This window comes from Hyalella azteca, unplaced genomic scaffold, assembly GCF_000764305.2.
Source record: "Hyalella azteca isolate HAZT.00-mixed unplaced genomic scaffold, Hazt_2.0.2 contig3121, whole genome shotgun sequence".
In the NCBI taxonomy this organism is placed as follows: Eukaryota; Metazoa; Arthropoda; class Malacostraca; order Amphipoda; family Hyalellidae; genus Hyalella; species Hyalella azteca.
In genome coordinates this window covers 55,096-168,952 of record NW_025933374.1, presented here as the reverse complement: position 1 = coordinate 168,952, position 113,857 = coordinate 55,096, and the positions used below count along the sequence as shown (strand labels likewise).

At 38.1% G+C, this 113,857-nt stretch overlaps 5 protein-coding genes across 9 annotated transcripts; 3 read left to right on the top strand and 2 right to left on the bottom strand.

The window, feature by feature from the left end:
- The first annotated feature begins 2,429 nt into the window (after positions 1-2,429).
- On the top strand, positions 2,430-11,245 carry LOC108678462 (CDK5 regulatory subunit-associated protein 3). Of its 3 annotated transcripts, none has more exons than XM_018166885.1 (13): positions 2,430-2,732; positions 4,693-4,867; positions 5,287-5,387; positions 5,705-5,842; positions 6,199-6,297; positions 6,595-6,763; positions 7,060-7,173; positions 7,204-7,311; positions 7,497-7,612; positions 8,090-8,206; positions 8,681-8,782; positions 9,196-9,302; positions 9,818-11,245. In XM_018166885.1, the coding sequence occupies exons 1-13, from the start codon at positions 2,721-2,723 to the stop codon at positions 10,059-10,061; spliced, it is 1,602 nt and encodes a 533-aa protein (XP_018022374.1). In that variant the 5' UTR covers positions 2,430-2,720; the 3' UTR covers positions 10,062-11,245. The 3 variants fall into 3 exon arrangements, with proteins under 3 accessions (XP_018022374.1, XP_018022375.1, XP_018022373.1); XM_018166886.1 differs by having other exon boundaries at positions 7,060-7,218; positions 7,279-7,311; XM_018166884.1 differs by having other exon boundaries at positions 7,060-7,311.
- A 3,548-nt stretch (positions 11,246-14,793) lies between these two features.
- Positions 14,794-20,850, top strand: LOC108678460 (mannan endo-1,4-beta-mannosidase). The gene is made up of 9 exons (XM_018166881.2): positions 14,794-14,962; positions 15,259-15,418; positions 15,942-16,183; positions 17,193-17,270; positions 17,690-17,778; positions 17,995-18,074; positions 18,417-18,571; positions 19,328-19,447; positions 20,218-20,850. The coding sequence occupies exons 1-9, from the start codon at positions 14,900-14,902 to the stop codon at positions 20,341-20,343; spliced, it is 1,113 nt and encodes a 370-aa protein (XP_018022370.1). The 5' UTR covers positions 14,794-14,899; the 3' UTR covers positions 20,344-20,850.
- On the bottom strand, positions 20,152-23,160 carry LOC108678461. Its single transcript, XM_018166883.2, has 2 exons — positions 23,063-23,160; positions 20,152-21,906 (listed from the first exon to the last, which is right to left on the bottom strand). The coding sequence occupies exons 1-2, from the start codon at positions 23,143-23,145 to the stop codon at positions 21,399-21,401; spliced, it is 591 nt and encodes a 196-aa protein (XP_018022372.2). The 5' UTR covers positions 23,146-23,160; the 3' UTR covers positions 20,152-21,398.
- A 6,692-nt stretch (positions 23,161-29,852) lies between these two features.
- On the top strand, positions 29,853-63,330 carry LOC108678457 (AT-rich interactive domain-containing protein 2). 3 transcript variants are annotated; one of them, XM_047885784.1, is made up of 18 exons: positions 29,853-30,060; positions 33,520-33,613; positions 34,477-34,574; positions 46,368-46,537; positions 46,970-47,188; positions 47,533-48,026; positions 49,234-49,415; positions 49,846-50,101; positions 50,322-50,525; positions 51,127-51,426; positions 52,046-52,215; positions 52,462-52,759; positions 53,440-53,652; positions 55,697-55,831; positions 56,072-58,462; positions 58,759-58,923; positions 59,359-59,447; positions 59,686-63,330. In XM_047885784.1, exons 1-18 carry the CDS (start codon positions 29,969-29,971, stop codon positions 59,792-59,794), a joined length of 5,679 nt encoding a protein of 1,892 aa, XP_047741740.1. In that variant the 5' UTR covers positions 29,853-29,968; the 3' UTR covers positions 59,795-63,330. The 3 variants fall into 3 exon arrangements, with proteins under 3 accessions (XP_047741740.1, XP_018022367.1, XP_018022368.1); XM_018166878.2 differs by having other exon boundaries at positions 53,440-54,105; XM_018166879.2 differs by lacking the exon at positions 53,440-53,652.
- Positions 63,331-80,236: 16,906 nt separating this feature from the next.
- LOC108678456 (carbonic anhydrase 9) lies at positions 80,237-84,465 on the bottom strand. The gene is made up of 8 exons (XM_047885785.1): positions 84,462-84,465; positions 83,735-83,764; positions 83,202-83,378; positions 82,881-83,019; positions 82,539-82,711; positions 82,233-82,393; positions 81,884-81,970; positions 80,237-81,367 (listed from the first exon to the last, which is right to left on the bottom strand). The coding sequence occupies exons 1-8, from the start codon at positions 84,463-84,465 to the stop codon at positions 81,347-81,349; spliced, it is 792 nt and encodes a 263-aa protein (XP_047741741.1). The 3' UTR covers positions 80,237-81,346.
- Between the last annotated feature and the right edge of the window lie 29,392 nt (positions 84,466-113,857).

The following is a 113,857-nucleotide window of genomic DNA, read 5'->3' as shown; positions in this document are numbered from 1 at the left end:
AGCTCCAAGTATGAACGCGTTCAAGAACAGACTAGATAAAGCTATGGAAAAATATATGTTCAGATTTGAAATGCCTAGCTCCTTATCGAACCCGGTGGAAGTCTAGTAGCTACTTCAAACTATCGTCAGTCATGAAAAGATCCGGTCAAATGACATGAGTTTAGATCTATGAACAAGGCACGAAAAGGAAAAGAATCGGCGACAGGCCACATCAGGCCTACACTTCAGCGCCGACATCACTATGTTATGTTATGAAATGCAAGGCCTAGGACAAACTTCACCGAATAACTTCAATGCCTCCTTACTTCAATACTCAGCCCACTTTCTCCCGTCTCGCAGCCAATGAACCACTCTAACTACTTACTTATACCGTCTCGCCACCTTAAGTCGATTCCAAATGCCAATGAGATTAGGTTTGGTTCGGTTAAGTTTCGGTTGAGGTGGCGTAGGACGTAGGTGTAAGTTTGAAGAAGGCCGCGTTGTGGTTAAGGTAGCCTTGAAATGAGTCAATCTCTTAGCCTTGAAATGAGTCAATCTCTAGTAGTGTCCGTAGATTCAGGTCTCATATGTCCTAAATCACTTTACTTCTTGGGCTACTATAACTATGCTCTCTAAATTGCCTGACTACGGAAAGGAGTACGAAATGAATTTGGGAGAAGCAGTCCCTTCCGGCTGGCATCCTTAATGTATTTCTTCTATTGGTTCATTAATTGTGAAATGTGTTATTCCCGGTATAAGTAGACGTATATTGTGAACTCAAAATTCATTTTTACGTGTCAGAGATGTTGATTTTTTGGGAAGTGGCAGATATACAGTCGCAGAAAACTGCTGAAAACTGTGAACATTATAACTCCGAACTAATGGCAGGCGATAATGAGCGAATGCGTATATAGACTTTTTAGGCAAATTTAACCTATTTATCGTGGCTCATAATCGTACTCTTTTTAGAAGCAAATAATAATACCAAGTTTCTCTCTTCAGGTAGTAGCCCAGTGCTGCCAGCGCTAGGTTTATAAACTCAGATCTAGGTTTTTGAGGTTCCAGATAGGTTTCTAGGTTTTTAATTCACAAACTGATCCAAATCTAAGTTTTTTAAGAATGATGCACTGAAAGCGAAAATCAATCAATAATTATTGCCAAGAAAGTGGAATTACCACTTGTTATAATTTCTAATACAAGTTCGTACAGAACTCGTACAGTTCGCGTGCGTGTCGGTTTTAAATTAAGAGTCAGTTCAATTCACTACCCAGTCGAGAGAGCATGTATTACTTCACACATCTGTGAATGGCATGCCACCCACTGTGGCACACATCACGACCACGTATCCTTAATGACTAGTCTCACGCACTAAATATCTTCCCTGCTCCTTACCACACCTGTGTTGAACGGTTCTATTCTCATCAGAGTTCATATTCATAGTAAATGTCCCGCACATTCCCCAGAAAACTGGAGTATTTTTTGATCCTGCTGCGCGGATGTCAGTTCCGATTCACGTTCACAAATTCGACTTGCGTGGAACATTCCCGTTCGAACCGTCAAAGTGGTAAGACGTATGGTGTGTTTCGTTTCGTGAAATAATTTCATATAAGGAAATCGTGAGTATAAATCATCGGAAATAGTATTAAAAGTTTATTTTTGGGGAAATAAGATTATTTGTTTGACTTCATAAGAAATACGCGGGGTAGGATAAGAACATGGATTCTAATTCACCGGGGCTTGCGGAGTTAACAGACGTATTTGATAGTGAAGTGGCCAAAGGACTGAAGGGAACTCAAGTGGGAGACATGATTGAGGAGCTCTGTAGGATGTCTTCGACCTCAGCCGGGCAAACAGAAACGCAGATGGCTACAGTTGGCACTAGTAGATCAGTGCAGTCAGATGTTGATATACTTGGAATTGGAGCCTCAGTTGGTGAAGAGTTAGTTTCCAGTATTGAGGGAAATAAAGGCAAGCCTATTGCCAGTGCTAGTCATAGCCAGATTGAATCTTCGGTTGAGATAAAAAGTTTTGACTCTTTGACTCAGAGACCTGATTTGTCAGATAGTGAGAGCCCAATGTGGCCATTGCCAGGCAGTTCTATGACAAGTTGGGCAGATGAGTCTATCTTTGAAGATCAGAATGTTAATGATATGGGAGAAGTATTTGATTACATTCAAGATCTTTCTTTACCAGCTCTTTCAAATACACAGCTTAAAGCTACTGTATCCCAATCAGTTAAGAGAAAAGCAACTGGCTGCCAAAACCAGAACCCAGGCAAGAGACCTGAATCTGCAGTCCACTTGCAAGGTGTTGCATCTAAACAATATCTGGGTGGAATTGAGAAGCAACATAGTATCATACCTAATTCTGATGTAATCTCCTCTCCCCANGTATAGCTGTCTCTTATACACATCTAGATGTGTATAAGAGACAGGGCCTTTGCCCTCAGGTTTGTGCGGCCAAACCCTTGCTGCCTGTCCAGACGTGAGGCGAGTGGTGAAGAACCAAGTCCTCAGAAAGCAGATAGAAGAAGAAGAAGACTTGCGTGGAAGTTGTGGAACTGCGACCAAGAAATTTAGTGGATATTCGAGTGACTGTGATACAGAGAGAAGACTGAACTCTGAAGACTGAAGAGGTCGCGGTTCCAAATTGTTTTGCCAATCAGAATACTTTCAGTGAACCGTCGTTACTATCTTCTAAAATAAGTACATAATCATCGTCCTTGAAGCACCATCGTCATTATGGATGAAGAAGTAAGTTTTGACAACGTTTCTATTTTTATAATAATAATCATCATTAATGCACTGTTACTGTGAATTATTGGGTTCTATTAACGCAGATTAATTAACACGGTTTATTTGTTTATGGCCAGCCTGCCGGGCAATCCAAAATAGTATAGCTAATAAGTATATATAGGTATTAGACTATTAGGTAATAGGTAATACCGTAATAATAAACACACTGGTAAGTGGTAAACTGGTAACGACTAGGTAATGGCCGATGTACTAGCCTAGGTAGGTTATGTCATGTGGATTGTGCCATTGTGGACAGCTTATATATTATATTAATTTACATACCTAGGTATCATAGGGTTTGTAATAATGTGAACGTATAAGAAAAAAATCATGTCATGTCATGTCATGTCATGTCATGTAAGGGTAAACGCGGTATATTCCGACACATTAGGGACGCATCGAGAAATGAAAAACTATTAAAAAAACGTATGCATTACGTAAGTTCTGTTGCCTTCACATGACTCTCAAAACACTTCACTATGCGTCAGCATTGGCCAAGACCTAGTGTTTTTGCAGTATTTCGACACGCAAATGTATGACGTCACCATTTCAACCATCAATGAACGCATGGAACTAAAACAAAGCTTAATATAAAGGAAAAGCTGGATAGGTGACGGAATTACCTACGATGTCGGAATATACCGCGTTTACCCTATAAGATACATCCTCATGATCCTCATGATAATATGGTTATTAAGGTATGACTACCGTATGAGTAATCCACATTACTTAACCTAACCCTTTCATTTAAAGACAGGATTAATTTAACTCTACATTTCATTAATTGTGAAATTTCATAGCTGAACACTAATTTATACTATGTTTTTATGATTTTTATCATATCTAAAAAATTTGTTAGTACAAGTATATCTATAGAAATCTTCTGACTCTTGACATCAATGTATGCTTTTAGATTATTAGATTTAGTTTTTTTGTAGACATATTTTAATATGGTTTATGGCTAAAAAGTATGTCTTTCTAAAATTAGCCTTAAAGTATTTGTAGGTATTTCTATTGAGCATTGCTCTTCTACCATTGTCAATTATCATGGAATATGGTGCCTTTCAAGCCTAGATTGAAATTTTGCTACTTGAAAATGAAATCTTGCTGCTCTGAACTTCTGAAAATCTGAAGTGACCAATTTTTATAAATGTGGGATTTTGCAGCCCAATCATGCAGTTTCATTAGCAGTTAAACAGCCTAAACAGGAGATAATTTATCTATGTTCTAGCAGGAATTTTGCAGCTCTAAAAGTGCAGGAAAGCTTTAAGTTACAGCTTAATATGGTAGATATAACCCTTGCCAGTTACAAGCAATGACTAGAGTTTTCCTGACATTTTTTAATTTTTGTGTTTTAAAAATATCATCTGAATTTTTATTTTATAGTCTAGATTCTGAATTTAGCAAATCGTTATTAGATGATTTTTCAATAAATTTAAAATTTTCATCCAGCATCAAATATTATACTTTCAATATATAGAAACTTTCATAAAATTGTCGTTTGTACTGGTTCAATGCAGTCATGAGGTCATGTTTATAAATTGCATCCACATTAAAATGTCAACATGTATTGCATGTAGTTACTATCATTTATAAACTGTCATTGGTCTAGCCAGAGTATTCAGTGCATTACAAGACTGGATAGAATGAAAGATAACCTGCATACATTTTAGCTACTTGATGACACTACTAATTACCTATAGCTTGGGCTTCATGATGCAAGGTGAGTATTTCCTTTGGCTGGCTTGAATCTGTTCCTACTTTTTGCTGCTTGTTTCTCAAGACTTGGAGTTTATCAGCTTAGTAATTTTTTGCTGAGTAAATTTTATTTTCACTCATTGAGGTTAATGTGTAAGATTACTTTTAAATTAATGAATGATCAATGTATTTATTTGTGCTAATGACAATTTTTTGACAGGTTGAAGAGCTTCCCATTGATATACATCTAAACAAGCTGGTGCACTTCATAGTATCACGTCAGCATGCCAAGAAAGACTGGGCAGAGACTACACGGGTTGTCCGAGAGCAAATTAATGCAGCCATTCAAGACATGCCAGAACATCCTGAAATTCTTAAACTTCTGTCAGGAACATGTAAGTAGTTTATTTTTTCATTAAAACTAATATTCCCTAAACTTTATTCTTTTTATTTCAAGGATAAATTTTAATTCATTTGTGTATAAATAATGAAAAAAAATGATGCTCTCAATGTTATTTGAATTTTTGTTGCTTATTCTACTTGAAAATTATGATGAAATTTTGCAATAAATTGAAAATATCCTTAATTTAAACATTTATTTAGTCCATTATTTTGTTCTTGATTATCATTATTACATGAACTCAAAAGAAATTTAAATGCATAATGTATTTTGTTCCGAGAATTAAAAATGGCCTTTTAGCTCAAATGCAAGTTATGTATCATGTACATGTGTATTTATGCTTGTATGTACTTTGCTCTCTAGCTGTACTCTACATATTTTCTTATTTTTATATGAGATTTTCTCATTCCTCAGATATCAACTACTTTCACTGTTTAAAAATTGTAAAAATTCTCAAACAAACAGAAGCTGACTCCAAAAATATATTGGGATGGTACACATCACAACGAATGAAGGTCTGTTTTCAATTCAGTCAATTTGCTTTAGTAGTTCTAAAAGGATTCTAGAACTACCCAGTAATAATGTAATCATTAAATACAATAGTTCTCTTGTTGAATTTTTGAGATTCTTATATGCTTCTAATGTTCTGTTCTCAGTTTGCCAAATTAAATGGAACTGAGAACTGTATTTTGTGTCACAAGGCTTCATGAAAATAAATGTCCTTGTTTATCTCTATTAGCTTGTAAAATAAAATGACTACTTACAAATTAAAAATATCATTCTTGTCTAATTTTAAAAAACTTTTTATTCATAATTTTCATGTGAATCATAGGACTGGCAAGCTGTGGTGAAGCAGTACGAGAAAGGTGGAGCATATCTTGCTGAGAGCGGCCATTTACTGCATCAGTATATTGCTCATGAAATACCTGGTATTCAGGGGCAGTTGAGTCGCTGCACTCAAATTCAGCAGGTATATAAGTCATCAGAAATCTAATCTTCCTGGTCTTTATTGAAGTTGGAATCAAAATTGTAAGACCATAGAAATTTCCAACTTCTTGTACAAATTTAATGAAAAAACTTGATTCTAGTTAATTAAATTTTTGCTTTGTTTCTCCTCCTCCATGCATTGCTTATTTTGAACAAGAACAGAGATATTCAAAATTTCTAAAATTCCTATTTGAAATTGTTTTACTTTATTTATATTTATATGTTGGTTTTAGTAGTGACAGAAATGTAGCTTTTCAATTCTATTTCAAATACCATTAAATTCTTTCTGGTTTCCTAGTGTTTCCAAAATTAAAGTAACTCTTTATCTAATTACTCCAGGAGTGTGACAAAAGAGAAGCAGACCTGCACAAAATGGCGCAGAATTCACAAAAGGCCTACCAGAGACAGTGCAAGCAGCTGGGCATTGAGGGCATTGATGTTAGTTTTTATTTATTTAACTTATTTAAGTCAAAACCATAAAGAATATCTCTTTCTGCTATTAGATATAATTCTAAGTAATTTTTTCAAATTATTACCAAATTTAATTAAAATTTTTAAATTATCTTATGCCTTTTTCTTTTAAGGTTAGAGTTAACATCATTGTTTATCATAATAGTTACCAAACTCCTTTAGTATAAGCCATTGAGGTACCACAAGTCAGTATTCAAGCCAAAGGAATTTCTGTTTATATAGGTATACTATTTTTTGTGACTGATTTAAAATTTTTTCTTTCAGGTAAGGAGAGAACTCATAGATCAGCTCAAAGAGCTGCCTGCTGAATTGAAGCGTATAGGACAAACTTTTTCTGAAGTGTCAAGTGCTGCTAAGTTCTACCTTTCTTTTGTTGCTTTCACTTGTGATGGAAAATACCAGGACAGCCTAACTATGCTGCTTTACATTGCTGGTTAGTTGACAAAATTTTGTACTCTTTTTAATGTGTCATTTTCCTTCCATTCTAGCATTGAACAAAGCAATATGTGTTCTCTTGATGTACCATCAATTATTATTACTTTTTAATCATATACTAAGTGTAATTTTGCTCTTCTCAGAAAATAAGCACTGTAAGTAATTAGCCGTTGCGTTTGCTGTAAGCATCTTAAATCGTGCAATATCTGGGATAGAAGGGATGAGGCTATTTTATTTTAATTCCAGTGTATATGATTATTTTGTGTTGAATCTTAATGAATTTGTCTTCTCCAGAGCATGGAGATGTGACTACCTACCAATACCTTCATGGCGAAGAGCCTCTGTCTATTGAGAGCCCCTTGGACTCCCTCCTTAGTTCTACACAGCAAAGCAAGGGAGACGCCTTGGGTGATGCCGATGCTGGTGGCATTGACTTTGGTGATGCCGATGCTGGTGGCATTGACTTTGGTGATGCCGATGCTGGTGGCATTGACTTTGGTGATGCCGATGCTGGTGGCATTGAATTAACAAGCAACAGTGCTGCAGGTAAGTTACAGGATCCACTGCAATGTTGTTACATAGCTCAATCAGAAAGCAACTGATTACTTATTTTTCATGAGTGTTTTAAAGCAGTCCACTATTGTACTCAACTTGAGGGTAAAATTTTATGCATATATATTAATAAAAATAACCACCTTCTGTGTTGGAATATCAAGTTTCTTAAATTGCAGATGGTGCCATTGATTTTGGGGATAATGACGGCGGTGAAATAGATTTTGGTGACCACCAAACAAGTGACATCAAACTGGGCGATGCAGAACAGATCGACTGGAGCGCTGCAGACATCGTACGTCTAATAGTTTAATTATAATTGTCTTCTTTATGTTGTTGTTATACAATGAATATCTAACGATCACGCTGTCATTCACAGAAAATAGTAATTCTTTTGTTCCCGAAAGTTCAATATTATGTAGAATTTCTTGTATTGAATCCGGATAGACGAGATAAATCAATCAAACCGTGTTAAATTTATTGTCAATCCATAAAAGACGGCTGTTTCCTGAATGATTTTCACGAAACATAAAAAAGACAAAGCCCTTGCAGAATTTTTCAGTGCCGTCAAGTGGGTTGACGGCCAAAGTGACTGGGGTGACTTTGGACTTTGGCCAACGTTTATTATTTTGTTTTGCTGTTACTTTTTTCTGTTGTAGTGGTGGCCAAAGTCACCCCACTTGACGGTGCTGATATTTTCTTTTCAGTATAACTAGTGTAGATGAAATCAGTTTGATGAGCTATAATTGAAGCACCAACTCTGTGTTTTCAGGCCGACATTACAGTGGAGGCGAGTGGAGTTTCTGGTGGAGTGGCCAGAGGTTCAGAAGCCTTATCACTGCTTCTCAACCCCTCAACCAGGGTTAGGATTCTCGCTAACCTATATGAGGTGAGGGCGCCAAGGAATGGAATACAACCAACGAGTATGTTTGTAGCATTAAATAGTATAATTATTCCTACATAACCCTGGTGCATTTCAGGTCAAGTTGATAAAACCCACTTTCTTAGTCATAAAATGATGATATATTTCTATTTCTCTACATTTCCTCGTTTATCAAATGTTCAATGTAATCTTTAAAATTCTTGTCTAATGCAGTCCCAAATACTTATTTCTGTGAAAATTGGAAAAATATAATTTATTTTTATTTGAGAAATTATCTCCTAGTTAATGTATTTTCAAGACGAATTGTGTTGAAATTTTTTCCATTTACTATCGGCAACATTTTTACATTTTTAAGTACAAATTGAGTAATTGACGAATGTTTGTTTTCATTTGTCAACCCTTATAATTCCTTTGTACAAACAATATTTTTTGATTTTACATTTATCTAAATCCTCGTTAAGAATTATTTTTTGTTTACAGCTAGAGGCGTTCCTGGGGTACAGGCTCGTGGAGATGACGAGCGCCGAGGAGAGCCTCGTCGCCCTCAACCTCTGGGATGACGCCCCCAAGAACCTGCAGATGGTGGGTGGTGGGGGGTTGGGTGGTGCACTATGGTGGTGGGTGATGCAGAGGGGCTGCACTATGGTGGTGGGTGGTGCAGGGAGGCTGCAACACACGGTGATAGGTGGATCTTAAAGGGGAGGGCCTTTATGGTGGTGAGAACAGCTCGCAGCATCAGTAATAGATAAGTAATGCCGTGCAAAAAACATTTGTGTATGTTGTTACTCGTGTTTGATATTCTGTAAAAGAGTTACATGTGCGGATGATGTGCCTATATTAGAGGGAGGATAGATTCCAGAGCTTAACATGCGAACATTGACAGTTATAACTTGCTAAAAACCACTTAAAGTTTGCTTAAATATTTATAAATCATGTCAGTAACTTAAATTAACTATGAGCTTACCTAATTTTCTGAGCAATGTTTTGATCTTTAGGTCACGGCCAGCACGATTGAGTCGCAGCTGAAGCTTGTGCAGAAAATCATAGCAGATCTCACCACGCCCAAGATCCTGCAGCTCTTTCTGATCAGCGAGTCTCACCGGTGAGAATAAGATGAGTGTCACCGGTGAGAATAAGATGAGTCTCTCTGAAAATAATGACATGAGTCATCAGTATAAATAAGATTAAACTATGCAGGCAGATAACATGATTCTCATCGGTTGGAAGAACATAACCGTAATTTTTGTTCTAAAAGCCTGATTTTTAGAATTATTATATAAAAATAAATTAATGGCATCAATGCAGCAGCGGTTATGCAGTTTATCACTAAAAGTAAATCGAGGTTCTTGGCTGCAGTAATCTCCCAGAGCAAACTAAAACTTGCTACGAAGGTCCATCGAGGAACACATTGTAGTGAGTGTTGTTAGTGATGCGAGATATTAGTATGAAATAATAACTGCTTCCAGTGAAGGTTCATTGAGTACAAGGATATTGTCCTGAGCAGGCTGTTTATGATGTGGTATGTTGCAGTATCTTGCAGTGTGTTGCAGTACGTTGCTGTGTGTAAGCTGTTTGTTGTGCGAGATGTTAATATGAACTAATAACCTCATAACGCAGATACGTTGACCGGCTAACGGAGACGCTACGCAAGCTGGAGCAGCGCAGCGTCGTGTGCCCTGCGACGCTGGCTACACTGCAGCAGCGACGTCAGCACGCGCAGGAGCAGCAGCAGCAGCTCACCAAGAAGCTGCAGCAGACCAAGACGGCCGCTAAAAGCCTCGTGTTGCAACTGCAGGACGCCATCAGCAGTAAATATAACGGCAGGATGGTTAACATCATGGGCGCCAGACAGAATTTATAGGAGAAACCAAGACGGCCGCTAAAAGCTTCGTGTCGCAACTGCAGGACGCCATCGGCAGTAAATATAACGGCAGGATGGTCAACATCATGGGCGCCAGACATAGATAATAAGATTAACTTACTGGTAACTCACATCGACGTTTGAGTTACAATTCATTTGTGCGCAATGTTTATCGGCCATTATCTTTTGAACGTTTTCTGCTTAATAAATCTGGAATATATTAATTTTGATGTTCTATTCATGGCTTTAAGTTCAATATATAGCAATCATTTCATCGCCACAATTTCGTTTAATATTGGCTAATATTGTTCCTCGAGGTCTTGTAAATTGATTCAAGTATCAATCGCAAAGTGAAGTCTAAAATAAATTTCTCTGATTTGTTTTTCGTAATGCAAGTAAATTTTTAAACTGAACTCAGATTTGTTGTGATTCTAAGATTTTCTTGAAAGAGATAACTTAATTGGTCCGTGGCGAATCCTCATAAGGAGTTGGTAATAACTGAAGATATTGGGTTCTGTAAGCCTTCATTATTGGTACTCCTGATATATTTTGCAATGGCAGTCTTGATCTGTGTCATTAGAACATAAAGATTGAGAGGTATGAAGATTGTTTTGTTGTATATTTTTTTAATGAGCGTAAGCATTTGCTGGGATTCTATTTCATGAATGCAATTTTTTCGAAATGCGCACTATATCAATAAAAATTAATATTTTTAATTTTCTGTCTCTGAATAAGTAATTTATCAGAGATAGAGCAGCTCAAAGTTCATTCCTGATAAGATGTACTTGAAATGCTCTCTGTTGCTCTTTTACTTGGCTAATATTTTGTAATTACTACAAATCTGTGTTCCTGTTGCCCCTGTTTTGCAGCATGAATTTGATTGGTATTCTTCCTGTGTAAATCTATTATGATGTTTTCATGGATTAAATTTGGAATGTATTCTGTTGTACTTTTAGTTGAGACGTGTATGCCGTTTTTATTTTAACTTTTATCGCAGAATTTGTTTACGTTCACAGACAAAATTTAGGTAGACATTTTAATATTTGTTGTTATTTAACGGATAGCTTGGCTCTTCGTAATGTTAAGGTTTAGCCGTTTGTGATGACTGTCTTCGAATTATCTCTTCAATAGCTTACGGTGGGACTGGTGTTCATTTTTGTACTAAATAAATTACTGAATCTGTTGCTCAACATTTTATTTGGTTCTTAGTTCTTATTAATAGAGTAAGTTTGCCTGTTCCGTCCTGCATTTATTTGAAGATTGAACTCGAATGAAATAAGCTCCGATGTTGTGGAAGGAATTATTGACGAATAAATCAAGAATAACTCGAAATTTGCAAATTAGACTTGAATTATTTTAGACAGTTGTTAAATAGGTTGTATGATAAATAAGTTGATAGGATATTCGTGTTAAAAAAGCGAACAACAGCCGAAGGAGAAACCTTACTAGAATATACTAATGATCCCTTGACTACGTATCAGTGAGTTAAAACTTACATCGTTCTATCGCTAACGTAATGAGTGCAAATTCAGTTGGCCAGCTGATTCCCAAAAATATCATTTTCCCCAAGTACGTCAATTTCCTTATAAAAATTATTGAAGCTAAACTCAAGTCTATCGTTTAGCTTTAGTACAACACCTAAACCACTGGCTGCTGGGATTCCGGTCTTAAACAATCTCTTAAGACCCTAGTGATGATCACACTGGAATGAGGTGGATTTTATCCCCACGGTGGAAGGGGGATAAAAAAATACTAGTATGATGAATCTATTGAAGTGCGAGTGAAAGTATAATTATTGAATCAGAGAAAGTACATTTTTGGAGTGCTTTCGAAATGATAACGGCTCAGCGTTTGTCAGTACCATTTTTAGCGCATCTTCTCATTTATGGAAAAATGCCCTATTGTGCTCGGCATGTCCGTCCGTCTGTCAGTCCGTCCGTGACTTTAGGTTTTCGTCGGCGAGAAAATGCTCTCTCTGCCACTCACTGCAGTGAGTACCGAGTTATATTTTTTTATTTTTCATTCGGGATTTACGGGAGCCTCTGAAGACTAGTCCAATGCAGCCACACGGCAGAGTAGTGAGCTCTATAATTGCTGCAGTTTGCAATACCATACCTTGTTAAGTAATGGATCGGGGTTTTCATTCTACATTACGTATAAATGGCGAATGTTTATTGCTAAATCAAATAAGGGCGTGTCCGATGAAAATAATTTCGTGCACTTTTCCTTTGGTATTTCGCCAGTCTTCGTGAAGGAAAAGACAATGTAACAAAAATGAGAAAATGTAGCGCCATTTGACGCAACTCGATTGATCATTATTGCAGACTTTGGAATGGCGTGCTTCCTTCTTGTTCAGAAATTTGGCACCTGTCTCAATCTTGGAAATCTGGTAATTCGAATCACATTACGAAAAATCCCGATTCCTCTCAGGTCTCATTAACCGACTAATTGCAACAGTTTCCAAAATACTATTCTGCAATTTCAAGAACTCTGTCATTCGAAATAACAAGGCTCTCCTGTTGTATGGTTTGCTAATTAATCAACTGATTTATTTATAGGAAATGAAAAATACAACGGAACTTCAATTCACACCACGAAGAGAAAGCTACGCTTTGTATTGTCACGTAGCTGCAGCTCTAAATATAATTTTATCATATTATAAGTTATTGCTGCAGCTTGAGGTTACCTAGTGGTCAAGATTATCGTGATTGGATTACAAGATCAGGGGTTGAGAATCGGCGACAAGTAAATGTGGCCTAATCAGAGCTGTTACACCAGTGTTAAATTGCATTATACAAGATAAAATGTTGATTGTCACATTTACGAAGCTCACATGATACTCTCTGCGCTTTTGGCAACGATCAAAATGAACGTGTGCAGTATGTAGGTCATAAAGGAAGATTCTCCGGTGGAAGGAACATACGAGTACATTGTATAGTATAGTATAGACTGTATAGTATCTTCGGCATTGAAGAAAAGGCATGTTGTCGATTCTTATTATTTTCTTGACTAGACTGGTCTTTTGATCAAATATTTTCAACGGACGGTAGGTTTAAAATCGTTTCTAGATGTCAGTTGTTCCGTAGGATACGAGGCATTTCAAGACTAAACATATGCTCCTGCATGGCCTTGTCTAGTCTGTTCTAGAACGCGTTCATACTCGGAGCGTCAACAATATCTTCAGGGAGGCTGTTCCACATGTCGGTAACCCCTGGTGTAGGTTCTTGTTTCAAATTCTAGTAATCCTTCTGGGACCTTGTACAAACCATGAGTATACTTGAATACTTCAATGAGATCACCACGCAGGCGACGATAACGGAGACTGGGAAGCTTTATAATCTTCAATCTTTCTTCATCAGAACGCACCGATTAACGTAAGTTAACACCACTGAAAGAGCAGCTAAAGTACATTTTTATTCCAGTGATTTTCACACAACTGTAATTACAGTATCCACATCCTGTTTTATATATTGGTGTTGAATTGACGTTGCAATAACTCCATCTTATTTCTTATTTCACTGTGAGTCAATATTTGTTCAGCAATACATGACAAACGCTCATAGCCAAGCAAGTGTACCTAGGTTATATAATCACAATTATTTCAAGAATGTAGGTACTTGGAAAAAACTTGACACGAGAAACAAAATTGAGATAATTTGTATTAGACATATAAAAATTATTATAAAACGGACAGATCAAACAGGAAAGAAATATTAGGAAAAAATTACATCTAAATTGACACTGACCTGCAGTAACGTTGGAAAAAAAGAAAAACTCATATCATTAGAATTCTTCCACTTCGACCTTTTTTCCTAGCATACATATAACGATAAGTAAACAGTTGAGTTCTTTCTTACCGAAACTTGTGTGTAATACGAATATCGCAATACTCAATGAAATAAACATTTTTCTGCAGAGTTGACAGTAATCACATGACTGTGCAGTTATCGAGGAAAACTGAAGGCCGCTACAGAGATATAAGAGAAGCAGCTGTTGTTTGAAGCAGATTTCTCAATGCAAGATTGCGATCGTCCTGAAACTACCTACATACCTCGTCAGTTTTAAACGTGGTGACAGCGCAATTCAAAATAGTTTTAAATCGTTTTCAAAATTAGTATTATAGCTTGTTTTTTTTTTTAAATAATCTATTCGCTCCTGCTATCGATTGATATTAATTTTTAAAATATCGCACATTCCAATTTAGTTATTAAGGCACCAAAGTGCGTCAAAATCCCATTTCGGATCTCTCCATTGAAATCAATGAATCCATGAATGAATAAATGAAGTTTACTGCCAAACCTTCTTATAAACTTATATTTTTTATAAATTTACTCTAACATCAGAACTTTCCCCATGAGAGACGCTCCGTCAACAGTATCAAGCAGCTGATTTCAAGCTTTGATCTTGCTTTTCAGTTAATGATTAAGAAACAAAGCTCAAAGAGCTCAAGAAATTGATGAAGGTTCATTTGTTTCTGAGTAAGACACTTTCGTTTGGATCGAACAAAACCTAAGTACACCTCAAGAAAAATAAAATAGCATAACATGTAACATAAATGTAAGTGGTAAACAACTCTACGTACCTAATTATCACACGACACCAGTGCAACTCCAGTGGTTCCCAAGCATCAGCTGTTGTTCGGCACACGGTTCCACAACACCACAACGCTATCGTCATTGTGTTGAACTTTGAAGTACTCGTGTATATATACCTCAACTCAAAGTATATAAATGACCACGTCTCAAGCCAGTCCCAGCACTAACAGCTTGCCCGATATCTCTACTCGTCGTTAGCTGCAGTCGAAGACTAAAGTTTCGAGTTCAGACCAGACAGGCGAGATGAAGGCTTTCCTGATAATCGCCGCTTGCCTAGCGGCCTCAGCCTCTGCCGTCAAACTTACCGTACGTAATAGCAAAACCTAACTTATTGCTAGTCTTTAGTTAAAGGGCAGTCGTCTTCATCGTCAATAATTTCTGATAATTTTAGTATGTTCTCATTTTACAGTTGTTATTTGACAAAAATTTTTGTTTTATTGTACGCGAGCAATTATATTTTATCTGTTTTATTCGTCCGAAGCACTGCTTTCTCACTTACCGTAGATGAAGATGTTTACGCGCCAGTTTCACTGCATTCTGTAGTATCGCACAAAAATTCTGTCTCTGAATTTTGTAGCTAAAATTCTTGCAAATTATCACAGGTTTCTGGAAGCAGTTTGATGTACGGCGGTGAAAAGGTATACTTGAGCGGCGCCAACGCTGCGTGGAACAGTTATGGCTATGACTTCGGCAACGGTGGCTACGACGGCAGCCTCGAGACTTGGCTCGCTGAAGTCAAAGCTGCCGGTGGAAACTCCTTCCGTGAGTAAAAAAAAACATTCTCCATTATCAATATAGTTCTTACTGTATGATTTTTTTAACTCGATCTTTTCAATCGAAATGAACAGAGGAAGTTTTTCTTTCCGTCTTATAGGTGTTTTGGATTGCTTGTAACAACAAACTTTTAAAACTTCTTTCGTGTATTATCTTTTGCATATGGCATGGTCAGTACATTAATTATAGGATATGGGTACAATAGTCCCAGGTGAAGTTAAGCTGATGTTGATTTTCGGCGTACATGTGTTCAGATCAGAGATTTACTGAGCGCAAATGCAATCAATCTCGGATGCAACTTCAAATATCATTGAACTTCGTATTTATGTTAATGTTCATCCATTTGTTGACCTTGTTTACTACTGCATCTTAATATATAACATAACAAATGAGAAGAACAACTCGAATCAAGCTAGATTTTGTTGTTAATTTAATTTATATTTTATTCATTAGTTTCAATTTTAAATAGCTTAAGTTTACAATAATTAATATTTAAGTCTATTTTGTTAAGGAATTTGGGTGCACGTCGAGGGCTACAGCACACCTAACTTCGACAGCGACGGCTACGTGACCGCGTGCGACCGCACCGGAGATTTCATCAACGATGTCAAGAAATTCCTTGACGCGGCGCAGGCCAACGACATCCTCGTCACTCTGACCCTCTGGAACGGCGCCGTGATGGGCAACCAGGCCTACATCAACCTGGTCTGGGACGACAGCAAACTGCAGACCTACCTTGATAACTGCCTCGCGGTGAGTCATGATATTGTATAGTTTAACGGTGCCAGCGTTGACTAAGCCGTTAGACCTGTCGCTGATTCTGAGAATCGCAGAATACTTACAGCTTTTTTCGGGTCTCAAACACAACTCACTGGTGCAATTTTGTTGTGCTTTACCGCCCAGTCTCCTCGCAGATTTGACCAGAACTGTCACAGGAATCTGGAATCGAACACGTAGCTCGCTACTCCAACCTTGGTACTCTGAACTTTAACCACATGGGCGGCGGGCCACGTACCCTGCCCAGTCATGCTCAGCTTAATTAACCCAATTTGTCTACCGCGGACCGTACTATCAAAAATAGTCACGAGTTCGTTATTCCGTCGGCCAATCACCAACAGTTTTTCTAACTAAACACTCTGATCACAGACGAGAAATAAGCCGATAATTGTCCTTGAGCGAGTTTTGATCGTACGGCCCTTATACTTCGAGTTCATCTCAACCCCTTATGTTTTATAGGGGGCACCTTTAGTTCAACCCAAACTGCTATGTTTTTCAGAGGATTGCCTGTTGCTCATTTCAACCACCTATATGTTTTATAGGCTGTATCCCATATCTCATCTAACCTCTTTGCTTTCCAGGGGTTAGAAAGCTTATCTCAACCCCCTTGCTAGCAAATAGTTATTCAATTTATCAGGACCTTGGGTTGAGAAATAATATTAAAAATTGCGTATCCGGAGAAAGATCGTTACAACGTTATAACGCAATCACGGCTGCCTTGATTAAGTGAGACCTCAATTTTGTTCATAAAATATCCTATTATAATGTTTCATGTATTGAGAAATAAGGTTGTGAACGAAGAGCTAAATAACTAAATAGAAATAAAATATACATTCCGACAATTCCTTTGCACGCTAACAAACGCGTCTGCTCCATGTATTTACTTTTAGATTAATTACTTCATTACAACATTTTCTAAGAAGAGATTGCTGCATTACAAAAATTTCTATTTAGAGCTAAAATATTACAAATTTTATGTCAACAGCCACTAGCTTCTGCGCTCAGCGGTCATCCAGCTCTTGCAGCCTATGAAGCCATCAACGAGCCAGAGGGATCCGTCCGGGTGAGATATTTTATTAGAGTTCCATCCTTGAGACCTAAAGATATTAATTAGTTTTATTTAGAACAAAATAATAAAGTAGTCTTGATGATCAAATTAGCTTTTACAAAGCATCTTGCGGCAACTTCTCAATAGTGTAACATGAGCGAATAAATCAACATTTGTTTCGAGGATGAATTCCCATTCCACCCATTTATGATAAACTCAGGTCCCGTTCATTTGAAGGATATATTCTCTTGCCGTTCAGTTGAAGGATAAATTCCCATCCCGTTCTTTTGAAGGATATTTTCTCAATCCGTTTGGTCCAAGGATAAATTCTCATCCCGTTTACTTGAAGGATAAATTCTCATCCCGTTAGGCTGAAGGACATATTATGATATTCCCCTCCCGTTTAGTTCAGAGCTAATTTTTCATCCCTATAGGTGGAGTCTAACAGCAACTCGTGCTACGACACGACAGTGATCGGGCAGTCCGGTGCTGGCTGGACCGGTGTGGGCATTCCTATGGAGAGGTGTGGGCTGTTAGAGATCATAGTAATATTATTAATAGATTAAATTATTCTAGATTGATTGTAAATTATTTCAAATGAAATGAAAAAGACTAAAAATATCGAATTAACCATTTCCCAATTGTAAAAAATATCTTAAATGAAGTAGCGAACGTGTGAAAAAGGCTTTCTTTCGTGGTCATAATTGCATGAATAATTAATTGTCTTTCTCTCCATCAGATTCTTGACTTTCATCGGCAAACAAAACATCGTTATTAAGCAAAACGACCCCTCAGCTCTGGTTACTCTCGGCTCGTGGGGTGAGTTCAAACTCTACGCGGTTTATGAAAATATAAATGAAATACGAAATAAGGAGGTACTTTGAATAAAAGTAATGTTATTCTTAGTCGGACGGACGTATACTTTCTTTAATGGAATAACACATGATAAATTCATTTAAATGCCTGGTACACTCATATTAATATAATTTACCCCTTACGTGACATATCCACCGGTCTTACTGAATTAAAAAGTGATCAAGTTATATACCTGAAAAGTCCAATTTGATTCTACAGTCCAGTTCTCCTAAACAGACGCGTTTTCAAATAAATCTTCACCTAAAAACAACACATAACCGACGCGTATTTTCCTCTACTTCTCAGGCCAGTTCCCCCAGTCGGACGCGTTCTCGAACACCAAGAATCACTACTCAGATGCCTGCCTGAACGGTGCAGCTGGGTCAGGTGCCCAGCTCGACTTCTATCAGATGCACACCTACGACTGGGGCAGCAGCTGGAGCCCCAATGCTCCTTTCACTGTCAGTTAGAATCCAGTTATCTAGAATGTGTCATATTGTCCGAATAGTGACACACTGTCTACACAAATACTGACACACTGTACAAAGACTGACACAAATGACCTCCTTAGCACTAACAGAGTGCGGACGAAGCACTGATACGCTAGTTTGTCTGGCCAAATTGAATCCTGATGACCTGCTCTGGGGTATGAAGTGTATCGATATTTGGATAAAGTCTCACTCATTTCTTCATTTCTCTGAGTGTAATGTATAGTAAAATTATATTTAACTCATATATAAAGAATTCAAGTTGAAAAAAATTGTACACCAGGAGTGATGATTTTCTTGTATAAAAAATTAGTCATTATCGAGACTAATTTTTCATTGAATATCCGTACAGAACAACCTTATATATACGTTCCTCCGAGGATAACACCTCGTCTATTGATGTCTTGTTCTAATGATCTAGTGATGAGAATGAAATAACCTTCAATTATATAACATTTATTGACACTACAGTACATCAAGATATGAGAAATTTCTACTCATAAGAACTTGAACTGGTGGCGATAAATCTTTCGAATGATTTTGGTAGCGAAAAGTCAATCATTTAAGGTCCAGAGTTTCAAAGTTGATTTAGTGATGAAAAACTCATCTGGCATTCCAAAATAACGCATGGCCACCTTTAAATAAATAATGCAATGATCTGTTTAACTATCATATTAAATTTATTCCTGTGAACAAAATATTATGTTTTACTTCATATTTGTTTCTCAGGTAAGCGCCTCGGACTACAAGCTCGACCGCCCCATCGTCATCGGAGAGTTCGCGTCTGTCTGCTCCCTCAACACGCCGCTCTCCGACCTCCACAACTACGCCTACAGCCATGGCTACGCGGTAAGTTATATATGTATTATAATGATATAATATTATATGAATCAGCCATGGCTACGCGGTAAGTTATATATGTATTATAATGATATAATATTATATGAATCAGCCATGGCTACGCGGTGAGTTATATATTTATAATAACGATGAAATATTATGTGAATTTAAGAGCAACGAAAATACCAATCAAATTCACCATATCGATATTGACAATATCGATATGGTGAATTTGCTTGGTGTTTTCTTTGCTTTTAAATTCCTGATGAACTTGCGATATAAGCAGACTGATAATATAAATACTACTTATAATATTATATATACTAAAATATGAACACGGTACAGTGATATGTGAAATTTGAATATTTTAATTTCAAGTGTCAAGTTATATACAGTTTAAACTCCAAGTCCTTATATGTGAAAAACAGGTGCTTTTAAATAAGGTTATTATAGCGCTTAAAATTAACACGAAATTTTCAGTTGATTTAACGTTTTTTCTCGGGGAATGGGGAATTTTAGGGGGAGACTGATGTATATATAGTTATTATATATGTTCAATTTGTTAAGAAAACGCATTTGGTTGAAGTTTTACTCTGTAATTTTCGAAATAATGATACTTTATTTAAGGTTGTTTATGAATGAATTTGATAGGAAAAACGTTGGATTGCATTTTACTTCTCATTTATTTTAGGATAATTTTACTTTATATCAGATTATTATAGTGTTTTATTTTGATAAGAGAACGATTTTGATTTAACTTCTTGTCGTGGTCATGTCAGGGCACCTGGACATGGCACTGGACCGCTACGGGCGGCTGCTCGGACACGCGTCAGGTGCAGGCCGACGGTCTGGCCACCCTCGCCGACCGCACCGACAACGGCCTCGTCAATATCGACGTGCGCTAAACCACAGTCGTGCGTGACATGAATGATTCGTTAACGACAAGGATGACCAACATTGATTATTAGTTATAATTACCCTGAAGTAACACATCAACAATTAGTAAACGATGAACATCATCTTTCAGTCAACAACCCCACCGTTCAGCATGAGCGATCAGTTAAGAACCCTGATGCTCAATAATAATGATCAATTAACAGCCGGACTTGAAAGATCAACGATCAGTTAAGAACCCTGTTTCGCAATATCAACGTTGAGTTTAGAACCCTGACGCATAATATCAACGATCATTCAAGAACGGTGATTTGCGATATCAACGATCAGTAGGCAACCTCACTACAATGTTATATACATGTCTAAGTTTCTAGCCCAAGGGAGGAGATCGTTACCAGTAAACAATCGTAAACTAAACTACTGCCTGCAAGTGCAACCTAACAGTGCTGGAAACTATAACATTAAATTTAACAAAAATAATATTAACGGCCATGCAAATATAACTTCATCAGCATTCACTTCTGCTTCATTTTCATCCACGTCTATAAATTAATTTACCAATAAATAATAATCAACCAATATTATATTCATGCGTTAGTGTAGAGGAAAAACAAAAGTGTTTGTGTTCCCGTAAATATTCCACAAGACAAACCCTACCCATATTACAAGAGCAGAAAACGACGATCTGGAATAATTGCCATGAGCCCAAATGATCTGGTGTCGATGATGCGCGCATTCGCATCTTTTTGTTCATAAAATGCGCAAGTTATATTTTACTATAATTATTTTCAAAGCCATCTACGCATTGCTTGAAAATACTTCCGGTATTTTGCATTGGTTTGCCATTATAAGGATACATTCATTAAAACAGCGCATTGCCTGAGTTTCAAATTAGTGGCTCAATTTAAAACGAAGGCGGAAAGTTATCGTTAGAATTATTAATTTTGATAAACGTTTTTACCGCTCTTCTGAGATGTTGTCAAGATCCCAAATTTTATTCAATTAAATTCAATGATATTTTCGTTGAATAAATTCGTTCTTCGGCCTTTGAATCAACATTAAACCTTCATGGCAAACGGCACGGGACTTCATGATATGTCCTGTTCGCGTTATTGATGTCCCAAAATTTGCCTCTCCTAAGAAAAATATTGCCCTGTCCAGGAACGTCTGGCTCACCCTCATCCCAGCTGGAGACATTGTACTCGTGATTATTAATGTCGTAAAGTACTTGGGTAGTGGTATTACGAGTAACGCCCACAGCAATGTCAGTGGCGTTCGTCACAACGTACAGCATGTAAGCAAATTGCGTGTTGACGGGAGAAGCTAAGTCACCTCCTCGGTTTTTACAAAGCTGACGGATTCCGGTCCAACGATCAATGTGGAGACCGATGAAGGTTAGAAGTCCGGGATTGTAACCTTGTGGGTCCGATGTGAGGTAGTACGTCTCGAGAGTTGTAGGGGCCGGGACCCGAGGCTTTGTCGGGTCCAAAGACGTCAAAATACGACATTCTTCAGTCGTGGTGTCCCAAGTAAATACGTAACACAGGATGTCGTGTCGGCAGAAGCTGCTGCAACTGTTGGAAGAAAAAGGCTTAAAGTTGAAATCAATTTCTCATGTCCACATTTTTCTTATTCAATTCAAAATGGAAAGAGACAAACTTAGTAAATGATAATTTGCAGCATTTACACGAAATCAGAGTACAAGAATTTCTTTTATCAAAAAATGAAATAAAGCCATTTATAATTCAGGCATCGAGCCCAATCATTTCAGGGCTTGTCTATAAATCACAGTTATCAAGCAGACCATCATTCAATGCATGTAATTATTATTTTACTCCGTACAATTGTATATCAGTTAATGCCGCATAAAGATCTGGCAGGCAAAGAATTGAAATCGTATCATTTCTTTTATTAGCTTCACTTTGTAATGCAAAATCAGCCTAAGGCTTTTCATGTTTGTGTTTACTCAGTCACTACAAATGTTGTTGTTAACAACTTCCATCGGGTATTGAAGCGGACAATTCAATTGGTCTACCGAGGAAAAATCATCTAATTCAGACCTGGATGCATGCATTACTATTGTTCATATATTGGAAAAAAATATCACCCAACAGTGATTATGTAAATGACTATAATTATGAAATTTTTTATTTAAATTGCAGAATTATTCAGAAATTAAAGTCGAATGATATGTCAAAAAATACACAATTTTTCACACTAAGCTTTTCGGGTTACGAGCTCCATCGCCTGCTGGAAATATCATGAAGGATCAATGAGTAAATATCGATGCCCGCATTTGATTTTAGCGGCTAATTTTTCGAATAATTTTAGAATTTTTTTTGTGTGTCTGTTGCTGGTTTTCGTAACGTTTGCATTGAAAATATGGAGAATTTTATTGGCATTTATTTGATGTAAATTTTAAGTCAAATATTTATTAATGAAAAATTTATAAGAGGAGGGGATTAAAATATCGAACTCATGAAGTTAAATTGTCTCAGATGGAAAATCATGCAGTTAGATGGTGCTTATATTGAAATTATTTAGAATTGAATTGTTCCACCAATTGACAATGAATACTAAGCGATAAATAAGCTACGTCATACAACACGGTGGTACCACACAAACAGTACGCGATTTGTTTTAATGTTTTGTTTCAAAGGAAATAAGTAGCATGAAGAATATTAGCTCTTTTGAGACAGAGTTGTTTTCATCATCTCTAATTTAGCTCACCGTATGCGGTTCAGACGATACGTGCTTCCGTTGCCAGAAACAGTGAATCCGGGCGAAACTTGTTTAAAGCTCGCCTTGTGCATCACGGAGATCGCCAAGGATATATTAATCACAAACACAATGATAACAAATACGCGTTCATTTGTACGTCTTACGCATTTTGTTCTGTTTTCGTATTGCTTCATCTTCAAATAAGGTATAAGTTATCGCGTGTTTCTTGGTTTCGAAATTTAGGGATTTAACGAAGCGAGCGACGAACAAGCGACATGCGCTGAAGTCTGCGGAGAATGTGCGTAATATTCCATTTACTCAACTATTTATATTTTACAGCTAATGCGTGGTTACGAAGAAATCAATGCACAATTGCTGCTTAATACAAGCTTAGCGTCACATGCCAAGCAAACGACGAACGATAATTTGAAGCAAATCGAAGTTTATATCAAATCGGCTTTGAGCCTCTAACAAATATTTCAGAGCCACAATTGTGGGTCTCGTATTTATACAGGGCGGACCAAAAGTCACTGAACCATTTCAATTTTAAATAATTTTTTATTTCAACAGTTATATGCATGAAATTTTAGTATCATTATTTCAAATCGATGTAAATTTATTTTCTATCGCATATTTAATTTTATTAATATCACAAATTTACTTTACTAAGCTTTTGAAATTTGAGCTCTTTCGATTACCTCTGCCATAAACTTTCCCAAAGTAGCTGGGCTTATTTCTCTTATTTCTTTAGAGATATTTTCCTTTAGCTCCATTAAAGAGTGCGAATTGTTGGCATAAACATTTTCCTTTAGATACCCTCTTCGGTAAGCCATTTGGATTTGAAATATTAATCTTTGATTTTAATAGTAAAATTTTACAATTTTTTACGATGGACGGTACTGAATTTTCCCACAATTAATTTTCACGATCTGAACAAAATAATAAATAGTAAGAAATAAAAAAGATAATAAGTAATAAAAATGATCAGTGACTTTTGGCCCACACTGTATTAATTCTCACTGGATGATCTTTTCAGTTGGTCTGAACTTCAATACGCTGAATTTGGCTTTGGTTATGAAGGTACTTATTGAGACAAATTTTTTTCAATAATAGTGCAGGTCAGTATAATTTATTTTACTTTTTCTTCATATATAGCGTTTATTGTTTCCAAACAATAGCGGTTATTTCAACCCTCACCCCTCCCAACCGACCAAGCGAAAAATTATTATTATATGTATGAGATTATGTGGGAATATCTCACCAATACTTTGTCCTTATCAAAAAATGTCAATGAAAATCACGTACATTTGTTCCGTAGGCGTTAACTCTTCTGCGTTTTACTTAAAAATCTGCTATAAATTTTGCATTGAAATTACAGGACAATGACTATAATCCTTGTAAAAAAATCACCAGGTCACACTAATTTAGGCGTGCACAACACATTATGGTAAATAATTTCATCCATGACGTCGTTAACATTATTAATGAAATTAAGTATACGTTCACCGGATTAAGGCGAGCATACAAATGGCAGTTGTGTTTTATTACGTCCCACATAATTTAGATGAATTACTTCTCATGAAAATCTTGAACACTGATGGCCTGGTAAAATTGTTTGATGTGTTTTTACATACATTCAACATTCAATTCAAAGAAATATATTATTCGAACATTATACGAGTAAAGTGAAATTTTCATTTAGAATAATTTAATTTAGTTTATTTCGGTAGATTTTTGCGTGTTGGGCTCCTATTTTCAATTAATCACGCTTTATGTTAAAAAAAAACAGAATCAGTATTAGACACTCGAGGCCGTACGAGTTTATTTTACAATAGATATAATATGCTATTGGAGGAGAACAGTGTAGCGTATGGTGGGCAAATACATGCAAATATATTATAGTATGGGGGTTTATTTGTAATTAGAAGTGTATGTGAGTAATGTGAACATGGAATGAATAGTAAGTTGTTCATGCATATAGAAACTTATAGTGGGCTGTTCTAACGGGACAGTTGAAGGTTCATATAGTGTTCAATCAAATCTTTTAACACATGTGAACCATTTTAGCATTAAAATGGCGTGTTACGAAACTCTATATCAAATAAAACTCAACTGCTCCAGTAAAAATATAGAAATATTGTGAGATCGGAGAAATTCGATGATAAAATTCTCTAAATAATAAATTCTCTAGAATAGGGCAATAAATAAATTCTGGTGATATTTTAGGGATTGAACAACAGGAAACTTTTTGTCAAGAGAAAGTCGGAATGATCAGATTAAATCATTTCCATTCATATAATACATATTTTAATTTTTATACAAAACTCAAGCCATGAAATTAGCCAAGAAATTAGTTATTCGAGAAATGATTCATCTGTTGCACTTTTAATTAAGGACATAAGAGCCTTTACTTATAAATGATCTAATTAATACATTAAGAGAGTGTGAGGGGCTAGTAAAATAATCTATATAATAATATATATCATATTATATTATATTATATTATGGTATATTATATTATATAGCGTTGAGTTGAGTATATGTTGCAGCGTTGAGTTGAGTATATGTTGCAGCGTTGAGTTGAGTATATGTTGAAGTGCTGAGTTGTTGAAGTGATGCGACATATTTTGACTGCAGAAATTCTTACGATGAAGTGTGCAATATTTATTACATTGGAGCAGGCGGTGAATTATGGTGACTTTTAGAAGACAAAATAGACTCAGATAAATAAGTGATAATTTCTCCTAATATTGACCCACTCTTTATTCTTTTGTTGATCATGCAGACCAAGTATGGCTAATATTTGGTCGTATCAGTGTTACTTGCAGGAAGTTTATCACTGTTTAGACAATTTGACCCATTCCTTGTTTTGTTTAGTGATGCACTAAGATGAAATTAAGTTGATCATTTCTACTCCCAAATCCATTTGCGTTTCATATGGCATCTCCTTCATAAGTAAAATTTTAGATTGGGACGATGATTTCAAACATTTTGTTTTAAATCTTTGACAACAAGATTTCAATCAATAAATTACTGCGGCAGTCAGGGGCTAATAATTTTGCATGCTTTATCAAGTGTCCTACAATTTCGCTCATTAAAAACGTTTTTCTGCTCATTACATTTTTCAGAATTATCAAACACGTTAGTAATCTGGCGTGGTCTACCTTTTAATGTAAAGAAACTGGTCACTAGGTAAATTAATAAGTCTATGCGTACAGTGCTTAGAGTTTAGTATATACGAAGCCAACAATGATCCGCTGAAGAACTTCTTATGTGTATATAGGCAGTGGAAAATATTAAAGCTTGACGACAGCTTTTAAAGCTCAAGAATAATAAGGCACGAATGAGACACGAAAAAGGCACGAACAAGGCACGTATAAAACGCTAATGAGGCACGAATAAAGAACGAATAAGGCACGAATAAAGCAATTTTACATGATAAAAACCTATTATATCTAATCTTCACCCTCCTGTTCCTCAACATTCCCATAATTACAAAGGCGGACGCTCTACGGTTCGTTTAAAAATAGAAAAGCGTAGATTTTTATTTGTGTGGAAATTTTTAATGAATTGCTGGATGATTTCAAAATATAATGTTCTGAATTCTTTTTGAAGATAATATTATGTTGTTATTTTATTCTTGAACATGCATCAATTTAAATCAGATTATGATGCAAATTTTTATTATTGTGACATGTTGTTTTCAGTTGCATCATGTTTTGTCCGTGTATTGATGATATATTGACTTTATTTGCTTTACTTTTATTGACGTTCCATTATCAGCTTAATAGGAGCCAGGTTTATTAGGATGTGTTACTTGCCGTCCTCTTGTCTTTATCTCATTATAGGATATTGTCTTTATCTCATTATAGGATCTTGTCTTTATCCCATTATAGGAACTGGTCTTTATCCCATTATAGGATCTTTATAAGATCTTGTCTTTATCCCATTATAAGATCTTATCTATATTCCAATATAGGATATTGTCTTTATCCCATTATAGGATCTTGTCTTTATCCCATTATTGGATCTTAACTTTGTCCCATTATAGGAGCTTGTCTTTATCCCATTATAACATCTTGTCTTTATCCCATTATAAGATCTTGTGTTTATCCCATTATAGGATCTGGTCTTAATCCCATTATAGGATCTTGTCTTCATCCCATTATAGGATCTTGTCTTTATCCCATTATGGGATCTTGTCTTCATCCATTATAGGATCTTGTCTTTAGCCATTATAGGATCTTGTCTTTATCCCATTACTGGATCTTAACTTGGTCCCATTATAGGATCTTGTCTTTATTCCATTATAGGATCTTGTCTTTATCCCATTATTGGATCTTAACTTGGTCCCATAATAGGATCTTGTCTCTATCCCATTATAGGATCTTGTATTTATCCCATCATAGGATCTTGTCATTATCCCATTATAGGATCGTGTCTTCATCCCATTATAGGATCTTGTCATTATCCCATTATAGGATCTTGTCTTTATCACATTATGAGATCTTGTCTTTATCATATTATAGGATCTTGTCTTTATTCCATTATAGGGTCTTGTCTTTATTCCATTATAGGATCTTGTCTTTATCCCATTACAGGATCTTGTCTCTATCACGTTATAGGATCTCAATTGTCTCTATCCCATTATAGGATCTTGTCTTTATCCCCTTATAGGATCTTGTCTTCATCCCATTATAGGATCTTGTCTTTATCCATCATAGGATCTTGTCTCTATCCCATTATAGGATCTTGTCTTTATCCACTTATAGGATCTTGTCTTCATCCCATTATAGGATCTTGTCTTTATCCATCATAGGATCTTGTCTTTATCCCATTATAGGATCTTGTCTTTATCCAGCATAGGATCTTGTCTTTATCCCATTATAGGATCTTGTCTTTATTCCATTATAGGATCTTGTCTTTATCCCATTATAGGATCTTGCCTTCATCCCATTATAGGATCTTGTCTTTATTCCATTGTAGGATCTTGTCTTTATCCCATTATAGGATCTTGTCTTTATCCCATTATAGGATCTTGTCTTCATCCCAAGAAAATTACGCGTTCTTATGCCGATGTGAATAAAGAATAAAGGAAACTAAAGTTCATGAAATCCATGGTAAGGAGCAATATTGTTGAGAATATTATTTTAATGAACAGAATATTATGTGTCAATGAATTCGGCATCAGCGATAGGCGTCGGAATAAAATTTAAAAAAGTGTATTTTATACGGGCATTTTCTAAGAGTGTTTTATAAGTGTATTTTATAAGAGTATTTTATAAGTGTATATTATAAGTGTATTTTATTAGTGTATTTGATTGACTTGGTGGTGTGTAATATACATATGTTGTCCAGGGAATTAATTCATCATATGTATGGATAGTATATTGGGAAGAGTTTTTATTGTTAATAGGAGATGATATAGTAGTGATGAGGGTGAGGGAGTGGTGAGTGGGGGAGTGGTGAGTGGGGCAGTGGTGAGTGGGGGAGTGGTGATGGGGGAGTGGCGAAACATTGAAATGATAAATCAAATGATGATTTAAGATGATAAATTCCGTGCAGTTGTTGTCGGAAATTTCACGAATTCGTAACGAATTATCGCCTATGAACAAATTTGGTGTCTATCTTTGGAGTTAAAAAAAAAATAAAATAAAAAATGAATAAAAATCGTCTATACCGCCTACAGTCGTTGTGTTTACATTTTTTATTTCAAAACAATAAATAATGAAAGCGAGGGATGAGGGTAAGCGATATCGATGTAAACTGACATTAAAATATTAATGGTACAATATTACAATTTTCGATTAATCAATATTTCTCTAGACAATATAAGTAATCGAATATGTATAAATTAACTGGAACAATATGAAAAGGCATGAGGAAATACGATAAGAATATGATATTTGTATGCATTGCACTGACTAAATATTTCCAATAGTTATGTAAGGAGTCCCGATCAAAAGCTGAAGCCATTATTGAGGCTCGCCTCGGCAAAAAAAGTTACTAATCATGATTATTGAATTTTCGTATCAGTGATAATATAATTGAAACGTTTTGTTTGAAGTTGTATTGTGGAAGATATTTTTCATGCATGGTTACCGACGGTGCAACGGTAGACGCCTTGACCCATCGCCACAATACATCGCTCAGCTCCTACCGGGCGAAATCATCCGATCGAATCTTTCTGAAATGGTTCTTCTCACTAACCTTCACTCAGAATACTGCGTCCCCCGTCAACTAACCTTTGAACGCGCGGCCTGTTATAAATGTTCATTCCAAAATTTTTCTATGATTTGCCTTCAAACATTCCCGAAAATTATAATTTGACCGATTTGCTATTTTAAATCATTATTTCGTTACGAGACCAAAGTAGGTAACATCCGCCATTTTGTGAGCAGGACAAAGCGATGACGAAGTTCAACACTTTCATATTCCCGTTTCCTTCTTGATTATTTAAGAGCGAAAAATAATAATCTAATTTGGAGATAAACTTCCCGATGTTAATGCTTATTTTTTATTTCGTTTGTAACTTTTATAATCGATATATATTATGAGCCTGCGCGGCTTCCGAGCATAGAGGGCGCAACTTCACTCTCGACAAATGATGCATTCCACAAATTTATTATGTAAACAAAACGAATGTAGAGCAATAAAAATTATCTGTAATGTTCGGATTCTACTGCAATCGTAGAAACGGCCCTCCTGGCAAATTTGATTGCTAGTGACATGTTTATTGGGTAAGAAAGTGGCTTCACAGAATGTTGGAACGCTTGGTGGCTCAGACAGTCTACGGCTGCCGGTGTGTGTGGAGCAGTTCCCGCTCACAAGTGATCAAATCGTACTTTTGAGTTCACCCGCCTATTGGGTGCTACTTTGGAGTTAATGTAGGCTACGGTTTATTATAGTTGCAAAATGTCGAAAGACAACTCCAGTGAAACAGAAGCTTATGATAAGGAATATGATGCTTTTCTCAAAAAGCTGAACGAATTCCATCAACAACGAGGGTGAGTTCACGCTTACTAATCCGCGGTGAAATCTTCGTGTAAAAATGATTTGGTGCACCTCGCGCTTCCGTTTCTTCTAATTTTCGGCAACTATATCAATTTTTAGAATGTTCTCTGACTAAAACATTATCGCATTTCTCACAGTTCCGCATTTTTTGATGTTACATTTGCCTCACACATCTGAGGTGATGGAGGCGACCATTTGCGTTGCTGAGCTGTTGGCGCGCGTTCTCGAACTCTCAACACGCTACATTAGGAACGTAAAACCACATTATTGCTAACGTTTTCACTGTTTCTGTGTGTATATTTTTGTACCTGATTATGTTGTAATATTGCTAGGTCTGAATGTTTCATTTGAATTCGATGTAATTTTAATATAAGAACGTTGAGACCTGCAGCAGCCGCAGCTGGTTGCTCGATGTGTTAGCTTGGCATTTCCTTCTGCTTTGATCGGCGATGTTTACAACAATATTCTACTGAATTCCTAACATTTTATTAACTTTTCGAGTTATTGCTTTTCATACTCTTATATTAAATGAAATTACAAATATTTAATGTTGACAAATTTTGTAGGTACTTAGAAGTTTAGAACTCAGCCTTACAGCCTAGGTAGTTGTAAACTTGAAAGGTGTTTCTTGCTCCTGTTGTTTTCATACTAGGCTATATTGGCAACTTTTTTGAAATCTCAACCCATAAATTTCTGGGTAATGGTCAAAAAACAAAGTTTATAGTGTTAGTCAGTACCTAGTCACTGTTAGCAGTGAATGTCATGAAAACAGTTGAGATAGCTAATTTGTTGTTAAAATTTAAAGGCAAGAATTAATTTGTTGGTACTAATGATAGTAATTGTGAAAGCATTATTTGAACAATAGAAGTTATAGAACAATGTATGACAATACTAACAATTCTATTGTTTAACTGTTAACCATATCTTTAAAATATTGTGGTAACTCAAACACCATTTTGCCAGAATATTGCTCTAACTTGAAGATTTTTTTTCTATCATCTCATTGTTCTATGATGAGTCTTAGGTCTCATAATGTCTCTTGTTGGTTGTTATTTGTTTGGTAAATATCTGCATTGTTTATAATTACATCACTATGAGAGCTGACATATAGTCTTGTATCAATCCATTGGGGTTCCTTGCTTGATCCTTAGGGTAGCTGACCTATAAAAAGTAGCCCCAGTTCCCTGGTATTTTGATGTAATATATGTGTACTTTTTCATATATAATGTTGACTGAGTGCATTAAACAAGGTAACTTGAACCATTGATAGGGTGACTTTGACCATTTTTAGTGGTCAAATATATATACAAATATATAAACACTCTTTGTGATACAAATAGCCACATGTTAAATGTATTAACTATTAAATATATATTGTTATTGCATTTGTAGGGTGTCTTGTGGTATTTTGAGAGCCATTAACACAATTTTCCTAGGTTAAGAACTTTTTAAGCATAGGGTTTTCTTTTCTTATATGTCAAAATGGTCCACATCTTCCCATCATTGGTCCAAGTCACACGGTTTCACTTATATATCACCCTTCCTGCAATCTCTGCTCTTCATGCTAGAAACTGATCTTGAAGCAGTGCTAGAAATTGGAATGTGTGAACATGAACAACATGAACAACTGTGTTTCCACCATGTCTGGTAGAATTATATGATGGTGGATTGCTTACTAAATATTAATGAAACTGAATACCATCAAGTGGGGCTACTTTGGCCACCAGGTCCAAGGGTGACTTAGGCCACCACTACAACAGAAACAAGTGGCAGCAAAACAAAATAATGAATGTTTCCCAAAGTCACCCCAATCACTTTGAACAACGTTTATTATTTTGTTTTACTGCCATTTGTTTCTGTTGTAGTGGTGGCTGAAGTCACCCCTGTTGGCTGAAGTATCCCCAATTGATGGTAACATGTTTAATGAAAATATTTTGGCTAAGTTGAAGCTTACATTCAGGTCATCCAACCCTGTTTGTTACTTGTAAATTCTTGTTGATATGTAACTTTCTTAAATTACATGAGCAATCAAAATAAATTACATGTTGCAACCAAATGTTGCTTGATAATTAGTACCTTTCAATTTGGTTATGACTTGGGATTCTTTTTTGAGAAACTAATGATTGAATGCTCCTATGGTAGCTATGGTATTTCATCTATTTAACTTTGATGACCATATTTATATACAAGGTACCCAAATATTGTGGTAGTGGCAACCTTTGTTCTATGTTTATTATCAGTCCAGATATACACACCTCAGCCTCAGTTACTAAATATACATTTACAAATATATACAAATTAACCAGCTCTAGACATATTTATATAAATAAAAACTATATACACCGGTATATACATACAAATAAACTAGCTAGTTCACATTGTTCACTTGTAGTGAGCCACATATCAAACGCTAGGCTTCTCAACCATAAGTGAGTTGCCTGGAATGTGAACCATAGTTCAGTGGTATTGGGCTTGAAAGATGGGTTCGTCACAAAAATATTAACTTGCTTCTAATTTCACATCACATACATATAAGATGTGTGGCATTTGCTATTATAATCATTCATTGAAATGCAAAGTTTCTGGCCATGCACTACAACTCTCTTCTCAATATTTGAAAGATATTGTATTAAAATAGTTGTTCATTATGAATATTGCACTATAAAGTGCAGTCTCAGTTGATTGAAATTATTGCACATTTAAAATCTCATTTGTGTTATTAATTAAATGAATAGAAAAACGAGACTTATTTTGAGAGTAGAACTGTTTTTGAATTACGCTGCTGCAGCGTTGCTATTGACATTTTGCGCATGTCTGCTGCATAGTTAAATCATTTGAGAAGCTGCAGACACATTGACATAACCATCCAATCAAGGCCACAACAGTTTATGTTAATTTAAATGATTCCTTCTTTTGAGAATCCTGCTGACTGCAAAGTGCTGCATTATTTTGTGCTCAAGGCTTCATATCAGTTGACATTCATTGGCAAATCAGTGAAGCTTTTGATGAAAGTTCTTGATGGAATGGTGCTGAAATAGATTAGGGCTTTTAATGATGACCACACAAACATCCATGATGAAGAATGATGCAAGAGATCAGTTATAACCCATGATCTTATCTTCAGTTATTACCCATGAGCTGATCCCATGATCTTCTGTTGTATTGTTCACTTCTAATCCAGGAATTTTTAGTAGGCTGGTTTATTTGATTTGTTTTGCTTTAATATTGAATATTACTAAGTATTCATGACACTTGATTGTTTTCTGGCACATGGAATAGCATTGAAATTTCTGGCAGGCTAGTTTATGTCATAGCTTTGAATTATTGGCTAAAAAATTTATTTATCATAGAATACTACAATGTATTCATCAGACCTTATCATCTAACACATGTAACAACATTTTATTCTGAAGCACATGGAATAAGATTGGAATATTTATTTCTTGTTGCAGTACCCCCTTCAAGCGGTTGCCTCGAATCAATGGCAAGGGCGTGGACCTGTACCTGCTGTATGTGGTTGTGACAGCCAGAGGAGGATGGCAGAAGGTATTGTATGATTTGCAAGTGTGAATTATTCTCCTACATTTGAACTATAGTATATATCATGCATATGATTGTCTTCATTCCCTGCATTTTAGTACCGTACCGTACTGCTGTATATTTAATGTTGTAACTCTTCAAAGACTTCAAAGAACCATAAATGAATTAATTAATTAAATTAATTAATAAGACAATTAATCTTAAAATGGACATATGTAATTAATTTCTTTTAATGGTGAAAAACTTCCGAATTTTTTTACCTCTTGCAATTGATGATTTTTTTGCAGTAACTTGGTGTACCTAGTTAGATAATTTGGCTGTGATTGGAAAAATTAATTTGGGCTACTTATAAATTATTACAATTTCTACCTACCCATTTTTTTACCTGAAATGTTATACTTCAAGAAAATATTGTTATATATATGTATACCAAGTTTTATCAGGAGAATTTGTGTTGACAAACTCTTAACTTACTTGAGTACCTACTGAGAATTTTAACAGAATAAATTCATTTTTAGTTATTAGAACTAATCTAATGAACAAGTTGCTATGGTATTCAGAGTTTTGGTGGATTAAATATATATTTTTTCCTCTGTTTGCTTGTCAATTGATTGTTTTTGTTTTCATCTGACATCTCCTGTTATATTCTCCTGTTATCTGTAAGGAAAACCTGGTAGAATGCAATTTGTTCAAACGTGAAATCAACAAGTTTGAAATTACCTTTGTGTTGTCAGCCTCAACCATTGCTGCACACCAGCAGTTCTTGTTCCAATAAGAAAAAAAATTCGTCCCCTCACTATTCACCAGCACTCACAATGCAGTGCCTCGCTCTGTACTCACTAATAAGCTTCTACTCACTTCATCTTTAGGTGAACGCACGCAACGAGTGGGAGGAAATCCTCGAAGATTTCCGACTGCCACCAGCGTGCGTGAACTCGTCTGTGGCTCTCAAGCAAATCTACATGCGGTGAGTACCCGTAGTATTCCTAGTGTTGCACACGTAGCAGTCCCAGGCTACGTTATTGGTGCTGTTACATGCAGAGAAATGAGTGGGACTTTGTTCAGATAGCGATGCACTGCTTGCCCTTTCGTGGGTCATCGATCTTGGCCCAGTTTGGCTAAAGGTCTGGGCGTATCAGTGCTACGTGCTAAAAGTGTGTCACCGTTTGCGGTCATTGTGTGCTTCTTTCACGTGCAACGAATTTTCACAGTTTGACAAATTTTGTTTTCGTGAATCTGTGTTGGGACAATCTTTTATTCGTATAGCCGCGAAGTACAGCCGAGTGTCTTGAATTATTTCAAATCGGGTTGTGTGACATCTGCAAGACGCGTGCGTTTTAACAAGGTGCCATGTGCATTCAATTTGCCTTCTCCCATTTTACGTTACGTCGAGTTTGTACTTGCTTACGTCACGCTATGATTTTGCTTTCGCTTTATGTTACGCCACGGTACGCGTTTGCTTTCGCCTATTCTACGTTACGTCGCGTTTACCTTCTCCCATTTTACGTAACTACGAGTTAGCCTTTACACATATTATGTTGCTTTTAGTTTACCACTATTGCGTCTACTTGGGCATTGTCACGTTGAGCTGACGACAGTTAGATGCACAGTCGTGTACCTCGCGAGACATCGAGCATACGCTTGTGAAACGTCGCGCGACGTTTCATTGTCAGTCGGTGTCAGTGTAACGAGTGGCATACATGTCGGGTGCAAGCATGAGAGTGACGTCATGACCAGGGTCGGGCGGCTGAGAGTAGAGTGAGTTGTAGCTGTGATACGCGCACGCTGCTGCTGCAGCAGCCCCGCCACGTTTGTGAATGAATGCGACCGAGGAGTGGAGGAGGGGTGGGGCGGGTGCGTGTGTATGTGCCAGTGCCGTAGCACGTGTAGTGACGTCACGCTTGTAGCGGAGAGAGAGGCGGGGAGGGAGGGTGGCAGGTGGAAACGATGATGCCTTCATGGGGAGGGTAAGCCTGCTTGAGATGGCGTGGGGTGGGTGGGCGGCATCATAGTATTTATTGTGCTGAGGTCCTTGGGTATACGACGTCTTCATCTCAAGATGAGGGTACGATACTTACGTCTTCACTCGCCTTCCTCATCCGGAGTAATATTGGGCATCAGGGACTCAGAGCGCGGATTTCACAATTCCATCAATAGCACTCACGAAGAGTTCCTTTTGATTGAATCTGCTTTTCTGTGCATTTCGTCACACTTCGTGTAAGTGGTGTAACATCTTGCAATGCTAAGATACTCTGACCTTTAGCCTGACGATCAAGGAAAAATGTGATTTTCCGGCACATGCATTCAAGTCCAGCAATTTTCGTGGTGTTACCCTAAAGTCTTAGACTTATGACTTCTGTGGCAAATTTGAATTTCTGTTGCTGTTTGATTTTCAGTTGTTTTCTGTGGTGCATGATAGTAATTTACTGTTCACGTCTCCCGAAACAAGTAATAAGCTTCTTGATCATGCACCGCACTGATAATCTTCAGAAGTTTATTCCAATAACGTCTCTGATCCGCCGCAATCTTGTACATCGCTCATACGGGGTGTAAGAATATCGGCTCGCATTCCTGCGTTATCTTACTTCTAATATAGTATTTTTTCACCGTAAAGTTAAAAATTACATAATCTTCAAATCTTTAGCTTGATTAGCGAGCAATGTGCTTTTGTGCGTTAGGATTGAAAATAACATTTTTGTTATGGTTTACATGTATTTTTCGTTGCCCGAAATGAATTGCACTGAGACTTTCACAAGCACCTCAGCTTGATGTGCGGAACGTCGTAGTGGTACTGGTACCGGATACTTGGAACTCTATGCGTTTTCAGCAAGCTTAATTTAGAATGCTTTGCTAATGTGAATGATGTCATGCTTTTTCTTCAACAATAGATGCGTGACAATGAAGCGATTTTCATTTGATACCATGCATAACCTTTTCTTATTTGAATCCTCAATGATGTAATGCGGATCAATAATGGTATCAAGTTAGCTTAATGAGTTACGAATCTGGTTTACAGAGGGAGTGGTGTGCACCTGCTGTCGCTGCTCGGTATAACAACGTGCCAATTTTTATTGCAAAAATGAATCAATTTTTATATCTTTATAGTTTCTTGTAGTTGGGAAATAAAAAAAAAATAACTAAGCGTTAACCAGGCACTCCAAGAGAGAATCTTTTGTACCTCCTTTTGTTTGATCCCAAAATTGTTCGAATGTTTAGGGTTACAAAACTGCATTTGAAAGTTTAGAGAGAAGATCAAGAAGATCTCCGAATAATTTAAGAACGCGCTTTATCAAACGAGTGCGTTCTTGAAATGTATAATATATATTTCAAAACGAAATAATATAAGCCAGAACGATGTTTATTATAATTTGTACCTGACTTCAATGGTAGGCTGATCTTGATGCGAATACTAAGGAACAGGTTTTGTTTCGGAGGGAGTATTTCCAATGCAAATAACTAACATAAAATTATTCTTGGCAAACAAAACCTGAACACAATGTTTCATGCAGGCGCGAGCAAATATTTAATTGAACCATCAAAGTGGCTGTTGATAACAATTTATTTTATTCAACATGACTTTGATCATTGCAACATTTCATACTTCAAAAGATTGTTCCAAAGCTGCGTTGCCACGGATGTCAGTGTATCATGTTGCTATTCTGCGCGGCAACATCATGTTGCTATTCTGCGCGGCAACATCATGTTGCTATTCTGCTTGCTATTCTGTGCAGGATATCGTGCTGCTATTCTGTGCAGGATATCGTGCTGCTATTCTGTGCAGGATATCGTGCTGCTATTCTGTGCAGGATATTTCAGTACTCAGTGCAGGAGTGCCCTGCTGATTGCCTGTAGCTTCGCCCCAAATGAATCCTCGCTTGCCGTTGCTTCTGCGCGGAGGCTCACTAGCGGGGCGGCAGTGACTGGCCATAGCACAGCGTTATAGTGACAGCAATAACATCAGCCACAACATCAGTATCATCGGCATCAGCATTATTATAATCAACAGTAGCATCAGCCGTATATTCAGTCAATACATCAGCGAACGCGGCGACAGCAGCGGCAGCAGCAGCTGGCTGAGATCCTGTTCTCTGGCAATCAATAGCCAGGCGGCCGTTACCCCAACCCAGCTGCCACACCCTCCCGCCCCCTTCCCCGTGATGGAGCGTCCCTCCCTCTTCGCCCGTTCCACCTTCCACATGGGGCGTCGTTCCCTCCCTCTCCCCCGGTCCAACTCCCTGTGATGGGCGTCCCTCCCTCTCCCCCGGACCCACTCCCCTCCCTCTCTGAGCTGCGCGCCGCGACGACTGCTCTGAAAATGGTGGTTCCTTACCGCCTCATGAACTCGCTTCCGTCCACAGGCCGTGAGCATGCGTGTTTTATATTTAGGTATTCCGTACTTACTGGCAACCAAGCAGTAATGTACTAGCGAAGTTTTATTTGAGTTTTGCATTGTTTTCTCATTTATGCTGGATTGATGGAAGTAGATTTGAGAGACATGTAGCCCTTTGAATATGCGGCAGTCTCCTGGAATGTGGTCTAAATACGTTTGTGTGGGAATATGTTGGAATATCGCACCATGTTGTCTAAATGGGTTTGTGCGGAGCCGACTTATGTAGTTTTCTCAACACAGCTCTGAGTTCCATCTCACCGAGAGTTCCTCAGCGCACGGCTCGTTACTACAGAAGTGGTGATGCGCCCGCATGCTTGTCGCTACCATTGAATGTGAATAAACATCGCGTACACTATAGATCAGATCGTTTCTATTTATAATCAATTATATAGCTAAGACTTACATGCATCACTATGATGGGCGAGTTTTCTCTTAGATGAGTGCATGAATGTATGTGTGAGTGTATGAGTACCTGAAGTCTCACGAAACGAACAACATCTGAATTCATCTTATCATGGTTTGGGATTTCATCTTGAATTGGGCAATCTCATGGGCAGGAAACGCCGAACGAAAATAATTTAATAGTTCACATATGTGCTACTTCGGCATTCAAATTGGGATAACAACCGGCCGCTATGGCCCTCACCCTATTCCTGCTTACCTTTCCCCTTTTAAAGTTTTTTGTCATCCTTTCATGAATTGTGCATTTCACTTAAGTTGCAAAAAACATATTAAAGCTATAATTATGGAATATGAAACAACGCGTGGGTACGATAATATTCTTTCAATAAAAATTTTAATTTAGCTAATTTTATATTAATTTAAAATTTGAAGTGAGACGTAAAAATTCAGCGCAATAACTGGAACAACGGCAATGCAGGTCTGCGTGCGTGCTCCGTTCATGTTAGCGACGCGTCGAGTGGCAGCTCGTTGTGTTCACCGCGACGTGTTGGAGGCAGCAGAGCTGCACGAGCTTGCACGGTCCTATGCTATTTTGATCTGCCCTCGACCACACCACGAGTGTTGCTGAGAATGCTGGTCACTGCGGCAACGCTGGCGCTTCCAGCCACTTGTACCCTATGTATACACTTCTTGGAGAAACGTCGTAAAACGGTCTTACCGGCATTTCAGTGGCCGGTCGGCCCGTTATATAAAACACCGTGTGGCTGTTTTTTTTAATATAATACGAAAAAACTTGTAGCACATTTGGTGAAAATGCTGAAACTGTTTATTTCTATGGTGCGGCCGGCAATTAGCGAATATAGCTGCGTGCGAATGCTGAGAAAAGTATTAGTAATAGTGGACATGGCTCCAAAGAGAAAAGGACTTAATCGTTACTGGATGATGATATACCGGGAGGACGACATTAAAATTGCAGTTAAGCTGCTTTGAAATAAAATGACTTTTCACCCCGAGAAAATTTAGAGAGTGGACTTAACATTCAAAAAAATGTCCAAGAAACAATGACAGGAATTTCGAGCGAGACATGATTGACAATTAAAATACGCGACATATTCAACGGATATGCAATACCTACGGTGGCAGTTCGTCTTCTGGTTAATTCATTCACGAAAATGTATTTATCGTATATCCGTGACGCTAGTAATATCTATTCGTGATAGACTGTTGTTACGTGAACTTTCCATCAAAAAGTTTTCAGAGCGGACTTTGTCTACTTCATTGAAATTTAATCAAAAAAGATCCAAATATATATCGAAGCATTCCACGAAGTATAGCAGATTTATGGGGTGACAATGAATCACGTTTTGCAAGAGTCTCAATGTCAGAAAACATTTGAAACATTTCACGACGTATAGCAGATTTATGGGGTGACAACTCGTTACGTTTTGCAAGAATCTCAATGTCAGAGTTGTTTCAAAATAGTCATCAGCTTAGCAGCAGCTTATTGCCTCGGAACAAGCTCGACTAAGCATGCATTTCAGTGGCGACGTTGTATAAGAATTGGCGCCACATTGTGTAATGTAAGCTAGCCTTGGCCGCAGTCAGCAACTGCTGTGCAGTCACATGGAGCTTGGCAACTGCGCTGCATCCCGCAGTCTGCGTGGCACTGGCACGTGGAACGCTAGATCGTCTGCTGGGCAACTGCGCTGCACCCCGCAGTCTGCGTGGCACTGGCACGTGGAACGCTAGCTCGCCTGCTGGGCAACAGCGGTGTACTCCGCAGTCTGCGTGGCTCTGGCACGTGGAACGCTAGCTCGCCTGCTGGGCAACAGCGGTGTACTCCGCAGTCTGCGTGGCTCTGGCACGTGGAACGCAACACATCGCTCACTCTCAAGCAGTGGTTTGCTGAGATAAATTAACTTACTGGTGGTAATTAATCTATTTTTCGTGGATAAATGACTGCTGACAGAAAAACTTTAAAGTATATCAATTTTGACAACATTTGTGGCCTGTTTTATATTATTCCAAGACACTTACAACTCCAACTGTCATTGCATGTTCTCGTAGTTACTGAGTAGTAGGTGTGTCATGCACCCAACAATTGCTTATGAAGTTAGCAGTCATAAAATCTGAAAATTCTATATCGGTGCAATTTATTGAATTCAGTCGTACCATAAAAAACTCATTACATGAAAATCAAGTTGCGCATGATCATTTCACAGGACGGCATCATAACGCTGCATTATACGAGCCTGATTTAGTCTGGTTTGGAGTTTCTATTATCTTAGCTATCAGGTTAATTTCCAACCAGCGCAGTGTGACGATATCTACCTCTTCGCACCACTTCAACTGCACAAATTTGTTGCTTTATAACTCTTGTATTTGAAATAATTATTTCTTTTGCTGGAATACAAATTCCAAAGAATCTTGATCGATGACGAGATGATGATAACGGTGATTGTGTGTGATGGTGACGCTTTTGTTCGAGGTCTGCTGTAGCTGCTGATGCTCGTGTGGTCGTAAGTTATTTTTATGGGTGTGTTTTAGGTGTGTGGCGAGAGACGGCTTGCGGGCGTAGTTGCCACATGTCGCCACCCCAGCAACTCTTGACTGTTATTCCCTGAACCGTCTCCTCTCTAGGCGGCCGCATTCTCAAACATAACAGCGATGTCGTTCTCATAAATGCTCAATCATTTCAAGAATTGTATTAATGTTCAGTAAAGAGAATTTTGATCACAAATCTTGCGGTAATGAGGTTGAACTTTATGATCTTTTTTTTTTATACCAAGCGAACATGATCTGACACGCTGGGATTTCCATAAGATGCATTTTCTTTGTCTAACCATGTGGCGATCTTTTACAGCGCAAGGATGATCGCTGTGAACTTTTAGAAGATTTGCTAAAATTCAGTTATGTTGTAATTGTTATTCGTACGGACAGTTTCAGCACAACTGTCTGCATCTTTATTGGCGTTCACAAAAACGATCTTCGTGTAATCACGGCCAGTGTTCAAAACAGTGCTTATGAACGTTTCTTACGTATGTATTTGAACTGTTTGTCGATTCTGATTGTACATCTAGCATTTGGACGCTCATGATTGACTGGTTGCGAGTTTTGCTGTTGATGTTGCCGTTGCTGCTGTTGGTGTTGTTGCTGCCGCTGTTGCAGCTGCTGGAGTTGTGTGCTGACCTGCTGCGTGCCGCAGCTCGCCTGCCGTCTATTCAGCACGCAGACGAATCTCAGGCACGCATTTTTTCTCCACTCGCTTGCTGCGGGCGACATTTCAGTTACTTACCCTCAAGGTTAATGCTGTTGAAGTAATGCTGGTTAACGCTAATTGCTCTGAAGATATTGTAGTAATTTAAACCTAACGGTGCAATTGTCGCTGAAAGCTAAGGTAACCAGTTCGCTGTTTGTCTTCAGGTCCACATGGAATTTACTGTCAGGATTGCATGACTGTTGAAGTTTCATTGCTTTGTCGCTTTGGCATGCATGTATGTGTGTGTGGCTTTCACACTAAGGTCAGACTCGTGGTTGAAGTACATAAGGTTGACCCACGAGGATTTCCGCCTTTCAGTTCAGCTTTCTTGTTACGTCACTGAGATCGAGATACGTAAACAATCCCGTCATTCCCATGACGGATTGGTTGACTGGTTTGAATGGTTCGGTGAATGGTTAATGCCCGTGACGTCACTGAGAATCTGAGATCAGTGACGTCACAGGTGAACAACAAACTACATCCACAAAAATGAGCTTCTCATGGGTCACCTTATACTAGTTTAACAATGGGTGAGACTAGTGCGCTGGCTGCGATGTACATTGTATCGAGGCTTTTTTTTCTCTATGATGGACTTCCTTCAATGGGGAACTTTAGATGTTCTACTGATGATTCTTGGTATTTGATGCTAGAAAATCAAGAAAACAGTTCATATGTGAATATGAACAATATGTTCATGTGAACATATGCGAACTTATCATCAATAAATAATATTTTAAGAAATATTATGAATTTAATAAATATTTCAGATTTTGGTTAAATTTTGTGTAACACAGTGTAGTTTGATTAAAATAGATTAAAACTCGAAGCATAAATTTTCGATAGATACCTATTTCATTTATGAACTTAATTGCAAATATCCCTGATAACAGTGAACTGACACTGAACATAGGAATTAATATCATGACTGCGCGCGCTTATCCCGTTCCGATGATGTGACCTCAGCGCCAGAACACGTTAGCGACGTGTGCCTCGGGTTACAGGAATCATTCGAAACATGTTCCCAATATTTAAAAAAGTATATATCCGTTAAGAGTATGCAACTATAGTTTTAATTTGGTACCTTCTATGATAGCTTTAAGAATACTCGTTAATTTTTTGCGTTCAATCATCTTCTTGAATCTGTACTTAAGTGTATCGGTAGAAATAGAAGCAGACGGATTTCCGTTCTGAGCTCCAGTTGTTGCTTGCTGGTGGAGGGAGCAGGTCGCGTGGTGCGTCCGGGTGCTCCCGTGACTGGGCCAAGCGCCCTCAGCCCCAAGCAGCTGACCCTTCACGTCTACAGTGCCAGCTTGACATTTACATGTTTTGGTGTCCGATAGTTTCTGCCTTGCATTGTGCATATCTGCTATAGTATGCAGCTATAGTATGCATAGTGCATGCCTGCCATAGTATGCATAGTGCATGCTTGCCATAGTATGCATAATGCATGCCTGCCATAGTATGCATAGTGCATGCCTGCCCTAGTATGCATAGTGCATTCCTCAAAGGGCACTATGCCATAGCATGCATAGTGCATGCATGCCATAGTATGCATAGTGCATGCCTGCCATAGTATGCATTCATGCATAGTGCATACCTGACCGTTGCTATTGCCATGTCCGTTCTAGCTATTTCCTTTAGTTCTTGCCAGGCCTGCGTGCACTTGCGAGGCATTTGGCCTCATGGAGACGTTCACTCCGATAAATTAGAATGCCTACTGAACGTGTTTTCTGTTACTCGTGGTTGTACACAACTATTGTAATGGGTAACTTAATTGATCGTTTATGCAAGAGTGTCCTTGTTCTATATATTATGGATGGCAGTTATCGGGTGCAATAACTGAAAATGTTTGAGGTCTTAGATAAAAACGTACTGCTTGAAGCCATTCATGTTCAACCGGAACTCAATATGTTCCGGGACAATGAAATTTCTTTGCAGTTATCCATGTTTTCTAGTCATTAGGTCAATTGTTATGGTAATAAAAAAATTAAATGATGTTTCAAGCATCATCCCAACTTGCACGTTGCTTAATTGGCCGGACACATCGCTTGTCTCACTCCCGCAAGCAGCACTTGTCGCGCGCGTGGTGCTGCAGGTCAAGAGCGACCGTGAGACCAGTTCACCCGTCGCCGGCCTCGGCTGGCCGCACACTGTTGAGCTCAACTGCGGCGCGGTGCCGTGGTTTGCTTCCTCCGTCCTTTGACTGTCTCTTGGTACGATATTGCCAGCGTGCGTTCCTTTCTGGCTCCTCTTATCTCCTAGGTTCGTTCGCTAGCTGTGGCCAGTTACTGGCGCCACCAACGTTACCGCTCGAGTCAACGTTGCCCGTCATGTGTGCTGCTCGAACGTTTGCTTGCGCCCCGCGCTGCTCACGGCGCGTCTCGTCTCTAAAGCCGGGAAGATAGAATAGCGCCCGCAGCGTCCCGCGTGTCCTGGGCGTCGGAAAATATCGCCGGTGTTTATGGGTCCTGCTGTTGGTGAGGTTGGTTATCGAAGGTTAATGTCATAAACGGGGCAGAAGTTCGGCAACACTACACTTGGTAGTATGCAAGCTTCATTTCTCGTTAGACGTCTCGTTTCAAGATAACTCTCTTTGTCCATCGAATCGTAGTATTGCAGTTGTAAAACTTTCTTTCGTCAGTCTACTCATTTAGCTGAATGTCAATCAACGTTGCCGGCTAGTGATCAGTTTGGTATACCAACCATACTTCAAGATTAAAACATTGACCTGGTTACATTGATGCATATGCCCTAACTCATATTGCATTCTGCTGCTGTCGTATTCTGCTAGTCAGGCATTCCGCTTTTCAGGCATTCTGCGTTTCAGCCATTCTGCGTTTCAGCTATTCTGCGTTTCAGCCATTTTGCCTTCCCGGCATTCTGCGTTTCAGGCATTCTCTTTCAAGCATCCTCAGTCTCAGTCATTTTCTGTTTTTGGCGTTCGCTGTCTCAGGCTTTCTCTGCCTAATTAGACATCCACTGACTCAGACGTCCATTGTCTCCGTATTCTTAGTTCGTTTCAGTCAGCGGGACATTCTTCGGCTCATTTGTTCTTCGGCCGTTTGTTCATTTGGCCTTCGGCCAGGTATCGGTCATGCGGTGTCCCAGGTGTCCCGTATTAATGACGTCCTATGTCTCGGTCATGCCGTGTCTCTGGAGTCCTGTATCCGAGACGTCCCGTGTTAATGACGTCCTATGTCTCGGTCATGCCGTGTCCCAGGCACTCCGTATTACATCCACTTATCGCATATAGTATTTTTATATATACCGTATGTCTTGGATTTGTTCGCTCGTTTCAAAACTCCTGGATTGTTTTTGTGCTATTAAGTTTCGAGTCATCATCCTAATAATATATCATATTTTTTTCTTCTCTTCAGAAGAGCGTATTAACTGGTAGTTTCTTGAAGTTTGATTTTTAAATTCTTACATGTGCGTCTAGAAGCCTTCTCCTAAATTCAATGGGAGGCGCTCTAAAGTAGAGAAAACTCATCAAGGCGTTTAATTTTAAACGTGAAAAATTAGAGCAGGGAATGTAAAAACTTCTATATCCCTAATTATAAAAATGTAACACCATATTCCAGCTCGTCCTTTTTTTCATCTTGTCTTGCGTATTAAGTAACTAAATAACTGACTAACGTATATTAACGCTATTCCTAACTAATTATGTTAGGATATTATATTCGTTTTCACAGTATAGAATGACAATTTTCCAGTGTACTTAAATGCAGCGTGTAAAAGGCGCGAAATGAGACTTTTCTGTACCACTTCTCGTTGAAATATCACAGCACGTCAATATGTCTGTCGCTAACTTTCCCAGCAGATACGTTGCCGACTATGTATCTTATGGACACTATGCGCAGTGCATGTGTACGTAAAACTTATGTGTAACTCATCATGTGTGCCGTGTGCGCTCAGTGCATGTGTACGTAAAACTTATGTGTAACTCATCATGTGTGCCGTGTGCGCGCAGTGCATGTGTACGTAAAACTTATGTGTAACTCATCATGTGAGCCGTGTGCGCACGGTGCATGTGTACGTAAACTTACGTGTAACTCATCATGTGTGCCGTGTGCGCGCGTTATGAACTGTACAATGTGAGCGCTGCTCTGTAGATGAGATCAATACCTCTTGAAGTGCTGCTCCTGCCGCCGCTGACTGTCGCTTGCATTACCGCAGCTGCTCTTGGCTGCTGCAGCTGCTGCTGCTTTTTCCTCACTCCAGGAAACGCTGCTAGAACACGTCCGTGCTGTATTATGACCATCCGCTTCTTTGACGTGCTACACCTGCAGCTGCTCTAGTGGCGTATTGATATTCTGAACGAGATATCTCTTCTGAATTCCACTAATATAAAGGACCAGTTCTTTGGAATATTAGTGGAGCTTTCACTTCGAAATTGGATTGTTAGAGCCTGGAAGCTGATACGCTTTATGTTTCTTTTGCCATTTTGCGTCTGGAACGGCAAGGTTTTTTTTCTACTAAACCTCGGTAGCTTCAATAGTTTGTGACCTAGAATTTTATGAATCGATGCATATTACATTGAAATAGCAAGCAAATGTATTCATTTTTACACGTTTTGTGTTCGTGTTTTTTTCTGGAACTACGAGCACGCACAGAGGAACATAATGTTCCTGTGATTCTATTCTATTACTTCCAGACTAATTTCTGAACGTTTGTATTCTGAAAGCTTGATGTTATATTTTTGGTTTCAGGTACCTGGACACATACGAGCGTGTGACATTCCTGGGCAGCGATGCTGACGATAAGAACAACGACAACGACGAGGACGACGCGTCCCATCCTGGCGCCCGCAGCCGCAGGAGCGTGCGAGCCCTCAACCTCGTGCCCCTCACCTACAACAACGCCATACACAACGTCGCTGGTCAGTCATGTAGTGCACACGCCATACACAACGTCGCTGGTCAGTCATGTAGTGCACACGCCATACACAACGTCGCTGGTCAGTCATGTAGTGTACACGCCATACACAACGTCGCTGGTCAGTCATGTCGCAGTCTTGCCTTGACGTGCTGAGGTAGATATCGGGATTTAGTCGGTGGTGTATGGGAGCTCTTTGCTAACGCCATGCAAAACCTCGCATGTCAGCCGATATGTCCTAAATTCTATATCAACTCTAAGTATTTAACTTTGAGAAATTGCGAACAAATTATGCAAATAAGTTGTTCATAAGCCTGGCCTACGAATAAAATATTTTGTTTAATACCGCGTTCGTACATTCATAGAATTGAGTTTTCATTCATGTTAAATGATCAAAGAATGTAATATGGTCTATTAATGGTTATATTCTGTGCAGAATCGATGCGTGCGAGCGCGAACATGTGCACGACTTTATTGAAGCCGTCACAGTACGACCGTCTTTTCCTATCACTGTGTTCACCGATGCCCAACGAGCACGACTTCTCGTTCAACTTGTGCACGCTGCTCAGCAATGAAGGCAGACAAGTCATGCGCCTTGCACAGTGTCCCAGGCTGCTCGAGATCATGCTGGGACATGTCGGAGTCTTCAGGGATGGTATGTCTGCTTCAACTACCTATTTATGATCAATAATAGAGATTTAATCTGCTGCTTTCACTATATTATTATGAACAATACCTAATACGAATTTGATATAATAACGGTTTTTGGCTTATGTTCTAGAGTAGGTTCTTCTTGACTTAAGTTTTAAATGAACTCATCATCATTCATGATCATTGTATCCCGTCATTGATTCATGCTTCATCAGTTATATCAGCACACAGTTTTTCGCTTGGTCATCCACTAGACAGCAAGTGTTGAGGTCATTGGTCATCCACAAATCCTCTTCCAAGTGTAATAATGTTATTATCATATTATCATTTGATTTATCTTGTGCGCAGTGTCGACCAGAAAATACTTCGTGAGCAACATCGTCGAGCAGAAAAACAAAAACCTCGTCCAGTTTTGGCTTGACTCAGTGGAGGATTGCCGTGTCTTGGAGCTCCTTCTACCTCCAGGATCTTCTTATGACGAGGAGGATTTTTATCGTAGCTCATCTCCACAAGATAGACAAAGTTGCCCATCAAATTCTGGTGTTGGCAACCGCAGTGAATTACCCGCCCTCGGACCAAATAACACAAATAACAGTGACTCGAGTAGACTACAAGTCGATGATTCTCAGAAATATGGTCCTGTAAATAATAGCTCTTCTATATTAGTCACTAGTGCTGCAAACGATTCCGCTAGAAACGTCAATAGTGTATCTAATAGCTGTAGAGAACTTGTTATAGCTAATTCTTCAGTCAAATGTTATGAAGACAGCTCTGAAGCGTCCGATGTGTCGAAAAGATCTAATGAACCGTTGCTGGAAGACATCTGTCGAAAGCTGAGAAGAGTGAGTACCAAGAATCCTTTGTTGAACTATACAAGGTTGACCCAGGCTTCGAAAATTTTTGACACCGTTATGATCATCTGCACTGTGACGTCACATGTATCGGAACTCATAAACAAACGTCCTAAGTGTCGTCAAACGGATGTTAAAAGTTTTAAACTAATTTTCTTGGAAAACCGACCTTCTCAAATTTGTTACAAATTTGTCCATAAATGCAACTAGTCTTGTTCTTAACCATACAGCGTCAGAAACTAATTCAGTCGGACGGAAAGATAATAATAGATTGAAAATAAAACCTGGGGCTGACCGATCAACTTGGTGCTGCGCTAATGGCTGCCGCTCGTATCATCCGTACGATGATCTGAGAGAAGGAAAGCGTCCCTGAACAAATTACGTTTGCATTGGATTGATATTATTCGTTGTTTTTACCCAATTGATGCATCTCCTCTAAATTTTAAATCGATATAATTTCATTAGCTGCTTCACTGCGTGGCCATTTTACATTGAATATAAACAGGAAAGTAAACGAGCATCAAAGCGAAAAATAAAAATGGCAAAAATCACAATATTATCTTGACGAAAACGCGACATGTTGGAGAGGCTCTTCACTTTTTATCCAGCCGTTTATTTGACGTTTAGACTAATGGCAGCCATTAACAACCATTAGAAGTTAGTCCATTGCAAGTTGCATTAATTAACCGCACGAAATAATTGCATTTTGACACCGGCAATGTGTTTAGCAAGACTATTTAACATTTTGAACATTTTTTCAAAGGATTCGAGAAGGTCAGTTATTTATAAAGTTAGTTCAAAGAGGACACTTCTGGAATGTACGCGCAATATTTAAATTTTGAACTCACTGTGACGTAAAAAATGGAGCAATACACGACATAAGCAAGGCTGAGGATACGCGTGGGTCAACCTGGTATTAGCTCAACTACCTATGACAAACACCTAACCTTTGATTATGTGACAATTGAAGTTGTTTTTTCGAGCAAGAACTCGATTTGTGGATAGTTAAAGATTTGTTACCGTGGATGTACCCTTGCTAAAGTGGATAGGTGTACCCTCAAGCAGACTACAAAATTTAGAGTAGATTGAAGAGTGACATTATTTCAGATATTGACTGCAATTTTATAATCTGATCTTAGATTTCAGAGCCAGACTAAATCCGACACAGTTAATCAACGAGTTTTCATATTTGTTTCAGGAGCTGTGCATGGAAGGGGCACTACGTACTCCTGAAGACATAGATTTGTTTCACTGCGGCAGAGACTCCGGTCTTCAAGACAGCGAGGGCACTCGGATAGCTCAACTCATTCACATTCTCCGCAACCTCTCGTTTGAAGAAGACAATGTCACGACGCTTGCCCAGTCCAAAACGTGCCTAAGGTTAGCAGCTAACATTACAACTCTACAGTTAGTTGTAAAGCAAAATTTTACATTCCAACTCTACTTAACTCGACTGTAATTGCCCACAATTTACTCAGTAAGAATGACTTGCACTTAGAAACGAATCAGTTTGCTATTAACTGGTTATTTAGGCCGGTGTTTACATTTTATTTGTACGAAGGTCAGTGTATTAAAGGCATAAATAAATAATTTCAATAATGCACTTAGAATTCCGAAATTTGTTTTGCCTGGTATAATTGCTTATTTATCCGAAGTTGCTGAAGCTAAGAAAGAAAGTTTTGTTGTCGCGATGTGATCAACTAACTTATTCATTGCTCGTATCATTATGCATTCCCACTGAATTTCGTAATTATTGCATGCCTTCTTTAACTCTTAACCTTAATCGAACGACTTTAATGTCCAATTGCAGATTCCTAGTGCTGTGCATGTGCTCACGTTTTGGTGGCCTCTCCATACAAGCTCTGGATACTCTAGGCAACATCGGGTCAGAAGTTGTGCTCGCTGACCCAAAGACAGACTCCACTACCCGACTGCTGCTATGGCATGTCTGTCAAGGGGTATTTTCAGAAGACAGGGCAAGAGTTCTACGTTCTCTGGAAGTTCTTAACAAACTCGCTGTGTGCGACGCTAACGAAGAAGTCATGGGAGAGAATATCGAACAGGAGGTCAGTGTCATACATTCTGGGGAGAGTCAATCAGTACTTACGGAAGTGGGACTTATGTATTTGTATATTTTTTCTTTCTTATCAGTTTCTTTTCAAAAGAGTCTGTGATTATTTATGAAGCCCTCACCACATATTTGTTGTACCTCTGAAAACTTCAACAATAACCAATCAAATCCTCTCAGCTATTGTTGTGTAAAACGCCCTCGTTTTTTGTGTGTAGGTGTACGAGCAGATCTGCCGGTATCTAACAATACACGACATCATGCTGCTCATCTACACGTTAGAGAGCCTATACTCCCTGTCGTCTCTGGGGAGCGCTTCTTGTAACGCAATAGTGAGGGCGCAGGGCAGCATCCACACGCTGGTAGCGCTGCTCACTGTTGAGGCTCAGAGCTATGGGCCCGAAGCCTGCATTGGCATGAAGGTACCACTCTTCATAACAATCAATTATATTTAGAGTTGATGTTTAATAATATTTTTATATTGTTATTTTTTATATTTAATTTTGATATCTATTATATCAATTTTGATATCAAATCAAATTGATTTTGATATCAATTTTTTATATTTAATGATAACAATCGTTAAAATTAGAGGATGAATGGCTTGCCTGGTGTTGACGGATGCGGATGTGATGGATGTGAGTGTTGGTGTGAAAGCATGCGTGTATAAAACATTAGTTGGCTTTGAACTGTGCTAACCAGGCTAGGTATGCAATTGAAGTTATAGTTGTATTGCATTCATATTAAGAGCTGTTATGGGACTATCTTAGCTGTTACAGAATAGAATAAAAGTGGCGGCACTGAAGAAATAGACCCATGACCTGTTGCTGATTCTTGTACTTTTCGTGACTTGATTCACAAAAGAGATCCGGCATTTGGCACCCGATCTTTTCATAACTGACGATTGATTGAGATAGCTGCTGGATTTATTGCCTGGTCCGTAAGGTGCTAGGCATTTTAAAACTGAACATAGGCTCTGTTATGTTTAACGTCTAACTCTGATTTTTTATTTGCCCTACACAGGTGGTGGAGACTGTAACAGGAGTCGTTAGCGATCCAGATGCTCCTCCTGCTCCTGCCCCGCCTCCTCCTGTAGCCATCACGTCCTCCTCCACCCCCGCTCCACCTCCACCAGCGCCCTCCATCGCGCCTCCACATCCCCAACCTCCTCTTTTATCCTCCGTGGTGTCAACGCCAACGCTGGCCGCCGCCAACGCTGCTGCACTTCAGAACGGTGGCCACGGCAGCGGCGGGGCAAACGCCATCAATAAAACGCCGGCCAAGAACGTCCTTGACATGAAAAAGAGCGTCATGTCTTCCGCCGTGAGTGTTACGTACACATTATAAATGGGACCATATAAATATAAAGTCGTGCATTAGATTTAATTTGAAGTACAATTTGTATCATGAGAGTTTATTCAAAAACACGTTCAACTGCTGAATTCATACTTCATCCTGTACCTATCTTCGTGATCTGAAACATGTGTTGTGAATTAATAATCCCTATAACTAAGACTTGTGTTGTGAATGACTAATCCTCATAACTAAGACTTATGTTGTGAATCAATTATTTATATAACTAAGATTTGTGTTGTGAAGTAATAATCGCTATAACTAAGACTTGTGTTCTGAATTAATAATATATAACTAAGATTTGTGTTGTGAAGTAATAATCCCTATAACTAAGACTTGTGTTGTTAATTAATAATCTATTACTAAGATTTGTGTTGTGAAGTAATAATCGCTATAACTAAGACTTGTGTTGTGAATTAATAATCTATAACTAAGATTTGTGTTGTGAAGTAATAATCCCTATAACTAAGACTTGTGTTGTGAATTAATAATCTATAACTAAGATTTGTGTTGTGAAGTAATAATCCCTATAACTAAGACTCGTGTGTTGTGAATTAATAATTAACTAAGACTTGTGTTGTGTTGACAGATTCCTGCTGACGTGGAGGAGTTTGTATGCGACTGGATCCGTCGCAGCTACGAGGCTCATCCGGGCACGCTGCTGGAGCAAGCCGTTGTGTTCCGTCATTTCTCATCAGCCATGCACGCCCTTGGCAAGAAGCAAGGCTTTAATCCCGTCATGCTTTCTAGCTGCTTCAGGTGACCAATTCTTACAACGCTATTGTAAACAACATGGCTGCTGGAGGAAATTTTTTATGTGTGTTTTTAGTTGCTTTGCACCAATGCTGATGATCTTTTAATGGATGTGATAACTAGGCGAAAATATCCTGAATTCACTGTCAAAAAGATGTTCTCAATGCTGTTGTACTTAAATACATCATTTTAGGAAGACAGTTTTTAGTAAAGAAAATCAATCTATATTCATGCTATTAATTGCCATTTCAGGAAAGTGTACGGCTTTAAAGTCGGTCCCACACGACACAACCCTAAAGACGCGAGTGACAAATGGTATTACCACGACCTGAGGCGCAGAGATGTGCCTCTGCCCATAAGACCCGCCGACAGACTCGGCAAAAACAAACTTTTTTCATCGTCAGCTCCTCTGACGAATACCCCGGTGCTGTCCCGCCCCGACCCTCCCGCGTCGGTGGGGTCTTCTATACTCAAAGCCCAGCTCTCAGCCCCTCTTAGACCTATCAGCCCAGCCCCGCCTAGAACTGTTCAGCCTCAACAACCGGCGCTGGTGAGGGGTCTACGCTCTTATTATTGTTACTGCTATTGACCAAGAATCTGGAAGCAGAGAAAATGCCAAACAAATTGACTATTTCAATGCTTGGAGTTTTCTTTGTTTCAGAATTATATTGGTGAACTTGTGATTTAAGCAGAGAAATGATATTAGTACTGTTATTATTGAGAAATGTTATTGTCGTGGGTAATGATGTTGGAGTGACTGATTTAAATATTCTGTTGGTAATGACTATGGACATATGATTTATTTAGATATTTACCTGAGCAATGATAGTGTTGTAGTTGATAATATTGTTGTCAGTGACTTCAATATTGTGTGACGACAATAGCGTTGGTGCAAGCGCATTGGATGCAAGTGTAGGTATTGATAATATTGAAACATCTTGTTGTGTCCGATTTATGTTATGAATTCATTCACTTGTGGGATCACTCAATTGACATTCTCGTGTATCAATTGATACCTGGATGAGTATGAACGTTTGGAATTCTGGAGACATGAAATTTGAATAAAAATGATAGAATAATTTAAGAAAGTGTCCAGTTAACGTATTAAGCTGTTCGGAAAGCAGCACAATTAACAGTTTGAATGTGGATGAAAATTCGCCTACTTGTAGCTTGATATGAGCTGTGTAGTGGTGGCATTCTCATCAATGATGTTTGGTAATGATCACAAAGGGCGCGTCTCCGAGCTCTAGCGGCAGCGGCGCAGCGTCCCCAATCTCTTCTCCACCGCCTCCATACAGCCCCAGTCCTCGTCTTTCCCCACGCTCCACTCATTCCCCTTCCCCCTACACTCATCCTTCCCCTTGTGCCACTCCTCCCCCACCTCCACCACCCATGCCACGGCAGGAGAACTCTGCCCTCATTAAGAGCTTGTTGGCGAACAAGGTAACAGATCCTCCCGTCGTGGGGGGTCTGGCTGGCATGTTGGCTGCCCCTTTAACAACGTCCTCTAATCCTCTGCCTTCTTATTCTTCATCGTTATCTCCACAATCATCCTTTGCTTCACACTCGCCTTCTTTTTCACCTCACCAACATTCATCTGATCTGCCTTCCACTTCATGTTATCAAGCACCGCATACATCATACACACCAACAGACCAATCCACTTCTTATACGACATCGATGACATCGTTCGACTCAAGTCAAGGCAGCAATGATCTATTGCCGCCCCCTCCTCCATACCCGCACTACAAACAAAACCAGCGACTGCCTTTACCGTCCATGCAAATGCCTTCTATTCTCAAAACTTGCCCGGCTCCAATACCTCCGTCTTTAGTTGCTTCTTCCTCAGCGTCCGCGGCTCTCACACCAAATTTAGGACAAACTGCAGTTGCCGAGGTAAAACTTCTCACCAAAACCAATCTCACTATTTACATCCACCTGTCAAATCGTAAAAAAATATCTGGAACCTCCCACTGGATGGTTTCATCGTCGAAGAGAATGATATCATAGAATATGATTATTTTTATTTTTTAATATCTCGTGGTGAATTCGAACCCACGAGTTTTCGCGGTTCCAGTCATTTTTTTCCGATTCGCTGGTGTTGATGTCTACAGTGCGACATGCTTTTGCCAACAATTGAATAATGGGAATCTGTTAGCAGTTTCAATTTTTAAAAATATTTTTACGAATTCCGGGAATTGTGGTGATAATTTTTATATCCATAAAGCTTCGAGATTAAAAAATGAAAATGCATCATAAATATCTGCTCATGGTTAAAATATAAAACTTATGAAAATTTCTGGGTTTCTCGGTTGTTCATTTTCCTTTGGCATAAATCTTCTCTGCCACGGTGTATTTGATTTCTATTCATCCCATGTCAGCACCTTTGCATATATTACGGTACTGTCATGGCGCTAATACGAGTTAGACGGCACTCACTCCAGGTTCCACAGAATATCTTGAAGCTCAAACTTTCATCGTCTTCTGCACATCTTGACTATTTACATTAACACAATACAACCATTACCATAATGCCACCTAACACAACACGGCTCCTTACATGGTCCTACTCCTCCCTGTTATCTTCCTTTTACAGGACTGTCAACTGTGGTTGCGGCTTAATTTTTGTGCTAGATGTTAATATAAACTAATCGAGAGATAGATTTTTTTAAGGTGCCTGCGTGGAGCGTTCTCACGTTTTTATGTAGTCTAATTAATAACATAGTTGTAAGCATGAACTGGTTTACTGGTAAACAATTTTTAAGTTAAAATCATTAAAGTGAAGCTGTTGGGTCGTTCTAATAATTGTAGTCTGTATCTCACCGTATTGTTGATGAGCTGTTAACTATCTTTTGTTACGTTTGTGTTGCGGAGAACCGAACTAACTTAGACGACACAAGGATGTACTAACTTCTTTAACTTTTAAGCGTTGATAACACGTTTACTGGATCAGCAGCAGGTTGATGCTATGATGTTTTAATCCTATTTGCTAGAACTACTACTTCCATAAAATTGAAATTTGGGAAAGATTGCTCATGAACGTGGTTTTAGAGTTTACAATTTACAAATGCAAACGGTACCGTATCGCCTATCGAGACAGGTGGCAATTGGCATGAACTTTCTTTGTCTATGATTACGAACTTTCTCCATGCAGTCAAGTATATAATTAAATGGCATTTTGGCATATAATTCCACGCCAATATAATTGTGAAGTGGCTCTTCAAGTCTGAGATTTTAAAGTTAGTATCTTAGAAATGTAATTTTTAATAATATTGTGATGGTAGTAGAAACACAATGAAATAAATGATAACAAACCATTCTACTACTACTAAAAATAAATGATCATCAGGAGCCATTAATTAGTTGATGCTACAAACACCCACCCATTCAATTGACTATGTATTCCTAATTTCCTAGTGAATGATTGTATATTAACGAATTCTCATCTGTACACGATCTGTTGAAGCTTCATGTATCCGTTGTACAGGTGTCCCGAAATATGCAAAAACAACAACAGCAACAACAGCAGCTGGTGTGTGTTGAAGGAGACACCAACGGAACCCTCTGTAACGACAGCTCTTCTGTTGATACGTCTATCAACGGTGTCACTATCAACGGCGAGGTAAGGGAGCAATGTGCACGTAACGAAACATGTGCGGAAGTTTTTATCTTTTTATCTGATGTGTAGCAATTCATGTATTTACCCTTTCAATGCAAAACATTCACGATGATGAATTATGATTTAAACTTTTTTTTTCTTTTGTGCAAACAATTTCAAATCGTCCGAGAGTGTCGATATATAACGGCAACATAGCGAGTGGCGTGTTTCTTGAACAAGTTCATGAATGCCCCTTTGTTCCAGCCGGCAAAGATGGAAGAAGAACTGGTTGGAGCTGGTCGGGAAGAGCACGAAGTTACCAGCTTCGAAGGTATCCTGCAGAACGGGTTACGGGATACGGGAATGTCCGGCTCCACCAACAACACAACTGTAATCTCGGTAGCGACTGACACAGAAGCTTTGCTCAATAACATCTCCGTCACTAACAACAACAACAGCAATGATGGCATTGCCGACGGCAGTGGTAGCGTGAAGAAGAACGTCTTGGCTGATCTGTTGGAAAAAACCGTTGGAGGCGACATTCTCAATGGCGTTGTGGACAAGGAAATCAGGCTCTGTAATGGTCCTCTAAGCGCTGGTGTGAACAATGTGAACAATTCAGGCGGGCTAAAGAGGCCTGGGGCAGATGACTTTGATGACTGCGGAGGAGGCACCAAACGCTTGGCAATAGATCGCGGCGACGGCAAAATTACTCTCTACGTGAGCCAGAACGGCGATGGAAGCTGTGATGCTATCGGGGGTGTGGATGGCAGCGGTGCGGCTCCACAACAAGTCGTGTTCAGTGGACAAAGTGTTGCTAATATCATCGCTGTGTCCACCCCTATTGCCACGCAGAGACAGATGAACTCAACGCAAGGTCAACTAGTCTCTTCACAGGGACAATTATTGTCTTCTCAAGGACAGTTGGTTACGTCCCAGGGGCAGTTGGTTTCTTCTCAAGGCCAGCTAGTCACGACTCAGGGACAGCTAATAACTTCTCAAGGACAGATGATTGCTTCTGGCCCTCAACTTATAACTTCAACAGGGCAACTGATCTCATCTACGGGACAATTGATCACTTCTGGAGCCCAGCTGGTTACTTCAACTGGCCAGTTGATACCAGCAGCCGGTCAGCTGATGACCACCCAGAACGGTCAAAAGGTTGTAGTGCAAGGAGGATTCCCTCAAGTTATTGGTGGCCAGGTTGTATTGTCGCAAGGGGGCCACTTGGTGGTAGGTGGTAATACGAGCGGTGGTGGAGGAGAAACTGTTCTTCTCGGTGGCCAGGTGCTGCAACAGAACGCGTCTGGCAGCGGCACCCAAGTTATAGGAAACACTGGGCAGATGTTAGCCCAGGGGCCTCAGCAAGTTCTAACTAGTAACACAGGACACATCATTGCTCAGGGTCAAGGAGCTCTGCTTGCTCCTGCGGCAGGCACCGGACACGTCATAACTCAGGGACAGATCATTGCACAACCACAAATATTACAAAGTCAAGGACAGATAATTTCTCAAGGGTCAAACCAGATTTTGGGTGCCAGTGCCGGACAGATTATTACAACTCCATCTGGACAAATTGTAGGGCAAGTTACCCAGGCTGGTCAAATTTTGGGACAAATTAATCAGGCTGGTCAAATCGTTGGTCAAGTTAATCAAGCCGGGCAAATCGTTGGTCAAGTTAATCAAGCTGGACAAATCGTTGGTCAAGTTAATCAAGCTGGACAAATTGTTGGTCAAGTTAATCAAGCCGGGCAAATCGTTGGTCAAGTTAATCAAGCTGGACAAATCGTTGGTCAAGTAAACAGCGCGGGCCAGATCGTCACTCAAGGGAGTGCGGTCGTGAGTCAAGGAGGCACGTTACTAGTCCAGCAATCCGGTACCTCTGGAAAAACCTTAATTATTTTACCGCCTGGCCAGAAAGTTTTACAACAGCCTGGTCAGCAACAAATTGTTATGCAACCCCAGACTGTTGGTGGAGCGCCTATTTTGCAAGTTCAGCAAACGCCAGTTTCTGGTGGTCAAGTATTGCATCAGCAACAAACAGTTGCTGGTGGACAAGTGTTGCAAGTTGTTACTAACTCTAACGCGGTATCCGGGGGAGTCGTGAGAACAATTGCACCTTCTAGTGTCGGTGTTATCCCTGCCAGTAACTCCAGTTTACTTAATAGTAATGGGGGTAACCAGGGACTACCAGCACCTGTAGCGACGGCACAGTCATCGGGAATCAAACATCCCGTTTCCACGAGTGGGTCTATGACGTTCGTTTCGAACAGAGGACCCGTCAACTCTTCTTCTAATAACGCGTCTTCGTCCCAGCCTCCGGGACCGATGGTTCCTGCTCCGCAAATTTTAGCCTCGGGCATCGTGAGGCGCCCTGTCATGCTGCCTGCTCCTTCTCCTGGCGGTGTGGCAGCCAACGTTCCTATGGGCATCCATTCCAATCCCCCTAAGCCTGGTGGACTTCAGTACCTGTGTGAATGGAGAGGTTGCAATAGCATTTTTTCGACACCTCAACAAGTGTATCACCACGTTTGCAAGATACATTGTCCGCCTCATCTGGTCGAGATCCAGTGTCAGTGGGCGGGTTGCGAGCCTATGGTGCGCAAGCGTTTCAGTACCATGACACACCTCCACGACAGGCACTGTAATGAGCAGGTGCGTTTTTTGTTACTTAACTCATTCAGCATAAATGCTTCACAGTTTTTGGCAGCGAGTTCTTCTGATTTTTACTTTCTAAGTAAGGACTTACTGTTTTAATTACTGGACTAGTGACACGCTTCTGCCAGGGATTTTCATGCAAGTGCGATTTTTATAGTTATAGTATATAATTGGGATTGATCTCAAATCTAATCGTCATGTTTAAGGTACTCATTGACTGCCGCACTTCATCCAAATTTAACTGAGCGTATTGATAACAGTGAACATCTTGCTTATGTCAATTTATCTTTCAGTTACTGAACGTTTTAGCGGTACGGAGACAACAAATCGCCACGTCCGGTAAAACGGACCTCCCGATCCCCCACACGCCGCCTCCGCATCCTGGCTACGCGCCCAACGCTGCCTTCCACGCCATTAAGAGACACGCGCTCGAAGTTATCTCACAGAGAGATGCTGTGGTTAGTATTACTTATTGATGTTTAATGTTATTGCAGGGGAGTTGTTCAATAGGAAACTGTAGCAAAGTTATCTCACAGAGAGATGCTGTAGTTAGTCTTACTTATTGACGTTTATTGTTATTGCAGGGGAGTTGTTCAATAGGAAACTGTAACAAATTTATCTCACAGAGAGATGCTGTGGTTAGTCTTACATATTGACGTCCATTGTTATTGGAGAATAATCGTTCAATTGGAAACTGTGTGTTGGTATGATATGCCATTGTTTTTCAATGCATCATATTAAAGACATCATAGCTGACGAAGGTCTCATATTTTATAGATGCTTCTATTTGTGTTGTGAAGTTTTTTATTCGGATTTTCGATGAGGCTAATATTTGAACTCGCATAATTAAGTTCTCCTGAAATAACTCTGCATAACTCTGCGTGTTTTCACAGGAAAAAGAAGGACCCGTTACCAAAAGCATTCGCCTTACGTCTGCCTTGGTACTTAGAAACCTAGTCATTTATTCCAACTCCGGCCGAAAGTAAGTATTTGAGAAATTTTAATTTTGTAATAATTACCTAATGAAAATGCGATTGCCTGAAATTCTTCATAAATTTAACGACTTCTCAGTTACCCTTAGAAGTTAATTAAGTACCGTATATACACAATAATGTCGTATTCATAAATGATATCTTAAATATTAATTATAGTTTTTATCAATGGGTATATGTTATTATGATTTTAATTGATGTTGTACTAATTAGATGATTTTGTTGCAGGTTATTGCGAGGCTACGAGTCCGAGCTTAGCAACGTCGCCATTAGTACGCAGGAATCATCGCGAACTGTGGCTCAGATTCTGCACGATTTGCACATCAGCGACCAGTAGCAGCTGGTCTCACGCCTTTACTATCTTACTATAGCATCTTTGTATTGGTAAAATATTGGAATAATGCTCTGAATTATTACTTAAAAGCAAGCACGCCTTGATTGTCCTACAACTTTGTATTGATACTAAGATCTGTGAACCGCTTGCAATGTTCCAAGTGGGTGCAGGTAAAATTGAGTGAGTGTCGCAAACTTATTATTAGGTTCGAACTTGACCGTTGTCTAAATGTTTACTTTTTTAATGTTTTTTGTGACTGATATTGAAACTCGCGCATTCTCTGAGTCGTTCATTATAGCTATCCTATTTCTGTCGCTCGTTGAAGTAACTCGTAATTCTTATATTGACTGAAATGTGTATTACCAATTGGATCATATTTAGTTTCTGGTAATGGAAGCGCATCAAGTTGAAGTTCATCTTCTGTATATTCATTATCTAAAAATACTTCGCGATTTTTTATATACATGCATGTCATTATGGAAAAATGGCGCTTCTCTGTGAAAGATGCCCCCTTTTAGATTTGTTATCGGATTATACAATTAAGGATTCCATCTAATGCAAGTATGATTCTTAATTGCGAGGCAAATTTTGCTACTCTATAGCTTTTGTTTGAATTTAATTTTCAATCGTAGTCAACAGGTCCTTCTTTACACGCTGCAAATAATTTTGCTATTATATCAATTGGATTGGTGAAAATGTTATGAAGTTTTCTCGTGAGGTTGTGCGAACATGGAAGTGATAAATATGCGCATGACATTTCAACCTGAACTGCAATGAATACAGACATTTGTTCCGGCTCCTTTGTTAGTAAAAGTAGATATTTTATACCTTCATGTGTCACTTACTGTTTTATTTGCCTGAAGGCTTCATACGATTTTCTCCGCTGTCAGTAACTTGAAAGTTTTTTCCATGGATCATTACACGATATTCTTGCTTATTTTTAAATCACGTATTGTATTCTAACCGCCCAGAGATAACCGGTGCATTACAATTACAGGAACAAGCAATTTACTGTATCATTGGAATCACCTTCAACATATGTACGTAATTAGCAGAATAATTACCTAGACGGATATTGTTATCATTGAAGTTTTAGTAGATTTGCATGAAAAAACTCTGAACTATTCTCAATTTTCATTGCTATGTTTGACTTCGTTTTTTTATGATTATGGAGGCTGCATCGATACGCTGTTTTAATTATGTACGCATTGGGAAAACATTATGGCATCCGTGCTCTATCAGTTAGCCTACAGTTGAACCAAGACAGCCGATCATTTTCCTGATGAACTCATTGGGCTTTTATTATGAACTGATGGCATATTTTCGTCATTATGTTAGGTCTTCATTGCTCCCGTATTGTTCCTGTTAATGTATGATTAATGGAAGCTCTAAAAATCGTTGGACTTGCTGAAATTTACGCCTTTACCCCTAATCCTTTCCGTGCTACTTTTTTTTCTAATTAATAAAAGATTTTTCTCACATACAACTTAGTTTCTTATTGTCTTACGAGAAAAATGTAATGTGGACTAAAATTATAGCGTTACATGCTGGTTATGACGGCGCTCATGTACCTGACAACGATTGCTCGACTTATTTCCAACAGAATACTTCATTATCGTTCTGCTAATTTCGTTCATTACTATCACTCATCGTATTTGTTACTTGTTATTCCTAACGCTTATTGTCTCATATCAGTGTAGATGGTTTTCAAAATCTCATTTTTTTAGAATCTGATGAATTATTATGTTCTATGAATTTGTTAATTAGAGACTTTTTCCTATCTTCTGCAGCTTCATTCTCAGTAGAACCTCGGACCACCGTTGCTTGTTTGGAATTTATTCATTCAACCACTTTTCGTTCCTCACTGATAAGCGAGTCAAATCTCTGAACACAATTACCATAGTATATATTTTTTCATTCATATTGTAATTTAAATCTACACAAGGACCGTTTGGTTCTCAAAGAATCACCTTGCTATGGGAGTTGTTTTATCACCTGATAAATGAGCTACAATATTTGCTGGTAGCGAGACTAATGCATGGAATTTGTTGTGTCTCGTTAGTGTATTTAATTATCGTGATTATTTGGGGATACAACACATAAGTATTGGGTCCTATGGACAGAAGATGTTGAGGTAGCGGGAGGGGCTAGAGTATGAACGATTATTCTAGTAATCGCTCAAAGTATCCGTTTTTTCTAAATTATTTAATGAATTTTAGATGATTGACGGTTTATTATTTCCTATTTTTTTCTAAAGTGTTCTTTATTAGTTTTTATCTGTATGCGTGGATATTTAGAGATATTTTTCCTTATGTTCCTGTCGACTCCCAAATTATGCGGAGTCTATTCCAAATTATTGCTTTCAAAGTGCTCGTACCTTATTAATGATAATCAACTTCTCTATATTTTGAACTCCCGGATCACAAACTTCGTTTATTGGCATGGGGGTTTAAACTGCCTGAACTTTTTTCTCGCGTACGCGGTATTGACGCGTGGCTCATGAAACACGCATTTACTTCCTAGTGTTTCAAGATCTTTGAATAGTCATTTATTATTGTTTCTCGTCGTACAATTTATCTTTTAATGAAAAACAATCGAAGTATTGACGCTCCAATAACGGCAATGACTCCTGGCTTTTCGTATTTCACTTGTGTTTCTAGCTCTTTCATTGTGACTAAGCTTTTATGCTTCATTCTCGGAGGTATTTTATGATAGAATAACTTCAATGCTAGCGTGCAGTGAAAACATTACTTAGGCTACTTTCTTTATCTCGTTCACAACTCCTAATGAATTCCAACACTTGAAGCTTGACTTTAATTCCCATATTTTAACGATCGAGTGAAAAGTTGTGTCTTGTAATATTTCGTAATTTGAGGCACTTGGCACTAGGAAATAACTGCCTGCTTGTATCCCAGTACATTATAATTTAGCCAGTGCCTTTTGTTTCTCAGTGACCTCACTCGTGCTACACGATATTGCTTATAATGAACGTTGTGTACGTTAACTCGTAACGTCATGATGTACGTTCCTAAGAACGGTTCAATATGGTTATTTGATGTAATTTATTTGTTGCTTAGCTAAGGAAGGGAGGTTATTATAATTTCTCGTTATTATCTAAGATGTATATGTTTAAAATGGTGGCGGAAGCGATGATCTACAGAACTCTTGAATGCATTTTAATGTCTGTGGTTGGTGAATGTTTTCGTGTTTCTCTTCAGTTATTGAAGCCGTCGAAAATTTTGGGCCACGAGCGTCCCCTTCTAAGTTATATTTTGTATAGTTTTCTCATGACATTTTGCGCTGCAATAGAGTGTAATAATCCTTTAGTTTACCTATGATAATAATAATAATGAGAACAAACTAGAAGTGATGGAACCTCGTGCACGATATAGTGAAGATGATGCTTGAGGTGTGGAAAGCATGAACTGAAGTTGCATTCTATAATGTATTTTTATATAACATACGAACTTGTACATATCTTTGAAATATGCTTGTTTGAAAATTGTAATTGTGAAACCAAATGTATATATTATCTACAACTGTTTCCTTAATGATCCTTATATCGTTATCTATCGCCTATATGACCATTCTTTCGAAATCAATGCAGTGGAAGCCATTACCATTGAGAGGTTGTTACGTGGCCATAGTATCTGACTGCGTATAAGTTGTGCTTTTCAGATGTGCATGTAAAGAAGCACCAAAATAAGCACTTCCATCATTTTCACTTTGCTGTGTGCCTAAAAATGTTCCATTCTTTGCTAAAAACAAGCAAAAGCAAAATATTTATCACATACTAAATATTTTTCACTCGGGACCTCTAGGGAGGTGCAACGGCTGGGTGTTAGAACTGCGGAATATCAATCAATTACTTATGCGCCCCCATACACTAGCGTTACTGACTCACGAGTCTGGCTAGCTGATTCTGACCAACGAATCGGATTCGGCGATGTTTCACCATACGTACTTGCTCGCAACTCTCAGTCGTGAAGATGAGTCTGACGAGTTATGTTGCAGCTGCTGCCATCGTGGCCATACATACCGTCGTGTCGAATGAGCTCGGGACAGTGAAAAAGCAACAGAGGAAAATATCTATGTGGTCAAAAGAATGGCTAGTCAATCGACAAAGATTCAGTTGATATGAATTTACTAAATTTCATACGCAACGAAAATCAAAACGACTATCAAAACTAAGGATTATTTATTTTCTTTACAAAGTTAAGGTCTGCATTGGGAACTTTTTCTCGTGTAATTCGAATATATATTCCTTTGCTTTATCTACAGGGTCCGCCATATTTATGGAAACGCATGTTTTTTGTAATTTCCCAATGAAACGAACAAGTGCATTGTTTTTTTATTGGATGAGCTAGTAGCCAAGACTTATCTAAACAATTTTCAGACATATTTATTCAATATGACCACCCTTATTTTTAATGACGGCCTCCAATTTACGCGGGAAAGCTTCACAGGAGACACGCAGCATTTCTTGAGGGATCAAGTCCCATTCTCGTGTCAATTTAGACTTCAAACTATCCAAAGAATCATGAGGTGTTCTACAGGCCCTACTCTCTAAAATAGCCCACACAGAAAAGTCGAGCTGATTCAAATCAGGGCATCTTGAGGGCCATTCATTTTTGCTAATGAACAATGGGATGTGCCCCTAATCCAGTTTTGGAGCATGTTTGAGCCAGATGATGGGGGCAGAGTCTTGTTGAAAACTCCATGGTGAGCCGTTGAAGTGTTTACGGGCCCAAGGTAACAACACAGCTTCCAAAATGTCCGAAATGTATCGCTGACTGTTCAATTTCACTCCTGAGGGGACAAAAACGAGTGGGGACCTCCCAGCGGCGGTTACCGCGGCCCAAACCATCACGGACATGGGATTTTGACGTCGTGTTGCAGTTCTGGTTGCCACAGATCCATCCCGACTCCAAACTCTGTCTGTCATTTTGTCGGTTAACGCTTTGTTCAATTTCAAATTTTTTCTCGTCACTGAACACCAAGTTGGGCAGTGTGCCATCCTCAATGATTCCCAGAATGTGCTGGCATCTTTCGAGCCTCATTCGTTCATGGCGGTCTGTTAGTTTATGCCTTGTTTGCATCTTGTAAGGAAAGGTTTTGAGGTCATCTTTGAGGACTCTACGCATTGATGTCTGACTGACTCCTGCTTTTGCAGCCAATTTTGCAGCTGAGCGACGAGGGTTTCTCCTCAACTTCTCCCTCGTGTTTTTGACCAAATGTTTTGTGCGGACACTTCGTTTCCTTCCTTGACCAGGTCAATTGCATGTTTCACCAGTTTCCTTGAATATTTTTACCATCTTCCACATAATTTCACGACGAATTTGGAGCTTTTTTGCACTGACTGAATTACTCTCGCCCTTTTCATGAAGGGTTGCAATTGCATTTCTATGTACTGCCTTAAGTAATGGTAAATTTAGACACCTTAGACTTCTGCAATATAAAATAGATGTATTAATAGATGATATTAAGCTACATTATAAAAGAAAAGTCTCCTAGAAACAAATTTATTTTATATGGCAAACATCCGTTGCCATACATATGGCGTACCCTGTATTTGTTGTTTGAATATTCTGAGCTACAGATTTTCCACAAGCACGCCAAATTGCTGTACTCTTCAATAAACTTGGTTAGAAAGTCAGGGCTATGAATAGTTTGGAGTCGCCATGACTCCACAGCAAGCAGTGGAAGGCTGAAAGCCATGGCTCTTTCGGCGCCATATTTGGGGTTTGAGGTTAGCCGAGTAAGACTCGTGAGTTGGACTCAATGGTGTATGGGGCCAGTTTAGATAAACTTCAAGGTGATATATCGAAGCGATCATGAAAAAACTATTGTGAAGCGAAGCCCAATGGAAATTATAGCTTTGAAAATGTCTTGACCTTCGATCCTTTCGAAACGACCAGATGGTAGCTGCAGTCCTGGTCTGGCTGAGGCAGGAGATGATCGCCTCACCACGGGGGCTTGGCTCTTATTGGTCAAGTCCTTGCCATGTTTGCTCTGCCATGCTTAAGTAAAATACCTTTCCGGTGACCTGGTCCGGTTGGATGAACTTCAAAGTTTGCAGCAGCAGGAGTATCAAATGTAACATTGGAGTGCGTGAATAAATTGTGACACTGGCTCTAAAAAACAGCTCTCAAAACGCACTTCTGCACAAGCCAAAATCCTTATTTTCACAGTAACCTCAAAATGCTGAACAATTTAGCTATGACCCGAGCACCGTGTTTTTTTAGGCCAACATGATGGGCCTCAGAATTATAGCATTTAGTTCAGCTGATGCAGAGCAGAAACAAAGATTTAGATTTTCTCAGGCTTAGTGGGTAATATTCATTACACTTCCTCCCAAACAAGTATCCGACGCATCATGCAAGAGAATTTAATGAGTGTCACTGACGCGTTTACTGCTTGCGCCACAGTAGATGCGGTCTCACTATCCTGTTTGTTAAATGTCATGAAATGATGAAGCGTTAAAATCAGCATTTTAGAGCAGACAACATCGCGTGCAGGAGTGGAAGCATACATATGTACACAGTAGTAGATCCAAATCCAAAATAAGATTCAATAATCGAAATGCATCTAATTTCGAGTAACTCGACGGAAAATGTTCCTTTATCTTTATTATGAGTTATGAAATATGATAAATTTTTTTAACAACGCTCTGTAAGCTTCAATGAATAGAATAGAATAGAATAGAAGTGTCGGCGTTGAAGACATAGGCCCATGGCCTGTTGCCGATTCTTGAACTTTTCGTGACTTGATTCACAAGGGATCCGGCCTTTGGAACCTGATCTTTCCATAACTGACGATTGATTGAGATAGCTGCTGGACTTATTGCCTGCTCCGTAATTTGCAAGGCATTTTAAGATTGAACATATGCTCCTGCATAGCTTCGTCTAGTCTGTTTTTGAAGATGTTCATACTCGGAGCTTCAACGATGCTATCAGGGAGGCTGTTCCACATGTCGGTGACTCGAAGCGAGAAGAAATGTTGTCGCATGGATGTGTTCCAACGCTGTTTTTTATGAATTCAAATTCCATCCAAAAGGACCGATTACTCAAAAGATCGTCACGACAGGATGAACAAGCGTCATTGCACCCTATTGTGTTTGATCCATCTAAACGTTGGCTTGTTAGTTCTAAACGAACTTGAAAATCGAATTCCGATATTGGCTTCATCGCGTCGTCGCCTTGTAGCAATTAGGCCAAGAAAAGACGATCGATTGGCGTCAACCGCATGGAGGTTTTGAGAAAATTGTAACCATGGAAGAGCGGGCAGAGACATTCAAGAAAACCAAAAGTTAATTGGTACACCGTCACACCGTCAATTCGCGGAAAAGTCGATGACTTTTATTGGACAGTAGCCGCGATTGTCTTAAGACTTGAATCTATGATGCGTAGCTATATGAGGGCAGTTCAAAAAGTTAATGGAAAAACAACAGTTTGAAAAAAAAGATGAACGTCATAATTTTTTTTATACATTTGCTCATCTAGGTCAACACATTTCTGTGAACGCTGATACGAGCTTTTAAGTCTCTCTGTGTAAAATTTAGTCATGCGATTTGAAAATGTTTTGGCAGCTCATTTTGCTGCTTCAATTGATTGAAATTGGATACCTTTCAGTGATTTTTCCAGGTTTGGAAACAAAGGGAAGTCAGATGAGGCAAGTCAGTCCAATAAGGTGAATGACGAATGATTTTTCATCGAAATTCGCGTAGCACAGCCTCTGTCTGCCGAGCGTCATGTGCGAGTGCATTGTCGTTGTGGAAGGGTGCGCGCCGATGCTGCTTGCCAATGTGTTTTTCGGCGATTTTATTAGAAAATTTCATCAAAATCTCTTCATAATAAAAAAGTGAAATATATTTATTGTTTTCAAGAAGTCAACTAAAAAGATCCCCACTGCATCCCATATAACCTTCCCTCTTGAACGCACATATTTTTCTTTAATGGGTCCACTTCCACCCCTGAAGATATACTGCTCCGATTGAGTTTTGTCCTCGGAATCGATGATTCATCCCCGGTCACAATCAGCGAAAGAAAAAAAATTAGGGTTCTCAATCCACTTGTTCAAAATTCCCATGGAAAGCTTTGTCCTTGATTCCTCCTGTTCTGGGCGCAACAGCCTCGGAAGTCGGATCCTATCGAACGGAAAGCCTGCTCAGTAACAAACTGCCCAACAGAATTGTTTGTTAGCAACCCACGGAGATGTTGAGTGACTCTGCTACTGATTCGGTAAGCATTCGCCTATCTTTTTCTATGGGATCACGAACAGCATCAATGTTTTCGTCTCTAGTGACTAGAATTTTCTGATGTGCGTGGCCGGTCTCTGCAGGGGTCATCTACAGTTTAGTCTCATTTCTTTCGCTTCTGGGACGACTAATCCATTTGTAGGTTACTGATTTATTTGAAGAACTGTCACCATAAACTTGTTCCAGAGGGTCAATAATTTATCGATTCTTCCACCTAAGCCTCACCACGAATTTGATGTTTAAACTGGCCTCGATACAGGAGAGTTATGGTGCGTCGGCATCATTTTATTTCCATAGAATGTTTAGTTATGTTTATTTTCCCAAACTTTTTGAAGCCCCTACGTATTTCTCTCTGAAATCTTGGTCACATTTCTTATCAAATTTAAAAAATGATTTATATTATTTGATTTATTTAAATGCGGATAAATTATCGTGCAGTTCGGAAAAACCACTAATGTTTATTCACTTAACTTAAGTTTCTGGGAAGATCAGTATAAAATATTTGTTACCTACTCCACTGCAATTCTTTGAGCCTTTGCGAAGCTTTAGAAATAATGAATGGTAACTGAAATTAAAGTTATGCTTTTATATTTGTTTTGTGACTGAAAAAAGTTCAAGATTTGTGGTAATTGTCATGTGCTGGGCCAATTTCTGAATAATTTGGAGGAGGAGCCGGAAAGCAAAATTCTCGAGCCTACCACTCAGTCACGTCCAAAACGTCGAGGTGGAGGGTAGTGCCAGTAGCGTTCTCCGTCGTGCAACGCCAGCGGTCGTTCGCCTGCTTAGGAGAAACATAATCAAGAGCTTATAGAAATGACTGCTTGAATTCTCGAGGAACATCCAACCCCGCAACTGTCATGATCAGCTGCCAAGCTAGTACGTTGATAGGACCGAGCAACAACTACTGCATCGACTATGTCTTAAAATGACTTACGAGTTGGACTTATTAGGTAAGTGTGAATGCGTTGTGGAATCTTCATCACGAGTTTTTATTTCATATATTTCGTCAGGGAAGGGTTGAAAACTCTAAGATTTTTACTAGCTCGTCCTATTCAGAAAAAACAGGTAATTTCACATATAATTTGTTTCAAGTATATCTGGAATTAATAAAAAATGTTCAACATCTTGTATGATACCTAATGATTTTGATCTTATCAATATGATTTATTGATGACTAAAGTGACTTCGTGTTTCCTTTTGTTCGTTGGAACTATTTTGAGCACACGTATCGATAGCATTGAGTTGCATTTTAGAAAACGGAAATTGCGAGCGGAATTGCGATACCTTTGATGTATTGGATTGTTTAATGGATCTCATTGATTGTCAATTATATTAGTGAACAGAGCACAGAAAGCATAGGTTGTTTCTAAGTCACTGGTATATCTGCAAAAAGGGATCATTTGATGATCTCCATGAATCGATGATGCTTAATTGATGCGAAATAGGAAAACGAAATTTTAAAGTTACATTCGAAATCTTGGCAATTTTACTAAATCGAGGTTTCAAAGTTATTAATTACTATCGATGCTCGGAGAATTGGCAGTTCTTTAGCTATCTAAACTATTTGCAACTGATGCATATACGAGTACCTTTTATTGCGTTAAAAATGAAAATTTCACTTCATTTTACTGATACCACTATAATTGTTTTTAAAAATCCATTTACTCCTTATAATTAAAAATTCGTCATAGGTTGAACTCGAGTAACTGCGCTCTGTCAACCGTCATCACAAAGGCTCTCATTAATCTTACATACCTGATCGTATTAAATTTTCAACCCCACAATCGTAATCTCCTGGATTGTTTGTGTTGTTCCCATCTGGCGCCTGTCCTGACAGCGATCGCGCAGATGCACTTACGCTGATGATAATCAATCCAATTATCGTGCCCGCAATTATAACATTACCTGCTAATCCCATGCACTTTAATGCGATTGAAAGTCGGGGTTTTTCTGTTCATTGGAGTGGCTTGCCACCGATTTTACTATTTGTTCATGTGTGTCCTTATCCCCAATAAGTTGATGAGAATCAGAGTGCAGTGTTACATCACGCTGGACGGAAGTTGTGTGAGCTTGCGGTGATCCCTGGGGCTGTGATCTACATGGAAATGAAATACATGGAAATGAAATACATAGAAATGATCTTTATGGAAACGATATACAGAAAATGAACATTTGTATGATCCAGATAACACATATGATCAATACAGATGTGTTCAACATAGATATGACCAACATAGAAACGATAAAGATAGATAATATAGAAACGAGCTACGTAGACATGAACAACATAGATGAGATCAATATAAAAATGAGCAACGTAAAAATGATCAATATTGAAATGAATTAAATTGCTGGTGTGGATATACTCGGAATACAGGACTGATCGCTCCAGTTTCTATTCACATTGGAACCCCGGAGGATATTTTATTAATGATAATGGATGCCGCGACTTTGATCTTTCATATGCCAATAAACCCAACATTTCTAGTTTGTATTCAAGGGATGCATATCATCAATTGCGTTCCTTTGTTCCAACTTATTTTGTCTATGCGAAAAGATTTCTCCAACGATATTGCTTCCTTCGTCCTCGTGTAGTCCCATTTCTTTTGCATCTGTGACGGTAAGCATGGCGAAACGAAAAACACTCTTCTGCACTCAAGAAGCACACCATCACATTTTAGCCTATTTTATACCCGAAATCAATCTCGTTCTGTGCGATCCGCCCTCAGACCGCAAATTTTAGCTAGCCAATGCTCGACAAAATGAGTTCCGGCTTGATTTATCCACGGAACAAATTGTTCCATCGGCGTGTGCTGTCTGGGCCAGTCGGTGCTTTTTACGCGAGTTCAGGACGTTACTTGCGAGTCCGGACTGACGCTGGCAGCTTGACGTGAGCTCTTCTAAATTCTAATCGTCATTTGTCTCGAGCGATGAAAGAGTCTTTCGCTGATGGAGGAAATGAAACTGTCTCTGTTATTATTACACTATTCAACTCATTAATCTGGCTAATTCTTTGTTAAATAACCGGGAAATATGAGATAATTGCAGTCAATTTTTCACATTGTTCTTGTAGACGATACCCATTAGGCCTTGATTTATTGCTGTGTAGCCTTATAGTCTTTCTGCAAATAAAAGTAATGTTAATTATCCCGCGCTTTATTTATACCAGATATGGTGGCAATTTTCACGCGAATGTTCGCTTGCCGCTAATGTACCGCATTGTAGTGATATATCAAATTTATTTCACCCATTATTTCCAATGAAAGCTCGGTGGGTTTGCTCTTCTAAAGATACAAAATTTCTTCATACAAAATTGTCCTAAATAGGTGGGAGACCCGATGTGGTTAGGTGAAGAAAATTTCATTGGTGTTGAAAATATTTTATTTATTACTGGAAAATAAGCTTCCGCAATTTTCTTGTTATTATTAAAAACTGCTATTATTGGCCTTCGCGCATCGTGAAATTTCGACTTTTGTCAGTTGAATTCAGTCTCAAGAGCGAATTGATTTTAAAGCCCAGACAACTTTCTTCCTACATTACATGTAAATTGTTTATTTTTGCTCCTAAACTTTGCACTTAACTGCGAAATTTTCAAGTTAAAATAAATTTATGTACGAGCGAAAATGCAAGTCTTAGTTTGGAGAAAATGTTACTGATTGATACATTTTAGGAACAATTTGCTTCCGTTTAAAACTTTCACCAGCTCCAAAATGAGTGTGCACTCGTGCCCCACTCTGAATCCTGTCTCACAAGGACGCTCTTTATTCTGTGTCTGGTTGAACCCTCGTCTCGCACACCATCTTTTCACAAACTATCACGCGCGATGGTTAGGGGAAAGGTGACACGAGGGTCTAGCTTCTGACAGGACGAGATAAAACTCCGCAAATATTTCTAGGGACTCGATCGCTCTTATCTCACCGATGGAACACCGCAGAGCCAAGCTATAAATATTGCTCTCGCAATCTTCACAATCCGGCGGCAAGGGCGCTTTGCTCCTGCGACGGAATATGACGCAGCCTCGGGTGTGCTCGAGTTACCGAGGCAAGGTCAGCGGGAGCTTCGAACTGTCGATTTCTTATCAAAGATTCGTAGGAATTGTTTGCCACTTTTTGGGACTTTATCAGTAGGTCCTTCTATGTAGACTAACTAGCGACATGTCCTGTTACTCGGCTTATATTTTTTAATGTGATGTTATGCGTAACTTTCGTATCTGATATTCCATTTTTGATTATTATGTATAAATTTTCCTCCCGTCCTATTTTCCCTATAAAAATTCCTCCCGTCAAATTTTATTGGTTCTATTCTTTTTTTTTTTATTCTCGCTCTCATTTCGATAAATTTTCATGGGATGCCACAACACTCGATCGGCAGTTAATTTCGACGCATAATTTTCCCAGCGAATTTCATTTCTGACGTAGCATTCGATATCCTATAAAGACCTCACGTCTGCAAACCACAATAATATTGTACTTGTATTTGTTGCTCAATCGTCCAGGCTACCGAATCTCATCGAATTCCTGAGAATATCTGACTTCGAATTTCATTCCGTCGCTATCGGTTGTAAGAATAAACCTTAACCTTGGAATGAACGTAGAAGGAAGCAATGGAACAGCACCTGCCGTGTTGCAATCTCACTGAATCCCACAATCTATGTTCAAAGAATCGATAAATATGTCTATGAGCATGACCACATTGCTCGGAATACGACTGGCATCTCGATCTCGAGGTCCCGTCCTGAATGCAGAGCAGGTCATTCTACGGCTTCGCTTGTCGTACTTTGATAGACGATCTCCAGATCGAAAGCCGGTAACCGCTAGTGCGGACAGACTGCCTGTCCGCACCAAATTTAGACGACTGGCCTAGGCTGTATCGCGATCAGGACAGACATATCGTGTCTGACACGATCCTATCGCTGGGTTTGACTATATGGCGTAGGATCATTGCGAGTTTGTTTTGGGACTGAACGAAGACTATAAAATTACAGTGCCTTGGTAGAGCAGCATAAGTTTAGTAAAGGCCAGCGTTGGTGTATTGATTCTCCAATTAGTTTGCTTCTTAATATGGGTTCCGGATATTTCTGGAAAGCACAATTTCAACTGCTCTGCTGTGAATAAGTTTTAAATCTCAAGCGCTAAGATGAAATTTTCCATAATAAATATTGTCAACATTTTTGGTTCAAAATCAGTGACCAATGTCAGAGTTATGCAACGAAAACCTATACAATCGAGCTGTTTCTAGCTTGATGATTTTCTTTTGAGTGCGATTGCGGTTTTAGTTTTAGGCGACCTCGTTTTCTCGATATAGCTTAGCTATTGTTTAAATTTCTTCTTATTTTGTCTTATCAAGGAAGAAATTAGCATAAAACTTGATTCTTTCAATAAAACTTAAAACTTGAAACTAACTCTACCCTAAAACTAATTCAATCCAGTTTGTTTTGTATTTTGTCTCGTGTAAAGAGGCGAAAATGCGATGGCGTCCAGCCAGCAGCGGCACTACATCAGTCACGCTTCCCTGTATTTCGTGTGTCGTGGTCTCATTATTGTTCCTCATACGACGCTTATAAAAGATTAAGATTTATGAGACTTAGAAAAAAAGGATTTATCCTCATGGAGAATGTTTTTCTTCTCTGGTTCCCTACATAATTTTTGGCGCGACTGCAGTATTTTACGCTTAATTTCGCTGCCATAATGTGACAAAAATTCCCCTATATAGGCTGTCTAGAACATTATTTCTTCAGTCGAGACCTGGCTCGAGTGAATGGAAGTGCGGTCATCCGCGAGTTATAGATTGTTCCTGGTTTCAGGAATGACTTTCTGCCTCATATTATTAATGATGAAACTTTTGAGCACCGTTAAACGCTGTTGTTTTGCGCCCGCTGCAAGTTTCTTATAACTCCATGATTGATGTCATCCTTGAACTTTTACGAGAAGTTGATTTTTTTTGCCCGGCCATCCAAATTATCTAAATTATTCGGACCGTTCTACAATAAATGGACTTACTAGCACATCTTTTTAATTGAAAATATGTTTCGACTCTTTTAACACTGATGAGAACAGATTTCCGCGAAGTTATTGCTGGAGTGTTCTATATTTATAATTTGTTTTCATTAAAGCCATAGGATTACCGGTACTTACTTTCCTTGTCGTGTCTCATTTGCGATCTGATAGTTTTAATTCAGGAATCGTTTATTTCTTTCTGAATTGAATGATATAATTCACATTTAAGAATGTTTTTTATATTTTTATTCCAAGACTTTACTAAATTTACATTATCTCCCGAATGATGTGAATCACTTAAATGAATAGATACTTGCATTTCGTCAGCGATAAATAAAAAACAAACCTGACTATCAATGTCGCACTAAAAGCCATGCTGAATTATTCAGTTCTATTGAAAACATCGCTCGCTTGGAATCGTTATTTTTATTTTTCGAGCCTATTCTTGAATTTGGGGATAGAAAATTTATACTCTTTGAAAGAATATCTCCCAAACACATATTTTTCTCTAATAGAGTGTTTACAAAAGCGGCTAAAATACTTTTTTCAGCATTGGTGATGTGCACAGACACTTCATCTGCTCTCAAATCTTGGTCAAGTTAGACTGAAATAAATTGCACGGGACAAACCCTGATGTTGTTTGTTCCGTAACTGGATTCTCGTGCGTTATAAATTTGTATGCAAACATATTTCATGGGAGCGTTGAAGATAATGTTATTGAAGTCTAAATTGAGCCCAGCTCGTCTAAGTTAGATTTCTCATCACACATCGCGATAGCTAAAATGATCCGACGTAGACATTCAATTTCTCTCCTATACCATCGTAATTAATAGCATCTTGTTTACCATGTGCTGATATCACTATATATAAGCAGAAAATAATGTTTATTAGGCTTCAATAATTGATCGTTAATGCTGTTTCCCGTTTATAAGCCCAGGGCACTGGCAGCGAGGTTCGAAAACATGACAGGTTTTGATATTATCCTGCACCTCCCTCCACTACACGACGCGCCCGTGTGCTGGTGTTGCGGGGTGTGGACGCCTCCCTCCACTACACGACGCGCCCGTGTGCTAGTGTTGCGGGGTGTGTAACTCCCTCCACTACACGACGCGCTCGTGTGCTAGTGTTGCGGGGTGTGCACGCCTCCCTCCACTACACGACGCGCTCGTGTGCTGGTGTTGCGGGGTGTGTAACTCCCTCCACTACACGACGCGCTCGTGTGCTAGTGTTGCGGGGTGTGCACGCCTCCCTCCACTACACGACGCGCCCGTGTGCTGGTGTTGCGGGGTGTGCACGCCTTCCTCCATTACACGGCGCGCCCGTGTGCTGGTGTTGCGGGGTGTGTAACTCCCTCCACTACACGACGCGCCCGTGTGCTGGTGTTGCGGGGTGTGCATTAGGTTATGAAGAGTAAGAACTGAATTTTTAGCTTGGTGAGGGAATGCGTTCTGAACGGAACACATGGGTTGGCTACCCCTGAAAACTCTTACAGGAAGATTCCTTGCATAATAGTTTCGGACAAACTGTGGGTAAATAGCCAAAAACTGTTTTCATACCATATAACGGAATGTTTACATTGTAGCACTAGCAGCAATTTCAAGCAAGATTGACGCTCAAACAGAACCGATTTTAATCAAGCCGAGTATTGATTTCTTGAGACTACGAATAGTAAGTCAGTCGTTTTAAGTTTTTTCTGAGGAAACTTATAAATTCACAACCAAATTTTGTCTTTGATCGTAAAAGTTTACACCACGAGTGTGGATTTATGTGCAGTGCATGTGCACAGTTATAATAATATGCGTTTAAAAATTACTTTTTAAAGACAACACTTCTGAACAATCCAGTGTCTTGGATGTTACACATGTACAGTGAATTTCTAATTTAATTTTTTCAAATATCGAAAAAAATTATTTTTCAAAATTTTTTGTTATCAAATATTGAAAAAAATTATTTTTTAATTTTTTTAAGATATCGAAATTTTGTAAATTATCAAAATTATTTATTCTGTCAACTGATTCATGCATTGTCCCTGACTTTATGCAATTGTGCAAAATTTCAGATCGGTTGGACAGGATAAATTGTGTCATATATGGATTATAAGATTTGTAGCAGACGAAATAATTTTATATTTTTTTACTGATATTTTTTTAATTCATAAAATTATTAATTTTGTCAATTGATTCATGCATTGTCTCCGACTTTACGCAAGTGTGCAAAATTTCAGATCGATTTTACAGGTAGAAGTGTATCAAATATCGATAATGATATTTGTGGCTGACAAAATTATTTGTAATTTTTTTAATATTGAAAAAAACATTTTTAATTCTCAAAATTTTTTATTCTGTCAATTGATTCATGCATTGTCTCCAACTTTGTGCAAGTATGCCAAATTTCAGATCGATTTGACATGTAGAAGTGTGTTAAATATCGATTATAAGATTTGTAGCAGACAAACAAACAACAAGAAGTGAAGTTAAAGAGAAGTGTTGTTAAAAGTGACATTTCAGCATAATTTTGGCTTATGAACTAATGTTGCGAATGTAATGGGGGAAATTCCGTGCCATGTTGCGCTGTAGATACTTTATGTTGAAAACTCATGGAGTATTTTTTTTCTAAAATATAAAATTGTATTAAGTGGAAAAATTACTATGTGATTATGAAGCTTCCAAGCCTCTGTTTTCGACGTCTGCGTGGGGACCTCATTGAAGTATACAAGTATACTCATGGTTTATACAAGGTCCCAGAAGGAATATCAGTATTTGAAACAAGAACCAACACCAGGGGCCACGGCTATAAACTAAAAAAAACTGCGCTGCCACTTCTCCACGCGACAACATTTCTTCTCGCTTCGAATCACCGACATATGGAACAGCCTCCCCGATTCTCCGATTACATCGATGGCGCTCTGAGTATGAACGCGTTCAAGAACAGACTAGATTAAGCTATGGAAAAATATATGATCAGACATGAAATGCCCAGCACCATAGCGAACCCGGTGGAAGTCTAGTAGCTATTTCAAACTATCCTTTGTCATGAAAAAAATCTGGTCAAATGACATGCTTTTGGATTTTATGTGAACAAGTCACGAAAAGTACAAGAATCTGCGACAGACCACATCAGGCCTACTTTTTAGCTCCGATATCGCTATGTTATGAAATTGTTATCGTGAAATTTTCGAAGTTTATCATGTCACCTCGTATTGTTTTCTGATTTAGTTGAGAACATCACGCCGAATTCGTATTCAAAATTAAGTTCATGAATTAAAGGTATTAAATATTAGGTTCCTTGAAAAATATTGTCCGCCTGGTGCGTGTGTATCGTGCGCAGCAGAACCATAGTCGATTTTAATTTACGGATAGGATTCAGTTCGATGCGGGCTCTCGATTTACCTGGTCGAGGGAAATATTTGGTACGTGTTTTACTGACGACTTGTGTTCTTGTATTTACGTGATTTTACGTCTTGATGTGCTTATGGTCGAAATAAAATGTTTTACTCAGCTTAATTATCATATGTGCAATACTAGTTTATTCTAATTTTATCCGTTTTGTTTCAGAAACCGATTTTAATATGAAAGTAATAAGAAGTCGCGTTTTCAAAATCCCTCGTAACTACGAAAGATTCTACAAAAGGAAAAAGTTAATTTTTATCTTTATTCGCTGTGAACAATTTACCATGCAAAACATATAAATATACTTCATTTTTGTTTTAATGTGAATTGATAAGCGTTGACTTTAGGTTTTTTCAGATGACAAAATATTTCTTTGGTCGATATTCATGTGCATTGATTTTAGATAGGAGCCTTTAGAACTGGCATGGACAGTACGCATGGAACACTCACACATATAATGAGGCTCATTTTTCTATTACCATTGTCGGTCAAATTCTTGAAAGTTTTTCAGCAAAAATGTGATTCTTTACTACTATTATTATTTATACCCTTCATTTAATGATTTAGAATTTGCAAGTTGTACAAATTGAACCATGAATGGCAGAGGTTATCGTTCGAATTACCGTTATGGGAATGTGAATGCAAGTTATGTCCTTGAAATAAAAGTGTTTTTTTTTTTTAATAATTTTCCATGATATCTGCAAATATTTCTATCTTTTCGATATTATTCGCCTTTCTTATGCTTCTAAATTTCAGTTAGTTAGCCAGACGCATGTGAAGGCTCCGATCACAATGCTCTGGAAAGCCTCGATGACGGAGGGAATTATTCCTGAGGGTCTCAAAGTGGGACTGATAACGCCAATCCATAAAGGAGGTCCGGGGGACAGACCCCAAAATTACAGACCTGTGACCTTGACCTCACATGTGATCAAGGTTTTCGAGAATGTAGTGGACAGGAGGCTTGTCCAGTATATGGAAGAGGCTGACCTGTATAATAACGGACAACATGGTTTCCGGCGTAACCGTTCCTGTTTGTCACAGTTACTGGAGGACCATCACCGCCCATGGTGGCTCAGCTGGATGAGGAAGCTGGCGTGGACGTGGTTTACCTAGACTTTGCTAAAGCTTTTGAAAAAGCTGACAATGGGGTGCTCTTTAGAATGCTGAGGCTGTTGGGGGTAGGAGGAAGCCTGTTGAGGTGGATCCACAGCTCCCTTACAGATAGAGTGCAAGCTGCCGCAATTGGAAACTCGAAATCGAGAGAAGCGAAGGTGAAAAGCGAAGTTCCGCAAGGCTCAGTGCTTGGACCGATCCTCTTTCTCATCCACATTGCAGATATTGACTCGGAACTCACCCACGCATCTACATCGTCATTTGCGGACGATACGAGAGTGCTGATGAAGATCACAGATTAACTAGACTGCGAGAGTTTGCAGGATGACCTATCGTTAATCTGCGATTGGGCCCTAGTGAACAATATGCAGTTCAGCGGCACCAAGTTCGAAGTAATGATATACAGAGTCCGCACAGAGATCGGGATGCCACATCGCTACTTGGCATCAGATGGTACAGAAATTGAGGAGAAGCAACTAGTTCGAGATCTCGGTGTGTTGATGAGTACCGAACCCACGTTCGATGCCCACATCGAGGAACTAGTCGCGCGAAGCAGGCAACGGATGGGATGGATCTGGCGGACATTTCGAATGAGATAAACAGCACCAATGATTACACTCCTCAGAGCCCTCGTGCTCCCCAATCTAGCGTATTGCTGCCAAATTTGGGCGCCGCTCAAGGTGGGCGCGGTGCGGAAACTGGAGTCGGTCCAGCGGACCTTCACGTCCAGGATCAGCGGTATGAAGCTGACGCTGGACTACTGGGGAAGATTGAAACACCAGGGACTGTACTCACTGGAGAGGAGAAGAGAGAGGTATATCATACTGTACACTTGGAAGATGATAACCGGACTGGCTCCCAACTTTGATAGTGAGACCTCCAGAATAGTGACATATTACTACGAAAGTAGAGGGAGACTGTGTGGGATTCCCCCATTTAATAACTGAGAATCGGTCAGAGTACAGACTCTTCGTGAGGGATCACTGTCCGTGGCAGGACCGAGGCTCTTTAATGCCTTGCCAAAAGAGCTGAGAGGAGGAGAGTTCACCCTTGCAACATTCAAGGGACGACTGGACAAGTGGTTGAAAAAGATCCTGGATTGTTCAGTTATGGGAAACTACCCTCAGCAAGTGACAAGCAACAGCATCTTGCTTCTGCTGTCCGAAAGGAGGGTAAAAATACGAAACACGGCCAACGTTGCATCCGGGACCCGAGGGCGGGGTGACCTGCCTAGCGACGACTCGGAGACGGATGACGACGAAGGCGGCGCATCAGCGTGACCGGGGATTAGGAAGTCCCGAACTCATCATAAAGTCATAAGGTCATAAGATCAGGAGCACAATCCCTATAACGAATCATCGTGGGATATTAGTCAACTTTTTATTCTAAAAGAAAATTCACGAACCTGCTCAGCGAAATTATATTTCTTGTTAGATCACTCAGAACAAAATTTTTGAGAGCGTAAAAAATGAAGCCCGCCTGGAATATTACAATTCTCGTCTCAATATTCCATTAAAGTATCACAGAGCGCATCGACAGAGACGATGACCAATCCGATGGTTCTTAGGCGTGCCCCGCTGGTTCGAAAATATTTCTATTCTTTTCCCAATGTTTTTTCACGCCGGGATTTCTGTTCTAATCAAACCCAAGAAAATTTTCTTAGGAAAATTTTTACACCCGGTGGTTTTATTTTTATTTGCTCAGAATGAATTTTAAATGCGAAACAAAGTCAACGTCTTTGACAGCATTTCTAATAATTAATGTTTCAACAAGTTATATAACGTGATCGAAGATTTAAATAAATTATGTCCATGCCTGGACAATTGTTTGAGAATGCATCCAAATGACATCGAATGTTGCAAAGTTCATACAAGGCGACACCAAATGCATTGGATCAGTCGATCCAATGCTGTCATCGAACATCAACAAAGGAGAATTAAAAAAAAAAACAAAAAAAAAAACAATACACGAGTCAATACAGAAAAATTATCTAAAAAAATTCTAATGAATCTCAAGGCTCGTAAAACTCTACTAGAAACCAAAGTTGCACACCGAAAAAATACATAGCAAAGATAGAGCACAACACAGAGACGGACAACTGCGAATTGCAAAACAGAGTAGCTACTAACTTGCACGTGATACAAACTTATTTTCTTAGGAGTTTTTATATCAACATCTCTTCAATAGTATTAGTAATTATTGCTTTTGCATACAACGTGTTTTATTGGAAGTATGGCTATCAACGTCTCTTCAATAGTATTAGTAATTAATCCCCTTGCTTTAATAGAACCACTCTAACGATTCGATATATCTCTTCTAAAACTAAAACTGCAAGGCAACGGTTTCTCTTTTTTGAATTTTGAGCAAATAGCATTTGGTCTTTGATTATTTCCATATTCAGGAAAAAATTAAAATAATTAATTTACGCTTACCATTTTTCCTTCAACTGTAGGTCAAGCCTATAAAGTTCAAGTTTTCGCTTTAAACTTCATTTCAAATTAAATTTGTAATATTTGGGACATATTTTAGTAAACGGCGACTACTTAGCTCATTTTTGCAGCCAAAATCAGCCTTGAATAACGGAAATTGTACACGCATACACAATATCGGCAATCGTCGTTTCCATCATTCAAGGCCTAATTTTTACATTTTTCCATAACCGAAATAAACCAAAATAGTTTGCGTTGTACATTTTCTATTCAATTAATGACCTATTTAATAACTCGCGTGCATGGAATGGTAAATATCGGTCAAGTCATCTTCTGAGCCGCTCGTCTGGTTTATTGCAACGACCAGCAGGCTACGGCCATGACCGGTACACCTGCGAAAAGCAAAAATTTACCGTTAAGAACATGTATCGATAATATTAAATTCTGACGAAGAAATAATAAATGAAAAATAAATGAAAAACTAAAATCATTCGACACTTCAAGATGGAATTATTTTATTCAATCTTTTCATTTCAACATAAATATTGATTTTTTGAATTATAAATCATTAATCAAAAACTAGCACAAGTTGGTTGATGTTTGCAGATTACTCAAGCCTCCTACGCATATTATAGCGACCCGTGAGTCCTAACCCTCCCCTCCTCTAGACGCAGGTTGACTGGATGATTACGTATGTACGAGGCTGGTGGCTGTAGCGTATTTTCTTGCACTGCATTATTATACTACAATGTTATTTTGTGACAATGTTATTTCGTGCTATTATGCCATAGTTATTTTCTTGAGCACATAAGTTTAGAATAAATGCCTCTTAGTTATGGTGAATATAACTACAATCATGTTTTAGATATTTGTGAGAATGTTTCATGCTTGACTCTAGTAAGTATTACTTTTCGGCCATTCAGGGGCTGAGGGTTGCGGTAGTTGTCCTGTAGTGGTTCGTTGTTATGGTCTTTCAAAGTCCGAAGTGCATCCAGCTGAAATATATTATCTCATTGTTAATGTAATGCACTGAATCTTTAACTCAATCAGGGTAAGATATTATTTGCATCATTTTAGATGTTATCATTTATTACCATCAGTCGATCGACCAGAAAATAGGATTATTCGCTGATGATCGCAGCTAATATCAACCTAATGTCGTTGTTAAAATGTTTCAATGATATTTGCACGAATAGTTAAATGGCATCACAAACAATTTTAAACAATGCTGAATATTGATAATGGGGCTATGGATACCTGGGCCTTGGAGACGGGCAGAGGCTGCTCGAAGACGGTCCACACGACGACCTCGTTGCAGACGGGCGTCGTGAGGCTGCCTTCGTAGCGGTAATAACTGCTCAGGTCGTCGGGAAGCAGCGACGACAGTGCGTACGGGTTCGGTACATTCGCCGTGCGATCTGTTGTGGAGAGTAACTTACTTCATTTGGCTTATGTAAAAATGACAATTTTTCATTCACTCGAGTAAGTTAAGTAAGGAGAGTCATCGGTTCAGGCTTCAATGGAAATTCATAATCGAGTTCAGAAAAATTATCGGGCGCGTACTTCGGTTTAGGTTGATCTCAGGGATGGTATTTAGTAACCGGCTGAGGGCGGGATTGTCTATACTAGAAAGTTTGAAAAAGATTCCCAGTACTGCCAGCCCTCGACTTCTTTCGAGAGCCTTTTCTTGTGGCACGCCCACCATCGTGTGCACGATGTGGAGCTCCAAGGGATACCTGCATGGGCGTCACAAAATTAACAAAATTAACATTGAGGTATAAATATGCAAAAGTTATTATTAATATGGCAACAATATCTTCCGTTCAATAAAATCACCACTTTACGTGGCTCAAATTACAATAGTTAAAAATATTGTAGAATAGAAAAGGTAAGGAACTGACTCACTGCACATTATTTATGGTATGTTCAGATCCCTTGGTCTCGTCAGAGCCCCAGTGGAAGTGGAAGTTCAGAAACTCGTATGAGGATAGGAGCTCCCCACCGAATATGCGAGGCTTCCTGAAGTACTCAGCAGTGACTGAAACTTATTAGAGGAAATGAATCAGTTAATTTTTTGTTGTATTCAGCAATGAAAAATTTATTATTGGACATGATTCAATTGATTTATGTTCATCGTATGAAATGATTACAACATATGTTTTTACATTAAAACAGTTGATAGCATTTTTACATACGGTAACGAATTGAATTAATGAGATTTCTTACGAGTGTGAAGATTGTTTACAGCCGTGATGGAGTTAGGCACCGAGTTGTAGCCACGCAATGTCAGAGGCTGGACTCTGCCAAACCACTTCCAGGGAGTTTTATGCTTGGCGATGTTGATGGGCGACTGACGATGTCCAGCGCAGTACTTGGGATACTCTTTAGCCCAATTATTTTTTGCTGAAAATTTTAAATATTAATTATACTCATTATTTAGGCTACTGATGTTGTAAAATTTAATTCTATCCTTATTATTGTTGATACTTTTGCTTACGATTTTAATTTAAACAAAAAATTTTGTGGTTATTTTTACTTGAAACTTTGATTGTATACTAACAGAAAAACTGCGTATTGTTTGTTGCAGAGCGCTCTCTCCTATTGTTGAATCAAATGATCTAGCGAAATTTGTCCCGTAATTTTTTATCTAAAAAACGGAATTTTTTCACTTTGATATGAAACAAGTTCACTTCGAAGTACTGCGTGTAGCGATGATATAATTTAAAACGTGCTTCATTTGCTAGCGTCGACATACTCACTGGAATAGTTCCATTTACTGGCTTCCGCTCCTGTGCGAAATGAAGATATGTTGAATGAAGAATATTAATAAAATTTACTAATGAACTAGGCATAAAGATATTAGCAGAACTAATTACAAATTATCCGATATTATTAGATAGATATTATTCACAACCAGTTTTATTATTTTTTAAAAATTCGACTTCAGACGGCCTTTTTTTTTTGAGGTGTGTGCCTGGGTTACGGTTATACGTTATATATCCAGACAACTTCAGGATAATTAGTCGTAAGCTGTATATATATATATATATATATATATGCAAAAGTGATAGTTTAAAACAATTTGTACTACTTCTGAAGGTAATTCTTGTTGTAACGACGTTATAATAGGAATATTTTTTAAACATAGATATGTTGAGGGATCAGCATATGTTGTTGGTGGCCCGGATTGATTATAATTATTCAGATTATTACTAGTGCTTATACGCACGTAAAGAGAGTCTACAGCGTTAAAGAAAGCATAAATAAATTTATAAGAATATTAAAATTTCCATAGCCCAAGGTACTAAGTTCATTAGAAGTCTTTATGTTCGATGTGAAAAATTGAAAATTTAAGAATTTTAAATACGAATAAGAATAATCATAGTGAAAGTCATCAGCATTTGAATGACGATAATTCCAGATGAATGAAAATGTTAATAACATGACCAATAATTAAACTGGTGGATTTAGTTCACAAATTAAGACTCATGTTGAGGCTGGCTGCTGTTCACACCGTCAAGTTGATGCGGCCGTTCACGTGACTATATTTTCAAAAAAAGTTAAGAGATCGTAAGTTCACCAGCCAATCATTGACGGCCTTTCAGGCAGAATCCACCAATCATAGACGAGAAAATAGAGCGTAAGTACTTACGTTCACTTAGCGAGTTTTGAAAGTATGGCCCCTGGTCTTCGATCGTCGCCGGCGTCGCTCGCCCTAGCGCAGCCAGCAACGCCCAGCAGGCGACCACACACGCGTAATTAATCATACGAGTCATCTGCGTTGTAGAATATAATACTTTACATCTTTTATTTCATACTTTACATTGACATTTTTCACGAAATTAACATGCTGAAAAAGTGTGTAGTATTCATTTTGCCTGAGCATTACGCTTAGATATAAAGCTTGAGTTGTACTGTTATTTTAGGATGAGAAAAAAATCAGGCTATGCATTTCTGAGAGATGGTGCACGGCTGTGCATAAGCAAGAAGAAACACATTCACTTAACTCAATTGATATCCAAGACTTCATTGATAATTGAATCGATGGCCAGATATATCAGTTAAATTAATAGTGGTATATGTTATCAAATGTATCGTTACCCATGATGAGGCATTCACTGAAGTTAATTAACGTATTACACAATGGTTTTGGTCATTAGAAAGAAAACTTGAGCCATAATTGCGACTCACGCGACTAATCGTAGTTACAAACTCAAGTACATTTGCTGTTGACCCAAAGACTATTCTTTTTTTTTTACCTGGCGGATATAAATCGATATTTCTAATACCACACGAACTTATTAACTAATTCTCCCGAAACATTATTATGAGTTCGATAATTTCAGAATGAAAAGTTTAGATTAAAATCATCTCTCATTTTACATGCACAAGTCACTCACATGAGTCAAGCCAAGCCACTCACCGGAACAAGAAGCTGCTGGAGTGCGTGTGGCTGGACGCTGCGGTGGCCGCCGCTTTTATGTCCGCCACACGCGTCACAAATTCCATGTAGGCCTATGACTTCATTAACATTTTAATGCCCTTTAAATTATATTCCATTGTCTTTAGTTACTTTAATCGGATATAAGGGCGCTATAGATTTAATATTCAAATATTCCTCCATATTCTTCGTAGAGCTTGCGCTCAATGGCGCATTTGACGTAATTTGCATTGAGCGTTAACGTCGCGTCACGGCCATTGACGTGGGTCAATCTGACCCATTCATGGGACACTTGGTGCTGTAGAGCAACTGAGGGATGCTCCACAGCACCTTTAGCTGACCTTTAAAAGTTAATTGGTAGAAATATTAGTGAAGTGATCATTTTTGAGACCTTGATAATGAACTTAACTAAAAACAAGATATTTTAGCTAGATGGAATATATTGCGGGTAGTAAAATCACAAGTTTGGTTAAAAATTTCATGTCTAAATAAATAAATAAATAAACTATAGTAGGCATTTTTAATTTACAACACATGCTATTGATGGATTTCCAATACGCGTTCAGAAATGGAAAAGTTCATCATACGGCTTGTATTAATAAGAAAGATGCAAGTCATCATAGGTAAGCGTTATTTGTTCTTCATTCGATGTTAAGCGCTTAATTGGCCGTGAGATTGTCTCCAAGAAGCTGCTTGTTTGCGACTTCAGTTCTCCAATGAGATGTTATAATTTCAATAAATTCATATTTATAAATAAATATTTGTTAACATCATGTAGGATGTAGGATTCAACTTCATTTTCAATTAGTTTCGTGGATATTCTATTGGATTCCAACTTGTCATCCTACTAACAAAACCCATTACATAATTGTTTCATCTGTCATATAAGAGTGGCCCATTGGTTACATTTCAGAGTACCAAGATTGGCGCAGAGAAGCGCGGGTTCGATCCCAGCTCTGTGCGCCAGTTTGACCGCAACATGCTGTGAATTTTCTGCGATGTTAAGAATCGGCAACAGGCCTCAGGCCTAATAAACGCTGAAACCGCTATTATTATTATAATCCTGTATACGGTATAATGCTGCTGGTGCCGTATAATAGTACGGCACCAGCAGGACGGCATTTCAGAGGCGGCTGGATCCTTATGCTAGCATTGGAGATTAATTAATTTTAAATACTGACATTTTCGTGCATTTCTCAGTTTAAACAATGAAGCTGGAATGGATTTGAGTGTCAACGCTGTATAAATATGTCTTACGCCAAGTTGGCCATTTTTTACAGTTATACGTTTCTATATCGGCAGAGACTTAAAATTGCGATCAGTTTTGGTCTGTCTTGAAAACTTAGCTTCAATTTGCAAATGCTCTACTTTCAAACTCAAATTTCGTTGATACTCTCGGTAGTAAATGTGTATGTCAGTACGTTTATGTTGTTCAAATTGGTAATTTTTAACGATCACTCATCAGACAAACGCTTGAAGTTAATCGCTACAGCTATGGTTCGGATGAACTTCACGCAATTAGTAACGTTTTCTCTAGCGAAATTTACCGCGCTCTTTTTTACCAAAAATAATCGCCAGTTTTTGTTAATTTTCATATGGAAAAAGTTCGTTCCCGAGTACTGCAGCTAGCGAAATCAGATTTAAATTGTACTTCATTTGCCAGGGTTGTCATAGTCACTGGGGTAGCTCCATTCGCTGGCTGTTGCTCCTGTTTGGAATAAAAATTTTTTAATGAAATATCTTGTAAGCGTCATCAAGTGACGGAATATTGCATCGCTCTACGTGGATGCAACAACGCAGATGACTCGAAAAATTACTTCGTATAAATCTGTGCTTCGATGAAGGAAAAAATCTGCGCTTCTTCAGCTAATCTCACCTATACAATCACATGATTAAATTCCCTCCAACAATTTGATTCGAATAAAAATTTCAATTGCGTTCATTCTCAAAAAAAGCGGCTAATTATTAAAAAAAGATATTCTGTTAGATTTGAAATAGTTATGAGTTATAAAAGAATAATGACAGTGGAGAAATGGATTAAATAATGCTGTAAATAATGTCTTTAAACAAAATAATTAAGTTGGAGTGTTAACTGAGCATCCACGTGGGAAGGTTGTGTGGTGCCTAAGAGCTCTCTAAGTGCTTGTTGTGTGCTCTGTAGCCTTGCACGGACGTTGCCCCCATTCTCTCTTCTCGTTCATGCTGACGCAGCAATTTTATTATTGGCACGTCTTTCTACTGCTAGTGTACTCGTTATTTCGGTGTAGGCCACCATCAGAGGCGTTAAGGTCGGGGCCCTGATCATTGACATGAAACCATTCCCTGTTTTTAATTAATAAAATTAATTCCTTTTTGTTGGAATGGTGAGTGTGGGAGGCCTTATAAAAAAAAATAATAATTAAGTTGTGCAATTAATAATAGCAAAAATTTAACCAGATTTCCAACTAGAAAATCAGACTGAACAACTGGCCTCACCAATTGACTTAATTAGCAGCGAATATAATAAAAGAAACAAAACTTTGAAGAAAAAATGCGACCATCTCGGTTGACTGTTGTTGTTGGACTGACTATCTTTATAACATCTGTTCAGATCGTCTGTAGCTATGCAGGTGTTCCGTCAATACTGGCTGTTTATGTGAAATGTTTTTCCGGCTTACGCTGAAATCAATACCTCCATTTGACGTGGGTAAATTAGACTCGAATTTGATCAATTCAAGGCGAATTATAGTGCTTATTCCAGTCTTATTAACAATATTATGAAGTATAAAAGCTTATCATGAAATATTCGAAGTTTCTTCTGATAATCTCTCCTACACAACCCCACGACTACATTCACCCTCGTATTTAACTCGAACTTGAAATTCCACGCATTTTTTTCTCAGAAGAAGCGGCGTATTATCACTAAAATATTCTTTTAGATCTGACTATTTATGATACACACTATCTGATGGCAAATGAATAGTTTGAAAAATGCAGTAAATAATGTCATCGCACTTTCGCACATAATAATGTCACCAGAGCTTCTTAATTTTGAAATGAGCTCAACATGTGAAAGGCTCAAACAGACATTTTTTTACACACGTGGCGAAAGAATGCAGACAAGAAAACAGCGGTTTTCATAATTCTCAACATTTTATTTCAAAAGTGTATTTTTTCACCAAGTCACATGATAGGTTTCGATCCTATTGTTTGCTATCGATTTACGTGATCGGTATTTCAGTACAATAAAATCTTACGTCTGTACAACGCGACTTCTCTGATCAATACTTTGCTATTAAGGAACGTTAAACGTTCATGCTGCCATTAGAAAGTTTTAATTTTTTTCCAACGAATACAAATTTTCAAAAGAATATTGGCATTTCTGTCACGTGTGAGACTCTCAAAGTTAATTTTTTTCTTTTGCTCCCATGTTATCTGCGTATATTTGATATTTGGTCATTATGGATTTATTAGCGGTCCTCGATCATGCTATTGGCTTTCACAGGTGGTCGAAAAAGCTACGCTAAAACATTATCAAAGAATATTTGCAATCTGCCATTGATGGTGCATTTTGCAACGACGGAATATTTTTTTAATATTTAACTCATTTGAATTCACCGTTCGAATCCATATATCGATTTTGTGATACATATGAAAAAATCTGTTGTAGGTATCACGCACCTATTTGTTGAGATTACACTCGCGGAAAGCTGCTGAGTATGGAGTAAACCCGTGAAATTTTCGAAGACAAAAAATTGTATACATATACACATATATGTACATGTAAACAATTTATTGACTTCGAAAATTTTACCTGTACGAAAACAATTGATGTGGCTTGCATACCAAAATATAAGGCATGAGACTTGTTTCTTGTCTTAACATAATATGTCCATGATTCGAGGGGTAAACTTCAAGAATCGAAAATCACCCTCATAGGGAAAGATATATTTGTGTTTACTAAAAAATTTAACGTCACGTAAATTCAGCGTATCTTTATCGAAAATGTTTTGGAGACCAGCTGCATCAACTGTTCAGAAGGTTAGATAGCTTGAGTAAAATCAATTAAGAAATGACAAAATGAAAAAGATTAAACCCTAAAAACTGAAAAACGGACCAAGGATCTTGCGAAACGTATCCATTAGCGATTTTAAAGTGACAAGAAATGTAGTCTGAAATCGGGGTTCATTTCTTTTTATAGGGTTATGACTATTTATTCTAATTTTATTGCCTGAAGAAGTGAACTGTTAATGAAGCTCGTCCAGGAAAAAACCTCCGAAAAAATGAAAGTTCGAAATTTTAGTGCTCAAATAGTCTTTAATTTCTTTCATAATATAATTTTGACGACTGATAATCTGAGTACTTCTTATCTTTTGATGCACTACTAATTTTGTTAATATCATCGAAAAAGCTGATGTAAACCTCCGTGCTTATGTAAATGGTCGACTGGAATAGAGCTGGTGGATTTGTTTGTTATTATATCCCTATAGTATCTTTAGTATATGCTTCGGACGTAATAGTCCCAGGCCTCGATGGATCTCTGACTATCGCGCATCCGCCCTCATTTCTAACCATCACTATTGATTTGCTTCCTTTGTACTCTGACTTACATCACAGCGCAAAAATATAATCACATTTGATATACCCTCTCACTTGCAGCGTAAATCACATCACAAGAAAAGTTTTAGTTTAAATTGTGTGCATCGAACTAATTCATAAATGAATCTGTATTTCCTGTTTTAAAATTGTATGTTGGATTTGACTTATATCTCTTAACACATTCAAGCTCGCCTTTGTTTTTCATGTTGGTCCAATTAGCACGAACAATTAGCCGTCCAAATTTAAAAGTGCAGAAGAAACAAGGTACGTAAAGAGCCGTCATTGCTACGTGTTATTGCATAGCAGTAAATAAGAGATGCCACTTATTTGCCAAGTTCTGCGCTATAATTTATAACTGTTTCGGACCAGCTATTATTGCTCAAAGCACTTCCTATTGTTGACGTCTATATAGATAATATATATATATATATATATACACTTTTATATATGCCTATATGTGAAAGTATTGACGTCTATAGACGTCAACTATTTTTATAGTGCAAGTATACTTTTTGTAAAACATACATTCACGTTCATAAAATATTACTTAGTTCTTTTCGGTATAAGATAGAAAATTGTGCTTTTGCATTTTGTGCAAATTCAACAGTACGGCTATAATAGCCGTCAGCGAGCGTGAATGTGTTAATGCTACAGGTACTATTTATAGTATGCATCAGAATTTTCGTAAATGTTTCAATTTAATGATTGGTATTAACATTAAATCGTCGTTTAATATTCTTTCCGTCCTATTTTCCTTCATTTTTCTGTCGAATTTGTAGACGTGGATCCACAGATTAGGCTTTATGTAATAAATTTGCTATTTATTTAACATATTTTCTCTCGTTGTCATAATATTTGTATTTGATTTTATCCCTTATCCCGATTCAAATACTTCACTTTATCTTTTATTTAGTATCTGATCCGTTCGCTTGTGGCTCCATTTTACCGAGCGTTTCCAAAACCCGCTTTGATATAATGATATTTCTTTTCAAAACAGAGCGGTTTTTGGGGCGAGGCAAAACACGCTCTTCAACTCCCGCTGTATTTCTGTTCTAACATTTCCAAGCTCTCATAGTTCTCAGTGAGCGTTTAAAAGATGTCCTTTAAATGTGCCACCAAAAATAACGGCTTGGTCAGATGTCCTGCCCTTGCCTACATTTTTATGTCTATTTTCCAGCGGTTCAAACCCTTGCGACTGAAACGAGCTTCGTTATAGAAGTATATTGTATTCTAAAAAACAGCGTTCCGATGTCATTACAAAACGTGAGCAATGTGTACTGCTTATTTTGATAATTTTTTTATAGATGCTGCAGCGTCTTTATGCTACCTATTGTCTTAAAGTTTACGTTACTATCTCGTTCAAATTAATTTGATATTCTGTTCGTATTGCTATCATCGTAAATCACGAAATTTCGGTAACTACTGCCTTTTTGAAATTCCCAACATCAGATTTCGACATTACTTATAATATCTCATCTAATATATTAAACTAAGGTTAGACGTACCTTACTGGCTTATCAATATTTATAGTTTCTTTATCATGATAGGTATATATTTTAAACGCGAAACTTGGTGCAAAACTTGACTTGACTGATCAGAATTGACTGATTCACGCTCTCCTATTAAATAGGAAATATTGTAATAAGTTTATTTCTGTGACAAATGATACAGCATAAAATTTAGAGGCAAACAAATAAAATTCCCAACGATCTCCATTTATTCAACGACGAGCGAAACTTGTTTACAATCTTAACGAGCATCCATAGAGCTTACTGAATCCGGTGACATAGCAGTATGTGACATTTTATTGATTCCGATTGGACAGAAAACATAGGGGGACGCATTTTAATTTTAGTTAATTTTGATATGCATCGTCATACTACCTGATGTCGATTAGGGTTATAATTACGACGGCTTCCTAGTGAGAACATTTTAGAACGACTTTGAATTCTATTTAGTTTTGGGATTCATCATCTTACTATCTGATGTCGATCAAGATTTTATAATTGCTTCGGTTTTCCACGCTGTATAAATTGATAGTCTATAATAAACGTGTGCTGTAATTTAAAGGAAGTAGGCGTTTCATCAGCCCTTTTGTGGCTTCAATCCACTTTAATGGCGCAGTGAAGTACGCCGTCAACCCCAATGCAATTCCGTTATGTGTAATGTGTGGCGCAATAGGCAATATCTTGCCGGTAATTTTGATTTTTGGCCGTTGAATATTGGAGTCGATAATTGTTAAAAAATTCTCTTTGAAAAATACGGCAGAAAATTGCATAATTTATATAGTCTTGACAAAATGTTCGCAACATTCATGGTACTTATCATTGAGTAATTTGAAACGAATACAGATTCTTATATGATGGCTTCGGAATTGACGAGAGTTAATGCTAAAACTCTGAGTATTTTTTATGATAATTTTAAAAATAAAGTTTTTCAGTTGCTCTCACAGACCGGTTCTCATTTCGGTGACAGTTTCTTACCATCTGAATCGCAATGACGAATTTGTACCAAATGATGGAAATCGGTGCTGCCCATTCCATGGTCGTTCAATGCAGGCTTAATTTTTTCATAGAGTTGTCGGCCAAAGAAATAATTTGATCATTAGTTCCTAATAGAGAAAAATGGACCTGGCTGTGAGCCCAACCTTGATTTTTGTGAGCCTGCTCGAGGAAAATTATACTTCAGACATTCGCGTTTGTGCGAATATTTTCTCGGCTGGTTTTATGAAAACATTTTGAGTTATGAACGATGCATGTAGGTATTTCGCTATTATAGTTTATAGCACTCATACGAAAAGTTAGATTATGACGTAATTACTGCCAAATTCTGAATTATAGCTCCCAGATAAAACTATCCAGTGCGGGACGGATGCCTCAAATATTTCCAGACGTGTTAAAAGGAGTTAAGGAGCTTCTGTGAGATCCTTATTGTAACAGTTCAAAAGAGCTGCACGGTAAAGCTCTCCATGAACAGCTTCAGGTTCGAGAATTTCCATGGCGTCAGCAAAATTCCATTGAGTCAAAATAGCCTCCTCTATTTAAGGACCTAACCCTCCTGAAAGTTATGAAAATTATATCATTGATTTTATTGCGGCAAAAATACGATGCCGCGTGTCTTGATGTCGACAAACTCTGTTGTGGCCGAAACATTTTCTGCAGTTACTTATTGTCCCTCAATTTTTCATGGCTATTTATATAAAAAATATGTTTGTTTCCAGAATACCTTGCGACGATAAAGTTCTATTTAATGAATTCCAGTTTGTTGTAAGGGATATAAATCGCTCAAGATTTGAGCTCAAGACCTGAGCTGAATCTCTGAACCATCAAGATGGAAGCCAAGAATTTAATGATCACGGTCGTAAGCGTTTATGTAGACGTATACTGTACTGCACGTTAATTATTTAATTTGTTTATCTGAAAAATAGTAGTGCGATAATGGGATTATTTTGGTTGCTTAAATATAGCAAACATATGGATAATATTTCGCACATGTTTCAATATCACAAATGTGCTTTGGTTAAACAACTATATTCAATATTTCAAACATGTTTAAATATAAAAAACATGGTTCAACATTTCAAACATGTTTAAACATAATAGTAATGCATCAACATAAAAACTGATTCAATATGACAAACATGATTTAATGTAATAATCATAATTAAATAAGCCAAACATACTTACATATGACAGACATGCTTTAATGTAAAACAGGCTTAAATATGATAAAAATGCTTATATATGACAAACATGCTTGAATGCAAAAAGGCTTTAATGCTAAACTGGCTTAATTATGACAAACATTATCCAATATTTTCAAATAATATAATTTTTACTTTCCCTAAATTTTAGACGAGTTTCCTAAGTGATTCATTCAAAATACCTATCACTGAAATAAATCAGTATGAGTAAATTGATAACAAATCATTATATTCACATATAAATTTTATAATTTATATGTGAATTTAAATATCATGTAAATGTACTTGCAATACGTTGCGTAATGAGATTTCAAACTAATTCAGCTATTTTCTCATTGAAGTTAAATTGATAATTTTTGCTTCAATTTTAGTAACAATTTAGCTATTCTGCGAGTCTGACGGTAATCCCCAGACTTCGCTAGGCCTACAGGCTTTGTCAATTTGAGCATCAATAATCCAGCGACATCGATTTAATTGAGAACTCGCGGCTCAGAATTATGAAGCTTCTTTCAGTGCCGACGCTCCGGAACTCTTGGGCAATTTTATCCTGAGCCTTCGTATGGATAGGGCTAAAGGAGCCGTCGTATGGATAGGGCTGGAGGAGCCTTCGTATGGATAGGGCTAAAGGAGCCGTCGTATGGATAGGGCTGGAGGAGCCTTCGTATGGATAGGGCTGGAGGAGCCTGTATGGATAGGGCTAAAGGAGCCGTCGTATGGATAGGGCTAAAGGAGACGTTGTATGGATAGGGCTTAACCTTTTTTCATTTCGACAGTTGTTCTGTGCCTAGAGGGTCAACTCGAAGGATAAGTTTTGAATGTAAGCTTAAAGTATGGAAAGTAAATTTGTTTATTAATGAGCTAAGGTGTTTGTGTGCTTGAGCTCCCTTCTACTGGAGAAGATCATATTATATCAGACGATACTGATATTCTAATAATATATGTTGGTATAATATTCATAACATTTATTGACTCTTCACATAAATTAACACTTTACTGGTAAGAGCGTTATCATCTCATCAGAGAGAGTATTTTGAACTAAGGATTTCAATATTTTTTCTGAAATTGTTGTAATAATATATGAAATATGCTTTTGCCTGGTCTAAACATTAGATTGAGGAATAGTATCACGAGTTTCAATAAAGTTTTTAAAGTTATTATATCTCCTTCGCTCATGTTTGCCCCGTTGATCTCTTATCTCCAGTTCCGCTCTTCCTTGAGAAATATAAGCTTAACTTCGCCGCTGTTCTTACCCACAAAATGATCAACTTGATTTCATACGAGAGTTTTAGAAGAAGTGTTTTCTCGACAGTTACGCTGAACTTGTCGACTTCTGCTCCAGTTCGAAGTTTGTGGAAAGATTCCCAGAGGTGATAGGCCACCTCTGTCAATAACGGGTCTTGGCCGACTTTGAGAGGAAGGCTCCTTAAAACTGCTTGCGTTCGTCGGCAATCTTGACGAGCGCTGTCCCAAAGTACGGCTGTGAAGCCTGAAGAAACTACTTGGATATGCCCGAAGCCTCTTATGTTTGTTCAAGGTAAACAGCTTGGTCAACGCATGGAAATCGAACATGTTTCTACTGTTTTCCCCATCGCCCATATATGGCGATGAGGCGGTACTGTTGCACTAACATTTATATTGTCCTAGGGGAGAAAGGTCTCCTTTCATGCGTACCTGTTTACCCGAGAAATCACACAAAAGTTGCCACTGAGCTTTAAAATAAATCGAGCTCGAACTCGATTAGAAATGAAGTCAATTTTTAGTTATTTAAATAAATTTATGTCTGTTTAAATGAAACTCATTTCTAGCCAGACTTATTCATCTTTAAATTAATTACTTTATTTCGGACCCTCCTCAACCCATTGACCAGACCTGATAAGAAAGGCTCAGCGTTTCTCGAGTTGTCCGATTTGGCGTAGCCGTTTATTTTCATTTGAGTTATGGCTGAATTATCAGCCACCATCAACTTGAATTACGTGTCCGACCTTCCTCTCCATAAATCGGCTATAGGGCGCGCAATCGGACGCCTGCCATCTCCTTCGCGATTGCTCGTCGTGAAAAGCTCTTCATTGCGCCAATTATTGCCATCCTTTCTCTAAATCTGGCCATTTTTCGAGTCTGTTTCTGAGGGAGCAGATCGAGCGCCGTGAGAATTTTTGCTTCATGCGCTCCGCGTGTCTTCAGTAGGATAGCTGATCTCGAGAGCACAAATGATTAAGGGTCGAGTATTAAACTTGAGTTGAATGCTTCTATTGTCTTTTAAACATGAGGTTGAGTCATGCAATTATTTAATGTTATTATTTTAGCTTGTTAACTATTATTATATGCATGGAAGACAGGCCATATGTAGATTCGATACATGTCGGTATATTTATCAATATACAGTATATTTTAGGTTTATTTAAGTTTGACCTGATTTATTTTTGACGTTACTGGTGTTGCGCGTTTCCTCAAAAGAAAAAAATATAACTCAGTACTCACTGCAGTGAGTGACAGAGAGCGCATTTTCTCGTCGACGAAAACGTGAAGTCACAGACGGACAGACGGACGGACATGGCGAGCACAATAGTGCATTTTTTTCCTTAAATGAGAAAATACGCTAAAAATGTGGCTGCTTCAGTTCGGATTACATGTTACTGCATCTGTTATTTTAATTTATTTATTAAATGGTAACGCATTATGTGTTTCTTTGTTTGAAACTTGCGTTTTTCAAACTCTGAAACTTTCGTTTGAAACTTTGTTTAAAACTTGCGTTTGAATAAACTTTTTCTTTGCTTCTTGACTTCCAATATTTTTTAATTTGGTGTTACTTGTTATTTACAACGAAACCGATACGCGAAAAGAAAACAAAGTTGAAACTGACTTTAGTGATAGATTAATGCCAGCAAATTAGTAACTGAAAGCTGTTTTCTTTCGAGTGTAAAATTTGCTTTAATATCATTATTGTGTTCATTTATGCTGTTCTATTCATCCTTATGTTAGTTGGTTATTTGCACAACTCGAGTTAACATCGCCACGAAACTGGATAAAAAGATTTAGTCGAGGAGTTACTAAACTAATAATAATAACTAACAAATTTTCTTGGTTATCTTGCTACCTGGTTTCCCGAAGCTTACGAATAGCCCAATACAGCAGGTTTTTTTTTATTTATTTTTGTTGAGCGGCTTCATGCTGGAAAGGTTTTTTATTACAAAGTTTTTTTTCTGCCTTAACTTTAGAGTTTACTGAAGAAAAGAAAGTCTCAGTGAAAATTTGAAATTTTTTAGGTTTTTTCTTTCAACATTAGCTTCACTCAATGTTTCCAAAAGAAAGCGAAAAAATCTCAATGGAATACAATAATTTTCAAGATCTCCGACTAATTTTCAGGAGTTCTTCATTCTGGTGTCATCCTTAGTTTCTAGAAAGGGGACAGAAAATCTAGATGGCGTACAATAATTTTCCAAATCTCTGAGACTTTTTTCAGTCCCTTTTCTTTCAGTTCCGTCGCAGTCCTTTGCTTCATAACTAAGGAAAAAGAAGTCCCTGTCGGGGCGTAAATCTCGAACGGGCTTGAGTGATTTCATAGAAAACTGTGCCAAAATTGCCAAGAACAAAGAACGGTGGCGACTCTGATTGCAGGGCCGTTTTTCTCGCCGGCTTTATCTTCTAGGATTATGTTCTTGCGAGCGCCGTTTGTGTGACGCCGCGCAACAGCGAAGTGCTCAAGACGTTCACTTCCTTGCTTCGAACCCCACTACGCAGTTCATGTTAACATATACTGGCTTGCATTAAATCTTAGCGAACTGAACTGTTACTATCGGTGTGTACGCCATTGGCACGTGCTTGAACAGATGTGTTGAAGCTTCATGTTCTTAATTTGTAACATTTGTTCTTAATTTGTAACATCACAATTCAATGGATTTTTTGCGTAGGGTTTCCGCTGTCAATTTCATTTGCCTGTTGTATAAACTAAACTGGTTGTAGTCATCTTAACTCAAGATTTTAGTGCAAATTTCATTCAATGCTCCGAAGTATTGCTTTGAATGTTATAAATATGACAACAATTTATGTTCAGCTTTCCTTGTGTTGGGATCTCATTCGTATTTTTTCTGAATCTTTTAAGTTTCAAACACCGAAAATAATTTTTACTCTGCGATGTTAAGTTTATAAGAACAGGATCTTTTCACATTGCTTTCGATATCCCAACAAACGTGATTCAATTTATTGTTGGGAAATTTTGGTCACAGTCTTCTTTACAAACCAAAGTTTTTGTTCTATATCTCTACTTTGGTCGTGATTTAATGAAAATTTTTTCAGTTTTTTCAGTATATAAGTTTGCCTAACTAATAAATTAATCCATTTTACCGGTCGGCGCCGTTAAATGCTCAGGGAATGTACGTGTCTAGACTTCACATTCGACTTAAATTAAAACATTTCAGAAGTTCGAACACAGTTTTGTGGGGGCGTTGCAGTGACGCTCTTAAGTCAGGACTTCTTTCGAGAATTCCCAGCAAAATGCGAGACACGAATGAATTTCAAATTGAAGGACTAGCTTCTGCTGCCAGCTTTTTAAGTACAGCAGCTTCGCGAACGCTTAATTTTTTTAGTGACTAGAGATTCTCGTGTGTAAATTGTCGCTTTAGGTTTTTTGTAAAAATTTGCTATTCATGACGAAAGAAATAATAAAAGTTCGGCAACATAATTGAGCTAGCGTCATTTTCATGCTTGGGAAAAGTGCCCCAACTGATTAAAATACGATCTAGTGCCAATGTTGCTGATATTTCTTATTCATTGATGGAGAAACTTGCTCTAATAAATTAGTTTGTGTTTTATCTCTCCGGCAAGAACAGTTTCTAAATTCCTATAACTCAGTTTACGTATTTCTGAAATAGCTGTTTAAATACCTACTTTTAAACCTCGAAAGGAAATTTTTTAAAATTCGTTTTGCCTCTCCAATTACTTGAAAAATTTGTACAAGTCATTAAAACCGGTAGGCCAAAACTTTCTATACAGGGAAATGCCTTCAGTAATGCGCCGATCTAGGGCGCTCAAATGATTGGGTTCGGATCCTATTTTGCAGTAACTCAGGATGATTTATTGATGATGAGGACGCTGATGATGATTGAGTGATGATGATGACGCTGATGATGATTTGCTAGTCTCTTGAACCTCATAATTTGCACTCAGGAACGTTTGCTTGCCGCTAAGAGGCTCTTCGCTTTGAACGAGTCCATAGCCTGGCAGAGAGCGCTTCGCATGGTTTCCGAATTATAGTTTTGTAGCATATATATATATTTTACATTTGCTAAAAATATTGAAAGAAGCGTTCGAAAAATTCAATGACGAACATTTATATTTTCAGATTATATGCCGAAACGGTAATAATCGTGGAAACGCGCCGTTTATTTGCGGTTCCAGGTTTCAAACCCATATACATATTCAAATTAATAATAGATTACGGCTTTCATTTTACTCTGGGCGTATTTTATCTCCCCTTGTTTAAAAAATTTCCGTGGTCTTTTTTCCGGGTTCTTGTCAACACTTTAGGATTTCGTCGTTGGACGTCACGAATTTGCCTGCGTGGGTCTGAATTGCGCCGAATATCGTCCGCCGCCGAAACTTTTGACCCTTGTTTCTGCCAACTCAGCGTATTCGCTTTTCGTGAAAACTTGCGGCCTAGAGGGAAATGTTGCTTTAGGTTGTCTTGTTTCGCCAAAAATTTCCTTTCTAGAGCGCCGGATTCCGCGACAAATTTTCCGCAGTGTCCTCCGGTATGAGATCAGGCTGGGGCGTGTGTGCCGTTCAATTACGCTGCGAATGTTATAATTTTGCCTGCTTCTTTTCTTGTTCAACGTCACATATTATTTATATTTAGTTAGCAGCCAAGCTTTGACGAATTTGATTTTTTTTTCAAATTGAACTTCGCAAAACATATCATATGGATAATGATGACAACAACCTGACTCGTTGATTTTTTCAAAGTCTAAATTACCTGTCGTCTCGAATAAACTTTTTGAAGAATATTCAGCTGCAGAAGTTACATACCTATTTCTTCAATTCAATGTTGAAGGCACGATAATGTAATTGCACGTACTGTAATTCTTGCATGGAATATCACTCCATTTTTAAACGCAGCGTTCCTCCATGCAATACATTTGTTTCTATTGTCTTCGTTAATTAGCGTATTTTTAACTAAAAAGTTTTCGGGAATATCTAAGTAGGCTAGTAAAAGATTCTAATTTTGTTTTCGTTTGTGTGTTATTCTTTTCCACTTGAGCCGAAATTTCATTTTTGTATTCTTTCTTTCTCTTTCCATTCATTCCGAGTTCCTTCACAGCTGTTGAAGCTCGGCCACACAATGCCTGTAGACAGACAGTGTGTGCTGTGCGCGTTAGCTCTCTGGAGAACAATTTGGGTTCAGTTTGTAAGGTACAACTGCAGTTTGTGGTCACATTAGGACTCCCAAAGGGACACTTCTTGTCCGCGCTTTGTTGACCGACTTCGCAAAATGAATCTGTTGAATTTTCTCAATACTGGCCGACAGTCTCGAAAAGTAAACAAATATATATTTGCTACGTGGATACTGACTGTAGGCTCGTTGAAATTTGTTAACTGACTCCTATTAATTTCGAATAGTTATTAAGTTGAGAGTGAGGTTTAATTAATTTTATTGTATTGGCAAACTAGGTAATAAGCTTTATACTATTTAAAACTATTATTTACCATTAACTATTTTACTATTGTCTACTGCTTTTAACAAGCTAAAACCATGTTACGTCGAGTGTTATTATCTTGCATAGTATCGTCTGACTTATTGAGAGGTTTATTTAGTTTACATTATCACGATCATAATGTTAATTGCCTGCTGGCAGGACGGAGGCAGATGAATTAGTTTTCAAATATTTTAGACATTCTGGAAGGCAGTATAATTTCGGTTGTCACAACGCATCCCATATCGCTGATTGCGAATCAAACATGAAAGTTATATATCTTGACACTTGAAGAATTTGTTTAGCAACTGATATGAAGGAAAGTGCGTTTTTTATATTATTAATCTACGTGAATCGCAAATTCACCAAGAATTAGAAACAAGAAAAGCAAATTAATCATATCTATATTTACAACGTTGTTTATCAAGATATGGTTAATTTATTTTGCGTTTTCTCTGGTTTTAAATTCAAAGAGCTAATTTTTAACCTGTGCTCGTATTGGCAATTTGCCTCTTGAAATGTGCTGTTCTCAGTTAAGGTGAATCTCTTGATTTAGCGTTTCATTTAACATTTAGGATTTTTAATGTATTGATTTAGATACTATTTTCTGCATATAAAAGTTGATCGGACTTACATTTCAAGTTATTTTCCTAATTTTCTCAGAGCTCTACAACTGAAAGAAGTATGCAAAATTCCGGAAATTTAAATATTCAAAAGCTGTATTGTTTCATCTACTTCTATTGTTACCTTCAAATCACTTTTATTACGACGCTTTCCTCCATGTAATTGCTAGAAATTGGACGTGAAAAATTTTTGCACGTGCATCATTATTATTGTTTTGAAAGGTCGTGCTTAAAAACTCACCGTAAGAATAACGATTTTAAAATCAAATTATTCTATGAATACTGTAAATTTTCAATTTGTATAGCATCTGCACCTGAGTCTGAAATAAAAATTAAATAATTAAGGATAAATTGGAAAATGGCGTTGCGCAAATATTAGGAATATTGCCATTCCACACCTCTTTTCTACATTTTAATTTACGATTTTTTTTCGTTATTTTTTCTTCCGACTGAAAAATGTATTCAAACTCCAATGTACGTTGTACAATTGGTCAGATTACTTCAACAACTGTGCTGATGGTAGCCCCAGAATATTTTGAAAGCAAGTTCAAATTCGACAAAATATTTCCCGATGCTTCTCATTCATCCACTATTTTCAGGCAAATTTTATTACTTTTTCAGCGTTAAATTTACGTTGGTTAATACTTTCTATTAATGAAATTCATCTCATTATGTTCCTGATAACCTTCATCCCACATTTTTGTTCATAAGGTCGCAAATTATAGAGGGAATCACCGAGCCTATAAGAGTGTTTTGATGCGCCTTTTAAAGCTTCCAAAAAATGCGTTCTCGCTGACGTTCAAATGGCGGCACGGAGACGAAATGCTTCCTGAAGTGCCCATTGCCCTGAGCCTAGCGCGCCTTAAAATCTTACGGCTGTCATGTTCAGTTGCTAATGACAGCGTCTATCTACAGTCAGCACCTGCTCCTCCTGTGATTTTTGGTAAAACCATGTATAAATAATATATTTGTCTTTGTAATATTAGAAAGAAATTTAATAAAATGTTACGGTTGTCAGCACTGCTCATATGTCGTTGTACAGTTGATGCCTTATTTCGTCCTCGGGCGCCCACTTAATTTCGAAGCTAAATGTGAAATGGGCTGATATTTTCACTCATTAATTAAGATCTGCTGTGTTAATCCTGTACAAAATTATCATCGTTGAGTACTGCAGCTTTAAATATTAGATGTATGTTTAGAAACACTATGCAATAGAGGCAACTGCTGATCATTATTTAACTATTAGTTTAAAGGTAGAATCGCATAACAAATTGCATATTGTCAATCAATTAGGATCCATACGCGCCAGCTGGTCTGTTTATCGACAAATTCATGTAAAACTTCGATTTGTCAGCAATTACTGAATAATAGAATGTTTGAATTCGTAACGACATAATTGCTTCTGGCAAATGCTGAGAGCGTAATTTGCTTGGTTTTTAGAAAATCGTTGGCAGTATGCGAGATAATCGCGTGTCCATCGAACTGGAAGTTCGCTGCACTTCGTACCTTGAGCCATCCTAGCTCCAGTTTAGTGCATCATTCCTGGAGTTTTCTTGCGGAAGTTTCCTAAGAAAAAACTCGGCTTTAAAGTTCGTGAAGAACTCCAGTGATCAAATACTGAGTCACTTGATGGCTGCTTTATTCGCCTGTTGATTTTTGAGACGCTGAATTTTCTTGTTGACATTTGAGTCGCTATGATTTGTAAATGCTCACCAGTTCCACTTGTTGATTTTTGGTACGACGAGTTTTCCAGAATTTCATGTTTTTAAATGGTTACTTTGTACTAATTGATAGCATTAAGCTAAATACATGTACCGGAAATATGACCGGTTTCAGTTTTGAACTTAGTTTATAAAGATAATGTTTATGTATTTTAGCTATCTAATCGTTTTTACGTGATACGCAGAAAAAATCGACATTGCGTATTATTGTTTGTATTTTTAATGAGTTGAAAGCCCGCAAAAAATCAAACCCTCGTGGATGGTGTCAATAAATTATTCACTTTATAGCTTATTTTTTAATAGTGTCCTGCTGGTCTTTTATGTATCATTAATGCTTCTATTTCGGCTGCTGTTTAAGATGAGATTCTCGCGCAGATGGCTTTAATTTGCATGTCCATTAAACATCACTAATGTCTTTGCAGCATCCCATGCTACATTAGCAGCGCTAACGGTCTGGCTTTTCCAAGCCCTTGGAACACCTCCCAATTCAGCATTGCTTTTTACAACACTTCTCTTTAACTTCACTTCTTGTTGTTTGTTTGTCTGTTTGCTACAAATCTTATAATCGATATTTAACACACTTCTACCTCTCCAATTGATCTGAAATTTTGCACACTTGCGTAAAGTTGGACACAATGCATGAATCAATTGAGAGAATAAATAATTAAAAAATATTTATTTAATATTGAAAAAAAAAATTTTGTCTGCTACAAATCATTTAATTGATATTCAACACACTTCTACCTGTCGAATCGATCTGAAATTGTACACACTTGCGTAAAGTCGGAGACAATGCACGAACCAATTGACACAATAAATAATTTAGATTTTTTTAAAATGTGAAATTAATTTTTTTAATTTGAAAATAAAATTAAAAATTCATTGTACATGTGTAACATCGGAGACACTAAGTTCTTTAGAACTGTTGTTTTTAAAATGTAATTTTTAGCGCATATTCCTGCTCGTTTTGCTGTTAAAGGCCATGTTCCCTCATTGTTCTTCACAACTTCAATTGTTTTACCCAGCGGCCACTATTTTCGACGAGCATTCAATAATACTATTAATCAAGGTTTTTGATGCCCAACCCGCCGTGTATATTTTCTGCCATAGCATTTTTGCCATGCTCCATTAATATGCTGAGGTTGACTGTTTGTATTTGAATCGGTTTTTGGCGTTGGAACGACTTTCAAGCCATTGCATGCAGGCGCAGTTTCTCGAGTTGAACACATGCTTCTGGAGTCCAAATACCGCGTCTGTTATGCGTGCCGCTCAAAAGCCTCTTATTGCCGGGATTTCATCGCACGTCTTGACGCTAACTAGACTATTCTTCTCAGGAAAAATTTATCGCAGAATTTTACCGCAGATTTTGTTCGTTCAGTGGGTGGAAAGAGGTGGGTTTACGATCCTTCTGATTTAATCCATGTCTCGTTGCCCAGAAACCTTGAAGTTGGTACGAGGTGGAACTGGATAATGTTTTTATTCGTGGATTTTGAGGTTGTGTGGACGAAACTTACGACTGATGTTTAGATGAATTCTGTCACTTGTTAAACAAATGACAGTAAATTTTTGTTTCTGAAGTTATCGTCCTATTGTGATGACGCCCATATTATTAAAAGAAAGGTAACATAATATTTTTAATGATCAAAAATTTGTTTTAGTGCAGTTATAGAGGATCAAAATTACGAGTTTTTTACTTTAAATAAATTTCTTTTTATTCGAATTTGGCAAAAGTATATAGGAAGTTTACTTCATGTTAAGTTCTTAATTGTTATATTTAGGACGTCCCACACAACAGGTTGGTTAATCATAGGACCATATTTAAAGGATTACTGCCATATCATTGTCATATACTATATTATTTATTTCTTAAACTCAAGACGATTATTGTTAAGATTTAATTACTTCTCTACAGCTCAGCAAAGCTGCCAAGCAAAGTTGCCAAGGGTATTATTTCATTAAACGTAATTTGTTACATCTAACTTACCCGAGGTTGCAATTGACTCGTCTAGAAAACTAGTTTGATCCAGTCTTCTTAATTAGCATCCAATGATAGGCTGAGACCTTATATTCACATAATACCCACTCTCATGCGAGTAGTGAGTGGTGTTTACTGTACACAGTTGATTAATTTTAATGAGTATCTACGTACTTTATATGAAAAATGTAGTCTGATATCATGCATATCCACGATTCGTCATGATTGCATGATATTTAGACAATATTTTAGAGATGATCGGTTATGCCTTGTAGCAATTCATCCACTGAATTTAAATGAGTTTGCTCTCAGCATTTGTACTATTGTCTCTGTGTTTCCAAACACGTTTTACTTGGAGATATAATTCAGTTTACTTAGGAATACAATTTAGCTTATGTAAAATTGTGATTTTGTTCATATATGTAAAATCAGCGCGTGGTTTGAAGTGATTTTGGTTCATTCGTAAACTTGTGCACGTATCGCTGAATCTAGCCTTAGAAAACAAGTGTGTAAGTGATTACAAGTCTAAATTTCTGTATGTGTTGGATCAATAATTGATGAAACAAATCTCAGTTTTGAATTTATGATCCGCAAATGGGAAATAAATTAATATTTAACCGTGCGTTTTTTATCAAGAATCATGTATCACGAAATAAGTGGTGCTTCATGTCGGGATTATCTTGATGGTATCGCGGGGCGTTTGTGAAGCGTAAAGCAATTTAGGAGCTTACTCCCCATTGCTGCGTATGCCAACGAGGTCTGGTAATATCCATACGTTTAGGCCTCTTACGTACTCCTATTTATTGTAATAACGTACGTCTCCTATTTATTGTAATAACGTGCGTCTCCTATTTATTGTAATAACGTGCGTCTCCTATTTATTGTAATAACGTGCGTTCTCATTTTCCTTATGCATGGGTTATCGTTACGTATATACTAGTATTTATTGTAATAGCGTACGTCTCCTATTTATTGTAATAATGTGCGTTTTCATTTCCCTTATGCATGGGTTATCTTCTTTTGCAATTGGTCACTTTATGACTTCTTAATAAGCAAGTGGCATGTTTCAACAGAAATGTTGTTTTATACTTACTCGCAATACTAGTGACTCTTTATTTAAATAATTATTTATAAGTTGCTCACGTCTATCTAAGCATTATATCTGTGTTTGGTTAGCCGTTAGGGCATAACTGATTTTTACCGCTAATTTTATGACGATTAATACTTTTAACTCTAATCGAGTTTGTTTCGGGTTCGGCTGAAAAAAGCATACGTATATATATGGAATATCCGACACATATTTCGAATAGAATTTTTGTCAAAGAGAGTATTAGTAATGCATTTATCAGTTATACTGATTATCGTTCTGAAGTAGTTAATTATTTTAATTAAAAATAGAAATTAAATTTTGACGCATTCTTCGTGAGATGGTAATTCTGCCACATCGCAAACGCATATTAAGCTTATTCTTGGTAACAACCTCCGCTAGATCGTTGAACAAGGAAAGCCACTATAACAATTGAACAGTCATCCCTCGCTGAGCGAAACATCGCTTCAGAACCGAAACTGGCGGGGTAGTTTCATTCTCACTAAAAGCCTTAACAAAGGACAGGCTTGCGCGGCCACTACAGCCCCGACTAACTGCAGTTCATAGGCAATTAGCGCAACGTTTGGATTGCGTACGACGCCAGGACGCTTCTTTTAGAGAGGAACACATACTATATATTCCTCTTACAGGGCAATATATACTGTATAGCCCAGCGCACTGATACTGAATCTGCGTCGCAGTTACAGTGAGTGATGCAGGCTACTATGTGAACGGTTGCTCTGGCTCGCCTGAAGACTTACTTGAATTGTTGTGCTTACTTTCCATTTGATTCGTGAAATGACGATACTAATATTATAGTTCAGTTTTGAATATTAGTATCCATTGATTATTATTATACGTAAGTGGTATTCAGTTGACATTCAAGTTGTAGTTTATTACTTTAAACGATTACAAACATGCATGAGTTTCAAGAATTGATTTAAATTACCTTGTGTTTACTGCAATAAATTATGACGCGTTGATCAGTCGTTTTTGAAGTTTATTCGTACAACACACTCAGTATTTTATTGAATCCACTGAATATATTTCATTCCCTTTTTTATTATTCTGTATTTCCCATGTTTGCCATATTTCTATTCGAAGGAGAAGCCGTTTAGAGTTCCAATTTTAGGTTGTAAATTAGGTAGATTCTTCCAATCTACCCGCCATTTACGCGCTGCTGCTAAGAGCTTCTCAGATGACTCGCATTAGACCGGGAGTTTCAGTTCCTTTCTAATCAAATCACACAAGCGAATTTTCTTCGGAAATCTTCAGTTTCGTGGCCACGTAGACTGTAATTAAGGCCAGACAATGAATGGCACCCGTGGGTTTTCTTCATTGTGTTGCCCAGAACTAACGTCGACACCGTTTCTTTTTCAATCACTTCTTACTCTGTTGGTACTTGAAAATATGTGTTTCCAAGTTACTTGATCGCATATGTGGTACATAAAAATAGGTGCTTCTTATTATCCTCGTCACATTTATGGTAACTAAAAACATGTGCTTCCTAGCGCTGTGGCCACTTTTATGATATTTATTGGACAGACAAACCTGAATTTACGCATCCTACTCGTTGTTCCTGTACTGCTTAGCTAATATGACGAACTTCAAAATTTCCCTTTGTAGCAAGACTTTATTTAAATATTTTCAATTTATTTTCTTGCCCTTTTATGCTTAATAAAATCTCGTCCTCTATTTTCCCGTTATCGTGAAAAGTTCTAGTTTGAGTTAACTACATGCGCCTCAACATTTCTACGATGACAGTCTGCAGTTAGCGAGCAAGTTTAAACATTCCTAGACTGGCGACTGCTTAACTTTTGATTGCCCTTGAAAGAACTTGTGATAACTTTGCTTTAATTGGAACTGGCTTCGTGTTTTGTTTTTGCTACAAAATTGTAGGGGTGCGGATGAATTGTTGAATGGAAGGTGCAAAGGCTATTCCTATAGGTGCCTGGGCTGTATCCATACTTGGTACGAACACGGAACCAGAATGTTTGTGTAAAATAAAGTTTGTGTAAATTTTGATCCTTGAAATGTTGATATTATTAGGACACATTTACAGCTTGATTTCCCTTAAAACAATTGTTCTTTTCAGCCAAAGCAAGACAGCAATGATAATATTTTGTGATTATTTAAATGTCATTATCACATATTTAGTATTAAACTGTAAGCAATTATTTATTAAAACGCGTGCGACTGTTTATAGACAAATTTTATAATTTAAATCAGTTTGAAGTTTAATGAGCGCGCGAATGCCAGAGAGAATCTTGTATATTCGTACGAATAAATAGACACAAAAAATCAGAAAGTTGTGAGTGTATGCATATTTTTACCCCGTGAAAAGTTAGAATTTGTTTGTTCCAAGACTATAAAAGCTGGGAGAAAATAAGGATTATTGCTTCAAGATCTCAAATTCTGTTTGCTTCAGTAAGATCTTAAATTTATCAATAAATATCTATTAAAAAATAACCTTATTGAAAAATATTCCATTGAAAATTTCAGAAACTTCTTTTCAATCTCTCCGTTGGCTGCTCCTGTATATATAAACTGAGATATTGACTTATTTACATATTGTGAGTCTTCTTTCCATGAACCATGTCAATGCATCGCTACTCGAGCTGGCGGGGAGCGACAATCAAGTACAATCAGTGGGTTGAATGGTCTCTTGCAAGGAGCCGGCCGCAATATATTCCTATATTGATCGGGTGTCGATATTCATTTGTCGAAAGTTGGCCATCCAGCACTGCGGCAATGGCATCAATATGCGCCCCAACTCCAGATCAGGCGATAACTTTGTGTTGTACCGCACAAATGTGCCTGAGTTACGACTTGCAAGTTCGTAGATTGCGCTGGGTCGGAAGTTACTTAAATATTGGATGCGAAGTCCGTAGACTTTTGCGCAAAGCGTTCGAAATATTGCTTCCGAATATGATAAGGAAGTGGTTTGCACTTCAATACGCTTCACTTTCACATTATTATATCGTTATTGTTAGACATTTTCTACCGAAAATGTTAAAAGTATGATTAGTGTTTAAAATTGATAACTATTTATCTTAATTGAATGCTTTTTAAGCTTTTTTACCCGTGCTTCATCGCGTCGTCCCACTCTTGCGTACGTGCTGGTCGCATTGTAATGGTATATAAATGCACGTATTGAGATGTTAACACCGCAAGCAGCCACTTTAGGGAATATTTAGGATCAGGCAGCACTTATCGTCAGCAAGCATCAGGATTGCTCGAGGAAAAAATTCAGTCGTTACAGAGAAGCATGTTCTGCTTGAGGCATTCTTGAAAAAAGGATTTGGGTATCATATGGCGGACGCAAGAATAATTATAATTATTTTGTTCATAACAATGGGAAAAATTGAAAAAATAGCTTATTTTATTGAGTTATGTTTACTTTAATGATGAAGCCAATAAGTATTGACGTTGCATTGGAGCACTCGTAAGAAATCATTGACTTGTGTGTCGGCACTTTCTCCTGATCCTCATTCACTTACGTCGAAAGATGATTTTAAAAGCGGCTTCTTCAGTCTTCCTTAGGAAAGATTTCGTAAATTTTCAATGCTATTTCATCGCACGATCTCTCACTTTTGACTTTATAACCATTATTTGTTAGATTTTTTATTGTAATTTCTGTTTTTTCTTTAGATCGAATTACTTTTCCAACTACGTAAATTATAATACCTGATGGGTGATGGTATCTATATTTCCTGGAGAAGCAAATTCATTCCAGCGTTTTTTTAAGATATTAGAGTTTCAATCATCTTAATATTTATACACAGAGTATTTTACCTCACTTCTATCTCCTTGAGACACTTCAAGTTTTTCTCACTTTTTAAACCGCTATTGAACTTCTCGTTCCATAAATAATTCAAAAACTAAATCTTTGATTAAGTACAATAATGTATGAATGGCTCATCCGTGACGAATTCCGACTCTGTGTTCGGGCAAATATCCTGCTATTAAATTACCTGTGACGTTGTTGACAACTCATCTGTGTCTCTCCACGCCATCTTCATCCGTCTCCCATAGAAAGCCTGTTCTTCTTGTTCTAAATTGCTTGTCGCGAGACTCTAATAAAATCGTTTCCTCACCCTGACTTCTAATCAATTCATCCACGTCTTACGCTCAGCGCTCTGTTCGTTGAGTCCCTGGTAGAGTTATAGCTTGTCGGATATTTAGAACTGGACCAGCGACACAGAGAAATAACATCGAAATATTTTGACTCGCCGATTTCGAGCTTAAAATATTTTAATTCGTCTATGGGGTTCTAAGTTAATATGTTTCTTGGTGAGCTACAGGATTATTCAAACGGTAGTCTGCACCCTGTGTATTAAATTATTTTACTTTTAGGTCATTGCTGTTTTAAGATCTAACTAAAATATTTTGGGAATATTCATGATTTCAAAAGAAAGAAGAAGAAAGTAAACCGTCGTATTAAGTCCAGACTAGATAGTGGAGTTGACGATCCCGTAGCAGAGTACAACTTTATGCTGTTTGGCATAGCATGGGGTTAAAGTGCAAGCGCTAAAGACGAAACACAGCATCTGCAGAGGTATGGTTTAGGTAATGTTCTAGTGCGATTTGTGTTCTTGTTTTTATGTAATATCATTTCAGATTAGTTTAATAAACTAAGTGTTTACTATAAAATCCTAACAAAATTTTGGGGCGTGAGCGACTTTGCATTAGGACCGCTATAGGACTCGGTGAGCAAGTAAATCAGCTTCTCCATGTCCGCTCCGGCTCAGAGTTTGAGGGGCAGCTTCTGGGCAGCCTGCAACATCGGTACGTATATGACTCGGCTAGCCGGCCGACCCTTGCCATACTTTCAGGCGACTATAAATCGGATAGAAGATTCTGATCAGAACCTGATTTCGATCGTGTGGCCAAGCAGACTCAGAATAACTTTGCGCCGAGTGTACTGACTATTCGGCCGTAGCCTAGAGTCCTAGACGGTCCCCGAATTTTGTTAGAGAATACAATCTAGGCTTTGACTCTAAGTAAGGACAATGCCTAGTCTGTACCTATATGTGAATTGCCGCTCCTGCACTCTATTGTTCTTGCGATTAGATTCGCTTCAATATTAGTAGGTTAGTGTTTGTTATATAGACAATTCTTACTGTTTGTCGATTCATGTCTACTCTTTAATGAAGTTTGGAAATGTGAAAATTTGATTGAACCTCGATACGATAGTTTATCACTAAGGTGTATGATGGGAGCTAAAATCAATCGTTAAAATTTACATACGATTATGTGAAGAAACACTGGCGGTATTTACTCGGAGAAATTAGGGAGACTTTGTCCTAATAGCGATGCAATTTTCCGTTTTTGTGGATAATGTGACCCAGTTTGGCCTGGCAAGAGTACGTATATGTACGTCTGTTCTCTGCTTGTGCAGCGATTTAGAAAGTGTCGATATTTGGACAAAATGACAAATTTTTCGTAGTGCATGCAAACTTCAGGCTTTACTGGAATAAATTCAAATTTTTCCAGCTCTTATTAGTGATGGCTTGACGCAAAATGTTATGAATTTTTTTCGTAATTTGCCGTTGAGATTCGTGCTAATAAAAAATTCTATGCCGGAGAACGTAGTAATTGATGCTTAGCCGCAGCTCTTACGCAAAAAACTTTGAATTCAAAGCTCTATTCGGCAAATGAAATTCTGATTTTTTAGTGCCTTTAGGGAGATTTATGCATTGTGATGGTCAGTTCCTGGCAATTGTTTTACCTCCCGTTTAGGTTGGCCGCACAAAAATATTCCTTGGAACAAAAATGACTACGGACTTTAGATCATGTATTCACTATTTTTCCGATTTATAAGAAAACTCAAACGCTGTAATTGGTGTTGATAGAAAAATTTTCAGTCAGAGTTAGCATTAGTAGATAAGACAACCGCAAGACTTTTATATAAATTGAGGTGAATTTTACCAGTTTTCTTCAACTCCGACTTGACAATTTTCTGTGGCTTTCCGTAGACTTTCGTCGCCAATGGTCAAGGTTTCGTAAAGTTAAGCCAAAGATTCATTCCTATGATGGAATCGCCGTCTCGGAATGAGAAAAAAAGAAAACCGACTCCGAATCACCGAAATTACCTTAGCCAGTCAGTCCTAAGCTGCCTTCCGCCGCTCTTTGTCTGATACAAAAATCGCCCCCGGTTTTTTTGTTTCCATTTGCCAAATTATTCTAGTCCTCCTAAATTGTGGACTCGCAATGTCAGTTCAATAAGACCAAAAAATCAAATTTAAAATTTCATCTGTGGTTTCACGGTGAATAAGCGCGATGCGTTTGCTGCGGATTGAACGGAAGCTATGCGGAGTTTTCAAATACGATATGCGCTGTAGAGTGATATAAATTAGAGAGTTTTCAAACTTGTTCATTACATTTTCGCTGTCTTCCGATGTACGCGATATTAATTAGGATTTGTTGGTTTTAGACCTCACATGCATGCTTAATGCAATTATGTGAATATCAATTGATGTTCTTCATTTAATTTTGAAGCGAGACGTTAATAAAGCGGTCAGTACCGCATGCAGTTACTTTAATTCGACACAATTTTTTTAAATCACAGCACAAATGCATCTACGTAACTTCCAATGTCCAAATTAATTATGAAATTACTTTCATTAATTTTAGGTTTTCATACTGAAGAAAACAGAAATTTCGCTCACACCCTGAAGCTACATTGATTGTAGTAAATCGTGACACATCATCTGTAGCACATAGTGCCACAACTCTGCGTTAATTGCATCGTAAATTCAAACCGCAGCGGGAAGCTTTTGAATTTCCCAGCCCTGTTTTATGGTTGCCTTCATTGTGACCGCCATGATTGATGACTGCTGGTCCCGAATAATAATATTTTCCTTCCTGCCGCCAATACAATATACAGCGCATTTTTGCATTGAAATTTAATTTGATTTTTAGACTTTATCCTAATTCAATGTATTTGGTCACCTTTGCGACCATTCAAGGCACAGCGCACGTTAATGCCCACGGTGGCCATTGAATTTATTCCCGGTGGCCATTGAACATGCTTGAGGTGTGATGATTGAATTCGAAAGGTATCTGATTTTAAAACAGATCATTGTATGAGTGATTGCATTTTTCGCTGTACATTTTGAAACAAAGTACTAAACGTATTGTTTCGAATCGGCAACGACTGAGTGTGGACTGACGCTTCATTCTCTTAATCAGTTTTAACTCTAGTTTTACTCAGGATACCTTTCATTCAGTCAAAATAATCATTTTTTAAAAAATCTGTCTAATTTAATATTCTTGAAAATGCGCAAGGAAATCTACAGTCTAACATCTCAAATTAAAATGAATCGCTAAGTCGGCGTGCGCTAAATCAATGGAACTTGACCTTAATTATATTGTATTTCCAGTGTCATTAATTGAAGGCTACCAGCGAATGTAATTTTAGGATTTCTTATTATATAAAATTCTCGTTTAGAAGAGGATCATCATGGAATATTATACACTTTTATTCGAATTTGAGTTATTATATGGCACATGAACGTTGTGACTGTCTGCGTATTGATTTTATAACATTGTCGTACTTTTTTGCAGGCCTCAAGACTTCCTGGACGTCCTTTAACCGACAAAAAAGGCCCCAACGATTCAGGAATAGTGAAGCCTCTGAAATTCTCAGCTCTTCAAATTGGTCGACGATCCGGTGAGCGGTACACAAGGGACGAGTGAAAAAGTTTGTGAACAATTGATCGAAAAATTTCCATGAGACTCAGCACACGTTATGCGGTTGTGTGCAATAAATGAACTTCTCCTGGGATGCAACTTTTTGAATAGAATCATAAGACAATACATCATCTAGTGAAACATTTATTGTTTTGTATAAACATGATCGTTGAAGTTTTGCAGAAAGCCTGATCTATTAAACCTGGAATAATTTTTCTCCACCATTTGTCCATAGGTTGTTAACTTCTGATGAAAATTAGCTTCTATCAAGTTATGAGCGATTAAAAACTAACAGCTCTCATTCGCTGATAATGATTATGACATTTTTCGGTAGCAATTCACCTGGAAACTTTCGACATTCTAAGATCCAGTT

Coding starts and splice junctions, on each gene's coding strand:
- LOC108678462 (XM_018166884.1), top strand. Junction 6,298..6,594: donor TGGGCATTGAGGGCATTGAT/GTTAGTTTTTAT, acceptor TTTTTCTTTCAG/GTAAGGAGAGAACTCATAGA. Junction 8,783..9,195: donor CCCCCAAGAACCTGCAGATG/GTGGGTGGTGGG, acceptor TTTGATCTTTAG/GTCACGGCCAGCACGATTGA.
- LOC108678460 (XM_018166881.2), top strand. CDS start 14,900: ATGAAGGCTTTCCTGATAATCGCCGCTTGCCTAGCGGCCTCAGCCTCT. Junction 17,271..17,689: donor AGCCAGAGGGATCCGTCCGG/GTGAGATATTTT, acceptor TCATCCCTATAG/GTGGAGTCTAACAGCAACTC. Junction 18,572..19,327: donor GCCCCAATGCTCCTTTCACT/GTCAGTTAGAAT, acceptor TTTGTTTCTCAG/GTAAGCGCCTCGGACTACAA.
- LOC108678461 (XM_018166883.2), bottom strand. CDS start 23,145: ATGCACAAGGCGAGCTTTAAACAAGTTTCGCCCGGATTCACTGTTTCT. Junction 21,907..23,062: donor TATCGTCTGAACCGCATACG/GTGAGCTAAATT, acceptor TTCTTCCAACAG/TTGCAGCAGCTTCTGCCGAC.
- LOC108678457 (XM_018166878.2), top strand. CDS start 29,969: ATGTCGAAAGACAACTCCAGTGAAACAGAAGCTTATGATAAGGAATAT. Junction 48,027..49,233: donor TCTGTCGAAAGCTGAGAAGA/GTGAGTACCAAG, acceptor TATTTGTTTCAG/GAGCTGTGCATGGAAGGGGC. Junction 50,102..50,321: donor GAGAGAATATCGAACAGGAG/GTCAGTGTCATA, acceptor TTTTGTGTGTAG/GTGTACGAGCAGATCTGCCG.
- LOC108678456 (XM_047885785.1), bottom strand. Junction 83,020..83,201: donor TGTAAACAATCTTCACACTC/GTAAGAAATCTC, acceptor TCCTCTAATAAG/TTTCAGTCACTGCTGAGTAC. Junction 82,394..82,538: donor TGAGATCAACCTAAACCGAA/GTACGCGCCCGA, acceptor TCTCCACAACAG/ATCGCACGGCGAATGTACCG.